General features: G+C 44.6%; 1 protein-coding gene across 4 annotated transcripts; it reads right to left on the bottom strand.

Moving 5' to 3' along the window:
• Positions 1 to 51,277: 51,277 nt before the first annotated feature.
• On the bottom strand, positions 51,278 to 132,581 carry AP2A2 (adaptor related protein complex 2 subunit alpha 2). 4 transcript variants are annotated; one of them, XM_063117106.1, is made up of 23 exons: positions 132,379 to 132,580; positions 113,954 to 114,022; positions 100,382 to 100,524; positions 96,456 to 96,649; positions 95,009 to 95,138; positions 89,144 to 89,245; positions 83,842 to 83,950; positions 80,598 to 80,748; positions 77,581 to 77,749; positions 75,594 to 75,731; positions 74,269 to 74,451; positions 70,904 to 71,001; positions 69,132 to 69,363; positions 68,754 to 68,927; positions 67,437 to 67,600; positions 65,389 to 65,469; positions 63,636 to 63,718; positions 60,738 to 60,827; positions 59,500 to 59,623; positions 59,159 to 59,275; positions 57,113 to 57,182; positions 54,838 to 54,972; positions 51,278 to 53,711 (listed from the first exon to the last, which is right to left on the bottom strand). In XM_063117106.1, exons 1-23 carry the CDS (start codon positions 132,443 to 132,445, stop codon positions 53,634 to 53,636), a joined length of 2,901 nt encoding a protein of 966 aa, XP_062973176.1. In that variant the 5' UTR covers positions 132,446 to 132,580; the 3' UTR covers positions 51,278 to 53,633. The 4 variants fall into 4 exon arrangements, with proteins under 4 accessions (XP_062973176.1, XP_062973177.1, XP_062973178.1 ...); XM_063117107.1 differs by having other exon boundaries at positions 80,598 to 80,745; XM_063117108.1 differs by lacking the exon at positions 65,389 to 65,469 and having other exon boundaries at positions 132,379 to 132,581.
• Between the last annotated feature and the right edge of the window lie 2,141 nt (positions 132,582 to 134,722).

Here is a 134,722-nt window from a genome sequence, read left to right as displayed (position 1 = left end):
GCACTTTGTCAACCTTTAAGACAACGACCCCAGTCTCCTCAACACCGCAGATGCCATCAATTAGTGTCACCGTGACAACTCCTCCAAGAACAATGACTACCACCAACCTCACAGCTCCTACCAATACTCCAAGAGAAATGATCACTACTAAGGCCACAACCACACCTGGGACCAGAACCATACCCACCAGTGGTAAGTTTCTCTCCTCATTGTTCAACAGCTAACCCTTCAAAGCAAGGTTTGGTCTTCCAAAACGGCTTTGCTTTATGGAAGCTCAACAGTGAAAACTAGATTCCCAAATCAACAACCCTGATAGAACAAACCTCCCAAAACGAAGGACATGATCCAGCTGAGTAAGACTGCGGGATTCTACTCATTAGTTCAAGCAGCTGGATCAAACATCAACCCAGAGTTCATGTGTTGTCTTTCTTTCTTTTTTACATATATTAATAATTACTTTCTCACCACTTTTGCTTTAACAGCAACACCAAAGTCCACCTCTACGGTTCCACTCCCAACCTCTACAGGTGAGCACCTCCTGCGTAAAGCGGAACCGAGACTGTCCATTAGACTGTTTCCTCTCTGCCTACCACTCCGTTGCCACTGCAACCCTATGGTTCGTGTTTCTTCTCTTTTGCAGTGAGCCCCACTCCAATGATGACACACCCCACGAGCACACGGAAAACAACCGCCACCACTTCCCTCTCTACAACGTCGAGAACAAGTGTCTCAACGGAGTCGTCCACAACCAGCACGCCCAAAACCACTCCCACCCCCGTGCCCCGGAAGACCGCCACAACGACCTCAACCCCCTCCCCCAGTACAACCTCTCCTACAACCACGCCCACCACTACCTCCACTGAATCCACTACAATTAGCACACGCACCCCAACAACAACAGCACCCACGACCTCCGGCACACACGCCACTTCCACCACCTTGAAGACAACCACCCCATTCTCCACTGCCCTGCTGACGACCCCAACACCCCTCATGACGACCGCTCCTCCAAGTACACCCACCACCACTCTCACGACTACAACCCCCGCCACAACAGAAACTACCACTCCTCCGCTCACAGCCACCCCTGCGACCACCTCCGTCGTCAGCACCAGTGGTAAGTTTGGCTCATCGCCCTTCCAAGACCCAACCCTCGTATACAGTCCTAGTCCTCAAACCACAGCTTTGCATTTAACACAGGCTCCTGAGAGATGTGGATGCCCAGCTCCACATCCCTGATAGCACATTCCACACTAAGGGGGGGATACATCCCTCTGAACAAGGGTTTATCTCACTCCATGTCTTTCCTTCCTCATCAGCTGTCTATACTCTACTAAGTATTGAACAAAGATGTGTTTTATTATATTTCCAGATATTACTTTTGTGCTACAATCCTTACCTCAGTGTTAGATGATGGGCTTCCTGGTATTTAGTCATCTGGCAGTCTTCACAAACTTGTGCTCAAACGCTTACTAGCTTCTTCTTTTGTCAGTTCCTCTGGTATCCAATTATTATTTTATCTTTCCTTTTGTATGACAGAAGAACCAAGAACCACCAGTGAGGTTCCAAAAACAATTCTTACAGGTCAAGACTGGCATTTCATTGTAGACCAGTTTTGCGACTTCCTTTTTCGTCTATGTAACTATGTCCACTTCTTGTTATCCCCCCTGTCATTTTTGTTTTTTCAGTTTCCACAGCTCAGCAAACCTCACAACGTAGAACTACGTTGAAAACAACCACACCCACTTCTTCGTACACAACATCAACGACCACTTTACCAACCGCCATGCCCAAGACCAGTCATACCACCCAAGTCCATGTCATTACTATCACCATCCCGACAGCTTCCACAATTACAGGAAAACCCATAGAAAAGGAAACTACATCTACCCCGATTACAAAGTCAACCAAATCCACAACACACAGCACACATGTCACTTCTACCACCTTAAAGACAACCACCCCATTCTCCACTGCCCTGGTGACAACCCCAACGCCCCTCATGACGACCGCTCCTCCAAGTACACCCACCACCACTCTCACGACTACAACCCCGGCCACAACAGAAACTACCATGCCTCCGCTCACAGCCACCCCTGCGACCACCTCCGTCGTCAGCACCAGTGGTAAGTTTGGCTCATCGACCTTCCAAGACCCAACCCTCGAATAAAGTCCAGGTCCTCCAACCACAGCCTTGAAATTCACACGGGCTCCCGAGAGAAGTGGATGCCCACCTCCACATCCATGATAGAGCACTTCACCATAACAGGGAGATGTTCCCCTGCGGCTTACGCCGGTGGGATACACCCCATTTGTTCCAACAAGTGGCTCCCATCTCAACACACAATTCATGTGCTGACTGGGGCTGCTTTCCTTTCTCCTTTGGCATGGGTACCAATTTCCTATTTCTCTCCCCTTTTGCTTCAACAGCAACACCAAAGTCCACCTCTACGGTTCCACTCCCAACCTCTACAGGTGAGCACCTCCTGCGTAAAGCGGAACCGAGACTGTCCATTAGACTGTTTCCTCTCTGCCTACCACTCCGTTGCCACTGCAACCCTATGGTTCGTGTTTCTTCTCTTTTGCAGTGAGCCCCACTCCAATGACGACACACCCCACGAGCACACGGAAAACAACCGCCACCACTTCCCTCTCTACAACGTCGAGAACAAGTGTCTCAACGGAGTCGTCCACAACCAGCACGCCCAAAACCACTCCCACCCCCGTGCCCCGGAAGACCGCCACAACGACCTCAACCCCCTCCCCCAGTACAACCTCTCCTACAACCACGCCCACCACTACCTCCACTGAATCCACTACAATTAGCCCACACACCCCAACAACAACAGCACCCACGACCTCCGGCACACACGCCACTTCCACCACCTTGAAGACAACCACCCCATTCTCCACTGCCCTGCTGACGACCCCAACGCCCCTCATGACGACCGCTCCTCCAAGTACACCCACCACCACTCTCACGACTACAACCCCCGCCACAACAGAAATTACCACTCCTCCGCTCACAGCCACCCCTGCGACCACCTCCGTCGTCAGCACCAGTGGTAAGTTTGGCTCATCGCCCTTCCAAGACCCAACCCTCGAATAAAGTCCAGGTCCTCCAACCACAGCCTTGAAATTCACACGGGCTCCCGAGAGAAGTGGATGCCCACCTCCACATCCATGATAGAGCACTTCACCATAACAGGGAGATGTTCCCCTGCGGCTTACGCCGGTGGGATACACCCCATTTGTTCCAACAAGTGGCTCCCATCTCAACACACAATTCATGTGCTGACTGGGGCTGCTTTCCTTTCTCCTTTGGCATGGGTACCAATTTCCTATTTCTCTCCCCTTTTGCTTCAACAGCAACACCAAAGTCCACCTCTACGGTTCCACTCCCAACCTCTACAGGTGAGCACCTCCTGCGTAAAGCGGAACCGAGACTGTCCATTAGACTGTTTCCTCTCTGCCTACCACTCCGTTGCCACTGCAACCCCATGGTTCGTGTTTCTTCTCTTTTGCAGTGAGCCCCACTCCAATGACGACACACCCCACGAGCACACGGAAAACAACCGCCACCACTTCCCTCTCTACAACGTCGAGAACAAGTGTCTCAACGGAGTCGTCCACAACCAGCACGCCCAAAACCACTCCCACCCCCGTGCCCCGGAAGACCGCCACAACGACCTCAACCCCCTCCCCCAGTACAACCTCTCCTACAACCACGCCCACCACTACCTCCACTGAATCCACTACAATTAGCCCACGCACCCCAACAACAACAGCACCCACGACCTCCGGCACACACGCCACTTCCACCACCTTGAAGACAACCACCCCATTCTCCACTGCCCTGCTGACGACCCCAACGCCCCTCATGACGACCGCTCCTCCAAGTACACCCACCACCACTCTCACGACTTCAACCCCCGCCACAACAGAAACTACCACTCCTCCGCTCACAGCCACCCCTGCGACCACCTCCGTCGTCAGCACCAGTGGTAAGTTGGGCTCATCGCCCATCCAAGACCCAACCCTCGAATAAAGTCCAGGTCCTCCAACCACAGCCTTGAAATTCACACGGGCTCCCGAGAGAAGTGGATGCCCACCTCCACATCCATGATAGAGCACTTCACCATAACATGGAGATGTTCCCCTGCGGCTTACGCCGGTGGGATACACCCCATTTGTTCCAACAAGTGGCTCCCATCTCAACACACAATTCATGTGCTGACTGGGGCTGCTTTCCTTTCTCCTTTGGCATGGGTACCAATTTCCTATTTCTCTCCCCTTTTGCTTCAACAGCAACACCAAAGTCCACCTCTACGGTTCCACTCCCAACCTCTACAGGTGAGCACCTCCTGCGTAAAGCGGAACCGAGACTGTCCATTAGACTGTTTCCTCTCTGCCTACCACTCCGTTGCCACTGCAACCCTATGGTTCGTGTTTCTTCTCTTTTGCAGTGAGCCCCACTCCAATGACGACACACCCCACGAGCACACGGAAAACAACCGCCACCACTTCCCTCTCTACAACGTCGAGAACAAGTGTCTCAACGGAGTCGTCCACAACCAGCACGCCCAAAACCACTCCCACCCCCGTGCCCCGGAAGACCGCCACAACGACCTCAACCCCCTCCCCCAGTACAACCTCTCCTACAACCACGCCCACCACTACCTCCACTGAATCCACTACAATTAGCACACGCACCCCAACAACAACAGCACCCACGACCTCCGGCACACACGCCACTTCCACCACCTTGAAGACAACCACCCCATTCTCCACTGCCCTGCTGACGACCCCAACGCCCCTCATGACGACCGCTCCTCCAAGTACACCCACCACCACTCTCACGACTACAACCCCCGCCACAACAGAAACTACCACTCCTCCGCTCACAGCCACCCCTGCGACCACCTCCGTCGTCAGCACCAGTGGTAAGTTTGGCTCATCGCCCTTCCAAGACCCAACCCTCGAATAAAGCCCAGGTCCTCCAACCACAGCCTTGAAATTCACACGGGCTCCCGGGAGAAGTGGATGCCCACCTCCACATCCATGATAGAGCACTTCACCATAACAGGGAGATGTTCCCCTGCGGCTTACGCCGGTGGGATACACCCCATTTGTTCCAACAAGTGGCTCCCATCTCAACACACAATTCATGTGCTGACTGGGGCTGCTTTCCTTTCTCCTTTGGCATGGGTACCAATTTCCTATTTCTCTCCCCTTTTGCTTCAACAGCAACACCAAAGTCCACCTCTACGGTTCCACTCCCAACCTCTACAGGTGAGCACCTCCTGCGTAAAGCGGAACCGAGACTGTCCATTAGACTGTTTCCTCTCTGCCTACCACTCCGTTGCCACTGCAACCCCATGGTTCGTGTTTCTTCTCTTTTGCAGTGAGCCCCACTCCAATGACGACACACCCCACGAGCACACGGAAAACAACCGCCACCACTTCCCTCTCTACAACGTCGAGAACAAGTGTCTCAACGGAGTCGTCCACAACCAGCACGCCCAAAACCACTCCCACCCCCGTGCCCCGGAAGACCGCCACAACGACCTCAACCCCCTCCCCCAGTACAACCTCTCCTACAACCACGCCCACCACTACCTCCACTGAATCCACTACAATTAGCCCACGCACCCCAACAACAACAGCACCCACGACCTCCGGCACACACGCCACTTCCACCACCTTGAAGACAACCACCCCATTCTCCACTGCCCTGCTGACGACCCCAACGCCCCTCATGACGACCGCTCCTCCAAGTACACCCACCACCACTCTCACGACTTCAACCCCCGCCACAACAGAAACTACCACTCCTCCGCTCACAGCCACCCCTGCGACCACCTCCGTCGTCAGCACCAGTGGTAAGTTGGGCTCATCGCCCATCCAAGACCCAACCCTCGAATAAAGTCCAGGTCCTCCAACCACTGCCTTGAAATTCACACGGGCTCCCGAGAGAAGTGGATGCCCACCTCCACATCCATGATAGAGCACTTCACCATAACATGGAGATGTTCCCCTGCGGCTTACGCCGGTGGGATACACCCCATTTGTTCCAACAAGTGGCTCCCATCTCAACACACAATTCATGTGCTGACTGGGGCTGCTTTCCTTTCTCCTTTGGCATGGGGACCAATTTCCTATTTCTCTCCCCTTTTGCTTCAACAGCAACACCAAAGTCCACCTCTACGGTTCCACTCCCAACCTCTACAGGTGAGCACCTCCTGCGTAAAGCGGAACCGAGACTGTCCATTAGACTGTTTCCTCTCTGCCTACCACTCCGTTGCCACTGCAACCCTATGGTTCGTGTTTCTTCTCTTTTGCAGTGAGCCCCACTCCAATGACGACACACCCCACGAGCACACGGAAAACAACCGCCACCACTTCCCTCTCTACAACGTCGAGAACAAGTGTCTCAACGGAGTCGTCCACAACCAGCACGCCCAAAACCACTCCCACCCCCGTGCCCCGGAAGACCGCCACAACGACCTCAACCCCCTCCCCCAGTACAACCTCTCCTACAACCACGCCCACCACTACCTCCACTGAATCCACTACAATTAGCCCACGCACCCCAACAACAACAGCACCCACGACCTCCGGCACACACGCCACTTCCACCACCTTGAAGACAACCACCCCATTCTCCACTGCCCTGCTGACGACCCCAACGCCCCTCATGACGACCGCTCCTCCAAGTACACCCACCACCACTCTCACGACTACAACCCCCGCCACAACAGAAACTACCACTCCTCCGCTCACAGCCACCCCTGCGACCACCTCCGTCGTCAGCACCAGTGGTAAGTTTGGCTCATCGCCCTTCCAAGACCCAACCCTCGAATAAAGCCCAGGTCCTCCAACCACAGCCTTGAAATTCACACGGGCTCCCGAGAGAAGTGGATGCCCACCTCCACATCCATGATAGAGCACTTCACCATAACAGGGAGATGTTCCCCTGCGGCTTACGCCGGTGGAATACACCCCATTTGTTCCAACAAGTGGCTCCCATCTGAACAGACACAATTCATGTGCTGACTGGGGCTGCTTTCCTTTCTCCTTTGGCATGGGTACCAATTTCCTATTTCTCTCCCCTTTTGCTTCAACAGCAACACCAAAGTCCACCTCTACGGTTCCACTCCCAACCTCTACAGGTGAGCACCTCCTGCGTAAAGCGGAACCGAGACTGTCCATTAGACTGTTTCCTCTCTGCCTACCACTCCGTTGCCACTGCAACCCTATGGTTCGTGTTTCTTCTCTTTTGCAGTGAGCCCCACTCCAATGACGACACACCCCACGAGCACACGGAAAACAACCGCCACCACTTCCCTCTCTACAACGTCGAGAACAAGTGTCTCAACGGAGTCGTCCACAACCAGCACGCCCAAAACCACTCCCACCCCCGTGCCCCGGAAGACCACCACAACGACCTCAACCCCCTCCCCCAGTACAACCTCTCCTACAACCACGCCCACCACTACCTCCACTGAATCCACTACAATTAGCACACGCACCCCAACAACAACAGCACCCACGACCTCCGGCACACACGCCACTTCCACCACCTTGAAGACAACCACCCCATTCTCCACTGCCCTGGTGACGACCCCAACGCCCCTCATGACGACCGCTCCTCCAAGTACACCCACCACCACTCTCACGACTACAACCCCCGCCACAACAGAAACTACCACTCCTCCGCTCACAGCCACCCCTGCGACCACCTCCGTCGTCAGCACCAGTGGTAAGTTTGGCTCATCGCCCTTCCAAGACCCAACCCTCGAATAAAGCCCAGGTCCTCCAACCACAGCCTTGAAATTCACACGGGCTCCCGAGAGAAGTGGATGCCCACCTCCACATCCATGATAGAGCACTTCACCATAACAGGGAGATGTTCCCCTGCGGCTTACGCCGGTGGGATACACCCCATTTGTTCCAACAAGTGGCTCCCATCTGAACAGACACAATTCATGTGCTGACTGGGGCTGCTTTCCTTTCTCCTTTGGCATGGGTACCAATTTCCTATTTCTCTCCCCTTTTGCTTCAACAGCAACACCAAAGTCCACCTCTACGGTTCCACTCCCAACCTCTACAGGTGAGCACCTCCTGCGTAAAGCGGAACCGAGACTGTCCATTAGACTGTTTCCTCTCTGCCTACCACTCCGTTGCCACTGCAACCCCATGGTTCGTGTTTCTTCTCTTTTGCAGTGAGCCCCACTCCAATGACGACACACCCCACGAGCACACGGAAAACAACCGCCACCACTTCCCTCTCTACGACGTCGAGAACAAGTGTCTCAACGGAGTCGTCCACAACCAGCACGCCCAAAACCACTCCCACCCCCGAGCCCCGGAAGACCGCCACAACGACCTCAACCCCCTCCCCCAGTACAACCTCTCCTACAACCACGCCCACCACTACCTCCACTGAATCCACTACAATTAGCACACGCACCCCAACAACAACAGCACCCACGACCTCCGGCACACACGCCACTTCCACCACCTTGAAGACAACCACCCCATTCTCCACTGCCCTGGTGACGACCCCAACGCCCCTCATGACGACCGCTCCTCCAAGTACACCCACCACCACTCTCACGACTACAACCCCCGCCACAACAGAAACTACCACTCCTCCGCTCACAGCCACCCCTGCGACCACCTCCGTCGTCAGCACCAGTGGTAAGTTTGGCTCATCGCCCTTCCAAGACCCAACCCTCGAATAAAGCCCAGGTCCTCCAACCACAGCCTTGAAATTCACACGGGCTCCCGAGAGAAGTGGATGCCCACCTCCACATCCATGATAGAGCACTTCACCATAACAGGGAGATGTTCCCCTGCGGCTTACGCCGGTGGGATACACCCCATTTGTTCCAACAAGTGGCTCCCATCTGAACAGACACAATTCATGTGCTGACTGGGGCTGCTTTCCTTTCTCCTTTGGCATGGGTACCAATTTCCTATTTCTCTCCCCTTTTGCTTCAACAGCAACACCAAAGTCCACCTCTACGGTTCCACTCCCAACCTCTACAGGTGAGCACCTCCTGCGTAAAGCGGAACCGAGACTGTCCATTAGACTGTTTCCTCTCTGCCTACCACTCCGTTGCCACTGCAACCCCATGGTTCGTGTTTCTTCTCTTTTGCAGTGAGCCCCACTCCAATGACGACACACCCCACGAGCACACGGAAAACAACCGCCACCACTTCCCTCTCTACGACGTCGAGAACAAGTGTCTCAACGGAGTCGTCCACAACCAGCACGCCCAAAACCACTCCCACCCCCGAGCCCCGGAAGACCGCCACAACGACCTCAACCCCCTCCCCCAGTACAACCTCTCCTACAACCACGCCCACCACTACCTCCACTGAATCCACTACAATTAGCACACGCACCCCAACAACAACAGCACCCACGACCTCCGGCACACACGCCACTTCCACCACCTTGAAGACAACCACCCCATTCTCCACTGCCCTGGTGACGACCCCAACGCCCCTCATGACGACCGCTCCTCCAAGTACACCCACCACCACTCTCACGACTACAACCCCCGCCACAACAGAAACTACCACTCCTCCGCTCACAGCCACCCCTGCGACCACCTCCGTCGTCAGCACCAGTGGTAAGTTTGGCTCATCGCCCTTCCAAGACCCAACCCTCGAATAAAGCCCAGGTCCTCCAACCACAGCCTTGAAATTCACACGGGCTCCCGAGAGAAGTGGATGCCCACCTCCACATCCATGATAGAGCACTTCACCATAACAGGGAGATGTTCCCCTGCGGCTTACGCCGGTGGGATACACCCCATTTGTTCCAACAAGTGGCTCCCATCTGAACAGACACAATTCATGTGCTGACTGGGGCTGCTTTCCTTTCTCCTTTGGCATGGGTACCAATTTCCTATTTCTCTCCCCTTTTGCTTCAACAGCAACACCAAAGTCCACCTCTACGGTTCCACTCCCAACCTCTACAGGTGAGCACCTCCTGCGTAAAGCGGAACCGAGACTGTCCATTAGACTGTTTCCTCTCTGCCTACCACTCCGTTGCCACTGCAACCCCATGGTTCGTGTTTCTTCTCTTTTGCAGTGAGCCCCACTCCAATGACGACACACCCCACGAGCACACGGAAAACAACCGCCACCACTTCCCTCTCTACAACGTCGAGAACAAGTGTCTCAACGGAGTCGTCCACAACCAGCACGCCCAAAACCACTCCCACCCCCGTGCCCCGGAAGACCGCCACAACGACCTCAACCCCCTCCCCCAGTACAACCTCTCCTACAACCACGCCCACCACTACCTCCACTGAATCCACTACAATTAGCCCACGCACCCCAACAACAACAGCACCCACGACCTCCGGCACACACGCCACTTCCACCACCTTGAAGACAACCACCCCATTCTCCACTGCCCTGCTGACGACCCCAACGCCCCTCATGACGACCGCTCCTCCAAGTACACCCACCACCACTCTCACGACTTCAACCCCCGCCACAACAGAAACTACCACTCCTCCGCTCACAGCCACCCCTGCGACCACCTCCGTCGTCAGCACCAGTGGTAAGTTTGGCTCATCGCCCATCCAAGACCCAACCCTCGAATAAAGTCCAGGTCCTCCAACCACAGCCTTGAAATTCACACGGGCTCCCGAGAGAAGTGGATGCCCACCTCCACATCCATGATAGAGCACTTCACCATAACATGGAGATGTTACCCTGCGGCTTACGCCGGTGGGATACACCCCATTTGTTCCAACAAGTGGCTCCCATCTCAACACACAATTCATGTGCTGACTGGGGCTGCTTTCCTTTCTCCTTTGGCATGGGGACCAATTTCCTATTTCTCTCCCCTTTTGCTTCAACAGCAACACCAAAGTCCACCTCTACGGTTCCACTCCCAACCTCTACAGGTGAGCACCTCCTGCGTAAAGCGGAACCGAGACTGTCCATTAGACTGTTTCCTCTCTGCCTACCACTCCGTTGCCACTGCAACCCTATGGTTCGTGTTTCTTCTCTTTTGCAGTGAGCCCCACTCCAATGACGACACACCCCACGAGCACACGGAAAACAACCGCCACCACTTCCCTCTCTACAACGTCGAGAACAAGTGTCTCAACGGAGTCGTCCACAACCAGCACGCCCAAAACCACTCCCACCCCCGTGCCCCGGAAGACCGCCACAACGACCTCAACCCCCTCCCCCAGTACAACCTCTCCTACAACCACGCCCACCACTACCTCCACTGAATCCACTACAATTAGCACACGCACCCCAACAACAACAGCACCCACGACCTCCGGCACACACGCCACTTCCACCACCTTGAAGACAACCACCCCATTCTCCACTGCCCTGCTGACGACCCCAACGCCCCTCATGACGACCGCTCCTCCAAGTACACCCACCACCACTCTCATGACTACAACCCCCGCCACAACAGAAACTACCACTCCTCCGCTCACAGCCACCCCTGCGACCACCTCCGTCGTCAGCACCAGTGGTAAGTTTGGCTCATCGCCCTTCCAAGACCCAACCCTCGAATAAAGCCCAGGTCCTCCAACCACAGCCTTGAAATTCACACGGGCTCCCGAGAGAAGTGGATGCCCACCTCCACATCCATGATAGAGCACTTCACCATAACAGGGAGATGTTCCCCTGCGGCTTACGCCGGTGGGATACACCCCATTTGTTCCAACAAGTGGCTCCCATCTCAACACACAATTCATGTGCTGACTGGGGCTGCTTTCCTTTCTCCTTTGGCATGGGGACCAATTTCCTATTTCTCTCCCCTTTTGCTTCAACAGCAACACCAAAGTCCACCTCTACGGTTCCACTCCCAACCTCTACAGGTGAGCACCTCCTGCGTAAAGCGGAACCGAGACTGTCCATTAGACTGTTTCCTCTCTGCCTACCACTCCGTTGCCACTGCAACCCTATGGTTCGTGTTTCTTCTCTTTTGCAGTGAGCCCCACTCCAATGACGACACACCCCACGAGCACACGGAAAACAACCGCCACCACTTCCCTCTCTACAACGTCGAGAACAAGTGTCTCAACGGAGTCGTCCACAACCAGCACGCCCAAAACCACTCCCACCCCCGTGCCCCGGAAGACCGCCACAACGACCTCAACCCCCTCCCCCAGTACAACCTCTCCTACAACCACGCCCACCACTACCTCCACTGAATCCACTACAATTAGCCCACGCACCCCAACAACAACAGCACCCACGACCTCCGGCACACACGCCACTTCCACCACCTTGAAGACAACCACCCCATTCTCCACTGCCCTGCTGACGACCCCAACGCCCCTCATGACGACCGCTCCTCCAAGTACACCCACCACCACTCTCACGACTACAACCCCCGCCACAACAGAAACTACCACTCCTCCGCTCACAGCCACCCCTGCGACCACCTCCGTCGTCAGCACCAGTGGTAAGTTCGGCTCATCGCCCTTCCAAGACCCAACCCTCGAATAAAGCCCAGGTCCTCCAACCACAGCCTTGAAATTCACACGGGCTCCCGAGAGAAGTGGATGCCCACCTCCACATCCATGATAGAGCACTTCACCATAACATGGAGATGTACCCCTGCGGCTTACGCCGGTGGGATACACCCCATTTGTTCCAACAAGTGGCTCCCATCTCAACACACAATTCATGTGCTGACTGGGGCTGCTTTCCTTTCTCCTTTGGCATGGGTACCAATTTCCTATTTCTCTCCCCTTTTGCTTCAACAGCAACACCAAAGTCCACCTCTACGGTTCCACTCCCAACCTCTACAGGTGAGCACCTCCTGCGTAAAGCGGAACCGAGACTGTCCATTAGACTGTTTCCTCTCTGCCTACCACTCCGTTGCCACTGCAACCCTATGGTTCGTGTTTCTTCTCTTTTGCAGTGAGCCCCACTCCAATGACGACACACCCCACGAGCACACGGAAAACAACCGCCACCACTTCCCTCTCTACAACGTCGAGAACAAGTGTCTCAACGGAGTCGTCCACAACCAGCACGCCCAAAACCACTCCCACCCCCGTGCCCCGGAAGACCGCCACAACGACCTCAACCCCCTCCCCCAGTACAACCTCTCCTACAACCACGCCCACCACTACCTCCACTGAATCCACTACAATTAGCACACGCACCCCAACAACAACAGCACCCACGACCTCCGGCACACACGCCACTTCCACCACTTTGAAGACAACCACCCCATTCTCCACTGCCCTGCTGACGACCCCAACGCCCCTCATGACGACCGCTCCTCCGAGTACACCCACCACCACTCTCACGACTACAACCCCCGCCACAACAGAAACTACCACTCCTCCGCTCACAGCCACCCCTGCGACCACCTCCGTCGTCAGCACCAGTGGTAAGTTTGGCTCATCGCCCATCCAAGACCCAACCCTCGAATAAAGTCCAGGTCCTCCAACCACAGCCTTGAAATTCACACGGGCTCCCGAGAGAAGTGGATGCCCACCTCCACATCCATGAAAGAGCACTTCACCATAACATGGAGATGTTCCCCTGCGGCTTACGCCGGTGGGATACACCCCATTTGTTCCAACAAGTGGCTCCCATCTGAACAGACACAATTCATGTGCTGACTGGGGCTGCTTTCCTTTCTCCTTTGGCATGGGTACCAATTTCCTATTTCTCTCCCCTTTTGCTTCAACAGCAACACCAAAGTCCACCTCTACGGTTCCACTCCCAACCTCTACAGGTGAGCACCTCCTGCGTAAAGCGGAACCGAGACTGTCCATTAGACTGTTTCCTCTCTGCCTACCACTCCGTTGCCACTGCAACCCCATGGTTTGTGTTTCTTCTCTTTTGCAGTGAGCCCCACTCCAATGACGACACACCCCACGAGCACACGGAAAACAACCGCCACCACTTCCCTCTCTACAACGTCGAGAACAAGTGTCTCAACGGAGTCATCCACAACCAGCACGCCCAAAACCACTCCCACCCCCGTGCCCCGGAAGACCGCCACAACGACCTCAACCCCCTCCCCCAGTACAACCTCTCCTACAACCACGCCCACCACTACCTCCACTGAATCCATTACAATTAGCACACGCACCCCAACAACAACAGCACCCACGACCTCCGGCACACACGCCACTTCCACCACCTTGAAGACAACCACCCCATTCTCCACTGCCCTGCTGACGACCCCAACGCCCCTCATGACGACCGCTCCTCCAAGTACACCCACCACCACTCTCACGACTACAACCCCCGCCACAACAGAAACTACCACTCCTCCGCTCACAGCCACCCCTGCGACCACCTCCGTCGTCAGCACCAGTGGTAAGTTGGGCTCATCGCCCTTCCAAGACCCAACCCTCAAATAAAGTCCAGGTCCTCCAACCACAGCCTTGAAATTCACACGGGCTCCCGAGAGAAGTGGATGCCCACCTCCACATCCATGATAGAGCACTTCACCATAACAGGGAGATGTACCCCTGCGGCTTACGCCGGTGGGATACACCCCATTTGTTCCAACAAGTGGCTCCCATCTGAACAGACACAATTCATGTGCTGACTGGGGCTGCTTTCCTTTCTCCTTTGGCATGGGTACCAATTTCCTATTTCTCTCCCCTTTTGCTTCAACAGCAACAGCAAAGTCCACCTCTACGGTTCCACTCCCAACCTCTACAGGTGAGCACCTCCTGCGTAAAGCGGAACCGAGACTGTCCATTAGACTGTTTCCTCTCTGCCTACCACTCCGTTGCCACTGCAACCCTATGGTTCGTGTTTCTTCTCTTTTGCAGTGAGCCCCACTCCAATGACGACACACCGCACGAGCACACGGAAAACAACCGCCACCACTTCCCTCTCTACAACGTCGAGAACAAGTGTCTCAACGGAGTCGTCCACAACCAGCACGCCCAAAACCACTCCCACCCCCGTGCCCCGGAAGACCGCCACAACGACCTCAACCCCCTCCCCCAGTACAACCTCTCCTACAACCACGCCCACCACTACCTCCACTGAATCCACTACAATTAGCACACGCACCCCAACAACAACAGCACCCACGACCTCCGGCACACACGCCACTTCCACCACCTTGAAGACAACCACCCCATTCTCCACTGCCCTGCTGACGACCCCAACGCCCCTCATGACGACCGCTCCTCCAAGTACACCCACCACCACTCTCACGACTACAACCCCCGCCACAACAGAAACTACCACGCCTCCGCTCACAGCCACCCCTGCGACCACCTCCGTCGTCAGCACCAGTGGTAAGTTTGGCTCATCGCCCATCCAAGACCCAACCTTCGAATAAAGTCCAGGTCCTCCAACCACAGCCTTGAAATTCACACGGGCTCCCGAGAGAAGTGGATGCCCACCTCCACATCCATGATAGAGCACTTCACCATAACATGGAGATGTTCCCCTGCGGCTTACGCCGGTGTGATACACCCCATTTGTTCCAACAAGTGGCTCCCATCTGAACAGACACAATTCATGTGCTGACTGGGGCTGCTTTCCTTTCTCCTTTGGCATGGGTACCAATTTCCTATTTCTCTCCCCTTTTGCTTCAACAGCAACACCAAAGTCCACCTCTACGGTTCCACTCCCAACCTCTACAGGTGAGCACCTCCTGCGTAAAGCGGAACCGAGACTGTCCATTAGACTGTTTCCTCTCTGCCTACCACTCCGTTGCCACTGCAACCCCATGGTTCGTGTTTCTTCTCTTTTGCAGTGAGCCCCACTCCAATGACGACACACCCCACGAGCACACGGAAAACAACCGCCACCACTTCCCTCTCTACAACGTCGAGAACAAGTGTCTCAACGGAGTCGTCCACAACCAGCACGCCCAAAACCACTCCCACCCCCGTGCCCCGGAAGACCGCCACAACGACCTCAACCCCCTCCCCCAGTACAACCTCTCCTACAACCACGCCCACCACTACCTCCACTGAATCCACTACAATTAGCACACGCACCCCAACAACAACAGCACCCACGACCTCCGGCACACACGCCACTTCCACCACCTTGAAGACAACCACCCCATTCTCCACTGCCCTGCTGACGACCCCAACGCCCCTCATGACGACCGCTCCTCCAAGTACACCCACCACCACTCTCACGACTACAACCCCCGCCACAACAGAAACTACCACTCCTCCGCTCACAGCCACCCCTGCGACCACCTCCGTCGTCAGCACCAGTGGTAAGTTGGGCTCATCGCCCATCCAAGACCCAACCCTCGAATAAAGTCCAGGTCCTCCAACCACAGCCTTGAAATTCACACGGGCTCCCGAGAGAAGTGGATGCCCACCTCCACATCCATGATAGAGCACTTCACCATAACATGGAGATGTACCCCTGCGGCTTACGCCGGTGGGATACACCCCATTTGTTCCAACAAGTGGCTCCCATCTGAACAGACACAATTCATGTGCTGACTGGGGCTGCTTTCCTTTCTCCTTTGGCATGGGTACCAATTTCCTATTTCTCTCCCCTTTTGCTTCAACAGCAACACCAAAGTCCACCTCTACGGTTCCACTCCCAACCTCTACAGGTGAGCACCTCCTGCGTAAAGCGGAACCGAGATTGTCCATTAGACTGTTTCCTCTCTGCCTACCACTCCGTTGCCACTGCAACCCCATGGTTCGTGTTTCTTCTCTTTTGCAGTGAGCCCCACTCCAATGACGACACACCCCACGAGCACACGGAAAACAACCGCCACCACTTCCCTCTCTACAACGTCGAGAACAAGTGTCTCAACGGAGTCGTCCACAACCAGCACGCCCAAAACCACTCCCACCCCCGTGCCCCGGAAGACCGCCACAACGACCTCAACCCCCTCCCCCAGTACAACCTCTCCTACAACCACGCCCACCACTACCTCCACTGAATCCACTACAATTAGCACACGCACCCCAACAACAACAGCACCCACGACCTCCGGCACACACGCCACTTCCACCACCTTGAAGACAACCACCCCATTCTCCACTGCCCTGCTGACGACCCCAACGCCCCTCATGACGACCGCTCCTCCAAGTACACCCACCACCACTCTCACGACTACAACCCCCGCCACAACAGAAACTACCACTCCTCCGCTCACAGCCACCCCTGCGACCACCTCCGTCGTCAGCACCAGTGGTAAGTTGGGCTCATCGCCCATCCAAGACCCAACCCTCGAATAAAGTCCAGGTCCTCCAACCACAGCCTTGAAATTCACACGGGCTCCCGAGAGAAGTGGATGCCCACCTCCACATCCATGATAGAGCACTTCACCATAACATGGAGATGTACCCCTGCGGCTTACGCCGGTGGGATACACCCCATTTGTTCCAACAAGTGGCTCCCATCTGAACAGACACAATTCATGTGCTGACTGGGGCTGCTTTCCTTTCTCCTTTGGCATGGGTACCAATTTCCTATTTCTCTCCCCTTTTGCTTCAACAGCAACACCAAAGTCCACCTCTACGGTTCCACTCCCAACCTCTACAGGTGAGCACCTCCTGCGTAAAGCGGAACCGAGATTGTCCATTAGACTGTTTCCTCTCTGCCTACCACTCCGTTGCCACTGCAACCCTATGGTTCGTGTTTCTTCTCTTTTGCAGTGAGCCCCACTCCAATGACGACACACCCCACGAGCACACGGAAAACAACCGCCACCACTTCCCTCTCTACAACGTCGAGAACAAGTGTCTCAACGGAGTCGTCCACAACCAGCACGCCCAAAACCACTCCCACCCCCGTGCCCCGGAAGACCGCCACAACGACCTCAACCCCCTCCACCAGTACAACCTCTCCTACAACCACGCCCACCACTACCTCCACTGAATCCACTACAATTAGCCCACGCACCCCAACAACAACAGCACCCACGACCTCCGGCACACACGCCACTTCCACCACCTTGAAGACAACCACCCCATTCTCCACTGCCCTGCTGACGACCCCAACGCCCCTCATGACGACCGCTCCTCCAAGTACACCCACCACCACTCTCACGACTACAACCCCCGCCACAACAGAAACTACCACTCCTCCGCTCACAGCCACCCCTGCGACCACCTCCGTCGTCAGCACCAGTGGTAAGTTGGGCTCATCGCCCTTCCAAGACCCAGCCCTCGAATAAAGTCCAGGTCCTCCAACCACAGCCTTGAAATTCACACGGGCTCCCGAGAGAAGTGGATGCCCACCTCCACATCCATGATAGAGCACTTCACCATAACATGGAGATGTTCCCCTGCGGCTTACGCCGGTGGGATACACCCCATTTGTTCCAACAAGTGGCTCCCATCTGAACAGACACAATTCATGTGCTGACTGGGGCTGCTTTCCTTTCTCCTTTGGCATGGGTACCAATTTCCTATTTCTCTCCCCTTTTGCTTCAACAGCAACACCAAAGTCCACCTCTACGGTTCCACTCCCAACCTCTACAGGTGAGCACCTCCTGCGTAAAGCGGAACCGAGACTGTCCATTAGACTGTTTCCTCTCTGCCTACCACTCCGTTGCCGCTGCAACCCCATGGTTCGTGTTTCTTCTCTTTTGCAGTGAGCCCCACTCCAATGACGACACACCCCACGAGCACACGGAAAACAACCGCCACCACTTCCCTCTCTACAACGTCGAGAACAAGTGTCTCAACGGAGTCGTCCACAACCAGCACGCCCAAAACCACTCCCACCCCCGTGCCCCGGAAGACCGCCACAACGACCTCAACCCCCTCCCCCAGTACAACCTCTCCTACAACCACGCCCACCACTACCTCCACTGAATCCACTACAATTAGCACACGCACCCCAACAACAACAGCACCCACGACCTCCGGCACACACGCCACTTCCACCACCTTGAAGACAACCACCCCATTCTCCACTGCCCTGCTGACGACCCCAACGCCCCTCATGACGACCGCTCCTCCAAGTACACCCACCACCACTCTCACGACTACAACCCCCGCCACAACAGAAACTACCACTCCTCCGCTCACAGCCACCCCTGCGACCACCTCCGTCGTCAGCACCAGTGGTAAGTTGGGCTCATCGCCCATCCAAGACCCAACCCTCGAATAAAGTCCAGGTCCTCCAACCACAGCCTTGAAATTCACACGGGCTCCCGAGAGAAGTGGATGCCCACCTCCACATCCATGATAGAGCACTTCACCATAACAGGGAGATGTTCCCCTGCGGCTTACGCCGGTGGGATACACCCCATTTGTTCCAACAAGTGGCTCCCATCTGAACAGACACAATTCATGTGCTGACTGGGGCTGCTTTCCTTTCTCCTTTGGCATGGGTACCAATTTCCTATTTCTCTCCCCTTTTGCTTCAACAGCAACACCAAAGTCCACCTCTACGGTTCCACTCCCAACCTCTACAGGTGAGCACCTCCTGCGTAAAGCGGAACCGAGACTGTCCATTAGACTGTTTCCTCTCTGCCTACCACTCCGTTGCCACTGCAACCCTATGGTTCGTGTTTCTTCTCTTTTGCAGTGAGCCCCACTCCAATGACGACACACCCCACGAGCACACGGAAAACAACCGCCACCACTTCCCTCTCTACAACGTCGAGAACAAGTGTCTCAACGGAGTCGTCCACAACCAGCACGCCCAAAACCACTCCCACCCCCGTGCCCCGGAAGACCGCCACAACGACCTCAACCCCCTCCCCCAGTACAACCTCTCCTACAACCACGCCCACCACTACCTCCACTGAATCCACTACAATTAGCACACGCACCCCAACAACAACAGCACCCACGACCTCCGGCACACACGCCACTTCCACCACCTTGAAGACAACCACCCCATTCTCCACTGCCCTGCTGACGACCCCAACGCCCCTCATGACGACCGCTCCTCCAAGTACACCCACCACCACTCTCACGACTACAACCCCCGCCACAACAGAAACTACCACTCCTCTGCTCACAGCCACCCCTGCGACCACCTCCGTCGTCAGCACCAGTGGTAAGTTTGGCTCATCGCCCATCCAAGACCCAACCCTCGAATAAAGTCCAGGTCCTCCAACCACAGCCTTGAAATTCACACGGGCTCCCGGGAGAAGTGGATGCCCACCTCCACATCCATGATAGAGCACTTCACCATAACATGGAGATGTTCCCCTGCGGCTTACGCCGGTGGGATACACCCCATTTGTTCCAACAAGTGGCTCCCATCTGAACAGACACAATTCATGTGCTGACTGGGGCTGCTTTCCTTTCTCCTTTGGCATGGGTACCAATTTCCTATTTCTCTCCCCTTTTGCTTCAACAGCAACACCAAAGTCCACCTCTACGGTTCCACTCCCAACCTCTACAGGTGAGCACCTCCTGCGTAAAGCGGAACCGAGACTGTCCATTAGACTGTTTCCTCTCTGCCTACCACTCCGTTGCCACTGCAACCCTATGGTTCGTGTTTCTTCTCTTTTGCAGTGAGCCCCACTCCAATGACGACACACCCCACGAGCACACGGAAAACAACCGCCACCACTTCCCTCTCTACAACGTCGAGAACAAGTGTCTCAACGGAGTCGTCCACAACCAGCACGCCCAAAACCACTCCCACCCCCGTGCCCCGGAAGACCGCCACAACGACCTCAACCCCCTCCCCCAGTACAACCTCTCCTACAACCACGCCCACCACTACCTCCACTGAATCCACTACAATTAGCACACGCACCCCAACAACAACAGCACCCACGACCTCCGGCACACACGCCACTTCCACCACCTTGAAGACAACCACCCCATTCTCCACTGCCCTGCTGACGACCCCAACGCCCCTCATGACGACCGCTCCTCCAAGTACACCCACCACCACTCTCACGACTACAACCCCCGCCACAACAGAAACTACCACTCCTCCGCTCACAGCCACCCCTGCGACCACCTCCGTCGTCAGCACCAGTGGTAAGTTGGGCTCATCGCCCTTCCAAGACCCAACCCTCGAATAAAGCCCAGGTCCTCCAACCACAGCCTTGAAATTCACACGGGCTCCCGAGAGAAGTGGATGCCCACCTCCACATCCATGATAGAGCACTTCACCATAACATGGAGATGTACCCCTGCGGCTTACGCCGGTGGGATACACCCCATTTGTTCCAACAAGTGGCTCCCATCTGAACAGACACAATTCATGTGCTGACTGGGGCTGCTTTCCTTTCTCCTTTGGCATGGGTACCAATTTCCTATTTCTCTCCCCTTTTGCTTCAACAGCAACACCAAAGTCCACCTCTACGGTTCCACTCCCAACCTCTACAGGTGAGCACCTCCTGCGTAAAGCGGAACCGAGATTGTCCATTAGACTGTTTCCTCTCTGCCTACCACTCCGTTGCCACTGCAACCCTATGGTTCGTGTTTCTTCTCTTTTGCAGTGAGCCCCACTCCAATGACGACACACCCCACGAGCACACGGAAAACAACCGCCACCACTTCCCTCTCTACAACGTCGAGAACAAGTGTCTCAATGGAGTCGTCCACAACCAGCACGCCCAAAACCACTCCCACCCCCGTGCCCCGGAAGACCGCCACAACGACCTCAACCCCCTCCCCCAGTACAACCTCTCCTACAACCATGCCCACCACTACCTCCACTGAATCCACTACAATTAGCCCACGCACCCCAACAACAACAGCACCCACGACCTCCGGCACACACGCCACTTCCACCACCTTGAAGACAACCACCCCATTCTCCACTGCCCTGCTGACGACCCCAACGCCCCTCATGACGACCGCTCCTCCAAGTACACCCACCACCACTCTCACGACTACAACCCCCGCCACAACAGAAACTACCACTCCTCCGCTCACAGCCACCCCTGCGACCACCTCCATCGTCAGCACCAGTGGTAAGTTGGGCTCATCGCCCTTCCAAGACCCAGCCCTCGAATAAAGTCCAGGTCCTCCAACCACAGCCTTGAAATTCACACGGGCTCCCGAGAGAAGTGGATGCCCACCTCCACATCCATGATAGAGCACTTCACCATAACATGGAGATGTACCCCTGCGGCTTACGCCGGTGGGATACACCCCATTTGTTCCAACAAGTGGCTCCCATCTGAACAGACACAATTCATGTGCTGACTGGGGCTGCTTTCCTTTCTCCTTTGGCATGGGTACCAATTTCCTATTTCTCTCCCCTTTTGCTTCAACAGCAACACCAAAGTCCACCTCTACGGTTCCACTCCCAACCTCTACAGGTGAGCACCTCCTGCGTAAAGCGGAACCGAGATTGTCCATTAGACTGTTTCCTCTCTGCCTACCACTCCGTTGCCACTGCAACCCCATGGTTCGTGTTTCTTCTCTTTTGCAGTAAGCCCCACTCCAATGACGACACACCCCACGAGCACACGGAAAACAACCGCCACCACTTCCCTCTCTACAACGTCGAGAACAAGTGTCTCAACGGAGTCGTCCACAACCAGCACGCCCAAAACCACTCCCACCCCCGTGCCCCGGAAGACCGCCACAACGACCTCAACCCCCTCCCCCAGTACAACCTCTCCTACAACCACGCCCACCACTACCTCCACTGAATCCACTACAATTAGCACACGCACCCCAACAACAACAGCACCCACGACCTCCGGCACACACGCCACTTCCACCACCTTGAAGACAACCACCCCATTCTCCACTGCCCTGCTGACGACCCCAACGCCCCTCATGACGACCGCTCCTCCAAGTACACCCACCACCACTCTCACGACTACAACCCCCGCCACAACAGAAACTACCACTCCTCCGCTCACAGCCACCCCTGCGACCACCTCCATCGTCAGCACCAGTGGTAAGTTGGGCTCATCGCCCTTCCAAGACCCAACCCTCGAATAAAGTCCAGGTCCTCCAACCACAGCCTTGAAATTCACACGGGCTCCCGAGAGAAGTGGATGCCCACCTCCACATCCATGATAGAGCACTTCACCATAACATGGAGATGTTCCCCTGCGGCTTACGCCGGTGGGATACACCCCATTTGTTCCAAAAAGTGGCTCCCATCTGAACAGACACAATTCATGTGCTGACTGGGGCTGCTTTCCTTTCTCCTTTGGCATGGGTACCAATTTCCTATTTCTCTCCCCTTTTGCTTCAACAGCAACACCAAAGTCCACCTCTACGGTTCCACTCCCAACCTCTACAGGTGAGCACCTCCTGCGTAAAGCGGAACCGAGACTGTCCATTAGACTGTTTCCTCTCTGCCTACCACTCCGTTGCCACTGCAACCCCATGGTTCGTGTTTCTTCTCTTTTGCAGTGAGCCCCACTCCAATGACGACACACCCCACGAGCACACGGAAAACAACCGCCACCACTTCCCTCTCTACAACGTCGAGAACAAGCGTCTCAACGGAGTCGTCCACAACCAGCACGCCCAAAACCACTCCCACCCCCGTGCCCCGGAAGACCGCCACAACGACCTCAACCCCCTCCCCCAGTACAACCTCTCCTACAACCACGCCCACCACTACCTCCACTGAATCCACTACAATTAGCACACGCACCCCAACAACAACAGCACCCACGACCTCCGGCACACACGCCACTTCCACCACCTTGAAGACAACCACCCCATTCTCCACTGCCCTGCTGACGACCCCAACGCCCCTCATGACGACCGCTCCTCCAAGTACACCCACCACCACTCTCACGACTACAACCCCCGCCACAACAGAAACTACCACTCCTCCGCTCACAGCCACCCCTGCGACCACCTCCGTCGTCAGCACCAGTGGTAAGTTGGGCTCATCGCCCTTCCAAGACCCAACCCTCGAATAAAGCCCAGGTCCTCCAACCACAGCCTTGAAATTCACACGGGCTCCCGAGAGAAGTGGATGCCCACCTCCACATCCATGATAGAGCACTTCACCATAACATGGAGATGTTCCCCTGCGGCTTACGCCGGTGGGATACACCCCATTTGTTCCAACAAGTGGCTCCCATCTGAACAGACACAATTCATGTGCTGACTGGGGCTGCTTTCCTTTCTCCTTTGGCATGGGTACCAATTTCCTATTTCTCTCCCCTTTTGCTTCAACAGCAACACCAAAGTCCACCTCTACGGTTCCACTCCCAACCTCTACAGGTGAGCACCTCCTGCGTAAAGCGGAACCGAGACTGTCCATTAGACTGTTTCCTCTCTGCCTACCACTCCGTTGCCACTGCAACCCTATGGTTCGTGTTTCTTCTCTTTTGCAGTGAGCCCCACTCCAATGACGACACACCCCACGAGCACACGGAAAACAACCGCCACCACTTCCCTCTCTACAACGTCGAGAACAAGTGTCTCAACGGAGTCGTCCACAACCAGCACGCCCAAAACCACTCCCACCCCCGTGCCCCGGAAGACCGCCACAACGACCTCAACCCCCTCCCCCAGTACAACCTCTCCTACAACCACGCCCACCACTACCTCCACTGAATCCACTACAATTAGCACACGCACCCCAACAACAACAGCACCCACGACCTCCGGCACACACGCCACTTCCACCACCTTGAAGACAACCACCCCATTCTCCACTGCCCTGCTGACGACCCCAACGCCCCTCATGACGACCGCTCCTCCAAGTACACCCACCACCACTCTCACGACTACAACCCCCGCCACAACAGAAACTACCACGCCTCCGCTCACAGCCACCCCTGCGACCACCTCCGTCGTCAGCACCAGTGGTAAGTTTGGCTCATCGCCCTTCCAAGACCCAACCCTCGAATAAAGCCCAGGTCCTCCAACCACAGCCTTGAAATTCACACGGGCTCCCGAGAGAAGTGGATGCCCACCTCCACATCCATGATAGAGCACTTCACCATAACATGGAGATGCTCCCCTGCGGCTTACGCCGGTGGGATACACCCCATTTGTTCCAACAAGTGGCTCCCATCTGAACAGACACAATTCATGTGCTGACTGGGGCTGCTTTCCTTTCTCCTTTGGCATGGGTACCAATTTCCTATTTCTCTCCCCTTTTGCTTCAACAGCAACACCAAAGTCCACCTCTACGGTTCCACTCCCAACCTCTACAGGTGAGCACCTCCTGCGTAAAGCGGAACCGAGACTGTCCATTAGACTGTTTCCTCTCTGCCTACCACTCCGTTGCCACTGCAACCCTATGGTTCGTGTTTCTTCTCTTTTGCAGTGAGCCCCACTCCAATGACGACACACCCCACGAGCACACGGAAAACAACCGCCACCACTTCCCTCTCTACAACGTCGAGAACAAGTGTCTCAACGGAGTCGTCCACAACCAGCACGCCCAAAACCACTCCCACCCCCGTGCCCCGGAAGACCGCCACAACGACCTCAACCCCCTCCCCCAGTACAACCTCTCCTACAACCACGCCCACCACTACCTCCACTGAATCCACTACAATTAGCACACGCACCCCAACAACAACAGCACCCACGACCTCCGGCACACACGCCACTTCCACCACCTTGAAGACAACCACCCCATTCTCCACTGCCCTGCTGACGACCCCAACGCCCCTCATGACGACCGCTCCTCCAAGTACACCCACCACCACTCTCACGACTACAACCCCCGCCACAACAGAAACTACCACGCCTCCGCTCACAGCCACCCCTGCGACCACCTCCGTCGTCAGCACCAGTGGTAAGTTTGGCTCATCGCCCATCCAAGACCCAACCTTCGAATAAAGTCCAGGTCCTCCAACCACAGCCTTGAAATTCACACGGGCTCCCGAGAGAAGTGGATGCCCACCTCCACATCCATGATAGAGCACTTCACCATAACATGGAGATGTTCCCCTGCGGCTTACGCCGGTGGGATACACCCCATTTGTTCCAAAAAGTGGCTCCCATCTGAACAGACACAATTCATGTGCTGACTGGGGCTGCTTTCCTTTCTCCTTTGGCATGGGTACCAATTTCCTATTTCTCTCCCCTTTTGCTTCAACAGCAACACCAAAGTCCACCTCTACGGTTCCACTCCCAACCTCTACAGGTGAGCACCTCCTGCGTAAAGCGGAACCGAGACTGTCCATTAGACTGTTTCCTCTCTGCCTACCACTCCGTTGCCACTGCAACCCCATGGTTCGTGTTTCTTCTCTTTTGCAGTGAGCCCCACTCCAATGACGACACACCCCACGAGCACACGGAAAACAACCGCCACCACTTCCCTCTCTACAACGTCGAGAACAAGTGTCTCAACGGAGTCGTCCACAACCAGCACGCCCAAAACCACTCCCACCCCCGTGCCCCGGAAGACCGCCACAACGACCTCAACCCCCTCCCCCAGTACAACCTCTCCTACAACCACGCCCACCACTACCTCCACTGAATCCACTACAATTAGCACACGCACCCCAACAACAACAGCACCCACGACCTCCGGCACACACGCCACTTCCACCACCTTGAAGACAACCACCCCATTCTCCACTGCCCTGCTGACGACCCCAACGCCCCTCATGACGACCGCTCCTCCAAGTACACCCACCACCACTCTCACGACTACAACCCCCGCCACAACAGAAACTACCACTCCTCCGCTCACAGCCACCCCTGCGACCACCTCCGTCGTCAGCACCAGTGGTAAGTTGGGCTCATCGCCCTTCCAAGACCCAACCCTCGAATAAAGCCCAGGTCCTCCAACCACAGCCTTGAAATTCACACGGGCTCCCGAGAGAAGTGGATGCCCACCTCCACATCCATGATAGAGCACTTCACCATAACATGGAGATGTACCCCTGCGGCTTACGCCGGTGGGATACACCCCATTTGTTCCAACAAGTGGCTCCCATCTGAACAGACACAATTCATGTGCTGACTGGGGCTGCTTTCCTTTCTCCTTTGGCATGGGTACCAATTTCCTATTTCTCTCCCCTTTTGCTTCAACAGCAACACCAAAGTCCACCTCTACGGTTCCACTCCCAACCTCTACAGGTGAGCACCTCCTGCGTAAAGCGGAACCGAGATTGTCCATTAGACTGTTTCCTCTCTGCCTACCACTCCGTTGCCACTGCAACCCTATGGAACGTGTTTCTTCTCTTTTGCAGTGAGCCCCACTCCAATGACGACACACCCCACGAGCACACGGAAAACAACCGCCACCACTTCCCTCTCTACAACGTCGAGAACAAGTGTCTCAACGGAGTCGTCCACAACCAGCACGCCCAAAACCACTCCCACCCCCGTGCCCCGGAAGACCGCCACAACGACCTCAACCCCCTCCCCCAGTACAACCTCTCCTACAACCACGCCCACCACTACCTCCACTGAATCCACTACAATTAGCCCACGCACCCCAACAACAACAGCACCCACGACCTCCGGCACACACGCCACTTCCACCACCTTGAAGACAACCACCCCATTCTCCACTGCCCTGCTGACGACCCCAACGCCCCTCATGACGACCGCTCCTCCAAGTACACCCACCACCACTCTCACGACTACAACCCCCGCCACAACAGAAACTACCACTCCTCCGCTCACAGCCACCCCTGCGACCACCTCCGTCGTCAGCACCAGTGGTAAGTTGGGCTCATCGCCCTTCCAAGACCCAGCCCTCGAATAAAGTCCAGGTCCTCCAACCACAGCCTTGAAATTCACACGGGCTCCCGAGAGAAGTGGATGCCCACCTCCACATCCATGATAGAGCACTTCACCATAACATGGAGATGTACCCCTGCGGCTTACGCCGGTGGGATACACCCCATTTGTTCCAACAAGTGGCTCCCATCTGAACAGACACAATTCATGTGCTGACTGGGGCTGCTTTCCTTTCTCCTTTGGCATGGGTACCAATTTCCTATTTCTCTCCCCTTTTGCTTCAACAGCAACACCAAAGTCCACCTCTACGGTTCCACTCCCAACCTCTACAGGTGAGCCCCTCCTGCGTAAAGCGGAACCGAGACTGTCCATTAGACTGTTTCCTCTCTGCCTACCACTCCGTTGCCACTGCAACCCCATGGTTCGTGTTTCTTCTCTTTTGCAGTGAGCCCCACTCCAATGACGACACACCCCACGAGCACACGGAAAACAACCGCCACCACTTCCCTCTCTACAACGTCGAGAACAAGTGTCTCAACGGAGTCGTCCACAACCAGCACGCCCAAAACCACTCCCACCCCCGTGCCCCGGAAGACCGCCACAACGACCTCAACCCCCTCCCCCAGTACAACCTCTCCTACAACCACGCCCACCACTACCTCCACTGAATCCACTACAATTAGCACACGCACCCCAACAACAACAGCACCCACGACCTCCGGCACACACGCCACTTCCACCACCTTGAAGACAACCACCCCATTCTCCACTGCCCTGCTGACGACCCCAACGCCCCTCATGACGACCGCTCCTCCAAGTACACCCACCACCACTCTCACGACTACAACCCCCGCCACAACAGAAACTACCACTCCTCCGCTCACAGCCACCCCTGCGACCACCTCCGTCGTCAGCACCAGTGGTAAGTTGGGCTCATCGCCCTTCCAAGACCCAACCCTCAAATAAAGCCCAGGTCCTCCAACCACAGCCTTGAAATTCACACGGGCTCCCGAGAGAAGTGGATGCCCACCTCCACATCCATGATAGAGCACTTCACCATAACATGGAGATGTTCCCTTGCGGCTTACGCCGGTGGGATACACCCCATTTGTTCCAACAAGTGGCTCCCATCTGAACAGACACAATTCATGTGCCGACTGGGGCTGCTTTCCTTTCTCCTTTGGCATGGGTACCAATTTCCTATTTCTCTCCCCTTTTGCTTCAACAGCAACACCAAAGTCCACCTCTACGGTTCCACTCCCAACCTCTACAGGTGAGCCCCTCCTGCGTAAAGCGGAACCGAGATTGTCCATTAGACTGTTTCCTCTCTGCCTACCACTCCGTTGCCACTGCAACCCTATGGTTCGTGTTTCTTCTCTTTTGCAGTGAGCCCCACTCCAATGACGACACACCCCACGAGCACACGGAAAACAACCGCCACCACTTCCCTCTCTACAACGTCGAGAACAAGTGTCTCAACAGAGTCGTCCACAACCAGCACGCCCAAAACCACTCCCACCCCCGTGCCCCGGAAGACCGCCACAACGACCTCAACCCCCTCCCCCAGTACAACCTCTCCTACAACCACGCCCACCACTACCTCCACTGAATCCACTACAATTAGCACACGCACCCCAACAACAACAGCACCCACGACCTCCGGCACACACGCCACTTCCACCACCTTGAAGACAACCACCCCATTCTCCACTGCCCTGCTGACGACCCCAACGCCCCTCATGACGACCGCTCCTCCAAGTACACCCACCACCACTCTCACGACTACAACCCCCGCCACAACAGAAACTACCACTCCTCCGCTCACAGCCACCCCTGCGACCACCTCCGTCGTCAGCACCAGTGGTAAGTTGGGCTCATCGCCCTTCCAAGACCCAACCCTCGAATAAAGCCCAGGTCCTCCAACCACAGCCTTGAAATTCACACGGGCTCCCGAGAGAAGTGGATGCCCACCTCCACATCCATGATAGAGCACTTCACCATAACATGGAGATGTTCCCTTGCGGCTTACGCCGGTGGGATACACCCCATTTGTTCCAACAAGTGGCTCCCATCTGAACAGACACAATTCATGTGCCGACTGGGGCTGCTTTCCTTTCTCCTTTGGCATGGGTACCAATTTCCTATTTCTCTCCCCTTTTGCTTCAACAGCAACACCAAAGTCCACCTCTACGGTTCCACTCCCAACCTCTACAGGTGAGCCCCTCCTGCGTAAAGCGGAACCGAGATTGTCCATTAGACTGTTTCCTCTCTGCCTACCACTCCGTTGCCACTGCAACCCTATGGTTCGTGTTTCTTCTCTTTTGCAGTGAGCCCCACTCCAATGACGACACACCCCACGAGCACACGGAAAACAACCGCCACCACTTCCCTCTCTACAACGTCGAGAACAAGTGTCTCAACAGAGTCGTCCACAACCAGCACGCCCAAAACCACTCCCACCCCCGTGCCCCGGAAGACCGCCACAACGACCTCAACCCCCTCCCCCAGTACAACCTCTCCTACAACCACGCCCACCACTACCTCCACTGAATCCACTACAATTAGCACACGCACCCCAACAACAACAGCACCCACGACCTCCGGCACACACGCCACTTCCACCACCTTGAAGACAACCACCCCATTCTCCACTGCCCTGCTGACGACCCCAACGCCCCTCATGACGACCGCTCCTCCAAGTACACCCACCACCACTCTCACGACTACAACCCCCGCCACAACAGAAACTACCACTCCTCCGCTCACAGCCACCCCTGCGACCACCTCCATCGTCAGCACCAGTGGTAAGTTGGGCTCATCGCCCTTCCAAGACCCAACCCTCGAATAAAGTCCAGGTCCTCCAACCACAGCCTTGAAATTCACACAGGCTCCCGAGAGAAGTGGATGCCCACCTCCACATCCATGATAGAGCACTTCACCATAACAGGGAGATGTTCCCCTGCGGCTTACGCCGGTGGGATACACCCCATTTGTTCCAACAAGTGGCTCCCATCTGAACAGACACAATTCATGTGCTGACTGGGGCTGCTTTCCTTTCTCCTTTGGCATGGGTACCAATTTCCTATTTCTCTCCCCTTTTGCTTCAACAGCAACACCAAAGTCCACCTCTACGGTTCCACTCCCAACCTCTACAGGTGAGCACCTCCTGCGTAAAGCGGAACCGAGACTGTCCATTAGACTGTTTCCTCTCTGCCTACCACTCCGTTGCCACTGCAACCCTTTGGTTCGTGTTTCTTCTCTTTTGCAGTGAGCCCCACTCCAATGACGACACACCCCACCAGCACACGGAAAACAACCGCCACCACTTCCCTCTCTACAACGTCGAGAACAAGTGTCTCAACGGAGTCGTCCACAACCAGCACGCCCAAAACCACTCCCACCCCCGTGCCCCGGAAGACCGCCACAACGACCTCAACCCCCTCCCCCAGTACAACCTCTCCTACAACCACGCCCACCACTACCTCCACTGAATCCACTACAATTAGCACACGCACCCCAACAACAACAGCACCCACGACCTCCGGCACACAAGCCACTTCCACCACCTTGAAGACAACCACCCCATTCTCCACTGCCCTGCTGACGACCCCAACGCCCCTCATGACGACCGCTCCTCCAAGTACACCCACCACCACTCTCACGACTACAACCCCCGCCACAACAGAAACTACCACTCCTCCGCTCACAGCCACCCCTGCGACCACCTCCGTCGTCAGCACCAGTGGTAAGTTCGGCTCATCGCCCTTCCAAGACCCAACCCTCGAATAAAGCCCAGGTCCTCCAACCACAGCCTTGAAATTCACACGGGCTCCCGAGAGAAGTGGATGCCCACCTCCACATCCATGATAGAGCACTTCACCATAACATGGAGATGTTCCCTTGCGGCTTACGCCGGTGGGATACACCCCATTTGTTCCAACAAGTGGCTCCCATCTGAACAGACACAATTCATGTGCTGACTGGGGCTGCTTTCCTTTCTCCTTTGGCATGGGTACCAATTTCCTATTTCTCTCCCCTTTTGCTTCAACAGCAACACCAAAGTCCACCTCTACGGTTCCACTCCCAACCTCTACAGGTGAGCACCTCCTGCGTAAAGCGGAACCGAGACTGTCCATTAGACTGTTTCCTCTCTGCCTACCACTCCGTTGCCACTGCAACCCTATGGTTCGTGTTTCTTCTCTTTTGCAGTGAGCCCCACTCCAATGACGACACACCCCACGAGCACACGGAAAACAACCGCCACCACTTCCCTCTCTACAACGTCGAGAACAAGTGTCTCAACGGAGTCGTCCACAACCAGCACGCCCAAAACCACTCCCACCCCCGTGACCCGGAAGACCGCCACAACGACCTCAACCCCCTCCCCCAGTACAACCTCTCCTACAACCACGCCCACCACTACCTCCACTGAATCCACTACAATTAGCACACGCACCCCAACAACAACAGCACCCACGACCTCCGGAACACACGCCACTTCCACTACTTTGAAGACAACCACCCCATTCTCCACTGCCCTGCTGACGACCCCAACGCCCCTCATGACGACCGCTCCTCCAAGTACACCCACCACCACTCTCACGACTACAACCCCCGCCACAACAGAAACTACCACTCCTCCGCTCACAGCCACCCCTGCGACCACCTCCGTCGTCAGCACCAGTGGTAAGTTTGGCTCATCGCCCTTCCACTCCGAAACTGATAGTAGGCACTCTTGGCCGTCACATCTATCTGGGCTGTCATTTGGAGTGACAGATCCAGTAGCACCCCCAAACTGCAAACACAGTCTTTCAGGGGGAGTGTAGCCCCATCCAGAACTGGTTGACACACCTCCAAACCCAGGTCAGAGCCCTTGACAGCAAGCACCTCTGTTTTGTCTGGATTCAGCTTCAGTTTGTTTTTCCTTATCCAGCCCATTACCACCTCCAAGCATTCATTCAGAGGAGACACATTATCGTTAGCTGATGCTGTTATTGAAGGCATAGAGAAATATATTTGGGTGTCATCAGTATACTGATAGCACTCCACCCCATGCCTCCTGATGATCTCTCCCAGCGGTTTCATGTAGATGTTAAACAGCATTGGGGATAGGATGGCACCTTGTGGTATGCCATACAACAGCTCCTTTTTTGAGGAGCAGAACCATCTGGAATCTACTTGAGAGGTCGGATCGGAACCACTGGAGCACAGTGTCCCCGATTCCCAAACTCCTCAGGCGTTCCAGAAGGATTCATTGGTCGATGGTATCGAAAGCTGCTGAAAGGTCCAAAAGTACCAGCAGGGACACACTCCCCCTGTCATTACTCATGCGGAAATCATCCACTAAGGCGACCATAGCTGTCTCAACTCCGTATCCCACCCTAAAGCTGGTTTGAAATGGGTCTAGAAAATCTGTATCATCCAAGACTGCTTGGAGTTGGAAGGCAACTGCCAAAAATGGAAGATTTGATACTGGTCTGTAATTATTAAGGTCCAGAAGGTCCAGGGAGGGCTTTTTTAGAAGTGGCCATACCACTGCTTCTTTTAAACGTGGTGGAAAACTCCCCTCCCTGAGAGATGCATTAAAATATGTTGTAGTTGTAGTCTAACTGCATCTCCTCCATGGGTGACCAGCCAAGAAGGACAGAGATAAAGAGGACAAGTTGTTTTCCTTACTCTTCCAAGCAGCTTGTCCACATCATCAGTACTCACCAACTGAAACTGATCCAGTGTAATCCTACTCACAGAGTTGCTGGACACTTTAGCTTCAGCTTCTGTTATAACGACGGCATCTAAATTGGCTCTTATCCAAGAGATTTTATCTGTGAAATGATCATTAAATGCATCACAGCGAACTACCGAAGGCTCTAAAACTGGGTTCAGGGGAGGAGGTGCCTGAGTTAGAGCCCTCACCACCCTAAACAGTTCTGCTGGACATGAATTCGCAGACGCCATGCGGTCAGAGAAGAAAGCTTTCTTCGCTGCACGTATTGCCACCCCATAGGAACGAAGATGTTCTCTATGACGTGCCTTGTCGGATATGAGATGAGTTTTCCGCCATCGGCGCTCCAGTCATCGACCTTCCCACTTCAACTTCCTGTTTATCTATACAGTTGAACACCTGTATCATAATGCTGGACTGAGTTTGCTTATTGGCATTAATATTATTTATTATTATTATTTATTGCATTTTTATACCGCCCAACAGCCGAAGCTCCCTGGGCGGTTCATTCTTTCTTTTGACTTGCCTGCACAACCCTAACACTTGAATGCCTTTCTGTTTTTTTGTAGCCACCACGGCTCCACCATCATCAACCCTCAGCAGTTTTCCAAAGACAACAGCAAGTACTTCTTTGTCCACAATGTCCAGAAGCACTGTATCAACAGAGTCCAAGATGACCAGCACACCCAAGACCACTCTGACAATCCCATCCACGGCCACCCCAACCAATACTTCCACTATATCCAGTACAACAAGCACATATACCTCAACAACCATAACGGCCCCCAAAACCTCTAGTGCACCCACTACGACCTCCCTGAATATAACTGCAATCACCCCCACTACTCCATCTGTGTCTACAGTGGTTACTTCCATTTCCACCAGCACTCCAGTAAACACACCCACCACCCCAATTTTCACAACTGCTAGACCTATCACCACAGTAATTATCACTACTCCAGCCACAGTTTCCACAAAGGCCACCAGTAGTTCTCCAATATCCTTATCTAAAAGTACTACTATCACCCATATTCCATTAACTACCTCAACTAGTACACTGCCAGTTAGTACTGTGACATTGGAGACTACCTCTACATCACACACATCAAGTAAAACTACTGGTAAGTTTTTTGCTGATTTATTTCATCAAATAGCTTTTACTTTGTCTACTTTGGGTATGACTTATAATGTTTTATGTTATAATACCTTGAACCTATAAAATGAATGTTACTGCTCTATTATGGCATTTGAATTGTGTGCCACCATTGTTGTTTTTGTTTGTTGCCTAATTTTTCCAACTTCCATTGAAATGTTTAGTATTAAGCACACGAAAGTTTTCTTTTCACACATTGCTCTGAAAGAAATCAGTGGCACATTTTACACAGTAACAGATGCAATGTTCATAACATAATGGAATATGTGCTTGTGTGTGTGTGTTGTTTTTGGTATTAGTTAGTTAATTCCTGTTTTCAATCCAGTCACTTGCCTTCTATTTTTTAAAAAAATGTATCACAAGATATACTCTGCTACTTTGTTGAGAACTTTTTTGTGACAATCCCAACACTACCGCAGTATAATGAACTAAACTGTCTCTTACCCTTTTTGAAGAGAAGAGATTTTTAGAATTACTGTGTGGGATGAAAAGGTTTGTTTGTTTATTTATTATTTAGTTATAGTCATATACTGTCTTATTTGCTAAAAAAGAAAAAAAGAAAAGCCATCACGGTGGTACAGAGCTATTTAAAAGAATATAAAACCATAAAACAATAAAAAAATAAGAACTTTAGAACCAGCAAAACGTAATGATACTACATCATTTTAAAAGGTTAGATTAAAAAGATGTGTCTTCACACTCTTTCTAAAAGCCAAGAAAACAGCGGCCATTTTAGTTCTTGAAGGAGCATTTTCCACAGCCTGGGAGCAACAAGAGAAAGCTTTTTCAGACATGTCTGACACAAATGAGCCTCTGCAGATATTGGGGCCCTCAAAAGGGTTTTTCCTAAGGATCGTAATATCTGGGCCAGTTTATAAAGTAATAATAAGCAGTCCCTAAGAAATAGGCAGTCCTCTGTGATAGGCAGTTCAGGATGAGTATATTATTATTCAACAGATTCTGCTGCTGGCATGGCAGGCCCAAGAAATGTTGCTGCCTGAGACAGAGCAGCAAATGATGAGGATGACTCACCAAAGTCAAAGAATACAGTTCCTATGTCTGGCCAGTTTGTTTGAACATCTGAGGCAGAAAATCCTACTAGTAAAAATATAACAGTAATAATTAAACAACAATTTGCTGCTTTTTCATGACACCTAAAACCAGTTGCCTAAGGAAGCTGCCTCACAAATATAACACATTTGCTTCTATGAGGCTCTTTAAGTGCTGCCTTTCTGAGTATACAAATTCTAGAAATAAAAATTGGGAGAAATTGCAAATTGTAACATTACCAGTGCCTCTGTGTTACAGCCCAAATTCCAGGGATAATTTGAGCATGGAATTCTGTAAGTATCCCCAGGGCCAGGCAAAGCTGGTAATAGGCCCAGGCCAGATAGGAGATGTAGGCCCCATTTCAAACTGCTCATTAAGTATTTTTTAATAAGTTCTAAATACATATGAATTAGAACGATTTATTAAAAAGGTAATGACAAGCACTTTTATTCAAGATGTATATAAGACATCACTTCTTCACATTCAGAAATGTGTTACGTGCTTTTCTGTGGGCAAATTCATCAACAACAGAAAAATCAAGCAACTTTGCCCAGGGGGACTCGGAGTAGGCCCCCTCAAAATCATAGGCCCATGCCAACTGGCCCCACTGGGGGCCCCTCTGCCCAGCCCTGAGTATTCCTGATCATTTCCTGCCATCAAGCCTGGGATTTGAGGTTTTCTCTGCCTCCCAGTTCAATTCAGGAGGCAAAGGATAGAGGGAAACTCCATGCTCCCTGGCAAGAAATCTCACCCCTAATAGCATCTTTTTCTGTAAGGAAAGAGCTGGCAACATCTCTACTATTTCTATCAAGCTCTTGCCATTACTGGATTCCCTTCTTCCTTCTCTATGGTATTTGTTTTCTTGTTCAATTTTCTTTCTTCTCTAAAGCTGACTAAATTTGCCAGTTTACTTAATTCAGAATTGCTTCACTAAGCTAATCATTAACCAGAGGACTCACTTTAATTCTGCTGTGATGTGCAAGCTAGCCAAAGGTTAAACATCCTTTTTGTATGTTTGTACTGGAGTCAAGAAAATAAACCGAGCCATATTTTGAGACAATCTACATGCTCAGCTTCTGACATGAGTTGCCCTGGAGGGTAATTTAAAGTTGTTCTCTATGTGGCAGTAGTAATGTGCAGCAGAGTAATATGTGTCATAATTGCACTAAACCAATGTATTACAGTAGGCAGCTAGCGCATCTAGTAGGGAATGGCATTTGTATATAAAGAATATGTCTATTGAAATGCAAAATTAAGTAAAACATCTTTGTGTGTTCTCTCTTCTCTGTCACTCTCCCACACACATGGCATTGCATGGATCTTTGGATCAATGTAATAGAGTGATTGACTGTAAGGAATATAGGGCATACAACCAAGGAAGCAGGCTTCTTGCTCACACACCAGTTTGATGCTAATGTACAGGCACAGTGTGATTCCTTTGGGTGCAAACAATCCAATATGATCACTGTCTGCATTACGGGATGTGGATATGTGTTCCCATTCGTCTTGCAAAGCAGATGTAAATGTACATTCACACTTGCTACTGGCTGTGTGATACTATGTCTGCGTCAGAGCTAATAGGTTTAGGACAGGGCTGTTTGTGGGCAAGAGGTTCCTGTGCCCTTTTCTACACACAACAGGCTCTCATTTCTACAACCATCATAATGACAGGCATTTCACTAGTTTTACAATAGCAGCAGTCGGCAATGGAGTAAAACCACTGATCCAGTGTGAGCAATTCTCAGCCAAAGCTAACACATATGCATTTTGCATTTATGTATCAATATCTGAAAAAAACCAGATGTAAAGTGAGAGAATTTCTGTTATTAGGAATGCCTCACCAACTTTCCCAACTCTGAAACATTCACACTCTGGAGCTGTTTGCAGAACGACAGCCCACCATGGCTTATTTATTATGTTTATTATTATTATTATTATTATTATTATTATTATTATTAATAATAATAATAATAATAATAATAATAATAATTTATTTTTATCCCGCCTTTTGCCCAATAGTGTGCCTCAAGGCGGCCTTACAAAATTTAAAACATATACATTTTAAAACCTAGGAAAAGAAATATACAAAAGTTAAAAATATATTACAATATTAAACATTAAACATTTAAAATACACAAAAATTTTACAAGTCCTTAACATAGACGGAGGCCCAGATTATTTGCCAAATGCCTGCTGGAACAAAGAAATTTTTGCCTGCTTCTGAAAGCACATCAAGGAGGGAGCTAGTCTAGCTTCCCCAGGAAGAGGGTTCCAGAGCACTGGAGCAGCCACCAAGAAGGCCCTTTCCCATGTTCCTACCAGGCACGCCTGTGAAGATGGTGGGACTGAAAGAAGGGCTTCCCCAGAAGATCTCAAAGCACGGGCAGGCTCATAAGGGAGAATGCAGTCTTTCAGATAACAGTCTTTTATTTAAACCACAGTGAGGCTGCAGTGCATAGAGCCATCATTTTGAATATGCAGTCCCTATTCAGGGGTTGTTGTGTCATGCAAACCTGGTGAGTCTGGGTTATGCAAGGACTAAATAACCCTTGCATAACCTGTTTGGCTTGGTTCATACAACACATCAACCCCCTACACCTCCAGGCACCACAACTCATCATGGGTCCAAACCCGCTGTATATCTTATTAACAGAAATTCTGTTAGGGCTATTATTGTAGAAATTATCAGCTAAAGGTGGGTAGAATATTGCCAAAGTAGGTGCCTCCAGTGGCCTCGTGTGGCGCAGAGCAGTAAAGCAGCAGTTTCTGCAGCTGAAACTCTCCCCACGGCCTGAGTTCAATCCCAGCGGAAGCTGGTTTCAGGCAGCCGGCTCGGGTCGACTCAGCCTTCCATCCTCCCGAGGTCGATAAAATGAGTACCCAGTTAGCTGGGGGAAAGGTAATAACGGCCAGGGAAGGCAACAGCAAACCACCCCGCTATAAGGCCTGCCAAGAAAACGTCAGCGAAAGCTGGCGTCCCTCCAAGAGTCAGTAATGACTCAGTGCTTGCATGAGAGGTTCCTTTCCTTTCCTTTCAGGTGCCTCCAGTGCAGAGGAAGGATACCTCTATGTTTCTTTGTGAAATATGAAACCATTGCACATCTTACTTCCATACCTTTCAAAGGCATGATATAAACATGCTATGCATTTGTCATTAAGTTACAATCATATATATGTATACTCAGAAGTCAGTAAGACTTGCTCACAAGGAAGTGTGCTTAGGCATGTAGCCTAAATGTTATTGTGAAAAATGGCAATAGTTGTATCCCTCTATCCCTGCCATCAGCTTGGTCACTTGATTTTCTCACTTGTATATTAAAATAACAAAAGGTTTGGTCTCAGGATCTCTGATGGATGGTGATTTAGGGTGTAATTTGAACTAGGAAGAATATAATAAACAACTTCTTGTTGACCTTAAGTAGACTCAGGTTGGGGCAGACAATATTTCACTGAGTTTTGTTTTTTAATTCACATGCTTTGCTTTTATTTCAGCTCCTCGCCACAATACTACAACAATAACCTCTCCGGTCACCACAGCACCATCAAGTTAGTTGCACTAAGTAAAATGTGGGGGTTAAAAAATTGTTGACTTTCGGGGCTGCAATCATCTGCACAGTTAACTTGACCTATTGAAACTAGTGGCACATGCTGCCAAGGAAAACATGCATATAACTGGACTGCACAGCAAATAGAATCATAGAATAGCAGAGTTGGAAGGGGCCTACAAGGCCATCGAGTCCAACCCCCTGCTCAATGCAGGAATCCACCCTAAAGCATCCCTGACAGATGCTTGTCCAGCTGCCTCTTGAATGCCTCTAGTGTGGGAGAGCCCACAACCTCCCTAGGTAACTGATTCCATTGTCGTACTGCTCTAACAGTCAGGAAGTTTTTCCTGATGTCCAGCTGGAATCTGGCTTCCTTTAACATGAGCCCGTTATTCCGTGTCCTGCACTCTGGCAGGATTGAGAAAAGATCCTGGCCCTCCTCTGTGTGACAACCTTTTAAGTATTTGAAGAGTGCTATCATGTCTCCCCTCAATCTTCTCTTCTCCAGGCTAAACATGCCCAGTTCTTTCAGTCTCTCTTCATAGGGCTTTGTTTCCAGACCCCTGATCATCCTGGTTGCCCTCCTCTGAACACACTCCCACTTGTCTGCGTCCTTCTTGAATTGTGGAGCCCAGAACTGGACGCAATACTCTAGATGAGGCCTAACCAGGGCCGAAATAAAGCACATGTTCTTTGAACTGAAGAACATATTTGCTCACATATGTCAAACCGTTCTGTGTTCTTTTCTTTTTCTTCTTTAGACTTTCTTGCTTATAAGACTGGGGTGGGGAACATACAGGGCTGAACCCTATCTTGAATTAATCATTCCAAAAACGAACAGTGGTCATTTTTTTTAATATGGATGTGTCATTCTCTGAATTGTGTTGCCCTCTTATAAAGTAAGCTAGTTTTGTGAGCAGAGCTACATCCCACTTTTTTAAAAACAAAAATGCATTTCTTTGGTAGTTGGTCAAATTAATATTCATAGACCCAGTAAAATCTTGCATTTACTGGACCTATAAGCCTCCAGATTTTGTTAGACTAGATTGGAGTTCATCAGTGCCAGCCAAGATGGCCAATGGTAAGGGATCGTGGAATGAAAGTGGTCACCTAGCAACATATGAAGGGCCACCAGGTTCCCCTTCACATATCTAATTTTATGAAATTGTCACCCTACATAGATTTACAGAAGGAATTAAAGAGGATGTGCACTAACTTCCACTGTACTAAAACCTGAGGGAGCAATCCTATGGCCTCTAGACAAAGTCTGGGGACGCATAGGATAGTTTGGATTCCCAGATCAGACACAGTGCTCTGATCTCAGAGGGGACAATCTGAGTGCAGACCCACCTCCCCCTTCCCCTCACAGCTGGCATGCAAAGAACTGTGCCAGCTGCCTTGGAGAGGAGAGAGAGCATTTTGGTGAGCAGACAGAGGGGACTGGAGAGACCAAGATATGAGCTATCCTGAGCCTCTCCAGTTTCCTTCCCTCCCCCTCTGAAACACCCCAGTTAGATGGGCAAAAAAAGCCTGTCTATCAAAAATGCAGCGTGAGAAGATGGGGGAGGCGAGGATCACCTCCACTGCACCTCCCATTCTGCACTGGATGATTGTAAGCCTCCGAGTTCAGAGGCTTACGATCATCCAGTGTGGAAACAATAGGATTATGCCCTAAGTAGCATAATCTAAAAGGGCCACAGCTGAGACTGGATATAAAGGAATTTACTATCCCTTTTCATCACACTGAGTAGTAGCACTTTGCATTGATGACTAGCAGAAGTCAATAAGGGCTCTCATATATATTGCCAGAAGAAAAGTCACCATGCTCACACTGTTGCTTGTACATTAATTGCCATTTTTCTAAATGTTTGACAGGGCAATGTCAACCTGTTCCATATGACACAACAGTGACTTACAAGGGTTGTGTTGCAAATTTCACATTGATGCGCTGTGAAGGAATGTGTCCATCATCAACAAAGTAAGAATCTTTAACAAATTGTCCAACCATTGGGGCTTTTTTTCCTATTATACAATAAAACTAATGTTGAGTAAATATTATCAATATAATTTAATTCCTGTACAGCACCAATGTAACATAACATAAGGGTGCAATTCTGTGCATGTTTAGACAGAAAAAAGCCCTGCAACTCCCAGCATTCTTTAGCCAGCATGACTGGCTGGGAAATGCTGGGTGTCGTGAGACTTTTTTCTGTCTAAATATGCATAGCATGGAGTCCTAGCTCATTATATTTTTAATTTTTTATTATTTCATTTATTTATTTAAAAATAGTAAACAACTTGCTATCACCGATAATGAAAGTTTTGGGTGGCATCTGCACAATAATAAAGTAGGTGCCAGGTAAACATCCTTAGGGAAGGAGTTCCACAGGTGGCAGTCAGAAATGACACTCTCTTTGGTTACAACCCCTGGCATATTAGTAGTTCTTTTTGTATTTTTTAAAGCTCATTTATTATGGTTAACCTCTCTTGATTTTGGTAGGAGTGCATATTGTTAAGGAAATCTTCACACTGCTGCTTGACTCTTGACTGGAGGCTGTATCTTTAGGGTCTAGGATTTGCTTGTTGTAGAAAACAGCCAGGGGTGCAAACCAATTAGGAATGAGTGCTCTTCCTTGATTTATTTTCAACTCTAGGTCCCCTTCATACATCACTTTCCTTCCACTCTAAGTCTCCATGTAGGGAAATATGTGTATAAAATATATGTAAAATGAAAACAATGACAACAACCCTATATCACCACGATTGATTGGAAATAATAATAATAATAATAATAATAATAATAATAATAATAATAATATATTTATTTATTTCTTACCCGCCTTTCCCTTTGGATCGAGATGGAGAACAACAATAGAACAGGAATCAATACATCTTAAAAATTCTTGATTTTACATTGATCTGGATAGGCCTGCCGGAAAAGGCTAGTCTTTAAAGCTGCCTTAAAATCACACAGAGAGTTAATTTTACGAATCTCCTCCGGCAGGCCATTCCACAATCTGGGGGCGACAGAAGAAAAGGTCCTCTGGGAAACTGATGTCTGTGAGAGGTGTCACATGAGTGAATGTTCTCCTTTACTTTTTACAACTATATAAATAACTCCCAACTTCTCACTGACATGTTAGGTTTCTTATGTGTAGGGTATTTTTATCCCAAAGAGGGAGCATTCAAACATGTGAAGTGATATAGTCCAAGAACAGGCTTACCATATGCTATTTGTACAGTGAGTTTTTTAGTAAATAATATCAGAACTTTAATAGTTTCTTAGTTATATTACTCCCAAAGGAACAACCTCTATTATTATTTTTAAAAAGCGACTTAGTGCAGACATGCGCACAGAATATCTAAACAAAAAGTGTCTTCTCTTTCATAGGCCAAATCTTGACAACATGACAATGGAGACAGAGTGTGGGTGCTGCATGCCAAAAACATACTACAAGAAGGAACTGGAGATGCCTTGTCGGGACCCAGAAAACCAAGGGAGGCCGCTTTTTAAAGAAGTCTTAATATTTAGTGATTGTATATGCAACTATAATGGATGTATACACTAGTCAGACCCAACTGAAAGGATGCTGAAAATAAGCCATTAATTCTTACTTACAATGTAAACAAAATCTAGCACTAGGATCTCTTTGTTTATATGAATTGGTCCAAACTTTGGGAAGGAGACTAGGATGTACTCTCCAAAATGCTGGTACTGATAACGTATCATGTTATTTATTCATTATTTTGGGAGTAAGTTGATGAAAGATATGTTTGCCTTATTTCAGCAAAGCAATGTCTACCTGCATTGTAAAATAGTTAATAGGTTGAATAAAGAGATTAGCTGATTATTCAGATTTCTAATGGTGAGCAACTGAGTATTGTAATCCTATTTATTTATTTCACAAATTTATCTAAAACTTCTCAACAAAATTATCAAAGTGGTGAACATGATAACGACATCAACATTAAAACATATAACAGCTACTAATAGCAAATTCATTTTCATATTTATGTAGCCAAAATGGCAACACCCACACACAAGGCGGCAGTAACAGAAAGCTTGGGGCATACCCCAGGTTTGCAGAAGAAGAACTAGAAAATAAATTAAAGGTGGGGGATTCAGAACAGTCCAATGAGGACTGAGCATCCTCAGTGGGCATGAAATGCTGATAGAGAATAGAATGGAATGGAAGACCAGGGTGTGGGGGGAGGAAGGATGGAAAAGGGCATGGCTGGCTGAAATTCTGATTCGAAATAAACACTCCAAATGTAAGAACCTGAGAACATCGCACTGGGCCTGTTAAAATTTTCTTTTTACAAAATTTATAATAGTTAATAGTACAATTATGCCAATTAGTTTTTTTGAAACATCCATATAACTTGTATCCAATCAGTCAATTTTTCAAGAACAGTGTCAGTTATTCTTGGCAGTCAATTTTACAAAAATAACTATATCAGTTATATCTGAAAGAGAATTTTATAAAGACAATTATGTTATATATTGCAAACTATGGACCCCTAGTGTGATTCAGTTTCAACTGTGAAAAGTTTTCCTTAGGTACTCCTATAGACATAACACACTCTAATGACAATTTACAGAAACTAATAATGTTGAGAAATAATTTCACTTTTCTTAGTGGATAAATTCTTTGAGTGGTCTACTGGTTAGTAAAGACTGAAATAATCTTTCTGAAAAGGAAAAAATAATTTCATGTATAATCTTAAATATGTCCCCAAATTTTAACTAACTGAACCATATCAAAAATTACAGCTAATTTTCACCTGGTTTTTCCAGCTCACCCTTCACAATGTGTAGATGAAGAGGAACACTCCACCCTGTAAAATGCAGGGCACACTTGCTGGGGAAGTACTTTAAGGTGTGTGGGAGGGGGGCAAATTGCCCCTCACTGGACCCCTTCTGGGCTACATGACATCACTGGGAGCATCTGTTTGTGCCCTAATTGCAAGTGAAAAAAAGCCAAGGGTAAGGGGTAGAAACGGAGATATGTCTAGGAAATATTTATTTGTATTTGCAAACATATTTCGGACATATGAAGTCTTTCTTCAGGGCAATTCAAGTAAGAGTATAATTTGCAAAATGATCTCCTGAAGAAGGACTTCATATGCCCGAAACGCGTTGGCAAATACAAATAATGTCAGAGTACGCACTTCCCTTCTTCCAGTCCGAAGAAAGACACAGAGTCTGCTGGTCCAATTAATCACAAATATAATTCCTAACAACCATCCACCACCACCGACTTCATCGACTACCCAACAACGATATGAACATTATCTACAGAATATATGCACAGGATTTCCAGCCTGACCTGCAACATCCCAGGTGCTGCTAATCAGCACACCCTGGCTGATGCAATTCGCTCCCTTCATTACAGGAGCTTGGTTAACCCTTACCATTCAGGTCTGTAAAATCCCTTTTTATTTAGAGTGAATACACTGACAAATAAATATTTCCTAGACATATCTCCGTTTCCACCCCTTGCCCTTGGCTTTTTTTTTTTCACTTGCTATTTGGGGTTTCCTTTCATTTTTGATGACCCTAATTACATAGCCATCAGCCACATTGGGACAAAAAGCAGCAAGGAACCCCTCTCCTAGTGCCGGCCAAGTTGGGCACCTTGTTTGCACACTACCATCCCTGTTGGGGGTGGCAAGAGACATACAAAGGATGAGTCAGCCAGTGCTGGGAGGGACCATTCTTCACAATGCTGACCAAGTCCCTGGTTTCATGTATGCCCACAACCTCTTTGTAATTGGAGGAAGCAGGCAGCATTCACTTGTGCACCATTACAGATAACAGTAGAGATTCCTCCAGTGGAGTCCACAGTGGCTGCATGGGCCAAATGGGATACCTCCACAGGCCAGATTAGGCCCACCAGCTAGAGGTTCCCCATCCCTGATCTACTTCGTAGTGTTAATTCCACTAAACACACAGAATACTGTACAGCTTGGTGGCAGAATGGGAAAACTCATCAAGTCAAGTGGGAGAATAAATACCATTTTAAGACAGGCAACTAAATGTAGAGCCATGTTGATAGATTCCAAGCTACATCAGACCAAGAGAGCTTTAGAGAAGGTTGACAGATCAGGTAGAGGAAAAGAGAAATCATTTAAAATACCTGATTATGGAATATTACATATAAAAGCGCTCTTTTATTGTGGAAGGTGATAACTATTAGGATGGGAAGATGAAGCAGGTGAAAAGCAGCCCATAAATTAGTGGAGTAACTGGTATGATGCCACCACAGATGAGCCAATCAGGCTAAGATGCTTGTCCCAGATTTAAAAGGGTTTTGGTCTTAAAGGCAGATTCATTGAAATGTAGTTGTATATAGAGTTTCGGCACTTTATAAGAAAGGGTTACATGTTTTCAAAAGTCCAGAGTTGCTTAATGCTTTTTACTAGAAGACATGCATTTTTCACAAGTGCTTTAGAGAAATTATTCAAAATTAGCATGCATCAAAATAGAAATGCCACTTCTATATTCTTTAATGGCTCGTTTCCTTACCATTAGCTAATCCAAACCAAAAGTGAAATAAACTGCAGGAAGTGGGATACAGAAGCAACATTTAACTCATATAAGGTGTTTTCTCCCTATTCAAGCAATAATATTCTAACTCATGTTCACAGAATCAGGCATTATTTGACCACTTGAAAGTAGTCAACTTCTCAAGATTTTCCACAGAAGTCTAAGCCAGGATTGATTTCTACTTATTGTACTTGTTATTTCAATAAGAGTTGACCTAGACAAAGAGTGGGCAATCTTTATTTATGATGAGAGCCTTACTCCCTCAGGGGTAGTCTCTTAGGGGGTGTAGCCCAGCAGTGGGAGAGGCTGCAGGTCAATGGTGTGGGTGCACCAGAGCCAGAAATGGACACGGATGGCCTTTTTTCCTTTCTCTTTCTGCCATCCCTTTTTCTCTTTCCTTCCCCCAACCCCCCATGGACTGCCAGGGATGGGATACATCACTCTTGCCAGAAGGCTTGCAGAGGGCTTTTGAAATTAGGCTGGGGGCTGCCGGTTGCCCAACCCAGACCTAGACTTAAGTGATAGTTTCAGGTACTTTGGGAATGAAGAATAATAATTTTACTGACCTAAATAAAGAGCAAGCTGACCATGTTACTGCTGTGCCAAAAGTTAGTTGCTATCTGGTATGCCTCTGGATGTTTTTGTGACTGCCTGCAGTGGCTTTCAAAATGGCCAGATCATACTGTACAATGATGAAAGGAAGCGTGTCACAAAAGGCCCTCTATGACATGAAAGCCAGCCACAGGGCAAACTGGGACATTAAGCAAGATAAATACAGTGCGATCTAGCAGTCAGATATGATAACTGTACAGTTATGAGGTTTTTATACATTTATTACACAACCACATACATTGTCATATGGCTAACAAATACGTCTACAATACTAATGATCCAGGAACAGCCCTATTATTGTTTGATTCAGTGTGGATTGAGAGAACTTATTTATTTATTACTTTTATATCCCACCATTTTTCCTCCATGGAACCCAAGGCAGTGTACATAATCCTCCTCTCCATGTTATCCTCACAACAACAACCCTGTGAAGTAGGTTGGGCTGAGAGTATGTGACTGTCCCAAAGTCACCCAGTGAGTTTCGATGGCCAAGTGAGGACTAGAACCTAGATCTCCCGACTCCTAGTCCAACACCTTAGCCACTATACCACACACTTGAAGTTTGTCAATTTTATTAATATTTTATTAATAAAATAAATTTTATTTTATTAATATGCCTCAGATGTGTAACTTTTCTCCTTTTGACAGCAAATCCCACTAAGGAGGTTTATATGAATCCTTCCACATGATTCAATGAATGTGCAGAAGGGCAGGGCCGACAGGGGTGAGTCTAGGGAAGCCGGTACAAATTAATGGGGTCTGGTGGTCCAAAAGCCCCCCCCCCCGAGGGGGGCCTGACTATGTTGCATAAGTTTTTGTCTTTCTTGGTAGTATCATTATTTGTCAATTGTTTTTGAAATCCATTGCAAAATCAGTGAATTTCAAAGAAAGTAATGATAATATAGGAACATTCACTTCTGCGTTTTGACAGGAGATGCAGGGGGCAGGTGGGGGTGGGGCTTCTCTGGCACTTGGGTGCTTGGAGGGCCCCAGAATCATTTGGGGTTCAGGAGCAGGAATTAAGGAGAAGAGGCAGCCAAGGGCTCCGCTCTGCCTGAGTGCCGCAGGACTTGCGGTACATCTCTCACCACGAAGGGTGCCCCTTGCCAGCCAGCCAGCTGTGTGGCCCGGGGGAAGCTGCTACCAGGGGTCTGCCAGTCCTGCTCCCCAGGCTTCATCAAGGGGGGGGGAGTGGGCAGCCAAGCAGGCCTGCCCAAAGCAGGGGGAGCGAGTGGCTTTCCAATGGTGCTGGGCGAAGGTGGAGCGCCTGGGCCTTGGGCAGCCTTCCTCGTCCAGGAGCCCTCCTGCTGCTTGGGATGGCAGCTTCCTGCCCATGGGCCATGCCAGCTAAAGATTTTTAGCTGGACTGCCCTTGCTGGAGGGCCCCCAAAAATGTTTTCACCGGGGCCTGAACCTGCCCTTGGTGGCTCTGCAAAAGGGTTTCTCAAGTAACATCTGTCCATAGCATTTTTTCCAATCAATAGCCACATCTTCCAGCTAATTTTCTGTTCCTACCTAATGAATAGCTTTAACACTGTTAATTGCTCAATACTGTCAAAATCCTACAGGCATCTGAACACAGACAGAACATGACGTTTTTTCAACTTACACAAGCACACTTTGGGACAAAGGAAACTCTTGAGATTGTTGCTATACAAAGCGACTTTGTGGGGAAAGTCCTGGAACAGGAAGGCCTAACATACTGTTGAAATTATGCAGGCCTACTGTTAACTGGCCAACATCCTCTACAACTACTAGGTAAAGCTATCCAATTTGGCTTGTATGGACTTTTTTTTTTTAAAAAAAATCCTAGTATGGCAGCTAAAATTATCTCCAGCTTTGTTAATACAAAGACTGCCTAGTTTCTCTCTGTTTTCCGACGATAAGGGAGCCTGTGTGCTTTTGCACAGGAGGGGTCAAACTTTTTATTTATTTACAATATTTATATATCACTCACCATTCAAGAATTTCAGAGCGGTGGACAAATAGAATAAAAGAATAAAAACAGAATAAAAACACATTAAAATTACACTTTTAAAAGAAACAAAGTGCAAATAAAACTGTGGCTGGTCATTAAGGGAAGACTTTTTGGAACGACGACATTTTCAGGAGGCGCCAGAAGGAATATAAAGTTGGTGCCTGACTGACCTCCAGAAGCAGGGAATTCCATAGGATGGGGGCAATCACATTCTGCCTTTCTTGCTGCCCCCAGTCCTAAACGCAGCTCCAGGTGAAACCTTAAAACATCACATTACCTGCAAGAGCCTCATTTGAATGTCTGCAGACTCCTCCTCCCCTGTTCCATCTCAAGACCATCCATCTGCAGCCACTATGACTTCAACAGCCCTCTTTGCTTCCTCCCTCTGGATTTTGTAACAAGTTTGCCTGATGAAGAGTTCCAGAGACAGTGGTGTTTTATTGCATGCTCATAATTGGGCACTGACGGATTTTCGCAGGTCCTATTCATGTCGTTGTCTGCGTTCTGAGTGCCTCCCATCCCTTTTAGCCTTCTTCACTTGACAAAAAAGGACCCCGGTAAATCTAAATTTATTTTTGAGATGGAACTCCTGCTGCGTGCAGGAGAAGCAGTGTGATCAAAATAGGCCACTGAATGGGCCACATGTATGTTGTTTACTTCCTCTTTCGAAAGAAGAAGTAATGAGGGACAAAAGCTCAGGCGGAGAAGCAATGGTAAGGAAACACGATGACACACCTTGATAGCTTGCATAAATTGAGAGTTTTTCAATTTATGAGAGTTTTTCTCTAAAGACGACCTTCATCACCCATGATGTGGAAATTTGAGAAAAAAGCCTGTGGACCATTCTGTTTTGCCCTGTGGGCTGCTTTGACTGACCTCTCCTTTCCCACATTTTGATTTGTGGATGCCTTGCCTCTGCTGAGCTTCAGGTACCCGACTGCACACCAAATCTGCAACAGAAAAGATGCCCTGCTTGCCCAGGACTTCTTACCTAAAGACTGGAGATCCCCTTAATGCCAAGGGCTGAAACTGCTCAACGTGCAACACCCCAAAGAGGAGGTTTGACAACCTGAGTTTGAAGGATATGGCTCCAGTAGTTTTAAAAAACAATAATTTTAAAACTTTGAACTTTTTTTTAAAAATCCTAAAAAAACAATGGATGAACAGATCTGATTCAAACTTGGCATGCCTAAATCTCTCCTTAAGAGCTATCATGGTGCCAACTTTCAGCCCCTTATCTTTAAAAAGGTTAGTTTTTAAAAATAATAATTTTAAAACCTCAAACTTTTTTAAAAATCCTAAAACTCAATGAACAGATGTTTCAAACCTGGCATGGCTAAAGTCCTTGTTAAGAGCAATCATGGTGCCAAGTTTAATCTCTTTATCTTTAAAAATAACATTTTTTAAAAATAATAATTTTAAATCCTCAAATTTTAAAAAAATTCTAAAAAATCAATGGATGAACAGATCTGTTTCATATTTGGTATGGCTAAAGCTCTACCTAAAAGCTATCATGGTGCCAACTTTCAGCTCTTTATCTTTAAAAATGACAGTTTTAAAAATAATTTTAAACCTCAATTTTTTAAAAAAATTCTAAAAAATCAACGGATTAGCAGATCTATTTCAAATTTGGTGTGGCTAAAGCTCTACCTAAAATCTTTCATGGTGCAAAGTTTCATCTCTTTATCTTTAAAAATGACGATTTTAAAAATAATAATTTTAAAACCTCAATTTTTAAAAAATTCCTTAAAAATCAGTGGATGAACGCATGTTTCAAATTTGGTATGACTAAAGCCCTACCTAAGAGCTACCATCATGCCAAGTTTCATGTCTTTATTTTAAAAATGACAGAGTTATAAGCATTTTTGTTAATTCCCATTAGAGCTGCTCTTTGGCTGGGGAAGATTGGAAAAATCCGGATTTCCCCTCCCCTCCTGGATTTGTCGCCAAAACCCTGGACAAATCCGGGCAAATCTGGTCATATGGTCATCCTACTTCATGACTTTAGGAGGAGGATGGATGGCTAGGTCCAGGAGACTATAAAGTGTTTCTTATGATAGGGAGTGGTCCCAGCCTCCTTAAAGGAGGTGTAGTGTGACCTCTTCTAGAAATAAAAAATCGCTGGTACTTGGAAGATCTGAATTGCTATAGGCTGGTGGCTAATAACCTTCCTGGGCAAGGTACTTGTGTGGGGTTGATGATTGAACACATCCAAATACCTGAATGAAACAGATTTTCTAGTTCCATTTCCATCAGGCTGTAGGCTTGATTTTGGAAACTGCCTTGATCACCCTATAGAATAACCTTTGCCTGGCAGAGACAGGGACTGTGACCCTGCTGATTCTTCTGGACCTTTCGGCAGCTTTTGATACCATCAAACATGGGTTTCCTTTTGAAGAACTTGTCTGAGCTGGATGTTGGCAGTGCAGCTTTGCGATGCTGCTTCTACTTTGATGGCTGTTTCCAAAAGGTAAGTGCTAGGGGATTTCTGCTCAACCCCATGGCATTTATGCTTTGGAATCCTGCGAGTTTCTTTCTTGTCTGCCATGCTATTTAACATCTACATGAAACTGCTGACTGAGGTCATTCAGAGATGTAAAGTGTAGTCCCATCAGTATGCTAATGATATACGACTTTTTCATCAGATCCAGGTGCAGCAGCGGAGGTACTTAACCAGTGCCTGGACACAGTAAGAGCTTCAACCATTGGGTGGTATAGAAATGTAATTAATTTATTAATGGATTAGAGGAGGGTCAATACCTGAAGCTCAATCCAGCAAATTCTTCATTTCATAATTGCCCCACTAAGCAGATACAAATTTTGTGGTGCAGAAATGAATGTGGACTATATCACAAGGTGCTTTGATTGTGTTACCAGGTACTATAAAGACCTAGGAGCATAATTGAAACCTTTGGTCAATCAATTAGCACAGATATTTGTTCAGGAAAAATACAAATTAGAAAGTTGTTTGCTATTTTATTTTAGCCTTTAAGAAAAGATTTAAATCATGTTTGAAATGATGTATATCAAAGATGAACAGATTCATTATGTGAACAGCCATTCTTAAACTAGATACAATCCGTGAAATTAAATTTATTGATAGTTCTTAAACCAAGAATGGGAAAGGGAAATAAGCTTTTCTTCTAGCTATTTATTTTTCCATTATACATGATTAAATTTATGTATTTTCAATTTTTTTTTACAGTCATAATAATGGAAGTCCACCATATAAGCTTGTGATTTATCTTTTTTACAAGTGACATGACTACACATTACATACTGGAGTGTAGGCCTAGAAGTGCACAATATTTCATCATCCTGTTCAGGTATTTTTCACATGTTAACAAAACAAATACTGTACCTTGATTACTAATACTGCTTTAGCCACAGAAACAGTTACTTCTGCTTGAGATGAAGAAGGATACACAACTTTGGTAATCAAGTCATTTATCCCAATAAAGACAGACTTTTTTAACGTTTTCTTTAAAACAATACCTATATAGTTCATATCAGAGGTGAATTTTGCATAAAGTATGATTATCCATATATACAGTTAACCATTTAGCCATCTATTTAGAGTCCTCCGTCTTTCTATGGATAAATCAAATTTCTTCCCCCAAAATGTACCAGTGAATAGTATGCAAAAACAATGTATTGAAGGAGGGAAACCTCCTCACCCGCCCCTCTGCTGCTTCCAGATGGATAGCCCTGTGTTAAAAATGAGATGGCAGTTCTTCCCAACATCTGCTATATGACAAGACAAGCTTCTGACCGCATGTATTTATAGCTGTCAATACCACTGGGATAAATCATGATACTATGACATGCCTGTCATAAATACTAAGAACTCCTAGAATTTTCCCAGTGAAAGGAGAACATAGAAGGTTGTCATTCCCATTTTATTACTTAACCAGATTACATGCCAGGTAGTTCCCTACAAGGTGCTTCAATATAAGTCACCAAATTTGGCTAGAGAAGTTGACCAAAATTCTTTACTTTGGTTCTGATCAACACCCAAATTAAAGGATGTTTAATAAAATAACAATTCCAAACAGCCAGAACAAGAGAGATCTTGTCTTGTCGTTTTTAGAAAAAACTCTGCTAATTCAGACACACCAAAAAAGGCATTTGTGATCACCCCAACACAGCTCTTACTGCAGCTCATTGAAGATTCCCCCCCTCCGCTTTCATATAGAATTGTAGTGACCATTTATTGCTTAGAAGCCCTTCAGAGATGTATGACTGAAGCTAGCTTATGAAAAATTCCGCTTATGTCAAAGAAGTTGCCAGGCTGCTTTTGTATGATACGTGACAAATTCAAACATCGTGCAAAGCAACAAATGCAATCTACACCATGACTACACTTTTTGAAAATAGAGCAGTCTTACACAAAAAGTGCTCTGGCACAATTGTTTAAGAGAAAAGGGAGGCAGTGCCCTTCATACTTGCAGAAGCCCCTAATTTATTTCAAGGCTGAATAAGCTTGACTATCCATGATCAGAGCCAGCTAGCCACCTGTATGATCTAGAAAGTATTAAATGGGAAATTCACATAAGCAACATATAGACTGAAAAGGGGGGGTGGAGAATGCAGAGGCATAGGAAAGTGAGAATACTTTCAAGTGTAAGAATACTGTAAGTGGTTCTTGAATTATTTGCAACCCAAGTGAAATGATGTTTACTTGGATCAACCAGAGCTTTGGAAAAAAAACCTTTGTATCACAGAACCCAGCTTTAGCATCTGACAAGACAAGTACTCTTTGGTAGTGCAGAACTTGGAGGGGAAAGAATGGGTGCAATTTAAAGCTCTTTAAAGCAAGTTGTGTGAGGATGTTAAAGTATGAATCAGAATATGTGCTTATGCCGCCAAAACGACCTTCAGGAGACAAATGCCCTGTCACAGCCCTCTTCAAATAAAGGGACACCAGTGAAATTCATTAGAGCAGTAATAAAGCAGTGCCTTCCACACACACCACGAAAACTCCTACTGCACTCCTTTGTGGGAGTTGAGCCACGTAAGCTTGAGCAACAGAGCACAGTAACAAGATGAACAGTACAACCCATTAAGCAGAACTTCATTGCCGGAGCAACAGAGTGCTAGAAAAAGTGCCAAAGCAACATGCTTCTAGCATTTTACAGTGGCACTTCCAGCAAAAAAGAAGTTTCATTTAAATCAATGTTAATCATATTCAAAGTGAATTTTAATAAAACCAGCTTCTGCCAAAATATATGGAGCACAATTGAGTCAAGACACACAAGACTTCCCAGCCTCTTTGCACCAGAAATCTAAGAGCCATTTTTTTCACAGTTAAGTAATTTTATGTTACACACATATATTTTATTTCACATAAAAGGGACAGGTCCTTTTAAGGCAGGGATGTGAAAGTGGTGGCAGTTATTTTTGCAGACACTGGTGCACAAGATGTTTCTGGAGCAGGACAAGGACAATGGCAAAAATGGAAAATCAGAATTGATCTTGCGTTATGGTTCAGAATTGTTCTGAGAGCAATTCACATAACCTCCGGGATACTGTTTCTTTACTTGTTCGTAGTGTTAATCTATACATCTGGAAGAGAGTAGAAGAACAACTTTTTCAAAGGCTGTTGCAAAAAGCTTTCAAGAAAAAGCAAACATTTATACAGGTAAGATTTGAATGGAAGTGAACAGTGGCTGATAATGTAATTTAAACACACAACATTTGCATTTATGTATTTATTTTCTGGTCAATGGCCTGTTTGTGGCCTTTTCTACATCATTAGACATTTTTGGACCACAGGCTGACTGGGCATATAGGTCAAAATCGTGAGAGGTGATCTACAGAAAGAGGACTATGACTTTTGACCTGCTCAGAAAGTCTTTTTTTAGTTTGTTAGCTTTAAGAGTACCAAATGTTGGCATCTTTACCACTTAGCTCTACTTCGGCTCCCTCCAAAAAGAACCTAGAAGTCCTGCTACACTTCTTATACCACAGAAAGTGCACAGCTTTGAGTTAACAGTGCTGTGTTGTATAATACTTCATTTTAAGTAGCTTGAATAGAATTTTGAACAGAAAAATATACTCCCTATTGTACATAGGCAAAAGGAGGAAAAAGAAAACCATGGAAAAGTTATAAAGAACCTCCAATAAGCCATCACAAAAGCTAAAAGGTTTCACATGAAGAATCTGTCAATAGCTGCTGTTAATGTGGTGACTAGAAAAGGTGCTCACCCCATGCACTGAATCCAAGCTCTAGAGCTTTCGAATATTTCAAATCTAGCTCTGCACAGGTGCAAACCAAAAATGGGAGTGAGCACTGTTTTAGCAGGAAGGCAGGATACAAATTGAATAAATAAATAAGACACAAGCCAGTCAAAGTGTAGCACAGGGGCACTGTGGGAATGTTTTTATTGTCACTTGGCTAGCAGGTATATTTCCAGAACAGGGTCCTGAAAGAATGCATTATGCCTCTGCTTATGTTAACAGAGGAGGCAGAACATTTATATGACTACTAGAACCTCTTAGAAATTTCACTCTATTTTTGTTTATTGTTGCTAAAAAGCTTATCTCCAACAACAGTTCTATTATAGCATTAGCTGATGCCTGCAAGAGCCACAGGAATAGACTTAGTAGAAATATACATAAGGTTACAAAAGAGCATCTTCCATGCTGCATACACTTTCAAGCACATAGCATGTAAACATGAAGCCATTACCTGTGCCTGTAGGTTAGGTTCAAGACGCATCAAACATCCAATCTGGATTGATTTTGTGTGTATTATACCAGCTCCTACAAAGTTAGCAGAATTAGGATCTACTTCTTCCAGTAAAGCTGTGCCAAAGCCAATGATCTGCAAAAGGAAAGCCAAAAGAAGAGCTGAACTGGAAACCAATAGACAAAATACAGATTTGGGCCGGGGGGAGGGGGAGAGAAGGAAGGAAAAAGGGCATACAAAAAAGTGTATGATAGCCTTGGTCACTATGCTGAACACACTCTAGGTTAAGACACTGGCCCAAAACCTCTTGGGCCCCAGACTACCTGAAGTAGTGCAGTGTTGAACTGGGACTCTACAGATGCATTGCTGGGGGCTTTCTCCAATTGCAGTGGACTGATTCACACACTAGACTTCCCCAAAAATGTCTAATACGAAACTCCTGGGTGTATGAAAATTGGCTGTGTAAACATCAAGTCTCAGCAGTTCTTACTCCTGGCTACAGCTCATTAGAAGGAACTGCTCCCATCTACAAGCAACAGACATGCAGTTGGCAATGGAATGGAAGTCCTTTACAAGCCTAGGCATAAGCCTGCTTTTTATACTTTCGAAGGGAACATTTAGCAGTTTCCATATAAAGAAGTAACTAATAAAAGCACAGAAAATATTGGAGGAATGAATGTCAGAGTATCAGAGAGCGCATGTAATTTGTGAGGGGGGCTACAGCTTTTAATTAATAAAAAGTGAATAGTGAAGCAATTACCCAAGTGTACACTCCCACCAGAACAGGTAAACAAACTGGTTTTGAAGCTCAGTTAACTATTTATAACATATTTTAAAGGCATGGTATTTTGGGAAGTATATTAAACTCAGCACAAGCGAACTGCTGTCCCTCCCCCCATTATTAAACATCCTATTAATAACTTTCTACATCTGAATTAATTGTAACACTAGTCTCCAAAAGGTAAGAAACAAAGGGCACTCAAACTCCGAAGCTCCTTCAGTTGTATTTGTCAGAGAAGTTCATCAACACCCATCTCATTTAAAATAGTGAGTTACCCATCTTTACAAAATAAACTTGCATGTAGCCCCCTTCATGTGCTATATATGGGAGGAGGATCTTGATACAATTACCAGGGAACAGGGCTATGTTGCTTGCCCTGCCCTGAGGTCATGCAGCTTAACCTCTCCCCCTCCCACCTTGATATCCATGCATTAGGCATAGATGCATTGGCTTTCTGCCTGCAGACATCTAATGTTTTATGCACATAGGAGTGAACATCTGCAAGGGAAAACCTTACACATGGATTTCAAGGGTGTGGGGGAGGCTGTATGTCCTCAGCTGTGAGGACATACAGTGTGTGAAGTTGGTTTATATGTAGGGGAAAACTTCAGAGGCCCTTCACCAGATGTCCCTAGCTTCAAGGGATGAGGAGTGGGCAGTGACTGGAGAAAGACCTCTCAGTTGTGGATCCCAGTCAATCGAATGCTCTTTTCGGGAGTTTGTTCTAGAACCTAACCTTATGCCCTTTTGGTGCTGGGAGAAGCCCTATAAAGCCAAATTGGCTTTAATTCTGCTAGGTTTTCTTTTGTATTTTACTGTTTTTCTTTTTCAGTGACAGCTTGGCCAAAAGTGCCTCCCAAACTTTGCAGCCCAATTCTCTGGCTGTGAAAGTCAGGAGGCACGTTGAACTGTTTTAAGTGGTGGCCTGTTAAATTCTTTAAACTTTCAAGTCTGGGAGAACTTCTGTTTATAATGCCTAGCAGAGACTTCACCCACCTCACCTTCTTTCTTTTTAGCAACGCACTGAAGCCATTCCACACACACCCCAACATTACCCCTAGAAGGATACTACATCGTGGCATAGCATCCTTCTGCAGAGAAGTGTTGTGGGGCAATGTGGACTCCGAGATCTCTGGGGTACCATTGCAGCAAGCAGTGGTGAAATATGTTTTTAAAAAGAGGAGGGCAGAGAGAAACGTCTGACAATTGCCATTATAAATGCAACTTCCTCCACACCCAGAAGTTTTAAGAACTTGGCAGCCAAACAAAGACTGTGCATTTCTTTACGCCACCCCCCACTTTCGTCCTCCTGCGAACGTGAGAAAAAAAGTTCCATTTGAAAGTTTTGGCCCAGCATTATTTTGTGGTTTATATGATTGTCACAGCTTTATTTTGATTGTTTTTAACATTCTGGTAAGACACCCATGAAGCAACAGCACTAAAGAACAAGATATAATTGCCCAAGTAAGATGAAAAGTAAATTGTTACACCCACCTTTGCCTTTGTAATTTCTGTATCCATTGGATGATTTGCTTTAAAGATGTTCTGCACTTCTTGTTGGGGGCTGTGGTGTAACATCAAGGTTGCAGCCGTTAACATTTACTATACTTTTAAAGCATACACAAACATGAGGGAGTTATCCAATATTTCACAATGAAGCAGTAATGAAGGCCGTATACAGGCATATATCTCAATCAGGCCTCAATGCAGCCTGGGCTCCCCTTGCTTTCCACAAAGCAACAGACCAGCTAATGAACCAAATGTTGAATCATCAGTCAATTCTGCCACTCCCCCATGCTTCAGGTGGGCTGCCTACTTTTCAAAAGCATATTAGTTCAATAGGTATTCATCCCTGTCCTTTTTAAAAAAAATATTTTAAAGCAGAACCCATTTTTAAAAAGTTGCAAAAATTATTCTGAAGGATTGCGGGAGGGAAAGACACTGGCTGGTAATGATATCACTGTTCCAATCAGTGAGCAAATCAGTCCGCTGTCATACATGCCCTGATTACATCCAAATTGGATTACTGTAATGCTGGTTCACAATGAGGCAATCTGACTGTTCTCCGGAACTCACTTTAATGATCATGACTCCAGTTTTGTACAGTTGCATTGGTTTCCAGATCACTTCTGGGCTCAGTTCAAAATGGTAGCTCTTACCTTCAAAACTCTAAAAGATATACAACCAGGGTGTCTGAAGTATCACCTCCTCTCTTACATTCCTAACAACCCACGGTGTTCCAGAGCCCTGCTACATGTTTCACCACTTTCAGAAGCATGATTGGTTTGAACCTGAGGCAGGGCCTTTTCTATTGTGGCACCAAGATTGTGCAACTCCTAGAGAGGTGTGTTCTCTTAAGTTGCAGGCGTCCTGCTAAGATCTTGTTATTCCACCAACTCTTCAAAGTGATTTGCGAGTTTAGCAATGCTTCGGGGCTCAGCATTAACTGGGGAAGCTCAGATGGTGGCAGTGGCCAGGAATATATTTCACCAAATTAGCCTGGTACACCACTGCAACCCTATCTGGAGAGGGCTGATCTTGTCTCAGTTTACCAACATTGAGGCTGAACTACTGTAATGTGTTCTATGTCTGGCTGCCTTTAAAGACAGTTCACAAACTTTGGCTGATGAAGAATACTGCTGCCCAAATACTGCTGAGGGCTGGATGGGTGGCTCATGTGAGATGAAAATGGAGCCTAATGCACTGCTTGCCAGTGCTTCTGAGCCCAATTTAGAGTGCTGTTTTGAACTTTGGGCCAGACTTACTTGAAGAACTACTTTCATCCATACCAACCTGCCCACACTTCGAGGTCATCAACGGAAGTCTTTCTCAGTTACCTGCTACCAAAGACAGTTAGGTAGGCATCAGGGGGACCTCTTTGCAGGCCTTAGGAAACCTCTGAAGACCCACCTGCTTTGGTTGGCTTTCTCTTGTATTTTTGAAATGATGGCTTTAGTTGTATTTTTTTATGTCTGGACTGGATTTTGGATGTCTTACTATTGGCATTTATTATTGTTATTGAGTTTTTACTCTTTTGTTGTTATTTTAGTTTCTTGTTTTATGTATATTGCCTTGGGAGGATTTTACTCTTAAAGCCAGCCGAAAAATAATTTTAAATAAATAAATTTAATGCTTTTAGCTCCCTGATTTTAAACTTGTTTTATGCTGGCTCTCAGAGGATTCTGTTCTTCGTATTTTTGGGATACTTTATATTACTGTATTTATTGTTTTGATGTGTTTGGGTAAATTTGCAAGCCATTTCAAATTTGTATATAAAGAAAAGTGGGGTAGAAATGTCAATATGAATAAATAATAAATAAGTGCTACGTACAGCTGGTTTTTACTGGCCCTCCCCCACATCCTTGTTCAATCCTACAGGGAAGTTTGCATGAAAAGCAGTGAATGTAGTTCTACAGCAGCTTGACAGCTGATATAGTTTGTGGCTGCAGCACCCTTTGGAGGATGAAGTTATGGTTAAGATCCGGACAAAGTAACATAGCATGTACCACGAGAGGCCATGCAGGACCTGAACCATCTTACTTGCTCAGCTGTTTCCACCTCTGAAAGAAGTCTTGAGAAGCCATCTCCGTGGGCTGGAAAAATTTGTTCAGTGTGATGGGCAGCTTCACAGAGAAGTTTTGCAATGTCCCTCCATATCTGAAAATGGCAAGTGACATCCATTTAAAGGAAAGGTCCTTTGGCCATTGGCAAACAGTTAATTAAAATGCCTAATTTAAAAAAAAAACATGAAAAAATATAGATGCAGACAAAAGTATAATTGAATTTCATTGAAATTCTGAAGAGTTTTTCTGCTTGCTTTCATCCCTAATCTTATCTGAATTCAAAATGCACAGAATTAAAAAAATAAGTAAGAGCTATACCTGAACTGAATATTTAGGACTGGTGCTTCCATGAAGTCCGATATGCATTCAATATTTACAATCTGCTGTACCTGAGCACCCCCCTCCACAGTGGGATCGACAGGTTTGGTTTGCAGATTCAGACGTGACAGGTTAAGGAAACAGAATTTTTTGGCAAGCCGACATTGGAAAATGGTGCCAAGATTTAGCCTGTTCATATCACAAAGCAGTTACATGAAGACTGGGTTCAGACAATGGGTTAAATAGTCAATGGCTGGTTATTGTGTTGTTTGTCGGGACCTTTACACACCACGGTTGGTTATTCGGTCAAAATAACCAATGCAAATAACCAACGCTGTGCAGAGTTGATTATTTGAACAACTATGGGTTATCATGTTGTGTGTTTGGGCATCATTGACTATTTCATCACACACAGTTGGTTATTTTCAGTGACTACAGAGTCCCTTGGCAAGAGCAACCAAAGTGGTGGCTGCCACTCTAGTCCAGCTGGCAGAAGAGTGTTTAACTCTACTCTCCTCCAGCCACAGTCCTGATGAAAAGCCATGCCTGCCCCACTGCTATTTCTGTTGGAAGAGCAGCTTTGGGAGGAGCTACTGCTTTAGGAGTGGGGAGCCATTCTCATCAGGACCATGGTGGAGGAGAGGGAAGGATTAAACTTTCCCTCCCTACCCCCTTTCAGTCATGATAATGCTCAGACTTCTTTGTAGCTAGTATTTACACACAAAAAATATGCAATTAACATTATATTAAGGTTGGCCGGGGAGGAATCTAAAACACTGTCATGTCAAATCTCCACAGAATAACTTCACAATATATGCATGGCAGATCATTTGAAGTGATCCCTTAATAACTAGTGAAGCAACAAGTTCTATATACATTTCTGAGTATCACAAGTTTAACTTAGCAATTACAAAAAGGAAACATCTGTAGTATGAAGGACCTGACATGAGGAGTTATTTATAATTAAGGCATATTATCAGTGTAATTAACTCTGAGTAAAGAAGGGGTATGAGCTTTCTCAAAGCCAAACACAGGACAGAAAAAGGTGTCTGCCTGCCCACCATGGTTATTCTTAAGCAACCTCTCTCTACATTGTGTTCAACCCCCAAATGGCACTTCATCCCAAAAATCTCCCATTTCTCCTGCTGCCTTGGGATCCCTGCAACATGTAATCTTATTTCTATACTCCAGAACAAAGCATCTCTCTCATATCAAGAACATTATGTAACAAAGGATATTTGACTGAAGATCATCTGAACAGATTAGTGTTGGAACAAAATTTAAAAACTGTGTTGAAGTCTTGTTACCATAAAATATGAACATCCGACCTGGAAAGGAAAAAAAGGCAACACTTTGAACGTATAATCTAAGTTACCACAAAGCCCACTCATCAAATTAAAAGGAATTAATAAATAATTTAATAAATGCATTTGTACCATTTCCAGGCTGCTTTGGAAACCCTGCATGGTGTGTGGGCTTGGGCTTGGGGAGGGGACACAGATTTCCAGTTATATATCTAATAGGATCTGGACATACATATTGGGAAACTCTGGAAATCAGCATAGAAACATTTTAAGATTTTTGGGTATTAAAGTAAATAGAAAATATTAAATTGGTTAGTCATCTTGATAACAAAATCAAAACTTTTAATTAATCAGTCTGTCAAGCACAGAGACCACTAATTCAGTCCATTAGAAAGGAATATGAATTGAGGGACATTATTACTGTGGTACAAGCTGCTGTAATTATTATGCTGTCCAAAATGTTTTATTGTTATGGTTGCATAGCAAGTGGTCACTATTGTTGTTGTTTAATTAACATAGGACTTTACAGAAGACATCTCTGCTCAGAGGTCTAATGATCTATAATTCAACACAGAGAGTCAGAGGAAGGAAAAGGAGGCAAGGATAAAAGGGGATAATATATACTATTACAGTTAAATGTAGTTAGATTTAATTACAGGTGGGCAGAGGTGGCCAATCCACAGCCATCAGGGGTCTTGGTACCTTAGCCACCCTGACACCAAATTATCCTATCTTCATCTCTCCTACTGTACTTTTTTTTTCCTTGTGGGAGACTAAAAGACTTTTTGCTGCTCTAAAACATCACATTCTATGGTTTCTCTCTGAAGAACAACTTTATTGAGAGGGCAGCAACAGAGTATGGAGGGCTAGAGTGTCCTTTGCTTCTCTAGCAAACTATATTCTATGGTTTCTCTCAAGGACAGAAGAGATAGCTGCTCTAGCCTGCCACCTCTCCTCTACTGCCCAGAGAGGGGAGGTTTAAAATCCTGACACACACATGAAGTGTGTTTACACACACATGAAGTGTGTTTACACACACATGAAGTGTGTTTACACACACATGTGTGTGTGCGTGCGCGCACGTGTGTGTACGAGAGAGAGAGAGAGAGAGAGAAGGAAGGTGAGTATCTGTGTCCATTAATGAGGAAAATGCTATGCATGTGTTTGTGTATATTTGTTTGGGTTGGGGGAAGGCTGTAACCTTGCCCATATCCAGTGGTGTGTGTGTGTATGTATGCGTGTGGCCCCCGGCTGCTCACGTTCAGGGCCATACAAGTTACCCACTGCTGGAGGAGGGTCACAGAGAATAGGGGCCTGTGCTAAAGCCTTCATGGAAAAGAGGAGGTAGCATCACACAAGGAGGTAACATCACACAAGTGTTCTGGGAAGCAATTCCAACAATATGGGGTAGGCTGATTGTGGTGGACTGAAGGTTGCAAGCAGGAATGTGTCAGCATACAAGAGCAGAGAGAAGGAGGGAGGTGGGGGCAAGACCATGGAAAACATTGAAAGTAAGGATGAGAAGCTTGTTTTGGATCTGGGAAACAGACAGGAAGCCAGTGTAGGGATTTGAGAAGCATCACATGGTCGGTGTGACTTGAGAAGTAAATGTTTTTTTGCAAGGAGACCACAAAAAGGCAACAGATGAGCAGAGTGGAGGTGGTTATAAGAGTCAAAGTGAGAGATGTGCTAGGGTTTTTAAGAAGGGAGGCTACCAATGTTTTTAGTTTGTATTATGTATTTTTGTGCACATTCAGTTTGAGTCTTCGTCTGTCAGCTGTATTTTAGCAACAACAAAAATATAGACATTTTTGCTGTTTTTGGTTCTGTGTGAGTCTACTAAGTGGGCTGTTAATACCACTTATACACAGAATGTGGCAGACTGGTATTTGCATATAGGCTCTCATAGAACTGCAAATTGCAAGTTCTGTAGCTGTGCAAAAAACCCGAAAAACAAAACCCCCAACCCCAACAACAACCCTCAGATCACATCAGACACCACACCACTTGACAGACATTGCGTACTATGGCAAATGATTGCCAGAACTCTGCCTTCTATTTCATGATATAAAACGCCCAATTGAAGCAAACCTAGATAGCTTCAATATCAGAGACAAGGTAGAATGCTGACACTTGACAGTATCACTAGGGAGAATCAAGACAAGGCAAGATTGTATTCTTGCTTGATTCCAGCAAGAAAAGCTACAGGAAACCCTCTCAAATCTACTCCCAAGAAAAGCACCCTATATAGTCTATTACCAAGTATCCAGCTATGTAAAGCACACATTACTAAACACATTATAGAAGCCCAGCCGGTAAACAGATGCTGGGAGTGGAAGCTGCCTATGATAAGAACATTAAGGCTGGAAGGCAGTGCAGTCCAGCACCAAGCACCCTTAAGTGACAGGAAGGTGGGGTGAGGGGTGGGGAGACGAGGGTGATGCACCCTTCCACGCATTAATTGATGTAACTAACTGGCCTCTCTGAACAGCTTAAAACAAAGATGTGCAATCTGTGGCCCTCTAGATGCAGGATTCCAACTCCCATCAGCCCCAGCTAGCATGATGAATGGTCAGAAATGATGAGAGTTGCAGTACAACACATCTGGAGGGTGCATGTTCCCCATCCCTAGTCTAAACCATTCCTAGGATCCTCAGAAGAAGAAGGGAAGGGTCAACACTGGGGAAACTCTGTAGGAATCCAAGAAGTCCTCTTTCAGTATAGAGAATATCCAGAGATACTTCATTTAGACCCAAATGTGACATTTCTTAAAAATAAGCCAAAGGAAACAAATAATAGAATGGGGTTTATTATGTCCAATGCCATTCTTACCCAGGTTCTGTCGAAATTCAGATTTCAGACCAATCTGTAGTAACTGATTCTCAAACAAGACTCCATTATTTTTGCAAACGAACCTAGGAAGAGAGGAGTAGTCACACTATAGGAATTATGTTTCGATACATTACATATTGGTAGAAGGAGTAGAGAGACAGACAGACACATGTACACCCAGGAATATTAGAAGAAATCAGTATAAAAGCAAGAATCAAGACTATAATCAAGACTATAATCAAAATAAAAATTTAGCTTCAGGCCAGATAGTCATTGCAATGTATGCATTATTCCTTAACTATTCAAAGTTGTCCTAATCATGGAAAGGTAGAAGAAAGCATTAGGACGCCACACAACACATCTTACACACATGCTTCGAGGACTGGGCAACTGGTAGGTTCTTACCACATATGTATGATCAAATTACCTCACAGTTCTTATATACATGTAATGTCACTTGTTTAAGAACATGACATACTGCCATTTTAAGTATTAACCTTCTGCCAAATTGGGGTTGGCATGGTGTTTTCTGTCCTGAAGATGACCAATTAGCTCAAGTTTCAAGTATTACCTACCAACGTATTTAATTAGAATTCAGAGGGCAAAATATTTCAGGTTGAGGCTCTCCAAAGCAAGTTTCATAAATATTTGGAAGTACCAATAAAACGAATGGGAGAATCAGTATGGCCTAGTAGATAGAGCACCAGTCATGGATCTGGAAGACCCACTATGTGACCTTGAATACAGCATGCAGCCTCAATTCCTCATCTGTAACATAGATAAAATATTCCTCATCTATATAAAAAAATCTAACTCACTGGGCCATTGCAAGGGCAGGCACTATATAAGATGCTTTATAATCTGTAATAGCTATTTTAATCCTTACTAACATATTGATTACATGACCAGACACATTCTTTGCTCTCACTTTCCTGAAAGGAAATTTAAATACAATACATTATAATGTATTGTAAAAGCCAACGTTACACATTAGATTCTACAAGCATCCATAACAATATAGAGTTCTACTGCATGACCATTGTAGAGGAGTATTATACAGTGAATTCACACAGAGATGTATTTTTAGTAACTGGGTGTAGGAATTAACCATGTGGAAAATAATTGTATTTGAAGGGATACAACCTTTTTTGTATTATTTGATCTCTAATGGTTATTTTATACTTGACAGTCACCACTTGTATATTAATCTTCTGACTGCAACATCAAGTGTGAATCAGCCCTCATTTTTTGAGAACAGCTAACATCCGAATTCTCAAGCTATTCATTCTGTGACTGAGCTCACCAACGCATTCAGAAGCCCACCAGTTCTACAGCATCAAATATTTCAAGCTTCCATCACAAGGGATTCCATTGACTTCCTTCCCCCTAAAACATCTCCTGTGTAGTCCTAACTGAATATGCATGTGCTGGCGACCATTTCCACAATCTATGACCATGTTATGAACATTGCTTTGCTTCTTAACTAAGGAAGTGCCACCTTTCAGTTACACGTGTTGCCCTTCCAGGTTTGGATTAAACAACTGTATAAGGAGACAGTAAAAATAAAATAAAAGATTGCTCTTCCTATATTTGTTTCATGTATATTTTATTGTGGCTGCTCTGAGGCAGATACTGCTTATTCTGGCCTCAGTATTAACACATACATCCGATAAGATGTCCTTTTTTCTTTCTTTCTCTTTAAAGTAAAAAGTGTAGCAGCTGCCCAGTCCTGCAAGGTTTTAGTATTCCTTACTTGTGAAAAAGCTCATCAGCATCATGCACAGCATCAGCTGGTTCCTCAGAAACTACCTGCTCACTTGAAGCCAGGTCAGGACTAAATTGAAGCAGCACAAAGAAAGGAGGCAGCACAGAGAGAGAGAGAGTAGGGGTTAGTTAGTAGAAAATGTAGAGGGAAAAATCCCTCCTGCTTCTGCATTAAATACAGCATTTGGGGGATGTAACTTATATGATCCACTATGTCAGCTTTTCCCAAACCAGTAAACTCCAGATATTTTGGCCTACAACTTCCAACATTCTTGACCAACAGTCACGCTGACTGGCTCATGTGAGCTGTTGGGGAGAGCACCAAGTTGGGGAAGGCTGCAATATATGCTGAACTTACAACTCAGTTCCCCACCACCACAACAGACCATGACCTGGTTCACACAACATGAGAAACCAAAATACAGATGAGTATTGATTGAGTATGGGCTGTCGTTGCATCATGGGTTGTTGTGGTGTGAACCCAACCACACTAGCAAACCATGGTTTGTTAATCCACTGTTAACTGTTCACAACCCAACAACAAACCACAGCTTCTCTTCATGGATTATCCATGGTTAACAAATCATGGTTTGTTAGCATGTCTGGTTTCACACCACAACAACCCATGATTCAAGAGCAACCCATGATTCTGGCTTGTTGTGTTGTGTGAACTCAGGCAATATCTTCTTAAACTGCTAAGTATAAAGAAGCTCAGGTGACGGGTGTGAGAGATCTGCTTTGGAAAGGAAAGGAACCTCTCGTGCAAGCACTGAGTAATTGCTGACTCTTGGAGGGACGCCAGCTTTCACTGAAGTTTTCTTGGCAGGCCTTATAGCGGGGTGGTTTGCCGTTGCCTTCCCTGGCCGTTATTACCTTTCCCCCAGCTAACTGGGTACTCATTTTACCGACCTCGGGAGGATGGAAGGCTGAGTTGACCCGAGCCGGCCTGAAACCAGCTTCCGCTGGGATCAAACTCAGGCCGTGGGGAGAGTTTCAGCTGCAGAAACTGCTGCTCCAATTCCCCCTTGACAGTGTTCTGTACTCAGATCAAATAGCTCAGTTCTTAAGAGCTTTCCTCAAGACTGTCCACTGTGTTGCAACACTACAGGATTCTTTTTGAGATGGTCACAGAGTTTGGCCTTTGTATTTATGTATTTTAAATATTTATAGCCCACCTTGAGGATATAACACAAAAGGCATGCTGCTGTGTTGAGAACTTTCTGAGAATCTATAAGGCAAGTGGGCACTTATTTAATTAAGAGACCTGTCCAGAGTTATTTCACAAAGCTACCTGAGCTATCACTATAAAGAGGGAATGCAGTTAGTAGAGTTTAAAAGAAGAGAAAGTTGTAATAGTCTGACTAGTAAGAAAAGTTTTATTGCATCTCCACCTGGCAATACTTCTAAAAAAAAAACCCTTGTGTTTGACCAAGAATTACCAAATCCAATCTACCCACAGCTACTTCACTTATCTGGCACATTCAACCAATGACAAAGTATGAGAATACAAGTACATGAAAACTAACCAATTCTTGAAAGTTGAAGCCTAAAAGACATGTAACATATAATACCAAGATACTAAATAAGGGGAAATCACAGCTGCAATTGAATCAAAATATATGAAGGTCTACACCCCTGCAATGTGAGGAATCAGATTAAAATGTATTTGGACTTGTATAGCATGTGTGCAATATATAAAATGCACGCACACTTATACACTTATGGTTGAATGCATGTGCTCTTTAGTTAGGAAGCCTGTACTGCTAGACGCTGCTAAGCTTATTAAGCTTGCTCTGTATGGCAGATGGCATTCCATTGCCCAGTCCACCATCTGGAGAATAGGGTGTCTTCCTATGAATACAGAAATTGGCCTGTCCTACTGTACAGAATAGTCAAGTAAACATTATTTAAAATGACATACCAACATTTTTGTTCCCTTGGGGAAACATGCAAGAGCAGTACCAGGAAGTGACTAGGAAAGAGAGAGGGGGTGAAGAAGTTCCCTAAACTCCTAAGATGCCTTAATTTATCATGTACCTTCCAAAGTTATCTTCAGAACCTGGAGCAAGAGATGCAGGAGCTGCAGAAGTGTCTGAAAACACATCCACCAACAAGCTACCCGTAGACGTCGGGGGTGGAACAGAATTTGTGACTGGGGCTGCACCAAGACCTAAAAGGTCTGCTGAAGGAGATGGGGTAGACTATAAGAGACAACAGGAATACTTTACAATTAAGCAGGATTGCAATGAAGTACAAACTAAGCCAAGTTTCTTGCTCACTTTCCCCATCCCAGCGGAAGCTTATTCATTGAGAAAAATGTGGCTTGTCACATTAATTTTTGATTTAGCATTAATATCCTGCTTTCCAAACCACAAACTGGCCCCAAAAGATCTTGCAAGCTATAAGAAGTAGACAAACCTAGTTAAAAGAGAACAAAATCAATTTAAACAGCAACGTAGAACTAAAATTGTAAACACGAAGACTAAGGGAGGAAAGTAGATTGTTGCCAAAGTTGACCATAAGACAATCCAAATGAAGGTATAATACAGGAAGACTGTATATCACCGTGTCGACTCAAGTCACTCCTGGATCACATATTCTTCTTACATTTTGATTTTAATCTCAGAGAGATTGGCAGGAGGACCTGTGACTGAAATAGTCCAGCATCACCTCTACATTAAGTTGATGTAGAGCCATTTTTAGGCTGGCAATAAGATTCAGGCAGTGTGGTGTGTACATGCACCCAAAACACAAAAAATCACCTGTACTTTTTCAGTAAAAATAACCAACATCTATACAAAAATGATTTAAATCTAGAGTGCCTTGGTTAAGAATGTTCTTAAAATAAATTGATAGTGCAAATCAAGGATGTACTAAAGTCTATCCAAACTTGCTTTTTCATCAATAAAAAATGACATTTTATAAATATGAGACCCACTGAAAACACATCTGATAAATAAAACATCATAGAACTCTGTTTGGAACATCTTACAACAGGAAATGAATTAAAGATCCAATATAAAATAGTTTGGTAAATACTGAATACTTTGTCTTAATCCGCCCCCCCCCCCACGCACACAACATACCACTTTTCAAGTATAAATAACCTCTCCTCACAGTTTCAGAAACATATGAATACAAAGTGGCATTAATAAAAATCCACACAATTAAAAAGAGGCATAAAGAAAAAGCATTTTTTAAAAAAGCCAGATAAAATGATGAGATCATTGGCAAGATAGCAATAAGTTTTGGAAACAACTTCTCCACTAGAGTATATGGATTGACACATACTCCCGTGCTTTTACCAGCTACCTAGATTGCAGGACAGGCTGAATGCTGCTGAAAGAAACCTACCGCAGTGCTGGCGTTTACAAGTGTAGGTTCAGTGCCGCCATTCACATCAGAATTTCTCTCCTTTTTTGTCTCTTCCAAATCAGTGACTGTATTGGGCCCTTTTTTCTTCTTGAGCTTGGCCAAAATGGAAGACTCCCTCTCTGGAAATGGAGGCATTTCTTCTAACACTGTTGCCTTATAGGGGAAACAAGCCATATGAGACTACTTGGAAACACAACACATCACCTATCTTCTGCATTGAGAAACACATTGACCCCCAAACATCACTTAAATAAACAACTAAAAACAAAACAAAAAATGTTAGATGGAGATAATATGTTTGGACACATGGTTCACAGTTGCAAAGTATTAACTTCATATTCAATTATACAGACATACCAAGATATCTGTACTTGCGATTGTACTGAGCCGCAAGTATTCAACAGCTCTCTGCTGTAGCTCAACATCAGCGTTTTTTAGCTGACTATCACTGCGTAGTACATCTTGAATGGTAATTTTTATCTCAGGAAATAAATTCACAAACTTGATGTAAGTAGATAGAAGCAGCGCCCTAGTTGGGACGCTACACAGATGGAACTTTGAGTGTAGCAAGTTGAATTGGATCAGAGGACTGAGAGAGAAAAAACACAGAAACAAGATTAGAATTTGGTAAATTCACAATGATTTGTTTGATGGAGAGGGGATGGATTGGAAATCAGTATTAAAATCACAACTTCCCCCCCCCCCCCGTTTTTTTACATGAATTTGTATATATCCATAGCAATGAATACATATGAAATACATATATATGAAAATACAACTTTCTAGCAATTACACATAGGCTTCAACAAAGGTGGACCAGAAATCCAAATAATTATCCATTTGAAAGTGGCATCTATATGGTACCAGTTCAAATGTTGGAAAATTATATGGTCCTCAATCCATTGCCTTATAGGCAGAAAACGTTTATCCTTCCAGTGTTGTAGTATCACTGCTGATGATGATATCTTGTCATCTGCTGTCTTGCATGCCAAATATGACTTGCGAGCTATGGCTGAATGGCAATTCTTGCAATTGCAGGATTTGTTAGTATCTAGGTTTGGCCCGGCCGCTTTTACAGCATCAGAGTCTCCGTTATTATTGGAAGCACTTGAGACTGGTCAGGAAAAGCAACCCACGATCCATGTCTATAAACACTTGTTACTGGTGAATAAATATAATATCCACGGTTTTAAACAGGAATGGAACAGGGAATTAGATTGTCCCATTTTGCCTAATCAATATATTGCTACTTTGGCATCTATATCTGTTGCATCTGTGAATCTTAAGCTGTGTCTTATTCAGCAAAAAATGTTTGTTTCTGGTCTATTGAACACCACAATGACTCTTTAATAAGGGATTGCCTAATTCAACTAACTCTGAAGATGCAATGCAGCTAATGCTACTTTTAAACATATGTTTTGGCAATATCCAGTAGTTGCTTCTTTTTGGGAGGAGGTTATTATATGGATAAATTTTGTACAGGAACAATCTTTAATATTCATTGACGTACACGGTTTTTTAAATTACTGAGCTGCTTTATGTAAATTAACAAATGGTCAGTGTAAATGGGCTTGCCTCCCATTTTGACAGCTGAAATAATGATATTATAACATAAAAATTCCACGTTGAAGTTCTGCAGTCATGAAATTTCTGTTGCCATGGATTTTAGGAATCTATTTTATACAGCTGCAATAGTCTGTGTTACTTCAAATGTAGAGATAGATAATTTCAAGCCCACATGCCAAATCAAGCACTGTCCTCACTTTCATGTGAACTCCTGACTATGCTTAAGTTCTTCATCCGCCAAGTGTTGGATATCAAAAAGAGCTGACTCAAAGTGGTCCATGCACCACCACTCCCATAAAGAAGCACACCAGTGCGATGGGCAGAACCAGAAGCTGCCAATGAGAGTAACTGAAAAACAAGGATTGTATGCATACATCTACAGTATGTGTAGAGGATATAGACAGAATATATTTGGGACATCTATTGAAGTATGTGCTAGTTGAGTGTGAGAGAATGAGCACCTATTGTTTTTGTAATTAGACCACAGACCCATTTAAAATTGGCTGCACAGCTACTATGCTGGAAAGAGATTTCCTTGCCTCTGTTCAAGAGAGTGTTCTTACCTAGATCTCGGATCCCCAGCAATCAGATTTCCAAACTCTCCTAAGATGTAGCCACCTACTTTTACCAAGTTCTCATGGCAAGCAGGTGCTTGAAGAGCCTGATGAAAAAGACATTTGGAGAGATCAAACAGTTGCTAGATTTAATAAGTTTGTACACAAACATAATGTTGATAAGGTTAATGAATTTATATTTTGGTATACTGGTTGCCAACTTGTTTCCAGCTGAAATTCAATGTGTTGGTGATTACCATTAAAGCCTTAAATGGTCTGGGTCCAAGATAAATGAGGATCCATCTTCTCCCATACCAGCCTGCCCAAATGTTAAGATCCAATGGAGATGTCCCATCTAAGGTGGAAGCATGGCTGGATGAGACAAGAGAGGGGCTTTCTCAGCACCAAGAAGCATGCTTCTTGCCCTAAGTAGCCCCTCTCTGGTGGTCTTCTAATAGGTAGCGAAGACTCTTTTTATTCCATCAGGCTTTCAGCCTGACAGGTAGATAACAGTTTGCTGCTGTGCCTGTCTTTGTGTTTTGCTTGATATTACTATTTTGTTGCGATATCACGATTCTAGTCTTTGTAAGTCTTCTTGAAGAAAACATACGCATTAGGAACGTGGGGTAACATACTGTGCAAATGGCACTCCATGGCAGCAGTCTATAGAAGGCACAACAGTTGCTTCAAGAAAGGAATAATGAGTTTTGTGGATGACAGTAACACTCATCACAAATATTGTAGATAGAAAACAAGCTATTTTGAGCAGGTAGCATTACCAGACAACACGAGGGTAGAAGGAGAAGAACTGGTAGACTTAAAATTCATGCTATTAGGACATTGATACTGGAAAGTACGTATGCACCAACATGACTGCTGTCAGTTCTGGATGGAGTATCCATATTGGCCCATGACCATTTCAGGGCTGTTGTCTTGCCCACATGGCAATTCTCTTCTTTTTTTTGTCAAGATTAACTAATTATGTGTATTTGGAACTGATCCACATTCTGCAGGTGCATGATAAAACCTTTGGTTTGAGAGAGCTTTCTATATAAATTATGCCACCTCTAACACAATGCGATAAGCCTGCCTTGCTGCTAACAATTACACTTCCATCTGTCCCCCTAATCCATTGTGGTGTGATAGTGCAAGCAAAAATATTACTTTAAAGGTGAAAATTATTTATTGTAAATTCATCTCTCTCTTCACTGAAGATAAATGAGGGAACATTATGATGGTGATTTTAGCTGGAGAAAAGTTGGACATTTTACTAGGACCACTTAATTTACTTTATGTTGTACTACTCTGCTAAGATTGGTTTTGATTTTTTGAAAGCCACGCTGACCTTTGGCTTGTGCAGTTAATAAGAACCTAAATAATTTCATTTTGTCTTCCCCCACTTTCTGAATCCATTTTTGAAGGGCATTGTTCCCAGCCAAAATCTCTCGTTGTGGGGTCCATTTCTTTTATTAACAACTCTTAAAATGTTTCAGGTTTTATGCATGTTATGATCTCTTTTATGAGCTCTGCCCAAAAAGTAGGATACAGATCTAAAAATAAACAGTAGCACTTCAACACATTGGGCAGGAAAAAAACAAAACATGGCTATTAGTATATGGCTTTTTCTCATTTCATGGTGTTTGTGCTACTCGTACATATGTAGTGTGCTAGCAGGTCATACTACAGAGTGGGACTTATTTTTCTTCCCAAAAATGATCACAATCTTGGGGCAGGGGGAAAGTATGTGTATGTGTTTGTGTGTAGAATAGTAAATACTGTTCTCAAGTTCAAAAACATGAACACCACCATAATCATAGAAGAACTGGTTTGGAAGAGATCAAAAGGCCACTGAATTTAGATATACAACATCTCATCCTACTCGGCAATCTGCATATGAGTCATGTCTGTGTATGCACTTACACATACCCTGGCAGTCCATACTTGTGCCATAAGCACAGAGCAGAAACAACATGGTGTACTGCTGCAAAGTAGCGAAATACTCAAATGAATGAGCTGAATTGCATAAATGTACCCACTAACATCCTTGCTGTTGCATTCGGGATGAACTGAAGTTCCCAAACAATACACATAAGGTAGTCCCATGTAAAGCATATTGGATTACTGCAAGCTAAATGTAATTAAGAGATGTGTTACTATAGCCAGGTCTGACCACCTGAGTAACAAGTACAGATGGCACACCAGTCTACTATGCAAAGACAATCACATCCAAAACAAGCTGAATCCTTATTCCAGAATCAATCTACTTCCTGACCAGGAGCATCTCCTTCTTGTCTTGATTATGGTTCTATTTATTGGCCTTCATTCAACCCATTACTACCTCTAGGCACCAGTTCAGAACATCAATACCATACTAAATGAAAAGGAGAGCTTACTGATGAGAAACTCCAAGCCCCAGGACCCTCTGTCCCAGAAGCCCCATGTAGATGTTAAACATGGGGGACAGAATTGATCCTTGAGGGTCACCAGCTGCCAATCAGACCTTCTATGGCTGCCTTAATCATCCAGAAATGGCAAGGATCAAAATAACAGGGGCAGGTGTCACATTCCCAATGGTTGTACATCCCTAGACTGCACGAACTGAAACACATATCCATTGCAACAGGACAAACAAGTGCTAAGGGTACATCACTAGGATCTGCTACTGCCATGGCATCTAAGTCTGGGAAGATGCAAACAATTTTGTCTGAAGCCTATCTACCAAACCTGTCAGAGCAAACAACTGATTCTCCTTCCTCAATGTGGTCCTTGATGCAACAGATCTTTTACTACCCAGAATAGCTCTGCAGATGTAATGATGACAGAAAAGTACAATTTCTTTGCCATCATTGCTGCACCATAAGCCTGAATAAAGGCTCTTGACTGTGTCCAGCTGGATTAATCCCAAGTTTTCCTTCATCATCATTCTAGTTGTTGAACCTGTTACTTCATAATCTGAGCTCTCTAGAAAGCCAATGTCTGAGTCCCATTTCAGAATTTAGAACAGCCTGATGTTAATTTTTATTGAGACAAGGATTTCTCCATATGAGTAAAATAAGTACTCATAATTAGTACCACCACTACGTGCTGGGCAATTGACATTAAGAGAAGGGATAAAGCAAAGTTACAGAACTAATCATAAACTATATCAGGCAGATTTAAAAAATCAAATATCAAATGACAGACCCATTAAAACAGCAGAAACAAATATGAGAGGATAGAGGATATACAATCAATTGTTAATAAAGGACAATGTCAAATTTTGATCTAAAGAGAGAGGTCAAAGATCCAACTAGTCCAGAATTATTCTTTACCGTTTAGTTTTCATTTTTGGGTTACACTGTAGAAAAGACCTCCAACGAATAATATTTCCTTACCTCAAAGACGGTCTTTGCTGCATATCCTTGCACATCGTCTCTGTTAATAACTATCTGAATGACTCTGTACCACACCTCTTCACTGACATAGTCTCCAGCAATTCGAATCAAATTCAAGATGGTATCTACATACCAGGTGTAGTCTACTGCATATTTCTCAGCTAGAATTGCAACCTTCAGTACCTGAGCAAACACAATTAACACTAAGTTGTAGATATCATCATTCATACAATGATGAATTTTCACAACAATTAATATCTATTAAAAAAAAAGTAAAGCAAAATGGAAGTTTCTACATATCCTGTTTCACCAAGGCTAGCTAATATAAGCAAGTGTTCTCATTGGTAGAGTTACCCAGTTCACACAACTACCCATGCGATGCAAGTGAGTGTGTTGACATGCTCCTGATGAGCTGAACAATCCAATAACAATTCCTGGGTTGTTGATCGTGATGTCCAAATCTGGAATTGAAGGTTGTTGGGGGAGAGACAACCTAAAGGTGTAACCCAGGAACAAATCATGGGTTTGACCTCTAGATTGTCTCTTCACCAACAACCCACAATTCTGAGTTCGAACATCACAGCCCAGGGACAGGGCAGCCCTAGCTTGTTTAGCTCCGCTCAAAAATAGCATGCTCATTCCTGCTTCACTCACAAACCAGGGTTTGGAGGGGGGGAAACCTGGGTTGTTGTGACATGTGAACCAAGTCAGAATATCCAATGCAAATTAGTTCCCTAAACTAATAAAAGAGAACTAAACACAATATAATTTTAGGAATATCTTAAGTAAATGTAAAGTATGTTTGCTGTGATCACTTTAAATGTATAATTTAAAACCCAATTCAGAGATGCTGTTATCATCTTTCAGTTTAAGAGTATGCAAAGAAAATTGATATTTTCTCCTCGTTTTGCATAGACACAAAATGTTTGCAGAGTATTGGTGTGAGCCACTTTAATACAAACAAATGATGTAACTCTGAAGCCCAGATTCCCCCGCCCCCATGACCATTTCTAAACAACTATTACAATTCAATTACTCCATTGAATAGCTTAAGTTAAGAGCCAGAGCACATTGTTTCAAAGCCCCCAAAGGTAGCAGTACCAAAATTCCCAATTTCCCTAGCTTTACTTTCTTTGGATACTGTAGTTGCCACAGAAATTTATGGAGAAATTACAATTTATTCAAGTTAGCACTTGTGTATAGGAGTCGCATTAAATCTTACATATAACATTTAGCTTGGGAAAAGTACATGAAGCCTTGTACTCTCAGACTTGTGGCTCTACCAAATTGCTAAGGCAGCTCCAATTCTTATTTGTTTAACTTACAATTTCTTCTCTAATAGAATAATCAGCAGTTTCCAGGTAATTCAGCATTTCAGCTACAATCTGCTGGGCATTGCTTCGGTCACACATGGCGTACAGGAGATCTACTGCTCTCTGCCGTACACTTACATCTCTCTCCGTCTATAAACAACAACATCAGAATTATAATGGTTTTGGGGGAGGGAGAAAGAGACACAAGAAGTCTCCAAGTTTTACAGCTTACTGTTGCAGTGACCTCTTGAAGATACTGAGAACTGAGGCCTAATTTAAATCCAGAATCAGTACTAGGCAGGCTTGTTTTGAAGGCAAGAATTCTAAGCAATCTATAGCATCAAAAAGGCTGTTGAGCTTCAATATCACAAAGTGGGTTAAAGGCTGGAACATAAGTAGAGATTGGGATGGGTGAATAAGCAATGTTCGAGATCGCCAGGATTCTCGGAGCGTTGGCTCCTAGCTCATCTTTTCCCCAGTTCCCATTTAGATCGCTGTTCAGAGCGCTGTTCCCCACTCTGTGCTAACGGGGAAACTGCACAAATCGAGCAGCGATTGAATGTGAAATTTAAGCAAATTTCCTCCATAGACAAAAGTGGAGCTGATTCAGTCAATGGAGTAAATTTGAGCAAATCAAACAGGGAATGTTGCACAAATCAAACCTGAACACAGGTTCAGCAATTTAGAAACTTTTTTTGGCAGACATGTGCTGTGAACAGGGCATGTCTGCATACTTTGTGGGGGGTGGGGGAATGAAGTTCTCGTACATCCCTAGTTCCATGATAATGTACCACGGAAGGATGGGGGAGGAGAACACGTAACAAAGTGTAGGATCCTTTTCCAAGCTGATTAGAAAGTAGTCTGGACTAGACTGGAGCCCAGGTATAGCCAATAGTATGTGAACTGTGGGAAGGAGGGGACAAGGAAGGGACAGAGAACCAGATATAATATAAAGTGGGAAGAGGTGAAGGAGGGCAAAGCCATCAAGTACTCTCAGTTCCACTTCCTAAAGAATGCCTGTCCCCTCCCAGGATTGTTGCTTATCAACAGTTAATATCTGGTCTTGCTCTAGCTCTGGGGACCCCAATCCAGAGCCTGTTGGCACACTGGCACCCCCAGACATCTTCCTCAATACCCATGAGGACCTCGACACCAACTGCTTTTAAAAAAAATTAAAACACACATACACAACCTTTGTTTTACCTCAGGTGGCAAAGCTAAGAAAAGCACACACCTCAGCCTTCCACCATCTTTGTTTCCACAGAATGCTTCTGGGCTCAAAAACATTTTTAAAAACTAACAATGGCAGATGACTGGAGGTCTGCACACTCTGCAGGTTCCTAGAGTTAAAAAAAAGGGGGGAGACAATAATGATACCTGGCAGTGTGTGTGTGAGAGATGGGGGGGGGAGTGTGGTAGACCAAGGTGGTAGGTGGAGGTAGAGAAAGGAAGAATATGAGAGAAAGATTTAGCTGGCAAAAAGAAAGAGGGAGGTGCCATCTGTGAAATGGGTTTCTGATGGAGAAGAAAATTGTGGGTTCAAACGAGTTGTTTATACCACCTCTGCCTTGTATGCAGATTCTTGGGCAGGTTACCTGTCTTTTCATATCACCAGTTTGCCTTCTGTGAAGTGGATTTTCTTTGTGACTTGCCACATACTCCATGACAGCCATTTTATTAATGCCCCCCTCTACGTGGTAGCCATGTTGTAACTATGCCAATAACATTTTCTTAAAATTGTCGTCACTGGAAGCTCTTTAAAGTGTGTGAGCACTTACATAAATACACACATTCTCTCTCTCTCTCTCTCTCTCTCTCTCTCTCTCTCTCTCTCTCTCTCTCTCTCTGAGAAAAGTTTCCAGTGAAAAGACCATTTCATAGTCTTTTGCTGTTTGCATGAAACTTGAGTGACTAGCTTCTTTGCCTTGTAGGAACAGCAAATACAGATGAATGAATTTAAGAACCCAGATTTCAAGTAAAACACAGAACCAATAGTTACCTTCAATGCATTGATAACTGTTTCTATGTGTGTTTTCACGGCCTCATGTGAAAACTCAGAGCTGGCAAGCGTGCACATGCTTTCCAATGCTAGGTAACGAAGATTAGTTTCCCGGTGCTGCAAGAACTGGCCTAACTGATTACAGGCACGAACAAGCAGGTTTGGCTCACTAGGCAGAAGAAAGAGCGTGAAAAGGTAAAAAGACAAAACTATTTGTGGGGGAGGGGAGTGTATTGAAGAGCATTAATAAGAGTGAGCATCAAGACGTTTCTTCACTACAAGAGCTCTAAAATGGCAGCTAATACCTTCTGGAGAGTTAGTAATCACATAGCTACATAATTCCGAAAGTAATTAAAATCTGTTTTAAAAGCTGAAAGTTTAATCAGCAGCTTGGCAAGAGAGCATTTCATGAGGGCTAGGATCCAGAATGGGCTGGTAATGCAAAACGGACACAGGGACAGTTCTTACATTATAGGAAAGTCATGGTTACCCCCAACTCTGCTCCCTCAACATAATGTTGCAATATAGGGGAGGGTTGATCCAAGCGGTTCCTGCCATAGGGAAGTGCATCATCCTCCCACCAGGGAGTTCAGGATTCAATGCAGGAAGTAACTGCCACCTGATGTATGTTCTGCAGTTAGAACAGGTGTATTAGGAAAAAACATTGTTTATTTAAATTGTTGTAGCTGTTTTAATTTTTCTACGTTAAAAAAATTACACTGTTTTTATTATGTTGTATTCTGTATTTTGATGAATTGTTGTAAACCGCCCAGAGAGTTTTGACGACAGGGTGGTATATAAATGTATTATTATTAATTATTATTATTGTTGTTGTTATCAATAATAATAATAATCAATAACAACTATAATGTTCCTAGACCACAGGGCTAGTAGAGCTGTGCCACTCTACCAATGTAAGAGCTGGGCCAGAGCTATATGAATAACAACCTGCAAGTGATAACCAGTTGTATATGGTATTGCATAGATTTTAACCAAGAAAAACCATTTAACACATGCCTGTAATTTCTTAAGAACATAAGAAGTACCGTGCTGGATCAAACCAACGGTCCATCTATTCCAGCACTCTGTTCACACAGTGGCCAACCAGCTGTTGACCAGGGACCAACTAAACAGGACAAGGTGCATCAGCACTCTCTCACCCATGTTCACCAGCAACTGGTGCACACAGGCTTACTGCCTCGGGTACTGGAAGTAGCACACAACCATCAGGGCTAGTAGCCATTGATAGCCTTCTCCTCCAGGAATTTATCCACCCCCTTTTAAAGCCATCCAAATTGGTGGGCATCACTACATCCTGAGGTAGTGAATTCCATAATTTAACTACGTGCTATGTGAAGAAGTACTTCCTTATATTTGTCCTGAATGGGATGTCCCCAGGTTCTAATATTTTGAGAGAGGGAGAAAAAAGTCTCCCTCTCCACATTCTCCATACTGTGCATAATTTTGTACACCTCTATCATGTCTCCTGTTAGTCTCCTTTTTTCCAAGCTAAACAATCCCAGTTAATGTAACCTTCCCTCATAGGGGAGATGCTCCAGCCCCTTAATTGTTTTAGTTGTCCTTTTCTGCACTTTTTCCAGCTCTATAATATCTTTTTATAGGTGTGGTGAAGCTACAAGCTGTTCTCAACTGTTGTCTTCCTGTGACAGCAAGGAGTGTTAAGCAGATGTGTGTGTGTGTGTGTGTTTTTAAAAAAAGACAAGTCATGGCCAAGGTTGAAGATTTATGTCCTCTCAAGTGAAAGAGATTAAAGTGAAATAAAAATTGTTTTCTTTTCCTTTTTAAAATGCTTTTTAAAAAGGCAATTTGCTACATCAGGAGTGGAAAGATTATATTCAGTGATATTCTACATCACTGGATATAATCTACATCACGACAACACATCATGTTCATAAACTTGCTTGTTGTCAAATCCATCTGACTGGATTTTACTATAGTCATTTAAAATCCAAATGAAGAAATAAATGGAGAAAATAAAAGGCCCTAAAATGTGCAAAATACAAGCTGGTTTAAATGTTAATCAAGTAAGAGCAGTAGTCTTACTCTCATTTTTTGCAATGCCATTCATGCCACTGAGGTATACTGGTTATCAGTTAAAAAATAAAATTATGGCAAGTTGGCCTAGTAACATGGCCCTCCACATGAATGTTTTATAAATCTATCTGTGTGGCTGTATAGTTTAGGTTAAAATAATAGGGTTAAATCAGGGGTGGGCAACTTGTGACTCTCCAAGCGTTTTGGCGTCCAACTCCTCCTCATCCCCCACCATTGGCTATGCTGGTTAGGACTGATGGAAGCTGTAGGTCAAAACATCTGGAGGGCCACAAGTTGCTCATGCATGGATTAAGACTAAACTAGGAGGAGACTGCAGCAACCCTGTGTGCCAAACCAGGTTGCCACCAGCCCCTATAAGGTGGCAGTGCAGAGAGGAGGAGTGAAGTACAGCATAGGAGCATGGAGCCAAATCCACCCCACCCCACCCCAAGCACTTTGAAGTAATTCTCTTCTGGTGGAGCTCCAAGATGGGTGGGGGGGAAACCCTCCTTGAAGTCCCTCCATCCTCCTCTGAATGTTGCACTTTAAATCACCCATCTATCCCTACTGCTTTATGGACATCAGCAGGACTTGGGTTGGATCCTGCCATTATCATGTCTGGTTGTGCTGAATGACACTCAGTTACCAATGTTAGTTTTGTCCTAAAATGAGGTGTAGATATTTCTGAGTATCTATTTCCCTCCTCCCTTGCAGAAGGACTTCAGTAGTACATATACCAAGTGCTACTTCCTAAAAGATATTGCAATATGAAACTCCAGAACAATGAGGATTCCTGTAATTATCAATGTTTGTTCTTCGCACAGGGCAAGCTCAAACAGTGGAGGAAGGACAGAAGTATACAAACTTGCTGTCTACTCTCAAAAATTCATTTTGTACAATATAACTGATGCCTGAATCTCAAAATGTTACTGCCAGCTATGCATTACATAGGGTAGACTTACCTGTCATGGTGGATAATTAAACTGATTGCCTCAAACAGCACTGCATTCTTTGCATTGGAATGCTGCACTTTCTTGGATTTTGGAGGTTCTTGAGCTTTGTTAAGAATAGTTTCCAGACACTCTGTGAGACGACCTCGTGCCGAAGGGTCTTCTGGGAGAAAGAGAATGGTTAGGCAAATTCACAGGGCAATTTTGACAGGTATTACTATTAACCCATAAGTTACCCATTAAACGGCATTGCTTTTCCAGTTTGAAAAAAAACCCACCCTACCTATGGCATCGGCACGTTGGTTTTCCAAGCTCTGCTTTGTTCTCCCCTCCCCACCACCTTAAAAGAGTACAGAATGCCTAGCACGGAAGACTAAGTATCAGGACTTCAACCAAAGAGCACCTAGGGGGTTAATCAGTTATCACAATAAAATGTTTCAATTCTTTGGCAATACTTTAAATAAAACAATTAAAAATAAGGCTTTATATGGTTCCCCCCCTCTTTCTTTAAAAAGTTCATTGCTGCTTTTATGGAGCTCCCAACAGCTTCCCATCTAGGCCCTGGTCGGGGTCATACATGCTTAGCTTAAACACGCTACACGGTATCAAATATATCTAAATCAGACATATATCAGAACTCATTTTAGACTGACAATTTGACGAAAGCACCTTGTGGAATGTGTAATAGTCACCATACTGATCTGGAATCCCACGCTGCGGTTCATAGGATAAGATGTCCATTCCTATAGCATAATACTCCACAAGGCAGCGGCCTGGTTTGCACGTAACAAGAAGCCACCATGGGTGAACTACCCTGTGGGGTTTTGCTGTTGTAACGGCAGCTGCCATTTTGAATATTCAGGGGCGTAGCAGGGGTGCACCGTAGCTTTTCATTATGTGCGAACCCAGTGATAGTGGGTGGTTGAAAAGCCACGCACCTCCCTAGAACAACCTATGGATTCTGGGTGGCCTGTCAACCACCCCAACAACCCACCCTCATTGAGTCTGCATGTAATGAGAAGCCGTGGCAGTGGGGGCTCGGGTCGTCAACCTAGTACCCACAGGTGCCGCAACGCACCATGACTAATAAGTCACAATGGGCTGCGGTGATTGCGCGAATCAGGTCAGTGTGGGCAAGGCAAAGCAGACTACAGCAGAGACTAATCTATCCAGTCTGCTTCCTAGGACCAAATAAGCAGTGGGCAGAGATTCCAGAATGCTGGGGCAGAATGAACTTTGTTAAGTCCATTATGTTTAACTAAATAATCCAATCGGCTCCATATGTGCATCGTCTACATGCAAGTTCTTTCCAAACTGGACTTTGCTTTTATTCTTCTTCTATGCTCCAGATAAAAATGGCTTCAAAACTGTTTGACATTTAATTTGTCAGAGACAATCAGGCAAAGTTAATTTCAACCCAGGAAAACAACCTTCCGCTAATGGGTACAGTCACACTTCGATGGAATGTGACCACATCCAAATTTTAACAGCTCTTAGATTTTATATGGATTGCTGCTCTCAATCCTGGCAATTTACAACTTGAATCACTCATTATGTGAGAGCATCCTCATTCTTGAATTTCTTCCCACCCTTCTCCTAGCAGCCTTAAATATAGTGCCCATACAATGAGATTGGTACTATAGTTAGAGATAAAGAATGTTATACCTGCAGTGAGCTTTAGGATCATACAGTTGGAGGGGATCCTGGAGGTCATCCAGTCCAACATCCCACCTGCCACACACACACAGTCCCCAATCACTGCAGGATCTGCAATGTGGGATGCAACTACAGCATCCCTGACATGTGGACATCCATGCTCTTCTTAAATATTCCAGCAGAGAGCACACCACCTCTTGAGGCAGTCTTCTCCATAGTAGAAGAGTATGTGCCATCAGAAAGTTTTTCCTAATGTTTAGCTGAAATCTGCTTCCCTGAAATTGACACCCATTGGTTCTAGTCCTGCTCTCTACAGCAACAGACAATTCCTCTGTTCTCTCTTTTGTGTGGCAACCCTTGAAGACTATCATCATGTCTCTGCTTATTTGTCTTTTCTCCCGGCTAAAACACACCCAGCTCTTTCAGCCAATTCTCATAGGACTTTTTTTAGAAGCCTCACCACGCTAGCCATCTTCTTCTGGACATGTCCAGTTTGTCAATCTCCTTCTTAAATTGTGTTGCCCAGAACTGGACGCAGTACTCTAGACGTGACATGACCAGAGCAGAACAGAGTGGAACTGCTAATTTGCAAGCTGAACACTGTGCCTTAATGTTGCCTAAGACTGCATTAGCTTTTCTTAGTAGCCACACGTTCAGTTTGTGATCAACTAGGACATCTAGATAATTTTCACATGGCTGCCAAGCCAGCTCCCCACCCCATCGAATACTTGTATGTTTGATATTTTCTGAACCTATATGCACGACATCATGCTTAAGTTTCCTGAATTTCATCCTGGAGGGTTTGGCTTACTGTTCCAGCCTGTCAGGAATGTTCTGAATCTTCAGTGTCTCCTATATTGTCAGCTATTCCTTCCAGCTTTGTGTCACCTGAAAATTTGATGAGAATCCCCTTTGCATCCTCATCCAAATCATTTCTAAAAATCTTGAGCAGCGCAGAACCAAGGATAGAACCATGTAGCACTCGGAACCTCCTTCCAGGTTGATGGAGAAGCCATTAATGAGCACATACTCTTGTTCAGCTAGCTGTTGATCCAACTAAGGCCTTAGCTAGACCTAAGGATTATTTATTTATTTATTTATTTATTTATTTATTTATTTATTTATTAATTAATTACATTTTTATATACTGCCCCATAGCTGAAGCTATCCCAGGCAAAAGGAGGGGTCATCCATGCCTGCTCCTGGGATCCCCTATGTGTCATTTGGATGCACAGGGATGATCCTGGGATGATCCCGGTATATAGGCCTGGTTCTAGCCATGGCCTAAGAGTAATATTGTCTAGCACAAATGTGTTGGCAACAAGGATTCCATGGAACACTTTATCCCCGACACTCCCATGACCTACAAACTAGTATTTTAACCAAGCTAGTATTTTAACCAAACTGGTTATTTTATTTAGCTGATTTTCTTGTAGGTAAACTTTAGAAAAATGTTTGTCACTTATATAAAGGTAATGATGACTATTTTGGCCTCCAACACACCGCACTCTCTGACCAAATATCTGCTCTTTCAGTGTACATGGCTTTTCTCTGCTATGTAAGGACAATGTGAAATCACCATGATTCTTTCTTACTTTACCTGGGGGTGGATAGCACTGCAGCAGTCTTAGAAGCTTTACAGACAACCATGGAGCAGGAACAAAGTAATATGTATAGTCCTGGAGATCAGTCGATGCAGACGTCACAATCTGTAAGACAAAGAAAAATGTCTTTGATTTTCCAGTGGCACTTTTGTCAAGCCTAGGAAACACATAATGCTGATTCTGAACTTTATAGAATTTTTTTTATAGAATATATATATATATATATATATATATATATATATATTTACAGAAAAACTGCATGTAGGGAATTGATCTGAAGAGGCCTATGCAGGATAGTTGAATATGGATAAAGCAGAGGATTTGTCAGGAGCACAGGGACATGAAAGCTGCCACTAGAGGGCAAACATAAGTGGTGGTGGGGATATGCTAGATTAGGAATAGCCAACATAGCAGCCAGGGAACTAGTGTGCATTCAGACACTTTTTTGGGTGCCCACCAAGGTACCTTACCCCTCCCACTTTTTTTTTAAAAAAAATTAATTTTCTTGCTGGAAGCTATTCAAAGCAAGGTGTGGGGGGTGTATGGCCTGGAGGCTTGCAAACAATGGCTGCCCGCAAAGGCTTCTGGGTGAGTAGCTGCTTCTGCCTTTAAGCTAGCAAATTGTTATTTTCAGTCTGTACCAGTCAGCAACATTCCTTTGTGTTATGGGAAAGATGGGTCAAAAGCACAATTACAGTGATCTCATAAGAACGTCAGGTGTCTTGAGGCTCTAAGGCGGTGAAATTCCAAGGTGGTTCAGTCAAAAAGCAGGACATAACACCCTTAGAAACCCAATTAGTGGATCTTGCCCGTGCCAAAGAAATGCCAAGTAATGCCTTGTTTATCACAACAATGTAGACTTATGCTATAGATTCTTATGATGAGGAGCTGCTTTGTTATTAATCACATGCAATTAATCACTTGCTGAACTTGGCAGCAATGCCAAGTTCAGTTATGCTATAATTGCTCTTTGCCCAGGGGTGGGGGTCCAGGTTTGGCCGAAGGGTCCTTTGTGCAGGAAGCTTTCACAGTCTAGTCCACTTTATTGGAATATGCTTGAATGTGCGGAAATATACCAATAAATTAGTCTCCTTGTAAGCAAACCTATGAGTCTGGCTACTTTTGTCTCCTTGGTAACCCTGATAACAACCTGAAGCTCACGGACAGAGCTGGAAGAACTGGAACGAGGGGGGGGGGGGAGTTGTTCCCATTTCCTTTTCCCATGAATGCCTCTGAGGCACATGTGGGGCTCAGAGACATTCTTAGGAAATGAAGATGTCAGGTGGCTACCGGCTGATGCTATCATCTGCCATTTTGTGGTAGTGTCCGGGATAGTTTCTCAAATTGCCAAATGTGCCCATAGATTCAAATTCATTACCCTTGGGCTAGAGATATGTAAAAGCAAAAACATTTCAGAAGGAAATGAACACAAAAATACTAGTTGCTCACTCAATACCAGAACCAAGGAACAATAGATTAATTAGCATGCACGTGCTCAGTTTATCTCTAGTGTGCACTGTAACTTCCTATTTCAAGAGGCAATAATTTAACTGGAGAGGAACCTAACAAGAAGACAGACAAATTTTATTTATGTATTTGATTTGTACCATATCTTTCCACCAAGAAAATGGAGCTCAAATCACTAATATGATTACCAGTCACATGGCTGAGGAGAGTCAGAACACCCAAAGCAGGAAGTGAAAGACTTGGAGTTGAAGCTCTCCATCACTGCTCTGTGCAGTCATATATTTCCTCTAAAAACAGCAACATAAAAATGGATGCTATAGAAGGCAGGCCTCATTAAGCTGACTCAGGAAAGCTGTTCTTTTGTTCTTATGGATACGAAGATATATGGGCCAGGATGGGAGCATTGCCACAAGGGAAGAGGACAGGAAGTTTGATAGAGGAAGACACAGTTGTGCAGTTTTGGAGGCAGGAAGAATTTAGAACAACTGTTTTAGACCAGAAGCCAACATGACATATTTACAAACTCAGCTGTATCAAACTAGTGTACAGCATTTGAATATGCCTTTTGTACTTTCTGCTTAGGAACAGTGAATTCTCAATTACATCATGTTTTTCTAGAAAGAGCGGGGGTGGGGTGAACTGTGCTTCTCTTGGTAGGGGAAAAATACATAGACAAATCCTGGACAGAAAGAACTAGTTTTGAAGCACTTGAAGGGAAAAGGAGGAAACATTCATACAGAATGTCCAAAATGTTTCAGTAGTGAGGAAGATGAGACTGCCTGCAAGAAGAAGCAAGTACTGTTTAGACGTAGCTTAAAACATCAAGTCATTATAGTAATTTGCATAGAAGACTATACTTTACTGTGGAGTTGGGGTGAGAGAAGAGAGTAAGGAAGGGGAACCTCAACCTTCAGATTCTTAGCTATCCATACAGATTGATAAGACAAACTACAAAAGCAAACCGAGGCAAGGTCTTAGCTGTCACAAGAAATCTTGACAAACAGAGCTGAATTGGAGTCAGGACTCAGTGGCCCGGCCATTAGGCAGAGTGATTCAACCACCTCAGTTGGCAGGTGCTACAATGCAGCACCAGCAGGCATCATGTGAGCAGAGCCCAACATGTGCACACACAGTGCCTACCGCAGAGTGGGTTGAGCAGAGCAAGTAGTTGGAGGATATAGCTGTGTGTGCCATGGGGCCTGCCCCATGCCTCCTAAGCAAGCCTGTGGCCCTCAGGTGCAATGGAGGACTTCCCATTGCCAGTGCTGAAGTAAGTTTCAGCTGCTAGTCCAGTGGGTTTCAATACTGGGGTGGTGGCATCATCTTGTTCTTCACCTCAATCAGCCAAATGTCTGGGGCTGGCCCTGGCCACAGCTCAGCATTGGAAGTTTCTGAGGTAGCAATAATTAATGCTCCTAACCTCCAAGTATCCACTGTCAGCTTCCACACTGCTGGAATTAGGAAGAGCAGCTTCTAGAACAAGGCTTTGTGGTTTACAGGTAGGATTTGGTTTCCCTGGAGATATTAAGTACTACCTCCAGCAGAAATTGGGCCATCATCATCTCGGAAGTACTGCAATCTTAACAACCCTACAATTGGCCACTGGCACCATGGTGAGCAACAATTCCTTTAAGTGTACAGTTTGCAGGCCATACTGCTCAAACCAACCTTGTGACAGTGGAACAGACAGATATGCTGATAATTTTTTTCTGTGCTTATCTACAGAGGTGATTCATTAAGAGGAAAACGCCCAAGAGATTTGAGAGGCCAGATAAGAATAATGTTATTAAATAGTTCAATAGTGCATTGGGGAATGCAGGACAATTTTCAAAGTAGTTAATGACCCGATTTGTGCATAATGACAATCTACGGGCTGTTCGGGCTGCACGGGAACAAGCGAGAATGCTGCCTCACAGGGCGTTCCTGGGTTGTTTGCTAAACCAGAAACAAAGCAGAAGCAGCAAAACATCCACAAGTCAGCGGTGCACTTGCTACTGCGTGGCACCCACTAACCATTAACTAATTAACCCATGGTTAGTCTCATGCCAATTTGGCAAAGTGCAAAAGAAACCACAGCGGCTTGCTCAAAGATTATATCATTTTCTTCCTACTCCAGTGACTAAAAAAGTGTAACCCTGGCTTTTTGAGCTTCCTTGACTTTAACTTATAACCAAGAAGCCAGTGACTATGCCCCAAAAGCCTTGCAGTGGTTGATAAGCCCATGGGAATAGAAAGAAATGTGAGCCAAGACTGGAGCATAAATAATGCTTCAGAAAACATAATTCCTCAAAGCTCAAGCACTGAGGAGTAGGCTTTACTTAAGGTTTGGTGGTCCTAGGGGGCCCAGCTCAGGCTGCAGCCCCATTACTATGAAGGGGGAAAATTGAGACTAAATTGCAGATTATGCTTGAGAATATTTATGGGAATTTATTTACCTCTATCTACTGTATATAGCTATTATCCAGATCTTGTGAGATTTGCTGGAGCCAATCCAATCTGAACAGTGTGCTTCTGATATTCTCAAGAACAGAGCGATTATGCCTGTGCAATTAAACTAGGAGCTGTAGTTAAGAATCAGGCAGGATCTACACTACTGCTTTAAAGCACTTTATAACAGTTTTGACAACTGTTGGGACCCAGGACACACTCCATATACTGTTTTCAGAACTGTTATAAAGCGCTTTAAAGCAGTAGTGTAGATCCGGCCCCAGAGACAGAATTATTTGTGCTTTCCTATATGATGCATTTACTCAAGAACTTTCAGTCCCAGAATTCCTTGTGTACATGAGGGAGGGACAGTGGGTAGAAGGGTCAAAGCACCATAATAACTAGGGACATTGATCCCAAGGACAACTGTCTTCAAATCTACTTTTGGAAAAGTGTATGAAGTACCCAAAGTTATCTTACTACACAAGATTTACCACAGAACAACTGCAACTAATTTTCAGTGAAGTGTACATAGCCCTATGGATTTTTTTGCACACTGCCAGTAGCTGAAAGAAGTTTTAGCAAGCTAGCATTCAAACTGCAGGCATTCTACTATGGGACAAGAACAATAAAATTACCTACATATTTCATCAATTGAGCATGGACATATAACAGAAGTTGACTTGGGGAAAATCATTAATGAGTTCACAATGAAAAAGTCAAGGAAAATGAAGCTTTGAGGTGAACTAGTCTGTTTGTAAGATGTTTGAAGCCACGGTGGTCCATTAAAATGAAAGATAAATCATAATATTGACAGGAGAATAATGTTTTTAAGAGTTAGGAGCAGCCAAAGAATTACAAGGGAGTCAGCAAGCTTCATAGAACTCTGCTCCCGCTGGACGTTATGGTAAACAAAACAAGCAAAAAAATGCAGGTTGTTCTCTGGCAAAATAGAAGAGTCCCAGTGAGAGAGCCACAGTGTGATTTCAGAAATGTAGAGAATGTAATTTCAGGATTGAAATGGAAATGTTGCTTTTATGACTTCTGAAACTGTGTGGATGAGATGGATTGTGGTATGTGTGTGGGAGTGTTACAAGTTTATACTAGCGCCCAGAAATTATGCATGCACACTACATAAAAGTGTGCCTGTCTATCATCTCTCACAAAGCTAAGAGTAAATATGTGATTGGCTGGCTCAAGTCCAATACTGTCACTGTGCAAGAGATCTTGGACAGCAAGTGGAATTTGTGGCTATTCAGATACTGTCAAATTTCAGGATGGCCTTCATATAGCGTGTACTTCAGTTTTTCATAAGACAAAAGCAGATGATTAAACTATTCATCTTAATTTAGCTTGAACCTACTTTCACTCCGGCATTTGTGACTAAACCAACAGACTGCTTACCCTGCTGAGTCTGGAGACAGCCAGAGACACCGAGGTTTTAAATTCATCTGGATTCTTTTGTGCCAGTGTAGTGATCAAACTGGTAGCAGCAGTAACCACGCCCTGAAAGAAAACAGAATTATATCTCCCTGAAATCCATTCCAATTAATAAGCACATTTGTTATACAGAAAGAGCACCATCAAGTGTCATGTTCACTGCCATTTTTGTGCAATAGATTAGTATTATAAGACCATGTTTTCTTTTTATGCATTCTTAGTCATACAAAAAACAGAACATCACATGGACTGCTCCTTTGCCATAAATATTTATTTATTTATTACATTTATATACCGCCCAATAAGCAAAGCTCTCTGGGCGGTTCACAAAAATTAAAACCATGAAAAGCATAATAAAACAAACAACAGTCTAAAAACACAAATACAATATACAATATAAAAAGCACAACTAGGATAAAACCACAAAGCAAAAATTGATATAGACTAAAATACGGAATTAAAACAGCAAAGTTTAAATTTAAGTTAAATTAGGTGTTAAAATACTGAGAAAATAAAAAGGTCTTCATTTGGTGACGGAAGGAATACAGTGTAGGCACCAGCTGAACCTCTCTGGGGAGCTCATTCCACAGCCAGGGTGCCACAGCAGAGAAAGCCCCCTTCCTAGTAACCACCTGCCTCACTTCCTTTGGCTCACGGAGAAGGATCCTTGTGGATGATCTTAAGGTCCGGGCAGATACATATGGGAGGAGGCGTTTCTTCAAATAACATGGCCCCAAGCCATTTAGGGCTTTGAATGTTAGTATGAGAACTTTGAATTGGGCCCAGACCTGGACTGGCAGCCAATGAAGTTGTAAAAGGACTGGCATGATGTGGTCTCGCTGGCCAGCTCCTGTTAGTAAACGGCCTACCCTGTTTTGTACCAACTGAAGTTTCCGAACCGTTTTCAAAGGCAGCCCCGACTGCAATGCAATCCTCCAAGTTCAGCCTCAGAATACTTACTCCAAGAGCCTAGAGCAGGTTTGTCTAGCTGCTACTTTCAGTAAGTAATACAAACATGAGCAACGTGACCAAAGGAGAAGTGTGTTGCTCTCCAAGAATGGCAAGAGGGTGACAGTGAAGGTGGCAAACTAGGGGTGGATGTGTCCACCTTCCAACTCTGAAGCTTCCACTGGCAAACCTAAGTGGTAAATGCAATACACCACAAGCTTCTTGGCTCCCTGGGACAATCTCAGGACAAAATTTCACATGAGATAGGAAATCCATGATAAGGATCTCCCACAGTTTGTTCTTTTCTGAAGATCAAAGCAGCCAATACTGGACTTAGAGTGGAACTACTAATGGTACCCATGTGACAAAAATAGATTCCTGCTTCACAACAAAGAAGAGTTGGGGGAAGGAGAGATTTAGTTCAGGAAACAAAATTGTGTGGGTATGAGGTAAGGTGTACCCTCTCCCCCAGTATCACAGTCTCTATCTAGTCCAACTCCCACACTGCCACAAAACATAAACTATGGGAGATCCTCTTCACAGATCTCCCACATCATCTCTAGTTTGGTCCTTAGTACTATATTATCGACAGGATAAAATGAAAAAAAATATTTTTCTCCGGCTACCCAAATGTAAGAAGTTATTTGGTTTGTGACAGAGAAATTGTATTAATGTATCGAGAGAATATATTGTATTATTGGATATAACTGCAATACTACTTTTCTACAGTGTATTTGTGTCTTTTGCTTAGCAAGGGCAGTCTATTTTGGGGGTCATTTAGCTTCTCTTGTACAGTTATCCATTTTGTTTCCAGTTGGTGTCTTACATGGTGTGGTATGGCCAAAGTCTTTGTCTTCCCCATCTCTACTGGCTTCTGTGTTTGTTTCTTTCTGGTAATATGTGGTGGTAAAGATTGCTTTTTTTTAATCCATGTTGATTTTTCATGAAGTTGTAAACTTAACACTGGATTGTGTTCTTTAATGTTCTTTGTCATGGGCTCTGTGCCTGCAAAGAACCTCACTCTGGAAACTTCTACAAGCTGACAAACATTTTTGGCGGGAACCCTCCCCTACCGTCCACTGCACATGTCCACAGAAGTTCCCGCACAACCCTCAGTTCTCTTTCGACCACCTAGTGGTTGCCATCACAGTAATAGTATTTGAGTAGCTTGTCCTTCGAAACTTCTTTTATGCCATCTTTATTTGTATGCAAAATATTTTGATGGAAGCAATTTTAAGGGCATCCTTAGATACGTAACATCTTTAAGAGAATTTACATGTGCCTGTATTCCGTTTTGTGACTGAATCCTTCTAATCAATGATTTAGTAGTATTACAACTCAAGTAACAAGGGAGAGGGCCTTTTCAGTGGTGCCCCCCCCCGACTGTGGAATGATCTCCCCGATGAGGCTCGCCTGGCACCAACACTGTTATCTTTCAGGCGCCAGGTCAAGACTTCTCTCTTCTTCCAGTGTTTAACATTTAACAGCATTTAACAATGCTTAGTTTGTTTTTTAATGGACTCCAAAACTGTTGTTTTTAAATGGATACTGTCGTTTTTATGTTTCTGATGGTTTTTAAATTTTGTATACTTTTTAACGTTTATTGTTTTTAATTTTTGTAAACTGCCCAGAGAGCCTCGGCTATGGGGTGGTATATAAATGTAATAAATAATAAAATAAATAAATTGTCGTTTCTGTAGTTGAGGCATTCTTTTATTCTTCTAAATAGTTTAAGTTCTAGTTTTCTTTTCCACCTTCATTACTTACTTATTTATTTATTTATTACATTTTTATACCGCCCAATAGCTGGAGCTCTCTGGGCGGTTCACAAAAATTAAAAACATTCAAAGTATAAAACAACAGTATAAAACCATAATATAAAATACAATATAAAAGCTCAACCAGATAAAAACAGCAGCAATGCAAAATTACAAATTTAAAACACCAAGTTAAAATTTATTTATAAACTGTTAATATGCTGGAAGAATAAAAAGGTCTTCACCTGGTGTCTAAAAGCATATAATGTAGGTGCCAAGCGAACCTCCTTAGGGAGCTTATTCCACAGCCCATTCCACAGCCGGGGTGCCACAGCAGAGAAGGCCCTCCTCCTGGTAGCCACCTGCCTCACTTGACCTTAGGGTCCGAGCAGGTACATACGGGAGGAGGCGTTCCTTCAGATAGCCTGGCCCCAAGCCGTTTAGGGCTTTAAATGTTAATACCAGCACTTTGAATCGGGCCCGGACCTGGACTGGCAGCCAATGAAGCTGGAAAAGGACTGGCGCGATGTGATCTCGTCAGCCAGTCCCTGTTAGTAAGCGTGCTGCCCTGTTTTGTACCAGTTGAAGTTTCCGGACCGTTTTCAAAGGCAGCCCCACGTATAACGCATTGCAGTAATCCAAACGAGAGGTTATCAGAGCATGGATAACTGTAGCTAGGTTATCTCTGTCCAGATAAGGGCGCAGTTGGTATATCAGCCTAAGCTGACAAAAGGTGCTCTTTGCCACTTAAAAGTCCCAAAAAACGTTCTACATACCTGGGTGGTGTTTTGGTTTTTTGCAATCTTTTTTTGCAATCTTCTATCATTTTTGTTTTTGTTTTTTTTGCAATCTTCTTTTTTCAACGCATGGCACAAAAGGCCCTTTTTAAAAAAGTGTACTAAGTATGGAAATAAGATCGCCTCCCATGGACGGACACTTTGTGCCTATTGTACTTCGGCAAAGTGCACATAGTTGAGGTGTGCTCATTCTGGATGAGCTTTTCCAAACAAGCCCATATGTGTGAATGCACAGATGACCACTCAAAGAACTACAGTTACAGGTAAGCAACCTGTCTTTCTATTAAATAAGATAAAATAAAATAAAAGTGCAATGTAATGTCTTCACTAGCCTGTGATCATGACCCTAAGTGAAGCAAAATATAATCTCAAGTTCCTTAAGTGTTGATTTTTTTTCAAAGACTCAGTACAAAGGGACTTTTTAGTATGCATTTTCAGCGTGCCAGTCACTGGAATATACGTGGCCTTGTCCTATTAACCAAATCTAAATATTAACCAAGTCCACCACAACCTTAAAAATTAGCACTGCTAAACATACATTCTCAGTCTTTTTACAAAGAAAACAGGAAGGGTCCTTAATATGAATTGTGAGAGTCAGCCGTAGGTCTAACGTTTTCATGTCAGAAATGTCTGTCGAGGACCCTGATTAGCCCCGATTGTGAGGCCGTAAACTGCCTCTCAGCAAGAATTCCTCATCAATAAATATGTAGCTAGTTATTTACTTCACAGGACTGTTGAACAAGCGAGCTTATAAAGCACTTTGCAAATTAGGAGTGCTATATAAATGATCATTTCCTCTCATGGACAAAAGGAAGGAACTTATGACAAAGCTGCAGCTTATTGGATGACATGTAGGTGAACATACTGCTGTGTATTATGGAAGAGCTAAAACACCTTGATGTTATTTCTGTACTACAGGTGGTGATACTGGTGGTATAGGTTTGTGGCACAGTTGGATAAGAATAGGAGAGCAGGCAGGCCTGGCTTCAACACTTCCTCCTGCCTCTCCAGAAGACTGCTATGCAGCTGCCTTCTCCCAGGGGAGTAGTTGTCCAAGCCTCACTCAGATTCAATCCCAGTAGGTTCAAAGAACTCACGTCCAAGCCAGATATGAGACTTCCAGTTCCTAGACTTCCTTTCTTGAGAGCTCAATACCTGAACATTGAGAAAGGGAAGTCTAGCAGTGTTTTTTTTCACCAGCCCCCAAGCAGGTTAACAAAGCTGTTTCACTCCATTAGTTTACAGGGGGCGGGGAAGGAAATTTTATTGTGGGGGCACAATTTGATCCTCAGCACAATTTGGGGGGCCCTCCCCATATCCCGGTTTCATTCACACGGTTTTTGTCACACCTCAGTAGGGGGGGGGGAGAAATCACCCACGAGTTCCTATGGGGTAGGAAATAGATACCCCATAGGAAAATGAGTAAAATGGGTAAAATGAGGGAAGCAGGGCTGACAGTCAGCCCACTGCAGGTTATTCATGGGGGTTGGCTTTCGCCTCCACTCCCAGCATTGTTCTCCAAGCCTCATAAGAAGTAATGGTTCTATTGGTTCTTTAGGGAGTTAGAAAAAAACTGAGATGAGATCTCAGATTGGCTTGTAACAGTTACCCAATTTCTTTTGATATTTTCTCTTTCTTTTTAGAGTAACATGGGTAAATTCCAAGTTAATCCAAAGAGAATTTGTAAAGCTTCTCCTCTCTAGCCTAGATACATCTTCACCTCAAAGCATCAGAATGGCACATCTCACACTTTGGATGTGACTTGTGGCATACTTGCCAAAAACATTGGCTGCCAAAGCATCTTGTTGCACATTGACAACAAACATGCTTTTGTGGACACTGCTCACTTCATCAGTCATCAGATGCCTGCTGGGGGAGGGGCATTGTAAATAGTGAGATCAGAGAGAATTAAAATGCCACAAGTATAGACAGTGACCTTAACAGAGGCCATTTACAAAATTCATCCATTAATGTTTTGTGAATGGCCAGTGTTAAGGTAATTACCACTGGCATATCAATTCCCTCTGACTTCACTTTTTACAATCCCAACCCTCCTTCCCGCCCCTTTCCAGGATGTGTAAATAAATCTGCCAATTTGAGGCTAACACTTCGTGCAACACTTCCATACATCCCATGGAAGCTTATATTATAATCAATGTGCCAGTCTTTAAGGTATCACAAGACACTTACTGTTTTGGTTGCAACAGACTGACATGGCTACCCATCTGAAAATTGGCTACCATGATTCTATTTAGTTAAATACTGAACTTATATGAGTCATTATTCACAGTTTAAAGATATAAGCTGTCAAGTGCAACTGAGCTTACCAGATGTTGGTCATTGAGAAGGTGCACAACTCTTGATGTCCAGTCTCCCATAGGAACCAAGTCAGGAGATGTTCTGTATAATCGGAGCAAGCACAGGGCTGCACTCTGCTTCACGCTATCCATAGTGTCTCTGCAAGAGAAAAAAAAGCCTGCCATTGGATCTCCAATACCCAGAATTAGCTTGAACTAATTCAGATGATAACAGAGAGAATGAACAGCAGTCATGAGATTTCCCTTAGCTCAGCCTTCTGCAACCTGGTGCCCTTCAGATGTGCTGGACTACAACTCCTATGATCCCCAGCCAGCATCTGTAGGGTACAAGGTTTGGGAAGCTATCTTTGCTGGTTGAAGCCTTTGATTCTTCGTTGGAGTATAACATTTGCATGTTTTGTTTTTAATGCAATTTTTCAAAACAAAACTGAACTTATAGTAGAAGTTGCAGTGAAACTGTTATTTTCTATTAAAGGTTACTTTGTAGCTTAGAACACCTCAATCCAATTGGGTTTAGCATGTGAGAATGAAAGGAAATCACTAAATATTGGTTTCACTGGAAATACACTGAAAGCTATCTATAACAGGAGGTATTTGCATGGCCTGAATGCCATGAGTATAACATATGAAGTTGCCTTCTACAGAATTAGACCACTGGTCCATCTAGCCCAGTACTACTTATTTTGATTAGAAACTGTTATCCGGAGTGCCAGGCAGAGGATTTGCCCAACACAGATATATCGGGAGAGTAATTTTATAAAAGAGCAATAAACTCTATAAACTTGAAAATTTTGTCTGTCACTAAGAAAAGAAGAGGGAAAATAAGTATTTACACCTTCTAAGATTGGATTTCACCTTAAGAACTGCTTCATAGCATATCATCAAGACCCGGTCTATTAATCATGGATTATTGAAAATGCCGTGGGAAAGAACAAGTGTGCTGGTTCCAATGCATGCACCCACTCCTTCTGCAAGAAATAATTCAGGGATGGAGCTTATCACAGCAGGAGCAGGTGAGCACGTGGGAATCAGAATGCTCACATCCACTGCATTTTGAACAACCCACAGCAAGTTGTTGATCACTATGTGTAGATAAATACATGTTCACAGTAACATGTGAAATGCGTCACATGGGTTCTTTTGTGGCAGGAGAACATTAGTTAGGCAGCATGTATCAGCTATCCATGTAAAAACACTGACAAATATACATCATATCTTATATAAGAATATGGTAATAAAAGGCTTATTGCTAGAGATCTACCAGACTGATTTTGCTCATTTTTGTTTTAAACTGAAGCTTGAGCAGTGTAGATGTGCAGAAAATTTTGAAACTTTGAAATAGTTCAAAGTTCAATGCTTTAATAGCAGCTAATTTCCTCTATGCCAAACAGGCAGGGCAGAATAAATTCACTTGTCTTTCTATTATTAATATCTGAAATCCCCATAAATTACCTACCCAGCTACAAGTATTTTTGGAATTTCTCCAGCAAATGCTTCTGCCATCTCTCTGCTACCCACGTTGGCAATACAGTGCAAAGCTAGTCCCATGAAAGTGGGGTTGCGGCTGGCCAAGTCATTCTTGATTGCATTGTTTATCAGGCGTATCAACTCACTGTTTGAATTCACAAGTACGGAGATGAATAGATAGCCCTGGAATTAAGAGAAGAATTAGTAGTGAGGAGGTGTGGGAATACTTAATATGCAGTATTTGTGATGTAGAAATGGCCCCTGTGCAATGATATAAATCAGGGGTCCCCAAGTTTTTGGACCCATGGGCACATTTGGGAATTTAATAAACTCCCGTGGGCACCACAAAAAATGGCTCCCATGGAGGATGTAGCTAGCGACATAATGGCTGCCAGAGGGGCCTAGATAGTGAAGAGGGAGGGGAGAAATAGTGAAACTAGAAGGGAAGAGGAAATGATTTCCTGGCCCTCTTACCTCTTTACCTTGCTGTTTCTCCCCACCACCACCTCTTAGCCTCAAGCCTAACTCTTTCTCTCCTCTCTGTCCCTTTGCCTTGCTTTCTTTTCCTGTCCTCTGGACAGCTGATCTGCAGCATGTCCAAAACCAAAGGGGAATCTGGTGCCCTAAGATATTTTTATTATTATTAATTTTGTTTTTGAAAGGGGCAGGGAGTGAAGAGCTGTGCAGACACCACTGGAGGTGCCCACACAGTGATGGGGGGCCCTGATACAGATTATTCAGGCATCTCAAGAATCATGGCTAAAACAAGACATGTTATAACCTAAAACATGTTATCTTTTTTATTATTAATAATTTTTATTTTATTGATTAACAATACACTAAAACAATACTACAATATTCACAACACAAGACAACAACAAAAATACATAATACATAACTTAATTGTCCTTATAACATTTCTAATTTGATATTTCTACAACATTACATAACAAAGTGCACCCCCCCACCCCGGGATCTATTCCTGTTTCCAAAATCTCATTGATTCTTCTGGAGGTGGTCTTCCACTCCCCCTAGATAATACATATTCTAGGAACTGATTCCAAATTCCCTCAAAATTATTTGTTTTTGTTATCCCTTTTCTTATTCTTATATTGCATGTCAATTTATCATTTATAGCAATATCCCAAATCTCTTTATACCAGTCCTCAACCTGATAATCTCCTTGCACCTTCCAGTTCCTAGATATGATCAACCTTGCTGCTGTCAGCAAATTCGTTATCAGTTCTTTTGTTTCTTTATTACATTTTAAATCTCCATATGTTAAAACTCCAACATGTTATGAAGTAGACAATTTTTCCCCTAGATACAAGTAAAGGCAAATTCAAATGAGTTAGAAAGGTGGGAATAGTGCTGAATGAACGTTCAGATATCAAAACACAGTTTTAAGAAGTCATATCAGCTGAGTGGAAAGCACTTCTACATGCAGGGGGATTTTTGTTTTCATCTGCATCCCCCACACTACAATGCGCACACCTCCAAAGCTACCATCATCACCACCACCAACAACAACAACAACAACAACAAATTCAGGAGCAGCTTTTCAGGGCACAATGCTCTGCAGAGGGAAGGGAGGGCTGGAGAAGACCCTGTGATTTCTTGCACAGCCAGGCATACAGCCCTTTAGACCCCAGCTTTCACTTTAACAATTGCATCCAAGCATTCCCAGATTATTTGATACTTTCAATATAATCTCCCTTCATGTAAGTGTAAGCCTATTAGACTGTTGTTAAGGGAGAGTCAGATAAATTGCTGTCAGTAACCTAGCATTGTATTTGGCATAATTAAGATTTTGCCCATTTGACATTACTAGCTTCCTTTGTCCCCCTTTTCTTCCTTCTACACTACAAATGAGACTGAGGTGAGGGGACCAAAAGGCTCTAGAAGCGTTATAAAAAATAGCTGCATAGAGAGAGGAATCTGACATGAGCTGAAATGAAAAGCCCATATTAGAGGCTGAGAGTTCAGACAGTAGAAATTGTTTGGGGTGTGTGTGTGTGTGTGTGTGTGTGTGTGTGTGTGCGTAATGAGAGTGCCATTCAAGGAGGCTGGTAAAAGCCCCTGCTCAACCCTAGTGTCTCTCACAACTACTGTGTAATGGGTGATGTGAGGGGGTTATTAGGGTGGGGGAGTGTAATATATAACCCAGTGTGCAGAGCCAACAATGAACCTTTGTCAGGACTCAGACTAATATGTACAAATATTCAAGATTACATACAAATACAATATATAATTATACTCGGCTTTCAAAACCTCTCTATTGTACCATTGCAATAAGAAATTATAACAATGTTTACATACATTGTAATAACGTATAGAAATAGGCCCAAGAGACTTCAGTTAGAAATACAGTATAACCATATTTACATAGACCTTGTCAAAATAAAGTTTTAATAAAGTCCCATCAGTTTATGAGCCTGAAATATCACATCTAAAATCAAACTCTATACAAGCATAAGCATTTAAACTCTCGTGGCTTCCACTTTCTTTCCAGCTTACAAAATGTCCCATCCCACGGTTGTGCTCTGTGACATGTGAACCCAGCACTTTGGGTTGTTCAGGGGGAAACAACTCAGAGTTTTAACCCAACAACAAAACATGAGTTAAATTCCCTGAACAACCTAGAGTTCCAGGTTTGTACATCATGGAGCACAGTTGTTTTGGAAACCAGAAATCATTATTTATTTATTACATTTATATACCGCCAAATAGCCAAAGCTCTCTGGGCGGTTTACAAATGTCTCTGGGAGGTTTACAAATCGTGTGGAAGTGTCAAGCAGTAGGGAGCTTGCTTGCTCCGGCACAGCCTTGACAACCCCCATGGATTGTCGAACAGGGTCTCCAAGTCTTACAATATTGGTAGCTATTCATTATGAGGCTTCTAATCTGGCATTCAGGTCAGTGTTTCAGGCCTTCTTTTCCTCATTAAAGTGGTAATTGGAAATCACACGGGGAGATAACTGGCCCACAATAGAGCGCCCCCATAAAAGGAAGTTTAACAGACATCCACGCTTTCATTTAACCACCCAAGGGAACAACTGACTTCAATATTGTTTTGTCTTTTAATAAAACTCTCTCTGCCATGGTTGTCTCTGGACAATATAATTTAATGCATTAATAGTAAGTCCACCTCTTTCAGTGGCTGGATTTCTAGTTGAGTTGGAGCAACTGGCAAATTTGGCAAAAGCTCAACTTAAGCAAAGCTGTAGCACAGTGGGCTTCAGCCTTTCCAGACCCCAGGACCCACTTTAATATCAAACTGCAAAATGGGATCTAATCTTATATTGTACTTCCCCTTCACCCATAATTGGCCATTTTCCACTCCATGTTCTTCTCCTTTGCAAGTCTTCCCCAAAATATAGCCATGGGACCATTAAAGTAAACAACATTGGGTAAGGTAGTAAGTTGTTCCCCAATTGAAGACCAGTGCTACAGAGCAGCCTTCCCCAACCTGGTGCCCTCCAGATGTCTTGGACTACAACTTCCAACATTCCTGACCACTGGCTATGTTATCCAAAACATCTGGAGAGCCCCAGGTTGGGGAAGGCTGATATAGAAGAAACCACTACATCTCTCAGTTATGTACAAAACATGAAAGTAATAAAGGAAGAATAGCTCTTTTATTGATCTGTTACAGTTCATCTAAGAGTTTAACATGAAATGGTAATTTTACTGGGCCTGCTAAGCCATGGTTAGGCCGCTAACCCTTTTGCAGCAAATGGTTAGTGAGCATGTTTAAACCATGGTTATGTAGCAATCATGTTCACACGACACAGTAAGTCATGGTTCACACAACATGCTAAGCCATAATGTTTACCTCAAAATGCTTAACCACCATGACTTAACATGTCGTCTGAACAGCATCATTGTCACTATGCAGGGATGAGACATACTTACAATTTGCTTCTCTGTGTATTTGTTCGAACTCAATAGATTCACAGCTTCCATGTGACCAAAATCAATATCGTGCCCCAGGAGGAAGATGAAAAGGAGCTTGCAGACATACTTCTTCTTACTGTAGCCATCAAGGGCTTTATCGCCTAATGAGCAATTAAAAGCAAAATAAACACCATAAACACTCAAACCCACAACACAAACACTTTATGCCCATGCCTTTTACACTGATCAGATTATTGTGTTAGAGGTCACCAGGGTCCTTTCTCTTGACAAGATCCTGTATACCTGGGATTAGCTAGGGTGTATAGTTTAATTTTCTGAAGAGATGATACCTGTGTGCTGTGGTCAGTCTTTGACAGGAATGGGACAGGCTAACCAGGATGCAGCTACAATTTTCACAGACTCTGTGTTGTAGGTAACATTTTTAAGGATCTGGTCTTTGAGAGTTTAGAAATGCCAGAGCAAAGTTGCAAGGGGTCAGGCAAACATGCAAGTCTGAAAGGAATGTAGGCCACGTAACAGGCTTGGCACTAACTTGCAGTGTCGGTAAAAGACAATGGGGAATGGTTGAGGTTCTTTTCCTGCCTAGCTCTGAGTAGTCATTTTCACACTTATCTCTTTCATCCTCCATCATAATCTGACTCACAGCAATGTACATAGGCTTCCTAGGCAGTCTCCTATCTAGGCACTGATTAGACACAGATCTAAGGTAAGGATAATGCTACACATGCCTTCAAACCATGTACTGGACCCATTCAAGGTAGAAGTTTGGAAAGAATCATAGAATCATAGAATAGCAGAGTTGGAAGGGGCCTACAAGGCCATCGAGTCCAACCCCCTGCTCAATGCAGGAATCCACCCTAAAGCATCCCTGACAGATGCTTGTCCAGCTGCCTCTTGAATGCCTCTAGTGTGGGAGAGCCCACAACCTCCCTAGGTAGCTGATTCCACTGTCGCACTGCTCTAACAGTCAGGAAGTTTTTCCTGATGTCCAGCCGGAATCTGGCTTCCTTTAACTTGAGCCCGTTATTCCGTGTCCTGCACTCTGGGAGGATCGAGAAGAGATCCTGGCCCTCCTCTGTGTGACAACCTTTTAAGTATTTGAAGAGTGCTATCATGTCTCCCCTCAATCTTCTCTTCTCCAGGCTAAACATGCCCAGTTCTTTCAGTCTCTCTTCAGGTTGTGGCAGTCTCATAAGGGCCCTGAAATATTTCAGTGGTGGTTTTGGTTAAGGTATTCTAGGTAGAGAGCATCCTGCAGCCTAGAATAAGCCTGATCTGAAACTGCATATGTGAATCCACCCTAAATAAGACAGAGAGAGAGAGGGGGGGGGGGAGAGAGAGAGAGAGAGGCCTCAAAGTCCTGTAAAGGACATGAGTAAATGATTTGGCCAGCAACGCAAACACCCAACTTAGATTTCCCCAACTCAAATCGCTCGTATACTTCAGCCACGTGACTATCACAACCCTTAGTGATAGAGCATCAGAAATCTGGCGTTCAGTACAAAATTTCTACAACAGCAAAAGCGGCAGACTATTATGCAAGTACAGGGTTAACAATTCAACTGCAGAGAAATGGGAACATGTTTGCCTTTGGGCAGTTTTTCTTATTGAAGAGACATAGAAGAGACTGGCGACTGCAGTTGGCTGCACGGACAGAACATCTTTCTGGTTACATAGCGAACAACTGGTGAAGTACTACAGACATGGCCAGGGATTCCTTATGATCAGAATAACAGTGCTTAGTTTAAAAATAGTATTTCCCCTATGGCAAGTGCAACTGCCTCAGTCTCTGGACTACAACATAGCTTCTATTTTACATCAAGAATTTAGACACGGGATGTTTGCCTATACCAACGAAAAAGAGAACAGCTTTTGAAGCTAGACAACAGTGGTCATTGTACATGGAATGTAGTGTGTAACAGTGGCATATAGTGGCTGCAGGCAGTCTGCAAGCAGAAGGGGAAGTCCAAGCTGACAAAGAGTCTCAGTATTGGTAACAAAGCATCAAGGTAAAGTTAAGTGGATAGATGAGAAGATAACTGCTACCCATTTATTCAATTCATCTAAAATAATGTAATAACCAGCTGAAAGTTAAAACAAAAACACAGCAAAGGGAACTTAATCTCAGAAGGGCAATCTCTTAACAATTTGCAGTTCAGGAGTGAAGCCTTGCATAGTTGCCACAAACCTCAGCCAAATAGCTAGACTAAACCCAAATTCAGAAAGGAGTTAAAAACAGAGAGAGAGAGAGAGAGAGAGCACTCTGTATCAAGATGGGTCACACTGCAGAACTAGGTACAGATGTGAAGACCTGGATTAGCAGTAGCGCCTGGCATTTCCATTTTAAAATGAACTTGGATGTTAGCTACAACCTAAGTAGTACTTCAGGATTGGGATGTATATTGTAAGTTGACAAGGCATACAAGCTGGAGCGTGTTCAGAGGAGGCCAATCAGGATGATCAGGGGTCTGGAAACAAAGCCCTATGAAGAGAGACTGAAACAACTGGACATGCTTAGCCTGGAGAAGAGAAGATTGAGGGGAGACATGATAGCACTCTTCAAATATTTAAAAGGTTGCCACACAGAGGACGGCCAGGATCTCTTCTCGATCCTCCCAGAGTGCAGGACACGGAATAACGGGCTGAAGTTACAGGAAGCCAGATTCCGGCTAGACATCAGGAAAAACTGTTAGAGCAGTACGACAATGGAACCAGTTACCTAGGGAGGTTGTGGGCTCTCCCACACTAGAGGCATTCAAGAGGCAGCTGGACAACTATCTGTCAAGTATGCTTTAGGGTAGATTCCTGCATTGAGCGGGGGGTTGGACTTGATGACCTTTTAGGCCCCTTCCAACTCTACTATTCTATGATTCTATAATTCTAGTAGGAGATGATGAATTCAGAATGTGGAATCTGAAAACACAATATACCCCAATGAATCTTTAGAACCTGACATTTACATAGCACAGTGCTTCTAAAAAGCAGGTGTCCCTGGATGGAGGGAGGCTGCTTTTACAAAAGTGAACATTCATTTGCAAACAATTCTACAAAGAAAGCCCATAATTTTCTGTGGATTGGGAAGACCAGTTGAAGAGTATGGCTGAGTTCGGATGACACACTAATCAACTGGGGGGGATGTAATAGGAACAGAATGGGAAGCAACCGTTGATTAGCATGTCATCTGAACTCAGCCTATGTCATTGGATATAAAAAGGCTGCTGTCTTAGGCAGATCTTTCAACATCTGTGGTAGTTTGGAGCAATTCCACATTTTACCTAGTAAGTACATTTAGCATGAATAAAGCAGTGTTATGCCAGTGTTTTCGAAAGAGAAAGGATGTGCATTTGCAGTCACAAAGACTCTTGAACTTGCCTAGGAGCTGTGATACAGTCAAATGCTTTGAGTATTTAAGGACATGTGCATATTGCATGGTGTTTGCTACAGGAAACACTAAGCATATTTGTTAATAGTATTTGCCATGGGTACAGTGTGGTGTTGCCTCAAGATTATACTTAAGTTTTATGCAATGTTCCACTACACTATTCTATTTAAGGTTGCATTTATCTATTTTGCCTTTGAATTATCTTTTCAATAAAATGTATTGATGCTTTTTTGTAAGTCACCTTGCTTTATAAATCAAAATAAAATGTTCATTTCACTAGGTTAGGTTTAGGACTGCCACATGCCTGTGCACACTGTTTTCTTTAGCTCAGCTTTCTCCAATCTGGCATCCCCCAGGTTTGTTGGCTGGGAATTCTGGGAGTTGCAGTCCTACACATCTGGAGGGCACCAGGTTAGGCAAGGCTGCTTTAGACTGTCAACAGGCACGTTTTATGTATGTGGAAGGCTATCCAACAGAAGCAGACCTCTCAAAAGGTCACCCATCAGAGGGAAATACACAAGAAAATAACCCATATATCACATTCCAATTGTGATAGGCACGTGTTCTCCACAATCTTCACCACTGGCCACAATTTATATTGGTTTTAAAGAAATATGCAGGTACGTAGGTATGGTTTAGCAGTCAATCTTATACCTCAAGTAATAATAGTTGGTAAGACTGCTGTACCAACCTTATGAGAAGCCATGAGGAGGATAAAAAGCTTTCTAATGATTTTATTAATCTTGTGTCCAATTGCTCTTCTCTAAAGTCTTTTCGACTCCACTATATAATCAGGTACATTAAGTTTTACTACTCAAGCATTAGTCTTCAAGAGAAGCCTCAAACCTTGCACTGTAAGCAGCAGCACATTAATAAATCTCATGACACAAGTCCACATTTTGGACTCAAGCACATGTTTCCATGACTCCCAGAACTCTGAGTTTTGTGACTCAGAAAGCAACAGGAAGCATTGCCTTGATACAGCAGCATCTTTCTCTGTCCCTCCAGTTCTGAAACTTGCTGCACTGAAATTAGTTCTGAAGAAACAGGAAGAAAGAATGCAAGTCAGCATTTTTCAAACACAATCACTGGGTCAAGAGGAGACTTCCTTTTTTTTGAAAAGCTTTTGTTGAACTGATCTAATAAGCAATGCTTTCTATTCAATTAAACAAGGACAAAAGTGTACGGATCCATTATCTCCATATCTGATGTATTCTAAAGCATATTAACTTCTCGAAGCATGCACATAGGAAGCTACTTATGTATCCAACAGAGGAACAAACATGCTGTTCTCTAAAATAAAATAATAATTAAAAAATGAGTTCTTAATTGAAATTTCAAGAACTAGCAAACAAGGTGCTTTGAGGGTTTAAGTGAGTGAAAGCATGCAGGATACAAAGTGAATGATAAACATTAGGAAACTTGGCACACTATCAAAAAATTGACCATCTTAAGATAGGTAGTCAAAGCTATCATGCAGTATTAAGAGGGAATTCCTCAGTGCATGGTTACAGTCCACCATTGTGCCTTCATCATGGGCTTTTTCAGAATTTTGTGTGGGTGGTGTATGCTGAAAAGCCTAAATACGACAAACATGTTTGGAAACAGGACGTGCATTGCATAGGTACACTTGAACTCTTTTTAAGTGTACTCTGGCAAATCCAGCAAATTGTTGCTTAACATGTTGAACAAGTCTACAGTAGCCCTATTCAAACATTCAGTATCAGTGGGTACAGAATGCATGAAGGAGCAAGCAGGAACATGCAGGCCTACCTCAGCCTATTTGATGATAACATGCACTGGCCACGCTCTCTGGACAATGTATAATCAGGTCAGTCTGAAGGGGGTCTGCCTTCTGTGTGTGTAGGGCAACGGTGGGTAACTTGTGGCCCTCCAGACATTCTGGGTTACAACTTCCATCAGCACTAGCAAGCAAAGCCAATAGTGAGGGATGGTGGGAGTTGTAGGCCAAAACATCTGGACAGATGAAAACCATGGTCAAAGGCCTTCAAGAAGCAATGGTTAGGTAGGTAGTCGATTCTTGCTTTGAATTCTTTTAGAAGGCAAGTTGCACAGGCATCCATCAGAGGACATGTTTAGAATGGACTGGAGAAACACAGAAAAAAGCAGATATTTTCCTTCAGTTCCTTGAAATTACTTTGTGAGATGTCTGAAGCTTTCAATACTGTTTTCTACACACTGTTTTAGACTCAATTGCCTTTCAACCCCAGCACTCTTTTTGGGATACTTTTGATAGCAGTTGGAGCAACTTGGTTTAGTCAACTCTGGACTTTTAGTTGTCTGTTTATCGGATTTAGTCTCCACCAGTATGAACCTGTCTTTAAATTTACAGAGGCCCTGTTATATGTCCGACTACCAGGAGAGGTTAGAGTGGTGGTGACATGAGACAGAGTCTTTTCTGTGACTGCACCCCAACTCTAGAACTCCCTCCCTAAGGAAGGTCAAATCAGCCCCACCATTGCCTAACTTTAGGCAAACCATAAAGACTTGTTTAGCCTGGCTTTTGATGGGTTTTAAATTTTTATTCTGCGCTCTGAATATTTTAAAGATGGCTTGCTCTGTTCTTTTCCAACTTTATACAACTGTGATGCTGGATAATGTGTGTAATGGCCCTGTAATCAGGCCACAAGGCCAGCAGAAGTTTGCTGTTATTTTTCAAGACTTACATTTGTTGTTTAAGCACTATTGCTTTAAGGGCATAATTAACTTTTAAAATCAAAGATGTGAAGTCAACATCTGTTTGCATGGATGAAATTGCTATAACTAATCCTTCACTGTAGGCAACTCAAGCCTGACCTTGCAAAGTGGTTAATAAAGCCGTTTTCAGCAATAGCAGTGCAACATAGTATTATAAAGGGTATAATACTATGAAAATGTCTATGAGAACATAACAGATGACATGGCTTTGTTTTTGAAGACTTCTTGTAGTCTTGAAAGATCAGTATCAACACAAGTTAAAATCATTGGTACAAAAGATGCCCAACATTCAGCTGAGTACTTGCCATAACCAATAACACAATAATAAAGGAGTGCTATTCCATTCTTAATTCACACATTTTGACAGTTTCCACATTTGCTTCAAAAATCAGTTTCTGTAGACACATTAACCAACTTAGCAGAAGCTAGGATATGAAGTAAGTTATAAAACACATAATTTATGCAACCTTGGAAACATGTTGTTAAAAGCTTCAATCAGTTCTAGTAAAACGGTCTCTACCATCAGCTAAACCAGGAATAGACAACCTAGTGCCTTTCAGTTCTTTTGGACTACAACTCACATCAGACCCAGCCAGCATAGCCAATGGTTCTGAACTATGAGGATTGTAGTCCAAGATATTTAGATGGCATCAGGTTGCCTCCCCTGATCTAAACCCATGAGGCAGCATCTAGTATCTATGGCCATGGCTAGACCAGGCCTATATCCCGGGATTGTCCCTGTGCATCCAAATGACACACAGGGGATCCCGGGAGCAGGCAGGGACAACTCCTCCATTTGCCTGGAATAATCCCTAGGTCTAGCTAAAGCCTATGTTTTAGGAAACGAACCCAGCAGGTTTCTAGACACAGTCTCTTAGATTGTTTACTTATTCAGAATAGGTGTCTCAACATGTTGCAATTCCTCTGCCTCTGTGTACGTGGGTGACATATTCTAACAAGTTAGCTCTGCATAAACAAGCCAGATGACATGATGGAAGAAGGCCAATTAGGCCCTCTAAGTGACAGTAGATTCCCAATATACATTTATATGTCGCACATGTAATCCCAAGGAGCACAGGTTTCCAGGAGCACTGATCAGTACAGTTACTCATAATTATCTCTAGATTGCACAAAGATGTTGTTGTTTTTGCACACAGCAGACATATCCCCCTGTGTTCTATGGATTGTGGCAAGCATTACATGTTCAGCTGAAATATTTCCCAGAATGTTCAGTATAAAACATGGAGTCACACCTGGTTCAGACACATGTTCTTTAAAACTAGAAAGAATACATTTCTTTCCTTACTTCCCATTCTATTCACAGTTTTGCCCATCATCAGAACTCAACCAATAATATCAATCCCATCTCTTGGTCTAGTATCCTTGTATGCATTTATTATGGAAGAATATGGAAAATTCAAATAGTTTGTTCTTATTCAGCTTAATCTATCTGGCATACAAATTCACTTAGAAACATTACTCATCACTTATATCATACAAACCAGATATGAAAAATTTGTTTAGCAGCTATGGCCACATGCAACGCACAATTAGCTGGACAGCCACAGCTGGTTTGCCTATTTCAATTCAATTTATTTGCATAAATAAGGGAGATGCCAAGCCACAGCTTATGGACAGACTGAATTCATTTTTGCAATACTGTAACAGTCAGATAATGGTCAGTATCGGGACTGTTCATCTTAAAATCTGAACATTTGAAGGTGCCCTCTAGATAAAGATTTACAAGCCACAAAATCCAAAGTGCTAAATAAGGCCCACTGCATTCATGTTTTGAAATGCATCTCTACAAAGATGTGGTTTGTTTAAAGCAGGGGTGGAGAACAAGTGGCCTTCCAGATGTTATTTGACTACAGTTCCCATTAGCCCTAGCCAGCATAGCCAATGGTGCTGAGGAATAATGTGAATGGCAATATGTAAAGGAACAGCTCATGTCTAAGGTATCTCACCATTAAAGCTGACATAATGTGGAGAAACACCCTCAGGTATCCTCCTGCTAGTCTCCAGAATGCATTTCCATTTTAAACCAATTCTACCTTCATCATGACACTTACACCCTCTTAGTTGTTAAATCTTTTTTATGCTTAAATTATTAAGGGGTAATAAACAAGATAACTTTCTAAATTATAATTACTGAATCTTTAAAGGCCTTGTACAATGTTACTGTTCCTGCCAGTTTTTGGCTATGAAAGCTTTCATTCAGAGATACAGAATCTCAGGCCCAGAGGCCAATGTGGCCCTCCCAGTGTTCTCTAGAGGCCATACCTACTTCCCCCGGCCCCAACCTCTTTTCCCCCAATCGTTAATCATTTGGTTGGTTTCCTGGTTTCTGTGCCATCCACCCCCCACCCCACCCAATTCTAAAAGGTTGAAATGCTCTCCTTAGTTACTGCCAGCAAGAGCTTTATGCTACAATATGCCAGGATTTTGGCTCCACCACTTTTTCCACCACTGGAATGCAGGTCCAAGAGCTTCTCCACCCATTAACTCACAAGCCTGGCAATGAGGGCTTGAAAAGTTGTCTCTCTGGTAAGAGATTTGGCTACAAACTGGAAGCTGTAAAGATGTTCATCAATTTGGTCCAGCAGCTGCTCTTTCTTCAAACCATGCCACCAGCTGACACTTGAGCCTCAGCTCTTCCTCCAAAGGTTGCTCCAGAAGTCTTCACCTTCTCACTTGCAAACCTTCTTCAGCTACTTCCTCACATGCCCTCAGATTGGTTACTTGGTCTTGTGGCTGCTCATCTTTCTGGCTAGTGTTTTCTTCAGGCCTTTCAGAAAGACACCTTTGAGGACTATCTCCTGTTAAATGCCACTCCAGGGCTCCTTATATTAGTTCCAGCCTCAACCCTCCAGTCAATCAGCTTCACTGTGGCCAACATTCCATCACCCGATCTTCTTTCAAGCTCAGTACCAATAAACACTTCTAGAATGTTCAAATGACTACTGGGTTGTACCAATTTTGATTCCACATTCACATATAAAAACCAGAACCTAGTTTCACATCTCCCTCTTAGTGGCAGCAACAACAGTTCACTACTATACCAGTTCTGGCTCATGCCAAGAGCAAAACACACACTTTCCCCCCCCCTTTCATGGTTAATTAACCCCTTTATACTTTAGTCCTTCTTTCAAAACAATACACGTGAACATGTTAAACATTTACCTTAGGGAAATACAGTTTCTTTACACAGTCTAACAACATCTCGAGAATCCCCATTCCTAGTTTAAAGGAACTGCTAGAAACGTGCAGGGTTCAAACCCTTACAGGAATAATCTTGTTTTCAATATACTATCCCATGAAATTAGATCCTTCTAACAACTGCTGAAGGACTTCTCTAAACAAAACAGTTCTTGTGCAAACAAAGGTTTTAAAAAAATATGTATTAACTGAGTTCCACATTTTAAAAGAATATTCTATAAAATGAAAGAAAGATCCAAAGTCGAAGAAAGAGCTCTCTATAGATAAGTGAGCACAGGATTTTGGCTCACCCTTTGGTGAGCACTTCTACAATAAAATTTGGACCTTTGGACCTTTCTCTTCATTGCCTTTTAATATTGGTGAGCTTACATTTAATGTTTTAACTAGATGGCATTATACACCAATACATCTGGCTCACATTTCTAAGGATTATTATTGTTTAAGATATAAGAAATATGTGTGGGGTGGGTGGGTGTGGAACATTGTCCCCTCGTTGGCAGAATTGTCCAAGTAGGTTTAGTTATTTGTTTGTTCAATATATCATGGTCATTGCAGGAACTTGAATGTTCTTGAGTTCAGAACATTTGCCAGAATGAAGCAGAGAGCTGATCACCTAACTCCTAGTACAAACCAAATTTGTAACTGTCAAGAACTGGAAGTGCTCTATGCCTCAGCTGATGGCTTGATGAAATAAAGGAAGCATTTGTCCAAGATAAGATTGCCTCAAAAATCCCTGAACCTGAAATATGCTGATTCCCTGGAAAAGTGGCTACTTCCCCCATTTCTATTAATTCTACCAAATTGTCCTATACATTGTCTGAGGAGCTTAAAGACATTTTTTAAAAAAGTCCTTCCCTAGTGGTTAGTGATCCTGCTATACTTTCTATTTTATTATTGTAGTTAGTGTTATTCATGATTACTTTTAATTTTGACTTCCTGTCATGGTAATTAATGTCTCAGTTCTCTGTTTTTCATTTTAGGTCATTAAGAGCTGATGGGTTTTACTTATTAGTTTTTTGTTTCCTGTAAATATTCTCATTCTCTCTTTCTCTCTCTCTCTCTCTCTCTCTCTCTCTCTCTCTCTCTCTCTCTCTCTCTCTGGGTGTGTGTGTGTGCGTGTGCGCGCACACACACACACACTTCAAAGGACATTCAGCTTTTAAAAACTAGCTTTGTATTATTCCAATTTAGGAGCAAGGTGGGAAACAGTTTAAAACTACTGTTCTACAGATATTATAAGGAGACCTGAAGATGTCACATGCTGGCAAACTTGTTTCTTCTGCCCAAACTGTCATGAAATGGCTTGTTCACCATTGAAGCTCAACCCTTTTCCAAGAAGGGCAATGCCACATTCAGCTGATAATGGTATCTGCATCAATAGACAACCACACTATCTTTTCTAAACAGCTTTGTTAGAGAATGTTTTCTTATCTCATGCAATGTGCACTGCCCTTGTCACCCTGTATTTTTACACTAAGCATACAGCAAGAATGAATTGTATTATTGCTGTGCCATTTATTCTTTATTATTCTTGCTATTGGTTATTGCTTTTAGTGCTTGGTTGTGAGTCACTTTGGGCAGCCTTTATCTGGAAAGACCAGGATAAAAATAAAGGTGAAAAATACCCCCCCAAACTCTGCTTATAGGATTTTTAAAAAAAAAGTAAGGAAGGAAGAGACAATTATGGATAGACAATTTCCGTCTTCCATTAGCCACCAAATATGAAGATTTATTCTATAGGAACCAGCAGTTAAATGGATAGAAAGCAATGTTTACTTCCCTTGCTTCATGAGCAGCTTTAAATAAATGTATGTTTTGGTTTTAGGAAGGAAAACTCATGACTGTGCTTAAAAGGGAGGCAAACTGAGAGCTCAGCAGGAATCAAGTAATAATCTGCTACTTTGGGATTACTAAACAAATTTACTGTGTTTAACTCATATGCCAAAGCACTTCTGCCTACGGAAATCCATAACTCTGAACTTTACCAGTCAAGCATTGTACCAACTGAGGTAAGAGAAATATCATATGTACAGTGCCTGCCAAAACCTCCAGCAGCACAGGCTTATAAGCCCTCACCTACACATCTCTGCCTAAATGGTAGAAAAGCCTATTAAGCACTCACACGTGAGGTACCAGGAAGAAGCTGTGCATAATTTTAGCTACCCTAACATAGCTGATCACTTTAAAAATAAGAGTTGTAGTCAACTGCTCAACATACGTACAGCTGGATGCTCTTCAATAACAAAGCCACGCTTTTATCTTTTAAATTTAATATATACTCTACTTGGTCCTAAAAGGTATTCCTATTCTGGCAACTCTCAGAAACCTCTCTGCATCCTGTTCCTAATTCAAACCCTCAGGCCACCATGGGGCATAAAAAGTTGCCTGGGAGAACATACCTCATACTATTATACTCCTTTCAAATCTCTATAGATTCAGTCTATTCACTTCCTAAATTAGATGTGTGGCATTTTCACTCCAAAGGTGAAAGCCACCGGAAAAAATCAGCACTCAGAATATACCTAGAAATGGTGGTCAAATAAGGTTACAGTACTCCAGTTTATCCCTTCTACAATATGTTCTTTAAAGAATGAATCCAAAAAAGATCCCCATTCCAGTGTTCTGCTGTTGAAGACTGTGACTTCCAGAATCATAGCACCACTCTGTTTCCATTAGTGACTAGCAATCCAAAACCCAGCAGCTTCTGGAAGTGCCCAGATTATTGGGATGTAGCCCAAAAGATTATTAAAAGGAAACATTAACCCAGAAGACAAGAGCAAATTAATTCTGCCAACATACCTTCAAAAGGACTCAGTAACCGAGTGCTCCAAAATACTTAGCCAGGGTCACCTGTACCCTGTTCCACCTTCAGCTCCCATCATCCAATAACAAGTACTTGATGTCTTTCAAAGTGCAAATCCTCAGTCATGTGTTAGGCTTGAGGGGGGATGAGGCAGGTTGTTTGCTGTTTCCCCAGAGCGGAATTCCACACAACTCCAATGATGCTCATAAAAAGGAAGGAACCATGTCACCTCCTTGACTCATGTGTTTATGAACATTCCTGGAGCAATGTGGGATTGAGCCACTGGGAATATAGCAACCGTGCCACATTTCTATTTAATTGGGCTTTAAGTATCCTGTCTTCATTATCCCTTACAAGTATTCTTATCACAGTAACAAGGTATGAGCTATGCAATTGTGGTGTGCAATGACCCAAAGTGTAAGAGTGGTGTAAGTAACAGTAGAGTATACAATGTTAACTGCATACTCCCAAGAAAATCCAAGTTTCAGAAGTCCCTTCATAACTTAATTTTCCCTGTGTAGTAACTGGAAACCACCATATCCGTGACAGGTTTTGACAACTCATGCATATTTCTGTCTTGAAAATGGCATCAGCTTTAGTTTCTCTCCATTCCAAAAGAGCTTCTTTTATTCAGTATCTCCTCACCCAGGGTCTACTTCACTGTACTGCCAGCATTCTTCATCCAAGATGCCCATCTGGCTGCTTCTCAAACAGAACATCTGTTATCTTCACAGCAACACTGCTTTACCTGTATAAAGGTTTGCTTTGCTATCCGCTGGATTTTTATGATGCACTACATGCAGATATTTGAATGGGACTTCAAGTGAATAGATGCTGTCATATACCAAGTCAGATTCATTGGTCCATCTACTCTTGACTGGCACTTGCTCTCCAGGGTTTCTTTCCCAGCCCTACCTGAAGATACCAGGGATTAAGCCTGGGATGCTCTACATGCAAAGCAGATGCTCTACCATGGAGCTACAGCCCTTTACCTGAATTTGGAACATAGTACCACGTAATAACGTACTCCATATAAACAGCTTCTTAAATATTACAACCTCCTCCCACCCACAACAAATGAAAACTACAGAAGCACATCATCACAGTATATTATGTAATGTGTGATTCTTTGGCCCATGAAGACAAAATTCTCTAATTGCGCTTCACATTAATCCTCTTCTCTCTTTCATAGATACTACTTTCTAGAAATTAAATTACTCCCAGATTACATCTATCTGAAATGGACACACATTTGGTGATTTGTTTATTTTTTACACTAAATGAAGAGTAAATACAGGACCCAAAAACTAGTAACAGCCAATCAATCTTTAATGTTACCCAATGTGCCCCTAATATTTGTTTCAAACTCTTGTATCATTTTATTCATGAAAAATAAGATTTTCTTGTTCTGAGCTGAAATCATTGAAACAATGCACTCATTACCTACCTTTAAATTTGGATCGAATGTTTGCCAGTTCTTTGTTTATTCTTTTTATTTCAGCTTCTTTGCTTTTACCTGAAAACATAGATAGAGCCCAGTTTAGAATGCAGTAACTTTAAAAACAAACAAAAAAACAGCTTCCTTTCTGGACCATAATACTACATTCTTGATTCATGGAAAGACTCTTAAATTAAAATCCCCTCCAGAAAAAAATCTGAAAAGTAATTATGTAAGGAAAACACTTTGTTTGGCAGTGGGGTGAACATAAACATTTCACTTCTTGTCCATCAAGTAACTAAAACGAACATTTCCAGAGGCAAGGGCAGCAGAAGAATCATGGCAGCATGGAACAGCCTTGATAGAATTAAGTCCCCATAGTTTGATGACAAACTGCCAAAGGTTACGAAAATAATTTTACAAATCAACCTCCAAGCCTACTATGATATACAATGCAGAGCGTTGGCCAACATCAGCTGATGAAGAAAAATTAGCTGTTATGCTAAAAGCCATGAAATGACATGTGTTAAATCTCAATTTGCAATCATCTACCAAATGAAGTAGTGATGGCACACAGATGTAGCAGCTGAGAGTCATACCATCTATAAAAACAAGCATAGAGGTGGCCAGTGAACTTCCCACCTTGCAGAAGGGATCTCCCAGGATCCAAGCCATTCCCTTGGCAAACCTAAAACATACTGACAGCTCAGATAGATGCGACAGCTAGGAATGCCTACTAGGGCTGTGCACGGACCCCCCACTCCGCCCCGCTCCGCAAATTGCGGATCAAGCCCACTCTGCCCCGCTTTAATCCGCCTAGGGTCTGCTCCACTCCGCTGTGGAGCTCCCGCTCCAAATCGGCGCTCCGCAGTGGTGGGGGGTAGCGCCAGGTAAGGCCCCCCCTCCCTCCTCCTCCTTACCTGCTTCCATCCCAGCCCGCCACCAGCTTCACTAGAGCCCGTGGCTCAGCCAGGAACTGTAAGCCCCGTTTGCGGCCTACATTTCTGGGTTGAGCTGCGGGCTCTAGTGAAGCTGGCGATGGGCCGCAACGGACGCAGATAAGAGCCCCCTCCCCCTTACCTGGCTCTGCCGCCGTCCCCACACAGGCAGCGGCGGCAGGGCCAGGTAAACACCCCCTCCTTCCTCCCCCTTACCTGCATCCGTCCGCAGCCCCGCGGCTGCTTCAACTGAGCCCAAGGACTCAAACAGGAAGACCAGACCACAGTTGAAGCAGCCGCAGGGTCGCGGACGGATGCAGGTAAGAGCCCCCTCCCCCTTGCCCCCTTACCTGGCTCTGCTGCTGTCGCCGCACGGGTGGCAGCGGCAGCGGCAGGGCCAAGTAAACCCCCTTACCTTTTTTGCAGAGCTCTGGATTGAGGCGAAGGATCCACCTTCACCTCGATCTGCTCCGCGACGCTCCACTGCTCCCCCGATCCTCTTCGCCTCCGCTTTAAGGGGAGGCGAAGCACCCCAATCCGCTTCTGCTTCTCCGGTCCGAGGAGAAGCAGAGCACAGCCCTAATGCCTACTATAAGCTTCGGCTGATATGCCATTTGCACCCCTTCCTAGAGTTAGAAGATCTAAAGACGGTAGTGCACGTGCTGGTAACTTCAAGGCTCGGCTTCTGCAATGCGCTCTACATAGGGCTACCTTTGTGCCTAGTCTGGAAACTTCAACTAGATCAAAATATGGCAGACAGGTTGTCACTGGTACAACTAGGGGTGACCATATTACACCAACTCTAAAAACACTTCACTGGCTGCCAATGAGTTTCCGGGCGAAGTATAAAGTATTGGTTATTACCTTTAAAGCCCTATATTATTTTGGTCCAGGTTACCTGCAGGATTGCCTTCTCCCGTACAATCCGCCCCGCACACTTATGTCCTCTGGGAAGAATTTACTCCAGCCAGCCAAAACTAGGCTGACAACTGTTACCCAGAGGACCTTCTCTTCTGCCACTCCCAGACTGTGGAATGACCTGTCAGAAGAGATTCGTCAACATAATAGTCTTTTCGAATTCAAGAAGGATGTAATATCTTCCGGCAGGCCTACCCAGATAAATTTTAAGATATTTGACTGCTATTTTAATATTGTATCAGTTTTATGTTTTTAATCAGTTTTATGTATTTTGTGGTATTTGCATCTAGTGTTGTTCCCCACATCGATCCAGAGGGAGAGGCAGGTAAGAAATAATTTATTATTATTATTATTATTATTATTATTATTATTATTATTATTATGGGTTGTGCAATGACAACATTTTGCCCAACACCACATTCAAGATAGAAAGGAATAGTGTGACAGATAGTTGCACTCATGGAGAACTAACAAAAAGGAGTCAGATTTCCACCACCACCACCCTAAACTGAAGTAACCTGGCCACAGTTATTCTGGGGACATCTAGGTCTGTTGGCAATATGCTACATGGAGCTGCCCATGAAGACTGTTCAGAAACTAGTGGCTGTATTTTGAATTGTTGACTAGGACCAGCCAGTGGAAACATCTCACTAGTGCTGAACTTCACTGGATTCCAGTCTGTTTCCAGGCACATTCCAAATGTTGCTTACCCTTAAAGCCCTGCATAGCACAGGACCCTGTACCTGAAGGAATGCCCAACCCCATGCCAATCTGTCTGTGTACTGAACTGCCTTCAGCCACTCTCTATTTGTGGAATTCCCTCCACAGAGATGGCCACCTACAGCCCACATTGTTATTTTAAATGTATTCTTCTTGTTTATGTTAGCCACCATGAAAGTGCTGCTGAAGGAATATTATATACACCCAAGAGCTATTGTAGAATAGCAATTTAGAGCACAATACACTGAGCTAGAAGTTCCTCTTCATATGAGACATGTTGATAATATAGGCTTCTGTTACCCAGAAGGATTACCAAGAATATATGAGAAGAGCTTTGAACACCCAGTAACACAGAACAAATGCTAAGCATTATTCTTTAGCATGCTTTTTCCAAGATGATGACTGCTGTGACCCATGTACATCATCTAAAAATGAAGGATTACATTCAATGTTGGCTTTGCACTAGTAGGAAACACTCCCATTGCACTACCCAGGTTCTCTGCATTGTGCCCATGACTCCTGCACACTGCATCTCCTGATACCCTTCCCACAAAAGCTGCTCCTGAAAGTTGGGGGATCCTCTGGAACAGCACAGGAAATACAATACAAGGCTACAGAGATACAGCACAGAGGGCTGTGAAAATTGGGTGACCCATCTTTGAGTGGAAGCATTTTCTGCTAGTGCAAAGCCATCATGGGATACAACCCAAAGCTTCTCTTTAGAACTATTGTTTCTCATGTCTAAATTTAACTGATTAATTAATGAGAACTCATACCAAAAATAACAAGGAAACTTTATCTAATTGGTTAACAGAACCACCCAATAGTCACAAATGTTAAATATTTTTCAACATAAGCATAAAAAGTAAGTGTGCTTAATACCATTTTCCTCAACAGTTTTAATCATTTTGTCTCCATTTCACCACATTACAAGGAAAAGAGAAGCAAAAATGCTTACACCAATAACAGTTATTTTCCACTCCAGACTAGAACACTGACCTTCAAACCCTGAATTCTTCTGACTAACAGAAGGCATGTGCACTTCCTCTGAAAGGTCATTTAGATAGATAGGAACATCCAGGGACCCTCTTTCTACAAAGTTGCCAGAATTAGCTGAGCTAGATGTACAGTAAGAGACAGCATTGTATTCAATTTCATACAACGTTGAAACAAAAAAATCCTTGTAAGCCGCAGCATATTCCTCAAAGTCTAATTCCAACAATTAAAGTAGCTGAATATGCCAAGGGAAGCCACAGCCTCTGTTTGTGTGCATTGACAGTGAAACTGTAGTGTAGGATGCAAAATCAGGACTGGCGTTGGGTTATTTGTGTGCTCAAGGCAAGAGACACTGACCTCATCAGCTGTTTTAGGGCTGTGAGTGGTTTGCTAACCACACCAACAACTGACCCTTGCCAGATTTGGATGACACAGCAACATACAAGCTTGGCTTCGGTTACGGAATGGGAGTTCTTGGGCACCTGGCATGTGCCACAAACCATGGTGACATATTTAAACCACTATCGCTTAAAAAGATCCTGTGAACTTACCTAATGTGTGGATGGCACACACACAGACTGGGTTCACACAGTACAACAACCCACAATCAGGTTTGAGTATGGTTTGAGGGTGGGCTGTCACTGAACTGTGTTCTCTGAACCCAGATGCGATAACAAACCATGGTTTGTTAACCACGAACAACCCACAGTTTGCAACCCAACAACAAATCATGGGTTCTCCTCATGGGTTGTTCGTGGTTAACAAACCATGGTTCGTTAGTGCGGCTTGGTTCAGACAACATGATAAAACACTTTTCAATGACAACCCATGCTCAGCCCATATTCAACCCTTGACTTTGGGTTATCACGTTGTCTTAACCAAGCCAAACAGACATTACAACAGCCTGTGGGCGTCTGGGTGGCTTGTTACCAATGGCACCAAGCCACCTTGGCCTGGCTCACACAACACAACAAACTGCAGTGCCAAAGGCAATTATGGAAAACCTCCTGGCATGTGACCAGCTTGCACAGCAGTTAACAAGTCACCATGGCTTTTTAACTGTCTGCCAATCATGCGAACCAGGCCACACACACAGTGGGATTTCATCACTTCTGCTAGTGTCACTGTCAAGGTGTGTGACAGTGCCCCCATATACAGCTTCATTAAGCACTTGTGAGAGGCCAAGGAGTTATGTCCTAACCTTGTAAACCACCTTCATGGGAAACAGTTTATAAGAAGGTTTCTTGCCTTGCATCCCAATTCCTTTTAAGTTTTATTTTTACATCAGAGATTTGTTATGTAAAATAAACCAGTCACTACTCACAAAACACACATGCACGCACGCACACACACACACACACACACCACAGGGCATCCAAACCAAGTATGGATTTGCAGCTATTAAGTACAGCAGTTCCTTCAAATTCATGAAAGTGCACAAGTAATAACTCTGACTGTATTATTCAAGCCTAATTTGTTAATTCTAGAAAGCATATCCTCAAATGTCTGAACAACAAGACATTCCCTCATGCCTTGGTGGTTCATTTTGCATTATTTGTTTTCAACAGCAGAGGATTATCTCTGTGATGTGCTCCCTGCAGATTACTCCACTGCAGAGCTTCCTCCGTTTGTTACAGATGGCCAATCCCCTTTTAACAACAAGCTAATAAGTGTGGAAAAATTCATGATGACCGCTCAGTTGGGTTGAAATGCAGTTTTCAAGCCTACATAAGCTAGGCTGCTGGATAAGAGCTGCCAAGATTACAATGGAAACATGCTTCTCTCTCTTTCTCACTTTATAAAAAAAGGTGGTTTGTTTGTTTTTTGGTCTAGTTATCTTCAAATGATACATCCAACCAAGCCTTGGAGGGAAAATACTATTTTTAAGACAACATAACCCTTAGCAAGGCAAAGGCCATTTACTGAGCTGAGACCACTGTCCTCTAGTTCAGATCTGGGTTAATCAAACACTATGATGGCCCAGAACACTAGTGAAGTCAGTTTAATATAAATCATAGCTTTCTGGGTTTTATATACACAAAGTTTCAATTATAGTGAACTGATTCAATTACAGGGAACAACATCGCCGCCTCCGCCTCCGCCTCCTTTATGTTCTAGTGGTCATCTGTAAACATGGCTAACCCCACAAAAAAGCTGCAGCATGTGCTAACTATAACGCAATAGAAACTCTTCAGTAGCTCCTGATTCAGAATTGAAAGGCAGCGGTAGAACTGTCAGAATCCAGGCCAAGCCTGATAAGAGGGTAAAAAGAGTTAAACCAAGCCACTTCAGTAGATGTAACAACCAAGCAGGAAAAAAGAGCATCTAATGGAATGATTTCCCAATAGAAATGTTTACTTTAGCTGTCCTATGTACCAGGTCAAGGCTGGCATCCAATCAAACAAGATCAAAGGAAATAAACATAATGTATGTTGAGCCAGAGTAGCTTTTCACCATGGGATATCGAATATCCTAATAATTATCATAGCTGCATAACTCCTACAAAAGGTTCTTTTATCTAATACTGGATCAAGAAAACCCAGTTCTATAAAAAAAATATTGAGTTGTTTATATCCATTCCACATTCTTAATGTGCCATTTCTTCTCTTTGCCATATTTTTATTATAAAATTATAATAAAATTATAGTTATTATAAAATAAAGGTTTCAATACATTGGTGCTTAAACTATAATTTTTCCACGCATCTCATTTTCCATGCACACTGATTCTTTTACCCATTTTAGCCACACGCAAATTTAGCCACACGTACTGAATGGAACCATGGAATTTCTTTAATACAGCAGTAGATACTTTTGATTCTTAGCTGTGGGAGGGAAGTATTTAAAACAATATTAAACACTGCCACCTTGGCTAACACAAAGGAGAGAGGCAGGCATCTTTCTGGAGCAGTGCATGCATATTTATGGTAATATCACTTGACGAAATACAACCACTCATAATACTGAAAGCACGTCACACAATTGCCAGTCAAGCAAAAATTATTCTGTTGTGCACACAAAGTCTGATTTAATTACAGTTTCTAAGCTGGCTTATTTAATAAGTAGATGGATGTATGATCTGACATAATCAAAGAAGTTGATGTAGCTCATTGAACATTCTACTTGACAATGCACAACCTCACACATTCCCCTCTACAATCACCCTGAAGTGCTAATACAATTAATTCAGAAAGCCCTGCTGAAGGACAAGGGAGTCAAACCTTGAAGTAACTAAATAACCATTTGCCAGAGGAGCCAATGGTTTGTATCACCACTTACATTTAAAAAACTGAATTCATCACTATACTTTTTAACTGAAGGAAAGCCCCCATTTCTGTTGATTTCTCTTTCCACGGCAGCACTATGGCACATCCTGTGATGATCAGGCATGACTTTTCAGGGAGGCACAACTGGATGTGCCAGGACAGAGGGAAGAAAGCCCCTCTGCACAAGCAGAATACAACTTAATGCTTCCCTGAATTCCCCCCACCCCATATTAAGATTTTGATTCTGAACAGCAGGAGTCTATTTATATTCCATCTCCTCTAAAGCTTTAGGCAGCTTACAAATCTGGTAATATATTTAGAAAGACACACAATAAAAATCAAGCCATTGCGATGAAGACAGCAGGAACATGCAATTATGGATGCAATCCTGCCAGACTGAAGCATTTAACAGCACAGTCCTACAGAAGTCTACTCAGAAGTAAATCTCATGGTGTTCAATAAGCCTTACTCCTAGACAAATGGGTATAAATTGCAGTCTAAGTTCCATTGAATTCAAGAGGGCCTTAACTTTGGATGAACTTCCCCAATAAAAGCATCACACTTCCCCCAAGAGTAGAACTAAGGTGGTGGGCTTTGCATATGCACACCGTAAAAAAACACTGAGAAGTGAGATGCTTCCAATGTATGTCCTTAGGACTAAAACCAGAAAATTATCCTTTACTTTAAAATCATCATTAAAATAATTGTAAAGTAAAGATGTAAGAAGAATATTGAAAACTATTTTGAAGATCTTAAGCCATCTTCCTGAATTAGGGCAGACACTTTTTCCATCCAGGCATAAAAGGCCATTAAGCAATCTTATCATATATGCCTATTGTGAATTTCAGATAGCAAGAGCTTGATTAAAGGATTACCATGGCTTTGCACCATCACACACATACACACACACAGTTTGTTTGTTTGTTTTAACATAATGACTCTGAACAGCAATTAGGTTCAGGCAGATCAGAAAAGTGTTGAGTTATATATTAAGCAGGGGTAGGCAGCCTGGAGCTCTCTAGATGTTTTGGACTACAATTCCCACACACCCTAGCCAATATGGCCAGCGATCAGGAATTATAGGACTGCCCCATGTTGCCTGCCCCTGCGTTAAAGCAATCAGCACATTGGGCAGCTCCTCTTATAATAGGAGTGTCTAACCTGTTTGAGCCAAAGTGCCAAATTCAATTTCAGAGATGTTCTCTGAGGAAACACATTCTAATGGTGGGCAAGGCAAAAAATCAAAATGGGTGGGGGGCAAAAATACTATCAAAATTTAACTGAAAGTCCATACTGCTAGTACTTAAGCCTTAGGGGAGGCATTTCAACCTATTAAAATGGGGGAGGGGCTGCACAAAAGCTGGGAAAACTCCTAACAATTGGCAGTTAGGGTGAAGTGGGCATGACCATCTGTGGAATCCCAGAGGATCAGACTGGGATGCCAGGCAGGCTAGATTTGGCCAACAGGCCTCAGGTACAGTATCCCTGTTCTGTAACAAGAGATCAATGCATGAAGGTGAAATTTAATGAAGAATTTTACAAACTGAATGACAGGGACAAAGTCAATTGAGGGGAATAAGCTATACTGGTCACATTATTGCCTTGTACAGCATATTGAGGTACAGGGACTTAATATCAAAACTGATTGGGCCAGATCTTTTTATGATAATAATACTGAAAGCTCCACTTGGAATTTTACAGGAGTATACCTAGAAGAGCGCATAGTGCAGAAACAAGGATCTCTATGCCCCAACCATAGTGGATTTCCCAAAGAATACCCATTACAGGGATTCAAGAGATAACAAAATATAGAAAAGGAAAAGCAAGGAAACACAGGGCTCATCTAAACCAAGCAGGATATTCCACTATGAAAGTGGTATATGTAAGACAGGAGCCACACTACTGCTTTACAGTGGTATTGAAGTGCACTGACAACTGTTGGGGCCCATTGACACATATTATATACCGCTTTCATAGTGTTATATCCTGCTTGGTGAAGATGTATCGTGAGCCCCAACAATTGTCAGTGCACTTCAATACCACTATAAAGCAAAACTGTGTCTCCCGCCTTTTATATACCACTTCCATAGTATCCTGCTTGGTGTAGATGAGCCCATAGACTATGTCATAGAGAGTGAACCTGAGTATACATGATCAGGGGGAAAGCGAATTGATTAAGAGTTTTCTTCCATCTGATATTTTCTACAGATAGCAGAAAGTGGAGTAGAAGGAAACACTTTGTGTAACAGAAAAATTATAGCTAGTTCCTTGCCATGCACATATTGGTATCGGCCACAAAATGGGAACATTTTTTACCAAATGTTTTGTAGAGGCATGCCTCCTTACTGGCAAGCAAGTAAAAGCATGTCATTTCTCTACCTTTTCCAAGACTATCCCACACCCCACACTTAGAAACACTGTGGGCAAAGTGAGAAGACAAGACCCAATCTAGGTCACTGATGACACATAAAGACTCAGAATACACAGGCAGAGCATCAAACAGGCCTTTTGTCAACTTCTTCAGATAAGGGCACAACTGGTATATATGATAAAGTCAGACCTAGCCTCAAGCCATGTATGATCTAGGTTGCCTTCAGGGAAGATTACTGTCATGTGCTCTATATGGAGCTACTCTTGAAGACAGCTTAGAAATGTCAACTGATCCAGAATGCAGCTGCCAGAGTTCTGGTAGGGGGTGGAAGAATAGAGCATATTATGCCAATCCTTTATCAACTCCACTGGTTACCATTTTATCTCTCAGCTCAATTCATGGTGCTGGATTTCATCTTAAAAGTTATGATTAGCTGGGGCCTCCTCCCATATGATCCTGCTCGGAACACTGTTCTGCTATGGAAGACCATCTCCATGTACCCTTGCAATCTGAGATGGAGTGAGTGGGCATGAGCTTCACCCATTGTGTGGTCCAGATGGTGGACCACCCTGCCTAGGGAGGTGCACTCGGCTCCTTTGCTGCCAGCCTTTCAGTGTGCAATGACAGCAATTTTATTCCAGTGAGCATTTTCTCCCAATATGGACTTTGATGAAGACTTAACTGTTGCTTTTAATGTTAGATTTAGTATTTTTATTGTGAGCTCTCCATCTTGAGTACCCATTGGTATACAAAAACAGATAAAAATGAATGAAAACAAAACAAAATAAAGACATGACTTGTATTCCAAAAGTGGAGAGGAAAGAGAATATAAGAAATGCCATGCTGGATCAGACCGAGGGTCTATCTAGGCCAGCACTATGTTCACACAGTGGCCACCCAGGTGTTGTTCAGGGACTAACAAAGCAGGACATGGTATAACAGTACCCTCCCACCCATGTTCCCCAGCAACTGGTGCACACAGGCTTACTGCCTCTGATATTGGAGGTAGCACACAACCATTAGGGCTAGTAGCCATTGATAGCCTTCTCCTCCAGAAATTTATCCAACTCCCTTTTAAAGCCATCCAAATTAGTGACCATCACCACATCTTGTGGAAGTGAGTTCCATAATTTAACTAAGCGCTGTATGAACAAATACTTCCATTTATCTTTCCTGAATCTCCCACCAATCAGCTTCAAGGGATAACCCTGGGTTCTAGTATTATGGGAGAGGGAGAAAAATGTCTCCCTATCCACATTCTCCACACCATGCATTATTTTGTACACCTGTATCAGGTTTCCCCTTAGCCTCCTTTTTTCCAATCTGAACAATCCCAGCTATTGTAACCTTCCCTCACAGGAGAGATGCTCCACCCCTCAATCATTTTAGTTGCCCTTTTCTGCACTTCCCCCCCCCAACTCTATAGTATCTTTTTTTAGGTATGGTGACCAGAATTGTACACAGTATTCTAAGTGTGGTCGCACCATAGATTTGTATAAAGGCAGTATGATACTGGCCATTTTATTCTCAATTCCTTTTCTTATAATGCTTAACATGGAGTTTGCCTTCCTTACATTGGCCACACACTGGGTTGACATTTTCATTGAGCTGTCCACCACAACCCTAAGATCTCTTTCTTGTTTGGTCACCACCAACTCAGATCTCATCAGGTTACACTTGAAGTTGGGTGTGTTTTTTGTTTGTTTTTTGCCCCAATGTGCATCACCATACACTTGCTTACACTGAACCACATCTGCCATTGGATGCCCACTCTCACAGCTTGGAGAGATCCCTTTGGAGCTCTTCACAATATATTTGTGTTTTAAGAACCTGAAATAATTTGGTGTCAACAGCAAACCTGGCCACCTCACTGCTCACTCCTAGTTTCAGATCATTTATGAACTAGTTGAAAAGAATTGGTCCCAATACCAATCCCTGTGGGACCCCACTATTTACTTCCCCCTTCAGGAGAATATATCATTTATTCCTACTCTCTGCTTTCTGTTCTTTAACCAGTTACTGATCCATAAGAGGACCTCTTCTCTTATCCCATGACTGCTAGGTTTGTTCAGGAGTCTTTAGTGAGGGACTTTATCAAAACCCTTTTGGAAGTCCAAGCCCCCATCTTGACGGTGGCGCTTTGGCACTGTCAGGTCCCCAGTTCCCGCACTTGCGTTCCTTCCCGGCATCTGCATGGGAAGGAATGCCAGTGTGAACTTTCCACTGTGGTGCTGAGCACCGGGAGGGATCAAGAAGGAACAAGGCAGCCAAAAAAGGATGAGGAGAGGAACACAGGGTGCCCTAACCACGTCTCCTCCCTCTAACTGCCTGTTCCTCCCCTCCTTTTTTAAATTTTATTATCTGTATCTGCACAGCTCCTCCCCCCACCATTTTATTTTTACAGAGGTGCAGGGCACAGGGCTCTCCTGAGCTCCTGGAGATCCGCCCCCTTCCCTGTCCAGCCCATGGTGACCAATCACACAAAAAAGTTGGGGTAAGTGCCCAACTTTTTTTCAGTGGAGTTTCTGGGGTTTGTCCCCGGATGGCTTTGCAATGGCGGCTATGTCATGTAGATAACATGTAACTACTACAAATCCACCCCAGGGCAAACCCTTCATGAAGACAAGCCCCAAGCAAACAATGTCCACTGGATCACCCCATCTACATGTTTGTTGACACTCTCAAAGAATTCTAGAAGATTAGTGAGACAGGACTTGCCTTTGCGGAAGCCATGTTGATTCTTCTTCAACAGGACATGCCCTTCTATATGCTTACTAATTTTGTCTTTGATAATGCATTCAACCAATTTACCTGGAATGGAGGTCAAGCTAACCGGCCTGTAATTTCCCAGATACCCCCTGAATCCCTTTTTAAAAATTGGTGTTACAAGCAGACAACTGCAGCTACAGGAAAAAGGCACAGAAATCTCACAGTTTGCCTTGTGAACTCGTAAAAGCTTGGGGAGGGGAGGATGTTCTGTGTCCGGCAGAGATTCTTACCCCGCAAATGCAGGACATCACTTTTGTTTGCCTAGAGTCTGGGTTGTTTCATTACGAAATACCTTGCCTGTTTTCAAACCAAGTTAAACCAACAATATTAACATCATCTCTGCTGGTACACACTGGGTCTATTAAGTACAAGGCATCTGCTTATCAGTTGGAGGGAAATGTGTAGAAATAGGAACAGTCTGCTTTTACTACCGTACTGAAATGGCTCAAAATGATGGGCCAAAACCAACCAATACATGATGGGAACTTTTCATAGAGGTCACTAGGGGAGGGTATTAATGGCAGCACTACCTAGTGAGCTGTACAAGTGTTACTTTAGACATAGGGTTTCAAATAACAAGACAAACTGACTGGGTTAACACAACATGCCACAGCTTGTCATGGCTTATTTACGGCACAACCAGCCAAGGTGCTCACAGGCACCATCCTGAATATTCAACTCCCAAATGTGGGTTGTCATGTCTTGCGAACCCAGTCAGTGGGGGTTCACATAACCTCACATAACCATGGCCTTGCATAACCTGTGTGCTGCTTGAGGCTAATGAGACAAGCCATGGTCAGGGGTTGAATATTCAGAATACCACCTGCAGGTGTTGTGGCTTAGAGCTGCAGCACGTCATGTGAACAGTCCCATTCTAAATGAAGATAATTCACTGGAAGATTGTGGAAGGAAATCACTACCTGCTCTATAACAATGGCCTCAACAGAAAGGCAAGGCATTTTCCTCAACAGCAAGGTTATTTAACTTGAATGAATGTTCCAAGGCCCAAGACTATAGCAGGGACGTAATTACATTATCTAGTTCTCCATAGTTTTATACCACCCAAAGCAGGACACAATGGTGTTTCCTGTAGCCAATAATATGTAGAGCATCCAAAGTGCAGTATTCTACACTGCAAGACCCAAGGGCCACTGGCAGCTCCCAATTACCTCAAGTGCAGCTCTCTGCCTCTCTCTCTATTCTCTCTCTTCCTCTGCAGGAGCTCCTCACTCTCAGCAAGGGCTCTCTAGCTTTGCCTTGCTGTTTGCTTTAGCAGTTGGCCAGCTGCTGTGACCTGGGCTACCAGAGATGGCTTTGGGTCTCATCGGATGTAAGGTTGTGGGGGAAGGGGTCAGAGGAAAACAGAGAAGTAATCAGCCAATTGGCTGGGGTGGGGAAGGAGCCCAAGAGGCAAAGAACTATGTGATTGGCTATCTGCAGTGGTGCATTATGCAGACATTGGAGGTGGAGGGGAAATTGGATGTGCAGGTGAGAGAGAGATCACAATGTGGACCTTTGCTGGGAGATTTTGTAGCAGTGAGTAGAACAGAAAACTCTCTCAGTGATGAGAAAACGATCCATCCCAGTCCTGGGACCTCGTTAATCTGTTGGAATTTGCCTGCCTGGTGACTGACTGATTAGGCCTTGCTTGGATGACATGAAGGAAAGGGTGGGGAGAAGACTGAAAAGGCCTCCAGCCGAGTCCAGCACACAGGATGCTGACAGCCCAGGAAAGACCCCCAAGTGGCCTTCATGGTGCAGCCAAATTGGCTTCTGTTGGAAAAATAGTGAAGATCACTGCTATAGTATGTAGAGCTGCCCTCACCCCTAGCTGTAACCATGTCTTGTATCCTGTGATAGATGGCCATGAACTTTAGTAATCCTGCTACGACTGAAACAGATACAGAAGAAGAGTCCATTTAGACAGAGAAGAGCTTTAGATTTTACAAACAAGCAGTCAGCAGTCAGCAGTCAGCTGGAAGTGCTTAATTATGATGTCCAGAAGGTGTATATGAAATGCTCTGGAAGTATCATTTCAGGACAACAGCCACTGAATCCTTGATTACATAAACAAATATCACTGGGACATGAAGAACTATTTGCTTTCCCAATAGCAGAACTCATTCTCGTTGCTCAATCAGCTCAGCTAACTTCTGCAACATATAAGCAAACCTTTGATCCACAGTAGTTTTCAGTTTTAAGACCTACATTTGTTTCCCTGCTTTACATGAAACCCATTGTTACAATGGATTGGGGCGTCATCACAGGCTTCAGTATATTACACTCCTTTAGTACTATGGATAAATCTTCAGCATAGTATTGACATTTCATTCCATACTTATTGTTTCTTTTCTCTCTCAACATAGCATATTAGAAAGGGGTGGGCAACCTGCAGCCCAACAGCCACATGTGGTGCTCAACCCAATTTCAAAAGTCCTCTGTGTGAAATTAGTTCAGACCTCTGGAAAGAGTCATCTGTCCTTTTCCTGACAGCCTACTGAATGGAGAGAAAGAAGGAAAGAGGAAAAGTAGGTGGCAGGGAAAAGGGTAGCCCACCCATTTTGCCACTGCTTCTGCCCACTGCCAACATGTGGCCCTCATCAGATTATCCATGAGGCATGGCTCTGAACAGAAAAAAGTTGGCCACCTCTGATACTAGGTATATGTTCCACAAAGGCATGGAAACATGAGATTGTTCAGGCACCCTCTCACTAATTCAGTAGTAAAAGAAAGGAGAAACATGGGCTCAGCAGGATAAAGATATGTTCATGATTTTTTAAAATTTCAGGTTCTCAAGGTTTTCACCCCACCACAATGTTTCAAGGAACACCCAAATCACTGTATGATTTAAGTTGTCATTTTAATGTGCTACCTCCCAACTCATAAGAACATAAGAAGTGCCCTGATGCTGGATCAGACCAAGAGTCCATCTAGTCCAGCACTCTGTTCACACAGTGGCCAACCAGCCATCGGACAGGGACCAACAAGGCAGGACATGGTGCAACAGCACCCTCCCACCCATGTTCCCCAGCAACTGGTGCACACAGGCTTACTGCCTCGAATACTGGAGAAAGCATATAACCATCAGGGCTAGTAGCCATTGATAGCCTTTGCCTCCAGGAATTTATCCACCCCCCTTTTAAAGCCATCCAAATGGTTTCTTGCCATTACCACATCTTGTGGAAGTGAACTCCATAATTTAACTATGCGCTGTGTGAAGAAGTCCTTCCTTTTATTTGTCCTGGATCTCCCACCAATCAGCTTCATGGGATGACCCCGGGTTCTAGTATTTTGAAAGAGGGAGAAAAATGTCTCCCTATTCACATTCTCCACACCATGCATAATTTTGTACACCTCTATCACGTACAATTTTGTACACTCTTACATGCAATGTGATTTTTGTTGTGGTCCATCACTTAAGAAGTGATTAAAAGTATATTTTAAAGCAATGAATATGGAAATATGACAGATTTGACAAGAGTATGCATCTTTGTTTGTTTTTCTAAGCATTAAGTAGCTGATCTATGCATTTCTAATTAAAAGCTTTCACTTAATAGATGGGTTTACTATAAACCCCTAGGCTTTTTTCTTTCTTTTTCTTGTGTTAGGGATGTGAGACAGTCTCGTAGTGAAGCTAATCCTCTTGGATGCACATCCTGTGTGTTGTATTTTGATAGGCAAAGGGAAGAGGCAGCATTGAATCAGACCACTGGATCTGCATAAAATCAAAATTTTATGCAGATCCAGTGGTCTGACTCAACACTGCCTCTTCCCTTTGCCTGTCAAACTATAGCACACATGACATGGATCCAAGAAGATTAGGTTTACTGTAAGATTATAAACATTTTCCTTCAACTAATCTTTCTCAGAGCACTATCTATAAGGAATTAGTGTGGGCAATATTAGCATTTTGATAATTCATTAAATAGCCAATATATTTCTACTATGAGATTAGTGGAAGTATATTTACTACAAGGTTAGTATGCAAGATGAGAGACAGTTCTCTCAACAAACACACACACACACAAGGATTTTTCCTAAACACCACAGCCCTAACCACATTTGCATAGAGGTATATTCTATTACATCACTAGGACTTTTTTTCCCAAGTTAGTACAACAAGAATTGTCCATATCACGCTGGGTAAAAATGTACAAGCTTCTTCAAATGGGTATTGAGAAAACAGCTCTCTATTGTAGTCTGGCACACAAACAACAACAACAACACCATGGTACTCAGTGACTGTCATGTTATTTTCCCCAGTATTTTTGATAGTATTTTTGCAAGTTGATTCAGTGTGTCCAGGGCCAGCCCAAGACATTTTGCTGCCTGAGGCAAAGGACAAGATGGCGCCCTCCCCATTCCGCTGACAAAAGCTTACCAGACTGGCAGCTGAATCATACATGAACACTGGTGAAGGAACAGTGATGTCCTCCATTGTACCCGAGGGCAGCAAGCTAGCTTAGGGGATGCAGAGGAAGTCACATGGCATACACAGCTCTATCCTCCATCACTTCGCCATTACACTTCCACCACAACATTTGCTGCCTGAGTCAGTTGCTTCACTCTACCCAATGGTAGGGCAGGTCCTGAGTGTGTCCAACATTCACAAATCAGCTACACCAATCCCCATCCTAATGACAAATAGCCTTTGTAGAATGCAAGCATCAGTATGGTGGCACAGCAATGGTAGCATCTAACCAGCCATCATTGTGTCAAACCCCTACACCAGAAATCTTGCTACTTTGAGATACTTCCTGTTGTGCTTCCTGTATTAATACATGTGTTGATAGAGAGGAGCTGTTGTCTCTGGAAGCACCCTAGAAGGCAAACCACTTTTCATCCTTTTTTACTAAAGCCCAGCTCTAAGGTATATGAAGCCAGAAATCTCTCACCAGCTACAAGAACATTTACACATGCCAGATTTGTGCAGGAGATAGATAAGATGGAATTTACTCCTCATGGTTAGAAATATCCGTGGAGTATGTGTGTTGGCATAACTACCAATATGGCTATTAGCATTCTTTAAACAATTCTTAAGATTAACGCTGGCCAGCTCACTAATGGCTTTTTAGATAGATGTCTCTAGCTTTGTTTTAAAAGGTCTCCTTAAGACAGTGGCCGTGCTGCCAAAAGAAGATTAGGAGTATTTTGCCAGCTACGCAGCAGGGAATTTGTAAAACCTTAGATGACTGCAGGCTTATCTAGACACAAAAAATGCCCCAATTTAACTAACTTGTCTACTAAATATACATACAATTAACCTGTGCCACTCCAATTTCTGAATTAAACTGAATCATTGGGGAAAGGGTAGAGATCAAAACAGCTACACTCAGTTATTCTAACATGGCTTAGATTTCATTAGGCCAATGTAGTACATACAATTTAAACACACCAATTCTTCTCAAGAATTATTTACGCAAGCGATTCTAGAGACTTACACTGGTGGCATTTTGCACAATTTTTTTTATTTTTATTTTTTATTTTATTTTTTGAGATGGTCAACATTAGAACCTAGGAAGCCGGAAGGATTTGCCCCTACCTATCCTTACTGCTTTATGCTTTCTGGCATAAAATACACCACTAACACACTTACAGTGTTGGATTAAATTTCCTGGTTTGTACAGAGAATGTCGAAAGAGAGAAACACTTCCTTCCCTAAAAGCATCCACCTTTTTGCTTTCATCACACATATATACCACCACCCTACTAGATGTAATGAATGTGTTTCCTACATTGCTCATCCCTCATAGTTTTTACACACACACACACACACACACACACACACACACACACACACACACGGAGGAAGAGAGGGAGAGAGATTTGGGGTCATTTGTACTAATTTCATTAGGTCAGGCTGTCAGGATTTGAATTGGCAGCTAACCAGGTTTCATATATTTAAAGCCAGCCAGCCACGAAGACAGACTGATTTAGCCCAGTCCAGGGACTTCTTTGAGCCCCTCCAAAGCGGAATACACAGATTCTCATGTAAGGGAGGGGAAAGGATCTTTACTAGTAGCCCGAAACCCCAAATAGGAATAACACCTCTCCCCCCCCTCCCCGCACGCACACAAGCCCGTTATATTTCCATGCAAACATAACCCTTCTGCGCTCTGCAAACGCTCCCTCCCAATAGACAACCCGGAGCAAAGAAGCCGTTTCCTTGGAAAAGGAACCGCAAGTCATTCCCGCCGCCTCGCAGGCAAAAATAATAATAAAAAAAATAAATGAAGCAGGATTTTGGTATTGGAGCTGGAACAGAGCCCCACCCGGAAAAGAGAGACACCAGCCCCCAGAACCCCCCTCCCCGCGCGAAAGAGACTCCGTTTCTTTCTATGACTAACCACCCTCGCCCTACCCAGTGGAAGGCGAGATCTCCCTCTTCCCTCCCCACCAGCCGTACGAGTCCCACCCGCCCGGCCGCGGCTCTTCCTCCCGGGGCTGCCACACGTACAGTTCCTGATATCGGAGATGAAGACGGCCAGGCCCCGCATCCCGTCCCCTTTCGACACAGCCGGCATCTTGGCGACAAAGCAAAGGCTCTCCCCTCCACCTCCACCACTACTACGACGGCGACTGCTGCCGCTACTCGCTCCGGGGACCTTTAGCCTCTGGAGCCGCTTCTCCGCCCACGCTGCGCCCTCCTGAGCGCAAGCGCGGCGCTTTCCCTCGTCCGCCTCGAAGCGCCAGGCAGGCCCTCGAAGCGCCACCTCGCGTGCGGAGGGGGTGGTTGTGGGAACGGGAAGCTGGCCAAGGCGAGCATGCGGGCGGGCAGGCGGACGAGCTCGCCCGGGTGCCCGTTCTGCGCAGTCTCTCAGGCCGCAAGCTCTCAGAGTAAGCCCCGTTTGAAATGCGTGGGTCGTTCTCCCAAAGAACCATGCTTAGGATTCAGCTGCAGGGACATCCCAGGGTTTCTGCGGGATGCAGAAACCGATGGAGCCCCGCGATCTCAGCCATGTCTCTGCTCAGAAATAAGCCTCGCTCAATTCGTTAGGCTGCAATCATTAAACCATTTTCTAGGACAGGAGTGGGGATGTTTGGTTTAAGACTCCAGGATGGTCAATGGTTAAAGACCATGGGAGTTGTAGGCTAAAATATTTGGAGGGCTACAAGTTGCCAGCCATCTGCCCTAGGGAGTAAGCCCATTAGACATAATGGGACTTAAACTCCAAATAAACATGCATAGGATTGCATAGCGAGTTTTAAGGTTTGAGTATTACAACACAATTATATCCGTGTGTACCCAGTAGTAAGCCCTTCATGCCGACCAAATACGTTGAATAACAATTCCTTTCATCCATGGCCATGGCTTGGAGGGCACCAGGTTGGGAAAGACTGCTATATGTAATAAAGCCATGTTTTTACAAAGGATTATGGTTATATGCAATAAAGCCATGTCCAGAGCCATTCAGCTAGTATAGATTTTTTTTTAAAGTAGTTTATTCATAACTAGTTGGAGGAACGATAAATCAACCAAGGTTTAGACCATTCCCGTGCTCTAAAATACTTAGTTGTAACTTTTGAATTTTGACTTCTCACTCAGTTAAATTAAAAACTGTATCCTTTCCCATTATTCCAAAACATTACAATGTTACACATATGTTTCAATTTAGATGAATCAAAGTAGATCGTATAACAACATAATAACAGAAACAGCACAATCTTTATATGAGCATTATTAATTATTATACATGTCCCAGTGTATAATAAAACCCACACATTTTAATTTTTTACTGCTTTTTCATATTTTATTCCTGTACTGTTTGGTTTGGTTTGTATTTTTTTTTTAGCTTTTGTAATTCACCCAGAGAATATTTATAATTGAGCGGATTAAAAATATAATTAAATGCATTAATATTGTACTTTGTCACCAGGAACCATGGTAATTAGACAGCTGTTCCTCTCAAGCTACCTGTTTCTGTGCTTTTTGTCCTGTGGGTCCTGCACTTGCACTCAGGTCTTTCAGGGCCTCTGAGTCTTCAGCCTTCTCTGCAAGGCACACCCTTCTTTCAAGCACATTTGGCCATTTCTCTGTTGTGAGGTTCATGCAATTTACTTTAATTACAGTATGGGAGAGTGTATAATCATTTGAAGAAATAGCCTACTTCAGACTATAGAGCAGGTTGTTTTTCAATGAATGTACACTATTTATAGATAAATATCAGGATTTCTGTACATCAACCTTTAAGGACACGGTACTAAAACAGCCTTGGTTGCTCTGACCGGGTGAAAGAGGGGGAGTGCTACCCTGCTGATCTTCCTGGATCTCTCAGCAGCTTTTGATACCACTGATCATGGTATCTTACTGGATCGGCTCTGTGAGATGGGAGTAGGAGGCACTGTGTTACAGTGGTTCCACTCCTACTTGCAGGGCTGATTCCAGAGAGTGGTATTGAGGGATTCCTGTTCCACCCCATGGCTATTAAGCTGTGCGGTGCCACAGGGGTCTATTCTATCCTGTATGCTGTTCAACATCTATATGAAGCTGCTGGGTGAGGTCATTTGGGGATGGGTGTCATCAGTATGCTGATCATAGAATCATAGAATAGCAGAGCTGGAAGGGGCCTACAAGGCCATCGAGTCCAACCCCCTGCTCAATGCAGGAATCCACCCTAAAGCATCCCTGACAGATGCTTGTCCAGCTGCCTCTTGAAGGCCTCTAGTGTGGGACAGCCCACAACCTCCCTAGGTAACTGATTCCATTGTCGCACTGCTCTAACAGTCAGGAAGTTTTTCCTGATGTCCAGCTGGAATCTGGCTTCCTTTAACTTGAGCCCATTATTCTGTGTCCTGCACTC

This window comes from Elgaria multicarinata, chromosome 2 (assembly GCF_023053635.1).
Source record: "Elgaria multicarinata webbii isolate HBS135686 ecotype San Diego chromosome 2, rElgMul1.1.pri, whole genome shotgun sequence".
NCBI classification, from domain to species: domain Eukaryota; kingdom Metazoa; phylum Chordata; class Lepidosauria; order Squamata; family Anguidae; genus Elgaria; species Elgaria multicarinata.
The sequence above is the reverse complement of the archived record's forward strand: the minus strand, read 5'-3'. Positions and strand labels throughout refer to the sequence as shown.

Excerpts from the sequence above, each read along its gene's own strand:
- AP2A2 (XM_063117106.1), bottom strand. The coding sequence starts at position 132,445 with ATGCCGGCTGTGTCGAAAGGGGACGGGATGCGGGGCCTGGCCGTCTTC. Across the intron at positions 100,525-113,953 it reads CATTCGATCCAAATTTAAAG|GCGATAAAGCCCTTGATGGC; the intron begins GTAGGTAATGAG and ends ATTGCTCATTAG. Across the intron at positions 60,828-63,635 it reads TGAATTTCGACAGAACCTGG|GTCGGATGTTCATATTTTAT; the intron begins GTAAGAATGGCA and ends TTTCCTTTCCAG.